General features: G+C 35.3%; 1 long non-coding RNA gene and 1 pseudogene across 1 annotated transcript; both read left to right on the top strand.

Annotated features, from left to right (window-relative positions):
• The first annotated feature begins 62,592 nt into the window (after positions 1-62,592).
• Positions 62,593-93,949, top strand: LOC130453709 (uncharacterized). Its single transcript, XR_008911222.1, has 3 exons — positions 62,593-62,828; positions 67,266-67,344; positions 71,461-93,949. It is a non-coding gene; the product is annotated as an uncharacterized LOC130453709 (long non-coding RNA).
• Positions 93,950-103,430: 9,481 nt separating this feature from the next.
• LOC130458958 (protein FAM3A-like) lies at positions 103,431-114,540 on the top strand (annotated as a pseudogene).
• Positions 114,541-144,179: the final 29,639 nt, after the last annotated feature.

Here is a 144,179-nt window from a genome sequence, read left to right as displayed (position 1 = left end):
TCTTAGGAAGTTCTTTGATGGCCTGTTGGATTCCTTTTTCTGATATGGGATTATTTAAGAAATCTATTTCTTCTTCTCTTAGTCTAGGCAGTTTATATTTTTGTAAATATTCATCCATATCAACTAGGTTGGTATATTTATTGCCATATAGTTGGGCAAAGTAGTTTTTAATGATTGCCTTAATTTCCTCTTCATTGGAGGTGAGATCCCCCTGTTCATCCTTGATGCTGTTAATTTGCCTTTCTTCTTTCCTTTTTTAAATTAGATTGACCAGTACTTGGTCTATTTTGTCTGTTTTGTCAAAGTACCAGCTTCTAGTCTTGTTTATTAGCTCAATAGTTCTGTCACTTTCGATTTTATTAATTTCTCCCTTAATTTTTAGGATCTTTAGTTTGGTTTTCTTCTGGGGGATTTTAATTTGTTTGTTCTCAAGTTTTTTGATTTGCATTTCCAATTCCTTGATCTCTGTCCTCCCTAATTTGTTAATATATGCACTCAGGGATATGAATTTTCCTCTAAGTACTGCCTTGGCTGCATCCCATAAGATTTGATAGGATATCTCGCCGTTGTCTTTTTCCTCAATGAAATTATTAATTGTTTCTATGATTTCTTCTCTAACTAACCAATTTTGGAGTATCATATTATTTAATTTCCAATTAATTTTTGATTTGGCTCTCCATGTACCCTTACTGATCAATAATTTTATTGCCGTGTGATCTGAAAAGGCTGCATTTATTATTTCTGCTTTTCTGCATTTGAGTGCCATGTTTCTGTGACCTAGTGTATGATCTATTTTTGTGAATGTGCCATGTGGTGCTGAAAAGAAGGTATATTCCTTTTTGTCCCTATTTATTTTTCTCCATATGTCTATTAACTCTAATTTTTCTAAGATTTCATTCATCTCTTTTACCTCTTTCTTGTATGTTTTTTGGTTTGATTTATCTAAATTTGATAGTGGTTGGTTCAAGTCCCCACGAATATGGTTTTACTGTCTATTTCCTCCTTCAATTCTCCTAGTTTCTCTATTAAAAATTTGGATGCTATACCATTTGGTGCATACATGTTGATCAGTGATATTTCCTCATTGTCTATAATCCCTTTTAACAGAATATATTTACCTTCCCTATCCCTTTTGATCAGGTCTATTTTTGCTTTGGCTTTGTGAGATATCATGATTATAACTCCTGCCTTCTTTCTATCAGTTGAGGCCCAAAAGGTCTTACTCCAACCTTTAATTCTAACCTTGTGAGTGTCAACCCGCCTCATATGTGTTTCTTGAAGACAACAAATGGTAGGGTTTTGGGTTCTAATCCAATCTGCTATTTGTCTACGTTTTATGGGTGAGTTCATCCCATTCACATTCAAAGTTATAATTGTCATTTGTGGATTTGCTGGCATTTTGATATCTTCCCCTAGTTCTGACCTTTCTTCTTTAGCTATCCCCTTTTGAACCAGTGATTTACTTTAGGTCAGTCCCCCTAGTCCCCTCCCTTGAGATGCTTCCCTTTCTAGCCCCTCTCTTTTTATGCTCCCTTCCCCTCCCCCCTCTCCTTCCCTCCCTTTTTATACTCCCTCCCCCCACCCCCTTAATTTTCCTTTCTTGCCCTAATGGATAAGATAGAATTCAGGATCCCACTGGATCTAAATGTTCTTCCCTCTCAGATTTGATTTCACTGAGAGTAAGGTTTAAGTAATTCCACTTCACGCTCTCTTCCTCTCCTTCTCATATGAGAGTTCTTCCCCTCCCCTTCCCATGTGCATCTTCATATAGGAAAGATTATTCTATTAAGTCCCCCCATTTCTTGAAGTAAATCTTAGTATTATCAACGGTTCCCTCCCTTTTCCTTTCTTTGCCCCCACTTTCCCCAAATCTTCTTGATGCCCCAATCTTTCCTTATGCATGTTTCTCCTAACTACTCTTATGATGCTACAATTTTTGAGAGTTACACAAAACATTTTCCCCACATATTAATATATATATAATTTGATTTAAATGTAGTCCTTATAGAAGAGAGTTTGACTTAAAGAAAAAGATAAGATTTATCTCCTTTTCCCTTTCTTTCATATTTACCTTTTCATGTTTCTCTTGCTTTCTATGCTTGGATATCAAATTTTCCACTAAGTTCTGGTCTTTTCTTAGCAAATGCTTCGAAATCTTCTATTTTGTTGAATGCCCATACTTGCCCCTGGAAGTATATAGTCAGTTTTGCTGGGTAGTTGATTCTTGGTTAGAGACCCAGCTCTCTTGCCTTTCTAAATATCATGTTCCATGCTTTGCGGTCTCTTAGTGTGTTAGCCGCTAAGTCGTGTGTGATCCTTATGGGAGCCCCCTTATATCTGAAGCTCCTCTTCTTGGCTTCTTGTAGGATTTTCTCCTTTTCTTGGAAGCTCTTGAATTTGGCAATTACATTCCTAGGGGTTGTCTTCTGGGGATTTAGCTTAGAGGGTTTTCTATGAACCCTTTCTATTTCTTTTTTGTCTCCTTGTTCCAGAATGTGGGGGCAATTTTCTTTTATAATCTCCTGTAGAATAATATCGAGTTTATTGTTTATCTCTGGTTTTTCTGGGAGACCGATAATTTGGAGGTTTTCTCTTCTCCCTCTGTTTTCCAGATCTGTGACCTTCTCAGTGAGATATTTTATGTTTTCTTCTAATTCATTAATTTTTTGGGTTTGCTTTATTGATTCTTGCTGTTTTATGATCTCATTTTCTTCGAGGTGCTTAATTCTGGTCGTTAGGGACTGGTTTTGCTTTTCAGCTTTGTGTGCCCTTCTATTGGATGCTTCAAGCTCTTTTTCCAATTGAGCAGTCTTATCTGTTAGACTGCTGATCTCTTTCTCCCATTTTTCTTTCCACGTTTCCATCTTTGGGGTAAGTTCCAGTTTGAGATCTTCCAGAGCTTGTTGATAGTTTCCCTTTTGGGAGGCATGTTCTGATTTTTTTTGGATTTTATCCTCATTCTACTCTTTTCCTTGGGTACTTTCACCATAAAAGTTTTCAATAGTCACCTTTTCCCCTTTCTTCCTGGATGCTTAATCTTGGGCCATGTGAGCCATCCCTTTGGTGGTTTTATTCCCCTTTTCTTTTTGGTCTAGGGTCTGGGTGATATGGGCGGGTTTTCTGTGAATTTAGGTTGCCTCAGACTAGTTCTTCCCAGCCTCTATGGTTTCTTAGAGAGCTGGGGCCCTGATCACAGCCAAACTGACCAGGTGTTCAGCTGAGCCCAGACAATCAGTGCATGGTCCACCCCTGGTGTTTAGCTCTGCCCAGATGCTCAGTATAGCCACCCCAAGTACAGTTCCAGGGACCCCCTATGCTCAGCTCCGGGTTCTCCCGTGAAACCACCCTGAGACGTTTTTTCCTGGCAGTCCCCAGATCCCAAGGACCCTGGAGTGCACCCCCCCCCAGACAGAGACGTTCCCCACTCACTCGCTGTTCCAGTGAGCGCTCCGGTAGCTCACTCTGGTTTGGTGGGGGAGGAGGGGGGGGAAGGGTGGCTCAGTTTACATTTCTGTGCAAGCTTTTCCTCCTTCTTATAATAGTGTGGAAATGTTCAAACCCCATGTATCTTTGCCTCTGTGGGGTACTGGGGAGTACTGGGGAGTCCTTCTGTTCCTCCAAAGGTGATTTTTATGCTCCTTTGATGTAGTCTATTTCATTCAGTGCCGGGGAAAGGAAGCATGTGGCGTCTAGATTGCAGCCATGATTACCCGGAAGTCTCCCCCTTATCTTTTTACATAGAGCCATGACCTCTGAATCTTGTATCTATCTAGGTATCTATCTGTATTGTTTCTCTATACATCCATGTCAATTTAAAGGTAGGCTACTTTTGGCTTCTTTGCCTTTTAGAAGCTCTGAAGTAGATTTCAAGTCCTGGAAAAGTTGTCTTCTCTGCCTGTCTCTCTCTCTCTCTCTCTCTCTCTCTCTCTCTCTCTCTCTCTCTCTCTCTCTCTCTCTCTCTCTCTCTTCATCCTCTGTTGGTAGTGTAGTAGCCAGTCTGTTAGGTCTTGAAATCTAATCCAGAACTTTTAAAAGACAAAAAAGTTAAAAGTTGCCTACCTTTAAATTGTCATAGTTCTTTCCCAGTATCTTTATATTTCTCAAATAATCCTAGTGTTCTGGCTGGAATTTTTCTCGACAATTTGCATAGTAAATAGTAAACCTGGTATGTTCATGGTCTGACAGACCACTTTGTTCATGACTTTGTAATGTATTTGGCAAGTATTATGGTTATTTGTGTCTCTCTCATATCTTCCTCCTTGAAAGAAAGTTCCACGAGGGCAAAGAACACATCTTATTTAGACTTTCTGTCTCCCTTACTCTGAACCACACTGTTCTATACACAGTTGACACTTGACGATGTGTTGGGTTGAATGACTAGATAATGTTATAACTAAAAATCTAGAATATTTCTTTTACAACAAGATGAATATGGAAATATATTATGTGATAACATATGTTCTACCTATATCACATTACCTGCTCTCTTGGAGAGGAGGAAAAGAGTAGGACAAAGGGAGAGAACATGGATAACAAAATGTCAAAAATTGATTATTAAAAATTGCATTAACATGCAATCTGGAAAAAATAAAAATAAATGTCAAGAATATTATTTTACATAGAAAAATGTCAAGTTGTATCTTCCCCTTGAAACCAGTTAACAGATAATTAAAATTTTAAAACTTTATCTCATTAGAATTAAGTCACCCACCTGCAACAGTGAAAACTTAGAATATTATTCTTAATAACACTTGACATGATTACTAGCTGTGTGACCCTAGGTGAATCTATCTCTAAGCCTGAGTTTTCTCATATCTAAAATGGAGATAACAATAGTACCTTTTTTGTAGGCTTTTTATGAGTAGCAAATAAGATAATAAATTTATACCCTTTGTAAACTTTAAAGTACCAAATAAATGTTGACTATTATTATCATTATTATTATTACTTTCCTCCTTTGTAGGTTTTAGAACCATTGGTAGATGTAAATACAAATTATTTACTGTTGTAAAGAATGTTATAGAAATTCCATCAACCACTTCATTTATAAGTAAAATGGTTATGTTTTAACTGGAAATGAGTTTCTAATACACAGTGACCCAATTTAATATTGACATTCTTTATTGTATCCATCTATCTAATTGCTTCATCTTAAAAGCAATTTTTAAGCTCCTCTTGCATGAAAAATCATAATTAGGCCTGAACAAATAGAGAAATATAAAGTTTTATGTGATGAAAATTTTGAGGCATTTAATTATGTTTTTTTTTTAATATTTCAGGAAGGCAAATCATTTTCCATTACTAATAGGAGGAGAAAAATTAACACTGCTATCTTGGAAAATTCCATGTTTTCTATCCATCCAACCACTTTACATAACCACTGAAGACTGTGAAGACATATTTAGCCTTCAAAAAGAAACCTTACCCACCTTATATTTCTTGAATATAAAAATAAGGTTGGAAGGAGCAGAATGAATTCAGAATAGGGTATCTGAAAGGAAAGCCGCTTTGTGGGTATTTCCTCAATTGTGATAGAAACAGCCACCTGCCTTATTTCTATAGCCATTCATGAATCTTTTAACTTGTTTAACCACAGGAATTGGACTATCTCCTCCCAGTAAATTTCAAGTAAGTTGAAATGATCATTTAAGGAAACTCACTTTTCATTACATCAGCTACCAAGCAGATATATTTTATGATCAGTTTTGATATATTTTAAAAGATAAATTAAGGATAAGGTTTTAGAATCTAAATACTCAGTATTGGGTTTGAAATAATGTTATCTGTTTTATTTGGTGAAAGCTTTTTTTTTTCAGTACTATTTTCCTACAGGGATTCTTCTTACTTATTTAAATTTCATAAAGTACTATCCCTTCACACTCAAAAAGTCCTTTGGTCTGTGGCATAGGCATTGCCAATAAAATAAGGAAGTGGTAAGATGATGTTATCAAGATGGTATTTCTGAGCTCAGTGACATAACTAGATGAGACTGTTGGCATATGTTGTGCCTTTAGACCTTCATCAATTCATTGTATTGTCCATTACCCAAGAAAATCCTTAGGGACACATTCAATATAGAGGAACACAAACGCAAGCACAGAGGGATAGCACCTAAACAATGAGACTCCCTAAAGCTTCTGAGCTCTTCTATGAACTATCCTCTTGGCTTTCTTACTCCTACTTCAGATACAGCAAGCTTAGAAAATGTGGCACAATCCCAAGATAGCATAAGATAGAAAATAGACAGCTTCAGAAGTGGAGAGAGGCTGGTGCTTCCATTAGGGGTACTGTTAATAGCTGCTGCCTTCTTGTTCTACCAATGACTTTACCTTCCTGGATGTGGCATCCTAGTCCCATTATTTGGGGAACATTAAAGTTAAGTACTGAGAAGAAAACTTGGCCAACTTTCTCCTAGTGCCAGTTACCAACCTAAGCTAGTTGGAATTTTATTATGACCAATGTTCTTGATATATTGCTATCTATTTTGACATCTTAGTTGATCTCACTGCCTCCATTCTTATAGAAAATCTGTTTTACTACTAGATATAAAAATGAACTTTTTTGAAGCTTGATAATTTCTCTGCTCAAAAAATAGTACAGGTTCCATTTGTCTCTTCAACAAATCTGGTGTCTTAGTCCTTTGCTTCAGAGTCTCTATTACCCAATCTTTCCTTTTATCTATAAGTAAACCATACAAAAATAATATCTTTCTTGTCATGACAACTGAAATTGTACAATATTATTTTGTTTCTCTCAATATCTTCCTGTATCTCCACTTAAAACTGGGACTTTGCTTAGTAAGTACAAATACCATATCCAAGCTCTGCCTCCAATATATATATGGAAAAGCAGTGCTCAAAATTATAGGACCCATGAAACTTTGTCGTTAACATGGGGTCATCCCCCTTCATGTTATTTACTGTGGTATAGTGTTTAATTACATTAAATAAAAGAGCAGAATAAGTGAGAGAATTGGTCTTTCGGAGACCTAATAACAGAAAAGAGATTTGATAACGAGGTATTAAACTAACTATAAAAATGTGGCAAGGCCAGGTGATCTCTTTATGTGGTTTAAATGAATCCTTTGAGTGAATCAAGAAGACATTTGTAATAGGATAAAGAATCTCATGTCACCCCATGATATTCCCCTGAAAAGTTAGTGGAGTTAGGATAGGAGATATTCAAAAAAGAACTCAGCCCCTGATTGGACATGGAGAAGATGCACGGAACAGAAGAAAAAAGAGCCTGAGGGAGTAGGGAAAGAAGAACCATGGAAAGATACATCTTTAAAAGGATCAGGACCAGCAGTCCAAAAGAGAGCACGTGAACTGATACATAGGAGTTAATGCTTCTTGGGAAAGATGCTCTCTTGCTTAAGGCCCTCTTGCTCTATAGACCTCAAAAAATGATCTTATATCTCCTGTTTATTCTTCATCTCCTTTGTGGGAGCCTGAAGTCTTTGCTTTTGGGCATGGGGAATCTTGTGGACCTTTCTTTGTTTGAAATATGTAATATATATGAAAACACATATATAGTACATGTATACATACATATATATATATAATGAGCTTTTGTTAGTCTGGATTTACTTATTGAAAATAAAGAGGCAATTCAATATTCTCACTGGGGGCTTGAAGCTTTTAAAAAATGGAACTATAGATCTTTTGATAGAACTACTTGGGCCCAAAGATGAGTATTTTACTGAACAACAACAACAAAAAAAAACAACAAAACTCATCTATCAAATCATTCAATACTAGGTAAAGGGGACAAACAAGACCAACTGTATTTCACCATTACTACATATACATATAAAAATTATGATATAAGTAAATATATCCTTTCAAAAAGAGTTTTTTTCTCTGAAAACATAACAAAAGTGATTACTTAAACATTAAATTAAAAGGGCAGTAAATTAATAAGTTCACATTTCCTAATATACATAAAATTATTTTTCAAATCAAGAGAGAAATAAGTAAAATTGAAAGTAAGCATTTTTGAACTATTAACCAAAATAGATTTAAAAATCAGTAAAAAGTATATAAATCATTAAATAACTTGATTTTTAGAAAGAGAAACAAAAACATATAACCAAAAATTAACAGTGAATTCACAAAAAATGAGGAATTTATAAAAATAATTAAACTCAGTGATATGCCAATCAAACTAAGAACTTAAAGGAAACAGATGAGCAATTATCCAAGTTAATCAGGAAATATTGTGGTAATCAACTCAAAATCTCAGGAAGATGAATTTAGTTAGCCATAAATGAAATACTAAGAGTAAAACAATATAATAAAAATTTCACCTTCATTTAAATAGTTTTTTTACTACATTCTATCAAATCATATAAAGATGAATAAATTTTATTAGATGAACTATTCTCAAATATATACTGAGGGCTTTCTATAAAACTGCCTTTACGAGACAAATACAATCCTATATTAAAAGGTGACAATGAATTCCAAAATTAATTTATACATATACTACTTTATCAATCAATCTACCCAGGAAAAATTTTGTAGAATTCTAATTTCCACTACATTTTTTATTTCACTGACAAGGGTGCTATGTCCTTTTCTATGCTCACTTTTGCACTGAAATCATCAACATATTTATTTCATTTGGAGGGTATTTCTCTTCTTAGTGGAATGTATCTCTTCATTCTCTCCCATAGTTATTGATGTATAAACTGCAATTATCTTCATGGTAGTGCTTTTGGAAATACTTCTGAACATTTTAAAATGAGATAGCCAAGTATCCCACAAGTGTACTACAATGATGTTTCTTTTACCTTTGGAAACATGATAAAACTATTTAAATGTTGCATGAACAAATGAAGTGTATTGAGTTTCCACTATGCTCTAGACATTATGCCAAATGTTGGGCATTCATATATAGTCAAACAAGATACTCCCAATGACCATACATTCAAATAGGGGAAGAAGCAACAGATAATGAGCTAGAGCTGGAAGAGTAGGAGCACAGTAGCACACTATGGAGAGGGCCCAGGAAGTGATATTGCAGCTGGATTGTAGGCAAGATCAGGTGAAAGCTCATCAATCAGAACCCAGAGACTATGGGTAGGAGTCCAAATTCCAGTGGGAAGAGGAAGATGCAATTCCATTAATTTCTTTAATTGCTTTTTCAAGAAGAATCCATAAAATGGCCTTCTATTTAAATGTGACTTCCTTTTTTATTATTGGTTTCATTTTTAGTAGACTGTTAGAGGGAAAAGTTATCTAAAATAATAAAGCTATGAAATTCTTCAAATGTATATCTCAAGTCATATTCATACTATATGTCATCATTTCACTATAACCATATTTCAATATGGAAAGTAAGTAAATTATCTACACATATGTGCATGTGTATATATGTGTGTGTGTGTGTGTGTTTGTGTGTGTGTGTGTGAAATTACAGATCAATGGCATTCCTTTCCCCTGATGGTATATTTACTCCTATTCACTAGGCAAGAGTTTCCTATTTATAGTACCTACAACAAAATTTATTATGAATGGTTTCAAAATAATATGATATATATCACCCTCTGATTCCTTTTTTCTTTGCTCGATACCATCACTTTAAAGAAAGAAGATCATACAAAGATAAGTTATTTCTATTTTTTGTTTTGTTTTGTTGCTATAGACAGATTTTATTTCCAATTGGCTAGACTATGGGTAATGAACTTTCTCATATTTTGTTAGTGGAGTCCTCAGAACACTGACATAAACTGTTGCTGGGATGATACCTCAAACCTTTCAAATATGGTACAACTGACAGACATTGTTCTCAGCTAGCATAGCCTTTAAAGAATCAATTGCCACCTCCAAACCACATATATTGATTAATTTAATGGATTACCACTGTAGTTATTTGTCATACTCCAGGCAATATGCATTTTCATCTACTTAATTTTTTCCAGTGTGAATGAGTAAGATCCATTGTGAATGTCTTAGATCCATTGATTTTGAATTAATAAGAATTTCATTGAGGAGTCTATGTTGTATTCTAGGGCCTGATATAATAATCTGTGTACATTGTCTTCTGTGAATGTATTAGATAAGCTCAAAGACCTCACTTCCTGGGCTAAGGACTCATTATTTAACAAAAACTTCTTGGAACATTGTCTGGTAGAAATAAGTTATAATCTGACAACTTACAAATTACACTAAGATCAACTCCAAGTGGATGTGCTGCTTAGATATGAAAGAAGAAATAAGAAAATTAGAGGAGCAAAGAAAAATCTTTCAAAAATATAACAGAAGATAAAACAGATAATTCTGATTATATGAAACAAACCAAGTGAAGTTACTTTAGAAGGGAAGAATGTAACTGGCAAAAAATATTTTTTTTATTTTCTTGGATAATGGTCTTATAACTAGGATATATATATATATATATATATATGTACTGATTAAAATTTATGAGACTAAAAGTCATTCTCCAATTGATAAATGCTCAAAGAATATGAATAAACAGTTTTCAAAGGAAGACATCCAAAGAATCAACAACCATACAATAAAATATTCCAGATCACTATTAATTAGAGAAGTAAAAATTAACAACATCCTATGATTCTATCTTATATATAGACAAAGATAGACAAAGATGACAAAATCAAAAAAAGGAAAAAATGGTGGAGAGACTAAAAGAAAATATGCACATTAATATAGCCTTTATGGAACTATGAATTTATCTAGCCATTCTTGAAAGGAACTTGGAATTATGCCCCAAATGTCACTAAATTGTCAATAGTCTTTGACCTAGCACAGATACTACAAGGTATGCCTTTTCCTCCAAGGAGATTTTTAAAAAAAATATTCATATATGAAAAAAAATTATGGTATTTCCTTTCCTTGCAACCTCAAATTAGAATCCTGGCCTTTTGGGAAACAGTTAGAAAATCATGGAATATGAATATTACATAATGTTAATGCTCCATAACACATTACAGCATAGACAATATCAGAAAAAATCAGCTCTATCAACTGATGCAAAATGAAGTGAGAAGTGCTAGAAGAATAACTTATGCAATAATATTAGCAAGAAAAGTCACCTTCAAATTCTTTAAAACATTGGTCAATGCAATGATAAACTATGGTGTCAGAAAAATAAAGATGGCGAACATTATTCACCTCTTGTCAGAGAGATGATAGACTCAAAATGCATGTACATGGACAATGTGGGAATTTATTTTTCTAGTTTGCATATTCATGCAAAGTGAGGGCTTTATTTTTATATCTAGTTCTCATTTGCATTTTCATAATGATTTTATTTTCATTTATTTTAAATTGGTCAAATAGAGGGAAGTGAGATTAAATGTGTATAAAATTAGTAAACAAAGTACAAATAAAAATTAATAATAATAATAATAATAATAATGGAAACATTTGGAGACCTTTATATTGATATGAAATCCTCCTTTTTTGGTATACTCCCCTAGTCAGTGAAAATTTCTTTAAGTAAACATAGGCCATTGTTTTAAGTACTTATTTAAAAATGTTATTTATATAATCATATCTTTCATATATATTTGGTCACGTTTAGTTTACCTTCCCTTTTTTATTTTCTTAATTGTCATTTCTACTTCCTTACATAGTTTGTTAGGCTTTGAAATGATAAAGTCTAAATGTAGTGATTTCAGAATGATCACAAGGATGAAAATTAGGCAATAAAAATACTGGCTGATTTGCTTTATGTTGCATCTGTTGTGTTGTTTTGGTTTTATCTGCAAATGCTCTTTGAATGAGTTGGTCTGGCTAGTTCTTACAATAAACTCTCTACAGTCATTTCTGGAAAATACAATGGATATATCCCTGAGTCCAAATTTAGGACACTCATGTTCAAAAACCTTATTAAACGTGTAACCCAAAGTAAGTTACTTAAGAGATGTCTGCTTCAGTTTCTTTAACTTTAAAATGAGGACAATAATAGCCCTTTTCTTGGGGGATTCTTGTGAGGATCACATAAGATAATATTTATAAAATGCTTAGCATCATTTTTGGTACATGCTAATTAGTTAATGTGTTTCTTTCCACAACAGCTTTTTGCTTTTTTTGTGAGACAATATTGCTGAGAATCCTAAACTCTCTTCTTCCATGATATTTTGAAAATGATATTTTGAAAATGAGCCTAAGCAATTATGACTCAGAAAAAATTAAATAAAGAAAATAAAAGAAAGGGTGTGTGTAAGGACACTGGCATGCATAAAGTCATAGACCAACTGACTTACTGTCAATTATTGGCAAAATTCTAGAATTAATTAGGAAAGAAATACTTACCAAACTTAAAAAAAAAAAAAGAAGCGACAATCCCCAAGTGTCAAAATAGCTTTGGTAAGAATGGGTACTGTCAGACTAACCAAACATATTTTCTTGTTTGACAGGGTTTTCTAAATAAATTGATTAACATATTACTAGATCAGAACAGATCAGAAGAATTTCGATGAAGCATTGGATAAATTATTTCGGACTATTCATCTGGATAATCTAAAATGGAGATAAAGAGGACAGATATTAGTGCAATTTGGTCTATTTGGAAATGATTGTATGGCTAGACCAAAAGATTATTACTGGATGCTTCTTTGTCACTTTGAAAGGAGATGACTAGTGCTGTTTCTAACATAGGTCCCTGGACCCATGCTGTTAATCATTTTTGTTAATAAATTAAATAATTTACTAGATAGTATGTTTGTCAGATATTTAGGTATCATACATTATAGATATCACACAATTTGGATGGATAGCTATCATATTGGATGGTATGGTACAAAAATACTTCATCAGGATAGAATGTTAGGTTGATTCTAATGAATTTTAATAGGAACAAATATAAACATATTAGGAATCAAAAATTGCTCACAATTTCAGAAATATTAGGTGATAAAAAAGAGAATAAATAATAGTTTATCTAAAAATATCAAATGAACAAAAGATATGGAGGCCTTATAGGACTACAAGGACAATTTGAATCAATAGTATAATGTTGCAGTCAGAAAACTAAGACCTTTTCTACTAATTTTTTATTTTTAATTAGTTTTACAACTACCTAGAATTTATTTTCTGCCATAAGAAATTATGCATATGTATGTATATAATTATATATAATAAATATATATATATATAATGTAGAATAAATATATATGTATATATATACATACTCATAGTTTTACAGAAAATTAATAGAGGCCTTTTGTGGAAAAGAATGGTGGCGATGGGTCTGCAGAAGCTTACCTTAGGCAGATACCATCTGGAGTCTTATGTTTAGTCCTGTGTTGCACCTATTTGGAAGGACCATAATAAATCTGAGAGGATTCAGTGGAAGGGGTACAGGATTCTGAAAAAGCTCAGAATCGCATCAAATGAGGTTTGATTGATGGGATTGGGAATGTTTAACCTGGAAAAGTGCACACATGATTTTATTGTTGTTGTTCAGTCATGTCTGACTTTTTGTGACCCTGTGGAGCATCCTCTCCATGGGATTTTCTTTGCAAATATACTGAAGTGGTTTGCCTTTTCCTTCTCCTGTGGAGTAAGGCAAACAGGGGTCAGGTGATTGGCCCAGTTACACAGCTCGTGAGTTATCTGAAGTCAGATTTGAATTCGGGTTTTCTTGACTCCTCTTGAGCTAGCCAGTTGTCTCCTTTTTGGCATGATAGCTGCCTTCAAATATTTGAGGGGCTATTTTGAAGAAGAGGGATTAGATTTACTGTCATGGTTCCCACTTAAAATTTATCATGACATTGATATTAGAATTTAATATTGATATTTAACTGTTAACGTTTTTCATCTATGTAGATGCTTTAGCACTATTAAGAAAAATTATTTCTTTGAAGACCATTTTTATATTTTGCTATATAGAGACTGAGTGGTTTCGCTCCACCTGTGTTCAGTAGAAGAACACAAATTCTGATGAAGCATTTTGTGAATGAACGCTATAATCATAAAATATTAGCAACTTCATCATGAAAAAGTTATGATTTACTTTGACCACTACTACTTATAATTGACAGCATGATATATACAATTACTTCCCACCAATGATTTTTTATTGAAGCAAAAAAGTGGCCATGAAATATACATTTATAACTCCAGAGACATGTAGTATGGTTACTTTGAATAGTTGATGAGTGTTTTAACTTATTGATGCTCTGACAAGCAATATAGCATTTTACAATATGGCATTTATCAAAGGAGAAACAAAACTGTATTGATTAGGAAAATTAGAAAAAGAAAAAGCATACTCATATAGATAGCATTCAAAATCTATGTAATATATATCAGGATTTATACTTGTTTGAGTGAAGGGAATCCCCAGAAACTTCCCAAGTTTTAGTCTGGAGAGAAATTTAAAGCTAGTTTTCAGAGGGAGGACCTTTTGAAGTGGAACAGGACACAACATACTCTAATTCTCTGTTTATAGAGAAAATTTAACCAGGCCCAAATGTTTAAAATATAATGTATCATAATAGTATTTGCTCATACTATACCTAAAATGAAGAAATGTATGTATGGGACTGTGCAAATCTTTAAAATGCTATATAATTTTATTATTATTATTATCATTATAAATTATTATTAGTAGTAGTTCCTTATAAACCAAAATATCCAAAATGATCTCAACAGGTTAAAATACTGAGTTGGTTATGATAAAATGAAATTTAATAGGAACATAGGTAAAATATTACATTTCTGTTAAAAAAAATACATCAACTACAAATCCCTAGTAAAGGAGACATAGCTAGACAACAACCATTCAAGTAATAAGAACTGGGGCAACTAAGTAGAATAGTGGGTAGAGTATTAGATCTGGAGTCTTTAAGACCTGAGTTCAAATCTTGCTTTAGACACTTAGAAGATGTTTATTGTTGGGCAAGTCACTTAAGTTCTGACTGCTGATTTTTCTTCATCTATAAAATGGGGATAATCATAGCTCCCTCCTATCACCAGGATAGTTATGAGGATAAAATCCAAATTTATATATGTTTTGCAAACCCATCAGCACTTATTAGCTATTTTTTTATGACTTAGTGTTATAATTATTATGCCAAAAAAAGACAATTTGACTTTAGGCTCTGTTAACAGAATGAGGAAAGTAATCATCCTGCTATATTCTTCCCTTTTTGTGGCCGTAGTCTTGTGTTCAGTTGTAAGGATCCTATTTTAATGAAGGACATTGACAAGAGGAGACAAAAATGGTGAGAAAACCAGAAACTGTACCAAATGAAAACTAGTTCTAGGAACTTGTTCTGAATGTTTAGTTTAAACATGAAAAGACTTTTAAAAAGTGAAACAATACACAATATGCCCTGTTTTTGGAGAAAAATCTACCAGGTAGCAAAATTGTTTAATAAGTTATGTTCAGGCAAGTTCTGATAACTATCCTCAAGAATCTAAAGGATGACCATGGGGAAAAGGGATTTCACTTTTTTTTTCAGCCCCAAAAGGTAATTTGGGAATAATTGATGAAACTACAAAAGGGCTGATTATTAATTGTGTTAAGGAGAAACTTCATAATAATTAAAATTATTCAAAAATAGAAGTGGCTGTCTTGGGAAATAAGAACTTCTTGATCATAGGAGGTCTTCATGAAGATACTGGACAACCTCTAGCTAGGGATGTTATAAAGGAGCATCTTGTGGATTGTGCTAGATGATCTCTGAAGTATTTCTAATTCTTAGATTTAGGGATAGAGTCACTAGAAGAAAAGAGGACATACTTGATCATGAATAAACATTTATCTGACTATAAACATAAATAGTATTCTAAGTCCAGAGTTTCCTGATGAAAAAAAAGGGAGTGATCTAGGACGTATTGCACATCTAAATTATTTTTGTTGTTATAACTCCACACCCCACACCCCCATGTTTCTCACTTCTTCCTACAGTGTGATGCTAATTTTTTGGCTGATGCATGGTGGTTTCTTGATATTTGTCGTGGCACAGTAGTTTAACTTTAGAAGAAAAAAAAATCTCCCCCCCCCCTCCCACACACCATTAGAAATGGAATCCATTCTTAGATGACCTAGGAAACATGTATGAGCCAAAGAATTTGACAAAATTTGGCCCATGGCCCCTTTAAATTTGTTCCTCAGCTAAACAGAAATGTAGCTACTTAGAAAAGAACCCACCCCCTTGTTAGACTAGCTGAGGGACAATCCCCTGTTGTCATTTTTATTGTCTGCCCTGGAGAAGGAGTGAGCATGGGATGCCTAATGGAATCTTGATTCTATTTCACAGCCACAGAGCACAGCCAGAAGGCCTGTGGAGCTTTTGTGAGCCAGAATCCGTGGAGGCTAATTTTGGCTGAATAGAGGCTAAAGAGAATTCATTTTTCCTTGTTACATTTATTTCACTAAAATTGTTCAAACTCACAAGATATTGCTGGAAGGACACCAGCAAGAGCTTCTTAATTGGGGCCCCATTCAGTAGCAAAACTGACTTTCCAGGTACTGGCCACAGAGGTGATGAGCATTTCAGGAGCCTTAAATGCATGGAAATTAACCTTAACACGGGAGACATAAACGTTATCTCTACTTAGATGTGGAATATAATCTCAAGGCTTCTCTTTCACGTGCTTGCTGGAAAGCGTAGCCCCAGCTCTTGTCTTTCAGTTGCTACAAATGAAAGGTTCATGTCCCAACATCACTAGTGGACTCTGCTAAGCATGCTCAGGGAGATAATTGCTACCCATCCCAAAGACAGAAAGTCTCTGGAGATGGCTAGCAGCAAAGACTAGCCAATTTTTATGAAGCCAAAATGGAGAGTATGAGGGCAGACTTTTTTCTTTGTTTTTCACAAGGAAGAGAAATGTTGGATTTGTTTTATATTTACTTTTTAGAATAGAGTACTAAAAGTAAAAATAACTATCCAGACATGATCTCATGCTATACTATTGCTAAACCTTGATTTCTCACCAGTATGAATAAGACATGTTGAGTTTCATTTTTAATGAATTAAAACAAGCATTTTAAACTAATAGACAATAGGAATGTCATTAAAAAGGTGAAGTGTTCAAGTAAGAAATAAATCTATTAGCGGAATCCTTTAGTATTAATAGCACAGTTGTTATTTCCTCAGAGCTTTTTGATCTTTTGGTAATTGTGACATCATCCCCAGGAGGTAGGTTGGGAAGGAAGCATAATTATCCCCATTTTACAGATGGAGAAATTAAAGTGAGCCGGTGCCAAAGTAGCTTATCTTAGAGTTGCTGGTTGCCATTTTTAACTTGATTCCATTTGCACTCCCCAGCATGAAGCTAATCTAATGACATTTGAAAATAAATGTAAAACATAATCCTAATAGATGAAAATTAGTAATTTGTAAAGAAAAAATGGGAATAGTGGTGGAAGAGGGGAGAAGGATTTTGCCTGAAATGGGGCACTCTGTGTTGTTTGTTGTCTAGAAGTTGCCAAGGATACTTAACCTAAGCTCACCTGCATTAAATATTGACCCTGAGGGGCAATTTGGGGCCTTACTAATGGGGCAATTTGGGGCCTTAATGATGCAGACAAAAAGGTCCACAATGCTACTTGATGAAGTGAAGAGGCTTATTAGCATGATTTTCAAGGGTGGTGCTCAAAGAATTAGCTTGCCAACCAAAGCCATGTCTAAACCGGTCAAATAAAGTGCTCTTCATTTAGCAAGAGTGCTTTATTTGGCCAGTGTCTACAGTGTTTCTATGAATTTCATTTTATTTTTCCCCGAAGCTGGGAGCTCATCACTCCATAGATGGACAACAGAGTGGTTTTGGTCTTTGGCAGAATTTGAATTGTACATCAAAAGGACCACATTTAGAAAATTATGTAAAAAGGGTATCCTGTAAACTAGGGACTTTGACTATATTCCTAATGGAACAAATCTCCTTATGCAAGAATTGAATGTCACTTAAAAGGATGGTTTGCCAATTAGGCATCAGTTGCTGATTGGTAAAGCATTGAAGGCGATTTGAGGACTACAGATTCTATGCCAAATCAACTTTTCATTTAAACCAGCTCAACAGCAAAGATCATCTCATCTGTAAGGTTTTTTTTAAGTGCCTGATGCTTTCACGTGCACATTTGGCAAAACTACAGTGTAATAAGTACAAGGAGACATTCCTATCCCCAGAGAGGTGCAACATCAGGAAGCAGAAAAGGCAACTATATATAAATAGCATTCTTGAAAAATATGCACAAGAAGTTGCAAACAGTAATATTTCAAAAATGATTCCTTGTTTGTGAGAAAAAGCTTTTTTAAATGATATCTAATCATTTTGTTTAATTTTAATTAATGAATTAAATTAATGAACTGCAAGATATTTTTATTTTGTTTTTAAGAGAGCATGTAAATGATATACATGTAAATCTCTCCTCCCCTTTTTTTCCCTTAAATGACTTATCAAATAATAGTAATATACTTTCTATTATTCAGCTGGTTCTGACCATGATGAGATAGATTGAAGTGCCCTCAGCTTGGCCCTAGGTTCTTAATGCCTCCAGCTAGTAAATTAGTGACTGATTCAAGAGAAAAAAAATGTTGTAAATGGGAATACAAAAATGGAACGTTTTTAACTAATCAACAGAAGGATAATTTCTTCTCCTACAAGTAACAGATAGCTTTTTTTCTGCATCTCAACTCTGTGGTTGAATACAATCTTTGGAAGGAACATGTTTTTAAAATGGAATAATGTAATTATTATCAAAACTAATTTGTACCTCAAACAGCCCAAATTAAATTCAATAAGCACAGCTGAACTGCAGTGATTTAAGCACCAATATTTCACTGTGCTAAATTTTTAATTGTAGCAAATATGTTCAGCGTCTCCCGTGCCTAGAAAGAAGAGGGTGGGGAAAAAAAGACTCCTGCCATTCCTCCATATAAAACTGTTTTGGTAATCACTCTATTTAAATAGTAACATTTTATTTTTTTAAGCACTTAGTTTCTTGATCAGGATCCATATTCATGGAGGTCCTGCTGTAATCCACTTTACCACTTAATGTTGCAATTCAAATGTTCAGTAAGAAGCAAAGCCCTCCAGAATAAAGCATGAATATTACCGTGTGGGGCTGTAAAGAGAAGACTATTAGAATATATCACCAACACACTAGGGGACCATTTAGTCCACTGCTCTAAATACATCATTTAATTACAATGGAGACATTACTTCATGTTTCTACTGATGTAAGTATTATTAGAATTCATGATATTCGCAGGCTACTGTGGGCCATTACATTGGCCATAAGCTATTCCATAAGATTTACTACTAAAGGCCCGCAAGGGTATTTGAGCATTCATGGATTCTGTGGCAGTAGGCTTTTATCTAAGACACATAAGTGAGGGACAACCAAGTTATTATCTCTAAGAAACATAGCTTAATATTTTGGATTCTAAAGGTTAAGGTACCATAAATCCTGAATTACTCTGAGATATCACATAAAAAGACATTTTTATTTTATTTTACTCTACTCTGCCTCTTAAAATATTTTATGATGGCAGTTTCTAGAGTTGTACCATGTTGTTTACATTCAGTCCCTGGATGCATCAAAAACACTGACACAGCATTTCTTTGAAACTACTATAATAGAGGCAAAAAAATTATAGATAGATATCTTTATCTGTCTATCTATCCATCCATCCATCTATCTATCTATCTATCTATCTATCTATCTATCTATCTATCTATCTATCTATCTATATTTTGCTTGGGATAGAGTTGAGGGCCAGATGAACAGAAAGGTTGACTTTTAAATTTTTTTTAGTTTAGTTTTGTTTTTAAGGCTAGAAGATTTCCCCTTTGATTAATATTTTTTCAGGGGTTTCTCAGTGAAAAGGTTTACTTTTTTCATGACAAAAACCATTGTGTTTTTCTGAACCTTGTTCTACTATTGGATATGGCAGTGGGTCCATTTAGGACAGAGCTTCTAGGGGACAGAATTTTTAAAAAAATATCAAGTCTTAGAAGACTGACTGATTTTTAAACAATGAAACTTGAAGGCAAAGGAATCAGTTGAGACAGAATAAAATGCTTCATTACTTTATTCTGTAAATATACAGAGAAAGAAAATACACATGCATGTGTGTGTGCACATACACACATACTAGCCAACTTAAAAAAAAAAGAAGCAACTTTATCCATTAAAGAAAATAGAAAGGTTCTAAATAGCTTCTTTTTCAATAAAGGATTTGAGGATTGGGAAAGTAAAGCTTTAAGTAGGTAGGTGTTGGAATGTGAAAGTCTCTCAATAATCCCAGCTTCATGATTCTCTGTGGGGGCATTTCCTATCACTGCTTGCCTCTTTATATGTTATTGTTGTTGTTTTCTGAGAATCTGTTCTACTTGGGATCTTTATTATGTATATATCAGATAAGACTCATGTTAATTATAGGGGGGGGGGAAGCTGCAAAATTCCCAAGAATTATCTTTTTTAACTTATCAATGGAAGTGTGGCAATGCAGACAATATTGCATGGTAATATCATTAAACTGCTAGAAAGGTGGGCTAGGGTCTATAGAAACAGCTACAGTCATCAAGAGACAGGAGACTAATGATTTATCCATAGAACAAAAAGTCAACTAATTAATTCTGGCAGATAAAACAGATGTATGATCTCTGAATTTGTATCATTGATATTACACGTTAATGGCCAAGTTTCCTTAGTATTTACCTTCCTTTTCACATACCTCTTCACCCACCAGCATTCAATAGAAAGACTAGTCATTACTGGAGGTCACAGTTATCTATACATAGACAATTTCTATAAATGCCTTTCAATCTACCTCTAGAACAGTCTAGACTGAAGGGAAGAAATAGAAAGACTGGAAGCTAAGGGCAAGAGTGCAAAATTGACATTTTTCCTCTGGATGAATGGTTCTTGAAATTTGTGTGAAATGTATTTATGTAGTAACTAGTAGATATACTATATACCTTAGTCCAATAGGTGGTCCAAGGAGATAAAACAAGATATTATGAAAATGTTTATCAGGATTTCTATAGTATGAGGAAATTGATATAATAAGCAAACTACCACATGATAGAAGTTGCAACAAACTCTGTTCAATGACATTTTTGGTCACAATATATTTGGTTAGTTTAAAATAAAATATTAGATATAGTAACTGAAAAATGGGTAGTGTATTATCATATTTTAATCTTTAAAATCCATTTTTAACTTGTAAAAATATTTCTTTTATGATAAGCTTTCATATTTATCTAGAATGTTGTTCATTGTTTCAAATCTACCATATCTCTACATGGTTCTTTCCATGTTATCTTGCCCATTAGACTGAGCTCTTTGAGAACAAAACTTTCTTTTATCTTTCTCTGTTTCCTCAGTGCTTATCCCAGTACTGAGCACATGGTAAGCACATAATTAATGTTTATTGATTGACTATTGGCTTTAATGGCAACAAATCCTTTAAGACAGTTTGGGGTAAATTACCTGTTTTGGGGGATTTAGGAATGATTCCAGTCTGTAATTTTATGAGTAGTATAAGTAGGGTTAGTGTCAAAACCTCCTCCAATGAGGAAGATCCTAATTAGGCTATAACCATTCATTTTAGAAGGCTGCCTGGTGCACTAAAAGTTAAATTATTTGGCTAAAATCATATAGTTAATGTATGGTAGAGGTAGGTCTTCCCAACTTCAGCGCCAGCTTTCTATCATACAATGCATCATGATACTGTTTGGTACCTTATTTCCATGATGGCAGAGTCTGTTTATTAACTGTATTTCCTCATATTATGGGAATCAAGATAAATGTTTTCATAATGGTTTTGTTGTATTTTACTTTGCATACTAATATAAGAAGAGTATATTTGCTATCAGTTACAAAAATATGACACATTTCATAATATATATAACATTTAGCTTTAAGGATAATCAGTAGTTTTTAACTTTTATAAACATAAATAAAATACTCAGAAACAAGCATATTGAATCTTTAATACAAAATCTTAAGAAATGGTGGAAACTCAGGAATTTTTTTCTAAAGATTAGCATTCTATCAATAACTTTTTAAAATTAGAAATCTCTTTAAACTCTTAAATACTTCAAGTTGGCAATACAATACTTGTTAAAGTTGAGGAATATCACATCAAGAAAACCCAGAAAACTACAAAAATTTAAGGTATTAATAGAAATGTTTTGTATAATTACTTGTTACTTTTCTGGAAGAACTTGAGGAGGATTTCTCTGATTAATCTTAACAATTTTAATCCAATCTGTCTGTTTAAATCTAGGATCTCAAGTATCATTTAGGTACCATTATTATATCATTATAGTGAGTTCCAAAGTAAAATTCAATAATTGGTTTAAGCACTGGACAGTTGTTTGTTTTCCTGTGACTCCTTATTCCTTATGAGAATTTTATGAGAATCATCATCAGATCAAGATCTTTATGTGAAATTGTCTTGTTTGACTCAAGACTGTTTGATTTGGTCAGCCTGTTCAAAACATTGACTTTGGAAAGGTTGTGCTAATGGACTTCTTTCTTGTTCTATTCACCACCCTCATGACATTTAAGAAATATCTCTCCTTGACCAACATTACCATATGTATGTAGATAGATAGATACATAAATTCTTGTCATACAGAAAACATTTAATATATGCTTTACATTCATTTATTCCCTTCTTCCACATTTCTCATCTTTACAGTTTTAGAGCTTAATTTAATAATCTTATATAAGCCTTTCTAGAGAGGCCCTACCTAGTCTCTGTATATTCGAACTCTGTATCTTTTTGATTACTTGGAATATAGTCATCTGTCATTTTTCTAATGGGATAATATTGGTGAATTCAAGCGAATTTGACTGCCATTGTCCATTTCTTTCTCTTTTGTTAGTCAAGTTTGGGGTTTAAAGGGAAAAAAAAAAGCCTCATACTGTTTTCCCAAATAATGGAGTTGACTGAATGATATTCATGTGCATACAGGGAAGGTAGAAGAAGATATGTGTAATCTTCAAGCTGGCATCCTGTCCACAGAGATATCTTGCTGCCCCAATATGAAGCATATTAGTCATCAAATACTTGATTTCCTTTCCAAAGAGAGAGATATGGCAGCTGAATGTAAAACTGATATAGTATGTAAACTTATTTATATTTTGCCTAGAAGAATGATGGAAAAGTTATGAGCAATATTATTTGACAAAATGGTGAAACAGTTGAAGGAAAGAAAAGTTTCTGAGATTCAACAAAGTTACCCAGATGACATTGAAGGATCTAATTGAGAAAACAATAAACAGATAAAATATAGTAAATATCTATAAATACCTGTATAACAAATTAATTTCCATTAATATTAAAGCAATGGAAACACCAAATTTCTATTCTGAATCACATAAATAGACTTTTGAGGATGATTGGACTAACAGTGGCTGTTCCAATCAGATTGGAAAAAGTGGCTGATTTATAATATATTGGAGGTATATTCTAGAGATGACATAACTTTGAGAGTTTTAAAGAACTGAATCACAAGGTATCTAAAAGAGGGGGCAGGTGAAGATATCAAATCCAAGGTGAAGATGCACCTTATTAATAAGATTATTTAAAGATGATTAAAAGATCAATAGATATTAACAAATGTGCCCATTTTCCAACAACATAAGATTAAAATTTTCTCAATGAAGAAAAAGTCACTCTCTCATCACTTACACCGTAATAAATAACAAGAAAAAAGTATATACATAGTTAAACAAAACATTGCCACATTAGTTGTACCCCCAAAGTATGGCTTATTTTGTTACCTCTGTCAGGGAGTGGGTAGCATGCTTCATTAGTCCTGTAGAACCATGGGAGATCAATTTATTGATTACATTTTTACATGTTTTAAATTTAACTATTTTCATAGAATTATTGTTGTTGTACAAATTGTTTCCCCAGGATTCATCATTTAAATCTGCATGAGTTCATGTAAATCTTCCTGTTTCTTTGAAACCATCCCCTTCACCATTTCCTAATATTCCTAATATAAAATTTTGTGTTGCATTCTTATAGCATAATTTGTTCTGACAGTCAATGAGTATGCTTTAATTTCTTTTTATTTTTCTACTTCAAAAGAAGATAATATAAATATTGCTGCACATATTGGCTCCTTTCCTCTTTTTTCATCAAAGAATTAATAATGGTAACAATATATCAAAGGTTTAGCTAAATAATTTTGGGGGAATCATTCCAAATTGCTTTCCAAAATGATTGGACCAATTCACAGTTCCACCAACAGTTTATTAATATTCCTGTTTCCCCTCTAGAATATTTGCCATTTTTAAAATTTTGTCACCTTTGCCACTATAATGGTTACAAGGTGAAACCTTAAAATTCTTTCAATTCGCTGATCTCTTATGATTAGTGATGTGGAATGTTTTTTGTCATGCTATTATGTTTCATTGATTAACTTCACTATTTTTCAACCATTATCAAATACTTTTGATGATTACTATTCTATGGCATATTTTGAGGGGTGGAATTGATTGATAATGGCCCTTTCTGGTTTTTTAAAGTATTTTCTTAAAGATTCTTAACTTTTTTTTCATCCAAATATTTTATTTTCTCTAACTCTATATAGTAAATCTTTGAAATTTTTATTGATATGACATGAAAAAGGTAAATTAATCCAGGCAATATTGTCACTTTTATAATATTAGTTCAGCCTGTCCTTGAGTAATAAATACTTCTTCAATATTTAGGTCTTTTTATGTTTATGAAGTATGATTTGATTATATTCTTTTACTTCATGTATGTTTTTGGGAGATAGACTCATAAATGTTTTACATATTTCATAGTTATTTTCATTGGAACTTTTCTTTCTATACGTTCCTTTGAAATTGCATTGACAATATACAGAAATACTGATTTATAGAAATTTAATTTATATTCTACAACTTTACCAAGTTCATCATTGAATGTTTTAATTTTCATTCAAAGCATGTCTTCATATTATCTGAAAAAGTAATAGTTTAGTTTCTTTACCTGTACTTATTTCCTAAGTTTTGCAGTCTCAGATCTCCAATAGGAAGTGAATTTAGCATTTCCAGTTCTCAATTCATTCAAAGTGTACCATATTCAATTAATATGAAAGGAATATGTTTTACCATTGCTCCCTTGAAACCAGCAATGGTCATTTCATTGCTCCTCCCTCCAAGAAAAATATAAACTCCTTGAGGGAAAGGACTATTTGACTTTCTATTCTGTGTACCCAGCACCGATAGTAGGCATTTAATAAGTATTTGTTAGTTTGAGTTAGAACAAAAATGCTGGCAATAAAAATAATATCATCAGGACAGCTAAGTGGCTAAGTGGTCTGGGTTAAGATATGGGGATTAAGTGACTTACTCAGGGACACAAAGGATGTGTCTGTAGTCTGATTTAAACCCAGAACATCCGTCCACAAGGCTTAGGATGCTCTATCCACTGAGCCACATAGCTGCCATATTCATATAAATTTTTGCATCACCATTTTTGTTCAAATTCAAATTAATAAACACTTATTAGATGCCGACTGTATTAGGTATTGGAGATACAAAGAATAGAAAATCAAATCATCCCTTCCCTCAAGAAACTTATATTCAATTTAGAGGAAGGAGCATAAGTTATGTACAGGAAATTTAGTTCAAGGAATATATCAGTCAATATGCCTTAAGAATAGTTGAAGGAGTGAGTATATTAATAACTGAGCTGATTATGTAAAGAAGATAAAGAACCTGAAAGGTGGAAGTGAAAGAGTACATTTTAGCGATAGGAAGATAGCCTATGCAATTTATAAACAGGAGAGAGGTTATATGCAAATTTGACTGGAACATAGAATGCACAAAAGGGAGTAGTAAGCCCTCTCTTGACCCAAAGCACACTCTCCTTGGTCCTTCTGGGGGGTTGTTCAACCTCTCCATTGATTGGAATGGGGGTTAGGGGTGGAATGAGGTAAAGTTAGTTAAGGAAATATGATGATAATTGTCTTTAATCATTTGAAGAGCTGTCACATGGGAAAAGATTTAGACTGATTCTGATGGAATCCAGAGAGCACAACTTAGAGATGAATGGAAGTTGCAGGAAGGAAACTTTAGGATCTAATTCAGGAATGTCTCAAAAATTGAAGCTGTCTAAAAGTGGAATCACCCTCCCCTGGAGTATCACTATGTACTAAGGATTGCAATGTGGAGGCTGAGTTACTACTTAGTCATGTTATAGAATTCTAAATTTAGAGCTTGGGATAGATCTTAGAGTGCATCAAATCCACATCCTCATTTTTTGCAAGACAGGGTAAAGTCACAGAGGTAATAATTAACTGAGGTAGGATTTGAACCTTGGTCTTCCTGACTCTAAACCCAATACCTTATCCACTCTACCACATGAGTGATCACTTCAGTTCTTTCTCCTATCAAAATAAATGTTCACTGTTCATTGTTCTTAAGGAAGAACTGAATTGGAAGTAAGCAATATGCTTGCACTAATCTCTACTTTTATTATTAATGATCTGCTATATCATCTTAGGAATGGATGGATGGTTGATTAGTTGTTTGGTTTGTACTCAAGGAGGACTAAAATGACATTACTGGGATGTCTTCTCACATGCATAAATTGTATATAAGGGAAGCATAGTTGCACAAAGTCATCAGTCTCAGTCTCAACCAGTCTTCAAATCCAGTGCGGCAAGACAAAAGTCAAGATTACTGGTGATGGCTTGGAATAAAGTTGGATGATTGGCTTTTTCTATGTTTAACCAAGCTCTAAGTGCTCCATAGGACCTGCATTTTCCACCTTCATAACTATTGGAACAGATTGTTCCTCCTCCATTCTTTCTCCTTGGGGCAAGTCTTCAAATGCCTGGAAGAGGTACTCCCCTGATGCATTGATGGATATAAGGCTTATCAGTTACCCTTAACCTAGTTTAACCTGTCTGCTAAGACAATTTATTTGAGTGTGGCTACTGCACATGCTACAGATTCTTGGAGCCACAGGTGAGAGCTGGGTGTCAGGTAGATACCAAAGGAGGACAATATCTCAGAAGGGAGTTCATGAAGATCGAATACCAGAGGTACTTGTCTACCCTGAAAACCCTGTACATTACAGAAATATTTATATTTTTAAAAACTTTGCTGTTCCTAAATAATAGGAAAATGAACCTAATTTTTTATAAGATGTTACAGAACTCCCGGAAGATAAGGGATAGGATTTATCACTGCTACACTTATAAAAAAACATATGCTCATACTTCTAAATGTTTTTACATATATTCCTTAGTATAAGCATTTAAATGTATAGATTTGTCATATATTTATAATCATATCCTATATAAAATAGCCTCAATCAATATCATATCATAGTAACATTGTTAGAAAATTATCTGAAGCCTAGATTCCCACTATAATTCTTGTAGGTACTACCAAAAGACTAATTCATTTCTTTTCTTAGACCTAAGAGAAGCAACTGGGTAACATAATGGCTAAAATACAAGATTCAGAGTTAGGAAGACTTAAGTTTAAATCTTTCTTTAGAATTTACTAATTGTGTGATCCTGACCAAGTCATTTCTCTTTTTCTGTTTTCTCATATGAAAAATTGGGATAACAACAGCATATTGCACATGTTTATGAGGATCAAATGAGATAAATATATGTAAACCTTGAATCTCCAATACCCTTCCCCCACTGACTGCCCTGAGATCCACTGTGAGAATCCTGCTGACATAGATCTCAAGGCAAAGGTTGAAACTGAGACAGAATACCTTAATAAGAGGGCAGGAAGCATAGTTCCCTTCAGACCTCCATACCTTCACCTACACCTTTAGCTTTTGCTGCTAGCTGAGGAAGATCTGACTACAGGGCTCATTAATACTCCATCAGCCTAATCTAGTCAATCAGCAGAACAGAGAAGAAGCCCCTTCAGGGCAGAATAGCCCAAACCCACAGATCCAGCAAATAATCAGAAGAATAAGATTACAGTCAATGACTGGGGGGGGGGGGAGGAAAAAATATGAGTAAATAACAGAAAATGAAAAAAAGAAATTGCAATTGATAGCTTCTATCCAGGTAATGAATAAAGAGCAAATATAACAGAGGAAGACCAAGGAACACCAAGCAAAAACACAGGAACTCCAGCAAATTGGATTCAGGCTTTAGAAGAACTCAAAACACAATTCAAAAAACAATTAAGAGAGGCTGAAGACAATTGGGGAAAGAACTTAAAAAGCAAAATAAGTCATCTGGAAACAGAGGCACACAAACTAAAACAAGAAAATAATATCTTGAAAGCCAGAATTGACCAGCTTGAAAATGAGGTAATAAAAGTGAAAGATGACATATCAAGGAAAACAGACCAGAAGGAGAAAGATGACCAAAAAGCCAGGGATGAAATTCAGTCTTTAAAAATTAGAATCCAACAACTAGAAGAAAATGATTTCATAAGGCAGTAAGAGTCTATAAAACAAAGTCAAAAGAATGAAAAAATTGAGGAAAATAAGAAACACCTAATTGATAAAGCTATAGCCTTGGAAAATAGATCTAGAAGAGATGATTTAAGAATTACTGGATTACTGGAAAATCATGACAAAAGAAAAAGCCAACTGCCCCAACATTCTTGAAGAAGAATGAAAAGTGGTGATTGAAAGAATCCATAGATCACCTCCTACATTTAATCACCAGTTGACAATGCCCAGGAAAGTTATAGTCAAATTCAAGAACTACCAGAACAAGGAAAAGATCCTACAAGCTCCTAAGAAGAAACCATTCAGACATCATGGAACCACAGTTAGGATAACACAGGACCTGGCTGCATTCAAGGCATGGAATATGATATTCTGGAAAGCAAGGGAACTGGGTCTACAACCAAGAATCAACTACCCAGAAAAATTGACTATATTCTTACAGGGGAAAGTATGGTCATTTAATAAAATAGAAGACTTCCAAACATTCATAAGGAAAAGACCTGACTTAAACAGAAAATCTGATGTTCAAACACAGAACTCAAGAGAATCATCAAAAGGTAATTAAGAAATGGGAAAAAAACAAACAAAAAAACTTTTTAAAGGACCCAATAAGTTCAGATAATTTGTATTCTTATAAGAAAAGATAATATTTGTAACTTTTAAAAATTGTTATTATCATTAGGGTAGCTAGAAGAAGTACACTTAGAAGGAATAGTGACAAACTGTATAGGATGAAATGTAAAATACACACACACACACACACACACACACACACACACACACACACACACACACATAGTAAAGGGTGAATCCCAAATAATAAAATACCCAAGTCAGCTGCCAAATTTTATGGTGATTTAATTGATATAGTAGAGAAGATTTTAAGAAGAAGGAGGAAAGAAGGGACTAATACTGGGCAGGGAGATAGGAGAACTAGAAAGTAAGGGTTTGAGTGTGAAGGAGGAAAGAATCAGCTTGACCTCCAAAGAGGCTTAGCTAAGATGCCAGAACCTGAAATCAGCTCCAGGGCAAACCCACTGTCCAACACTCTAAGATGTCAGAATGCTTATCACGCTGACAGCATGAGTCATCTCTCCAGGGAAAGAGAGCGAGGCAGAAACTGATGTGCCTTATATGGAAGTTTTTACATCACTTTTCTGTGTCTCATCTATACCAATGAGGACTTAGCTTGACTTAGGACAGCTCAGAGGTCTGTTCTTTTTCTGCACATGTCTGTTGAAGGCCATCTCCTCAGATAATTAAATCTTGAGTTTGATGCAGACCTTTCAAAATCTTGTTAAACTGAGTAGGGTGGAGAATGTGGGTTTCCAAGACCTGATTCTCTTATTCCAAGCATCTCAAGTGTTATTGATCAGGAAATAGCTAAATCAGATCTTCTAAAGAATGGTCTGATTAGGGTGGAATAGTTTTAAAATTCACAATATATAAACTAGGGGTAAAAAAAGAGAATAATACTAAGAGAAATGGGAAAAGAAATAAAATAGGGTAATTTTAGATTTTGTGAAGAAGCACATGGCAGAAGAGGAGGAGAATAAATATGGAAATAATGAAATGGAAATAAAATGGAAAGTTGAAAGAGGATGGAGACAGTCTCCAAGAAAATGTTAATCATAACAGTGGGAAGAATCAGAAAGGTTCAAATGGAAGGTAAACCTCCAATTCCAAATTCAATCATCATCATTGTCTTCATCAACAACAACATTATCAACATCAACAACATCATCAACAACATCAACATCATCATCATCAACAACAACAACATCTTCATTATCAACATCATCATTACAATATCATCAACATCATCATCATCACCATAATCAACTTTGTCATTATCAACATCAACATCCAACTATCATTATTTTCCTGGACCAGGAAAGATTTTATTGGGTGACCTAATCTGATAGCATAATATGCAGAGTACTGAATGAGAGCCAAAAGACCTAAACTCTAGGCTTAAGTGCCACTTAACAGATAAAAAGAAAGCCTTCTTTTTCCTGGATTCAGTTTCCTCATTTTTGTATGAGTGAAGCTTACCTGGACTTTGCATTAACTTAATCAATTAAATCCAAGAATAAACCAGGTGTAAACAAGAAATAATGAAAACCTTAAAGCATTACATTAATTCTAATTATTATTTAATGTTCTAGTTTGAGTCTCTATTTTTCATTTGGTTTGTCAAAGAATGAAATGAAAATTATCTCTGAATTTGGAGTGAGAGGATCTCATTTGATTCTGGGCTCTGGCACTGTGTGACCTATGAAAGTTACTTAATGTCTTTAAGTATTATTTTCTTCAATATTAAAAGCAATTTGGACTAGATAGGCTCAAATGTCCCTTATATATCCAAATATTTGATATATATTCTGAACTAGATACAAAAAAGTCACTTATAAGCACCAGGAACATTCCTATTCATAAGAAATGAGCACAATAAAAAGAAAACATTTTGGACAATTTATATAATACCCTTCTAGTCTCTCAGGGAATGGGGATTGGAAGACTTTATTCCTTAACCTCTAGGCTAAAAACCTAACCATTCACCCTAATATAAATTGTGATTGAGTTAACATACTGAAATTGTGATATTTCTTTTTTTTTTTTAACCACAATAGGCTTGATACTAAGTTTTGGTTCCAAAGCAGAAAAATAATGAAGGTGAGGCAACTGGGTTTAAGTGACTTGGCCAGCATCACATGGTGAGGAAGTGTCAGAAGTCACACTGGAACCCAGAACCTCCCATCTCAATTCATTGACCCACCTTGCTGCTCCCATAGTGATATTTCTATGGAAATGTGGATTGAATATGGATGAATCCCAGCTGAGGATAATATTTTCATTGAAAAACTACTTATTTTTGGAAGAAGAATTAAGTGAATATTGCTTCCTCTTACCAAACAAAAATCAGTAAAAAGCAATGGAAAGGAAAACAAATTTGCAGACAAATTTTCGTTACACCCAATTAAAGCTGATTATTTCAAGAATTTTTATGAATGAAATTTATAAGAAAATATAGATTGATATAAAACATATTTTAGTGTCATTGTCCAATTAGGACAAAGCACCACATTTAGATTCAAACACTTCAATCCCTCTCTCTTTCCATCCATTGTTCTAGATAATTTATCTTTCTAGATAGACAGATAGGCATGAGTGAGGAAAAAGAGCTGATTCTCTAGTTCACTTAACATATTGTAAACCTTAAAATTTCTTAGACTTATAAATGTTGGAAATTTCACCATTGGGAAATTTCATACTTGAAAAATTTCTTACTGATAGTCTATTGGAATGTGAACCCCATTGGCATGGGAGATTCCTTCTCCTCCCTACTTAAGATTACTTTAGGACAGAAACCTTTTGCTGAACAATGGAAAGGGCTTTGACCTATGCTTAAGCATAGAGCAGGAAGTTCTTTGAGTCATGATTGATTTTAGAATTGATACAATAGAGATATTTGGAATGACAGAACCAGGTCTTAGAACTTCCAATCTCCACCCTGCTCAGGGTAACAGGATTTAGGAAGGGCTGCAGCAAGGGATCGAGATTTAATTATTTGAGAATATGACCTTCAACAGACATGTGCAAATCCACAGACCTCTGGGCGGTCCTGGGTTAAGCTAGAGCCACCATTGACACAGGGAAGACATGGACAGTGATTGGTAGATGTGAGAACTGAGGGGAGGGAACTTGGATGGTTTCCTAAAAGATAGCAGGGTCTGAGGACTGGGAGGTGGTTGAAGAGTTTTTGCTCTGAGAGGTTGTGCTCTGGGAAGCTTGCTCTGAAGGAAGCTGGAGGTGGAGGCCCCTGAGACTGTTTCTCCATTTTGGTCACGTGAGTGATAGGGACTGATCTCTTTCCTTTGCCTCAGCTATCTAAGGGCTTGGGCCTTTTGGCCCAGCCTAAACAGAGGGGGTATTTAAGCCCTATTCCCCTCTCTCTCTCTCTCTCTCTCTCTCTCTCTCTCTCTCTCTCTCTCTCTCTCTCTCTCTCTAATACTTTTCTTCCTCCTGTTTGTAATTAAACTCCATAAAAGGTTGACTGCTGACTTGAGTTTTCATTAAGGAATTACATAGCTGAATTCCTTGGCGACCTTAAATTAATATATATCAGTCTTTTAAAGTGATTTCCTTGTCACAATAATCACAAGATGATATGGACTTAAGACCTTAGCAAGTTTGAAGCCTTTTACTGAACTAAAAGGGTAGTTCCCTATTTCCAGGAAGAAGAGAAATATGCTCCTGAAATATATCTAAAAGAAAACAACAACAACAACAACATCCAGTCCTTGTGAGGTAGTAGAAACATTTTAGCCAGCAACTCTGGAAGCATTCAGCTCTTCCCTTCTTAGGACAGAGAGGAGGGTTTTTTCTTTCCCTTCCCATTGGAATGATCAGAATATCTAGGGGCAGACCTACTCACCCTAGAGAAGCCATCCTATCAGAAGTCTGAAAGTGTTGTAGTTCAGTGAATTTTTAGGGCCACAAAACCAGGATAAGTCAGGGGCAGGATCTGAACCCATCTCTTCTTTACTACAGAGTATTCCAGTTGCTCCATCAGAATATCTTCTTAGCAAACTTTAACCAATGAAAATGAAGATTCATATAAGATTTAAATATGAATTTGTTTTCACTGGCTCAATTTAAAGCCTACTTGCCTTTTAAAAAACAATTCCATATATACTTTTATGTATATGTATATACATATATGGAATGTTTTTATATATGGAAGGAAATATTATCTGTGTATGTATATACATGGGAGTATATGTGGATATTTGTTTATGGTGGCAGATAGTATAGTGAATAGGTTGCTGAAAAGTATAAAGAATGAAAAAAAAAAACCTGAGTTCTAATCCTGACTTTGATGTATACTAGCTTTGTGACCCTGGTCAATTCATTTAACCATTCAATGCCCTAGGGAACCATATAAGACTATAGAGTATGAAGAAATAAACTTGCATGGGTGGAAGGAGTTTTCTCATCTGGAAATTCCTTAAACCAATATAAATCACAAACTTAGTATATGTGAGCAAGTATCAATACAGGGAGCTGGGAGAGGGGATAAAATAAAGGATGGGGCTTTTCCTGGTGGTGCCATAATGCATAGAGTAATGGGGCTGGAGTTCAGAAAGATCATCTTCCAGAGTTCAAATTTAGCCTCAGATTTTTATTAGTTGTGTGACCCTGGGCAAGTCACTTAACTCTGCAAATTTTGCTCATCTGTAAAATAAATTGAGGAAATAAAAGGTAAACCACATTAGGATCTTTCTCAAAGAAACCTCCAATGGAGTCATGAAGAATTGAACTTGACTGGATGAGAGTCCTGGATTAAATGGGACACATTAGACAAATAAGAGGACTTATCAGCTTTTATTTTGCATCTGTTTTATCTTCATAAAAAAGCAATTTTTGTTGTTGTGCAGTTGTATTCATTTTTTTTGTTACCCTATTTGGGGTTTTCTTTTCTTTTTTTCTTTTTTTCTATTTTTTTTCTTTTTTCTTTTTTTTTATTAATATATTTTATTTGATCATTTCCAAGCATTATTCGTTAAAGACATAGATCATTTTCTTTTCCTCCCCCCCACCCCCCATAGCCGACGCGTAAGTCCACTGGGCATTAGATGTTTTCTTGATTTGAACCCATTGCTTTGTTGATAGTATTTGCATTAGAGTGTTCATTTAGAGTCTATCCTCTGTCATGTCCCCTCAACCTCTGTATTCAGGCAGTTGCTTTTTCTCGGTGTTTCCACTCCCATAGTTTATCCTTTGCTTATGAATGGTGTTTTTTTCTCCTGGATCCCTGCAAGTTGTTCAGGGACATTACACCACCACTAATGGAGAAGTCCATTACGTTCGATTATACCACAGTGTGTTTGTCTCTGTGTACAATGTTCTCCTGGTTCTGCTCCTCTCGCTCTGCATCACTTCCTGGAGGTTGTTCCAGTCTCCATGGAACTTCTCCACTTTATTATTCCTTTTAGCACAATAGTATTCCATCACCAACATATACCACAGTTTGTTCAGCCATTCCCCAATTGATGGGCATCCCCTCGTTTTCCAGTTTTGGGCCACCACAAAGAGCGCAGCTATGAATATTTTTGTACAAGTCTTTGTGTCCATTATCTCTTTGGGGTACAGACCCAGCAGTGCTATGGCTGGGTCAAAGGGTAGATATTCTTTTGTCGCCCTTTGGGCATAGTTCCAGATTGCCCTCCAGAATGGTTGGATCAATTCACAACTCCACCAGCAATGAATTAATGTCCCTACTTTGCCACATCCCCTCCAGCATTCATTACTTTCCTTTGCTGTTATGTTAGCCAATCTGCTAGGTGTGAGGTGATACCTCAGAGTTGTTTTGATTTGCATCTCTCTGATTATAAGAGATGTAGAGCACTTCTTCATGTGCTTGTTAATAGTTTTGATTTCTTTATCTGAGAACTGCCTATCCATTTCCATTGCCCATTTATCAATTGGAGAATGGCTTGATTTTTCGTACAATTGATTTAGCTCATTATAAATATGAGTAATTAAACCTTTGTCAGAGGTTTCTATGAAGATTTTTTCCCAATTTGTTGTTTCCCTTCTGATTTTAGTTATATTGGTTTTGTTTGTACAAAAGCTTTTTAGTTTGATGTAGTCAAAATTATTTATTTTACATTTTGTGATTCTTTCTATATCTTGCTTGGTTTTAAAGCCTTTCCCCTCCCAAAGGTCTGACATGTATACTATTCTGTGTTTACCCAATTTACTTATGGTTTCCTTCTTTATGTTTAATTCACTCACCCATTTTGAATTTATCTTGGTGTAGGGTGTGAGGTGTTGATCTATTCCTAGTCTCTCCCACACTGTCTTCCAATTTTCCCAGCAGTTTTTATCGAATAGTGGATTTTTGTCCCAAAAGCTGGGATCTTTGGGTTTATCGTATACTGTCTTGCTGAGGTCGCTTTCCCCCAGTCTATTCCACTGATCTTCCTTTCTGTTTCTTAGCCAGTACCAAATTGTTTTGATGACTGCTGCTTTGTAATATAGTTTTAGGTCAGGGACTGCAAGGCCCCCATCGTATGTGTTTTTTTTCATTATTTCCCTGGATATCCTTGATCTTTTGTTCTTCCAAATGAACTTTGTTATGGTTTTTTCTAAATCGGTGAAGAAGTATTTTGGTAGTTCAATGGGTATGGCACTAAATAGATAAATAAGTTTGGGTAGGATGGTCATTTTTATTATATTGGCTCGTCCTATCCATGAGCAGTTAATGTTTTTCCATTTGTTCAGGTCTAGTTTTAGTTGTGTGGTGAGTGTTTTGTAGTTGTGTTCATATAGTTCCTGTGTTTGTCTTGGGAGATAGATTCCTAGGTATTTTATTTTGTCTAAGGTGATTTTGAATGGGATTTCTCTTTCTAGTTCTTGCTGCTGAGCTGTGTTGGAGATATATAGAAAAGCTGATGATTTATGTGGGTTTATTTTGTATCCTGCAACTTTGCTAAAGTTGTTGATTATTTCAATTAGCTTTTTGGTTGAATCTCTAGGATTCTTTAAGTAGACCATCATGTCATCCGCAAAGAGTGATAACTTGGTCTCCTCCTTGCCTATTTTGATGCCTTCAATTCCTTTATCTTCTCTAATTGCTACTGCTAGTGTTTCTAGTACAATGTCAAATAGTAGAGGTGATAATGGGCATCCTTGTTTCACTCCTGATCTTATTGGGAATGCATCTAGTTTATCCCCATTGCAGATGATATTAGCTGTTGGTTTTAGATATATACTGTTTATTATTTTTAGGAATGACCCTTCTATTCCTATGCTTTCTAGTGTTTTTAATAGGAATGGGTGTTGTATTTTATCAAAGGCTTTTTCTGCATCTATTGAGATAATCATGTGGTTCTTGCTAGTTTGCTTGTTGATGTGGTCAATTATGTGGATGGTTTTCCTAATGTTGAACCAGCCCTGCATCCCTGGTATGAATCCTACTTGATCATGGTGAATGATCCTTCTGATCACTTGCTGGAGTCTTTTTGCTAGTATCCTATTTAAGATTTTTGCATCTATATTCATTAGGGAGATTGGCCTATAGTTTTCTTTCTCTGTTTTTGACCTGCCTGGTTTTGGAATCAGTACCATGTTTGTGTTGTAAAAGGAATTTGGTAGAACTCCCTCTTTGCTTATTATGTCAAATAGTTTGTATAGTATTGGGATTAACTGTTCTCTGAATGTTTGATAGAATTCACAGGTGAATCCATCAGGCCCTGGGGATTTTTTCTTAGGAAGTTCTTTGATGGCTTGATGGATTTCAATTTCTGATATGGGATTATTTAAGAGTTCTATTTCCTCTTCTGTTAGTTTAGGCAGTTTGTATTTTTGTATATATTCATCCATTTCTCCTAAATTGGTGTATTTATTGCCATATAATTGGGCAAAGTAATTTCTAATGATTGCCTTAATTTCCTCCTCATTGGAGGTGCTGTCCCCCTTTTCATCTTTAATGCTGTGAATTTGCTTTTCTTCCTTCCTTTTTTTAATTAGATTGACCAGTACTTTGTCTATTTTGTTTGTTTCTTCAAAGTACCAGCTTCTTGTCTTATTTATTAAATCAATAGTTCTATCACTTTCGATTTTATTAATTTCTCCCTTAATTTTTAGGATTTCTAATTTGGTTTTCTGCTGGGGGTTTTTAATTTGATCGCTTTCGAGTTTTTTCAATTGCATTTCCAATTGATTGATCTTTGCTCTCCCTTGTTTGTTAATATAAGCTTTCAGGGATATGAATTTGCCTCTGATTACCGCTTTGGCTGCATCCCAAAAGGTTTGAAAGGATGTTTCGCCATTGTCATTTTCCTTGATGAAATTATTAATTGTTTCTATGATTTCTTCTTTAACTAAACGGTTTTGGAGTATCATATTGTTTAATTTCCAATTGGTTTTAGATTTGGTTTTCCATGTACCATTACTAATCATTATTTTTATTGCCTTGTGATCTGAGAAGGCTGCATTCATTATTTCTGCTTTTTTGCATTTGTGTGCTATGTTTCTGTGACCTAATGTATGGTCAATTTTTGTGAATGTGCCATGTGGTGCTGAGAAGAAGGTGTATTCCTTTTTATCCCTATTTATTTTTCTCCATATGTCTATTAATTCTAATTTTTCTAAGATTTCATTCACTTCTTTTACCTCTTTCTTATTTATTTTTTGATTTGATTTATCTAAATTTGATAATGGTTGGTTTAAGTCTCCCACTAGTATGGTTTTATTGTCTATTTCTTCCTTCAATTCGCCTAGTCTCTCCATTAGAAATTTGGGTGCTATATTATTTGGTGCATACATGTTGATTAATGATATTTCCTCGTTGTCTATAGTCCCTTTTAACAAAATATAATTACCTTCCCTATCCCTTTTGATCAGGTCTATTTTTGCATTGGCTTTATCAGATATCATGATTACCACTCCTGCCTTCTTTCTATCAGTTGAGGCCCAGAAGGTCTTACTCCATCCTTTAATTCTGACCTTGTGGGTGTCAACCCGCCTCATGTGTGTTTCTTGAAGACAACATATGGTAGGGTTTTGGATTCTAATCCATTCTGCTATTCGTCTACGTTTTATGGGTGAGTTCATCCCATTCACGTTCAAAGTTATGATTGTCATTTGTGGACTCCCTGGTATTTTGATTGCCTTCCCTAATTCTAACCTTTTCTTCTTCGGCTCTACCTTTTAGTCCAGTGATTTACTTTGAATCAGTGCCCCTTGTCCCCTCCCTTGATGTTTCCCTTTTTAGTCCCTCCCTTTTTCTTCCCTCCCCCTCCCCCCTCTCTTTCCCTCCCTTTTTGTTCTCCCTCTCCCCTTCCCCCCCTTGGTTTTCCCTTCTCCTTACCCTTGTTGGGTAAGATAGAATTCAAGATCCCAATGGATCTGGATGTTTTTCCCTCTCAGAGTTGATTTCCCTGAGATTGAGGTTTAAGTAACCCCCCCCCCTCTTCCTCTCCTTCTTATAGGAGTTTTCTTCCCCTCCCCTTCCCATGTGAATCTTTGTGTGAGAACCATTATTCTATTTGGTCTTTCTTTACCCCCTATTTATACATTACATTTTCCCCACATGTTAGTATACATAGATTGATATAAATGTAGTTCTTATAGAAGAGAGTTTGAGTAAAAGAAGAAGATAACATTTTTCCCCTTTCCTTAATATTTACCTTTTCAGGTATTCCTTGCTCTTTGATTTTCGGTATCAAACTTTCCACAGAGCTCTGGTCTTTTCTTTGCAAAAAGTTGGAAGTCTTCTATTTTGTTGAATGTCCATACTTTCCCTTGGAAGTATATAGTCAGTTTTGCTGGGTAGCTGATTCTTGGTTGGAGACCCAGCTCTCTTGCCTTTCTGAAGATCATGTTCCATGCCTTACGATCATTCAGAGTAGAACTTGCAAGGTCTTGTGTGACCCTGATTGGCATTCCTTTATATCTAAATTGTCTTTTTCTGGCTTCCTGTAGGATTTTTTCTTTTGTTTGATAGCTTTGGAATTTGGCAATTACATTCCTGGGAGTTGTCTTTTGGGGGTTTAGTGTAGAAGGTGTTCTGTGAGCTCTGTCAGTGGCTGTATTGCCCCCTTGTTCTAGAATCTCTGGGCAATTTTCTTTGATTATATCTTGTATCACCATGTCCAGTTTGGTGTTTATTTCTGGCTTTTCTGGGAGTCCAATTATTCTTAAATTTTCTCTTCTCCCTCTATTTTCCAGATCTATCACCTTGTCGGTGAGATATTTTATGTTCTCTTCTAATTTCTTGGTGTTTTGGCTTTGCTTTATTAGTTCTTGCTTTAAAGCCTGGTTTTCTTTTACAGTTTGGTCAAACTGGTTTTGTAGATGCATGAATTTCTTTTGCATTATTTCCCACTTTTCCTCCCAGAGGGCTTCCATCTTTTTGGTCATTTCTGATTCAAATTCTTCATGGGTTTGTGGAGAGTTTCTATTTCCTTTGGAAGATTTTGGAGAATTTTCTTGTATATCTTCTTCTATCTGCTCTGTATTTTGTATTTTGGCTCCATAGAATGTGTCCAAAGTCGCCCCTTTCTTCTTATTTTTCTTGGTATTTTGGGGCTTCTGTGCTTCTGTGGAGTTTGTCATCTCTGAATGTGGAGGATTAGCTTTCCTTATCTCTGTCTGGTGATCAGAGGCTTTAGTCCTGGGCAGATGTTGGTTCTATGAGCTTTCCCTGGATTAAACTGAATATGCCTCACTGGAACTGGAATGGAAGGGTCGGACCACGAGGCCACACTCTCCCCACGGCTGGCTTTCCGGAAGTTGCCTTCAGAATCGCTGGCCGTGAGGCTGTTTCGTCGGCCTGCGGGGGGATGGGCTGCAGCTAGCCCAAGCTCGAGGGCAAGGACTTTCACTGAGACTTGGATAGCAGGATCCAGCCCGTGAGGCTGTCTTGCCCGCCCTGAGGGTTGCTGTTGTTTCGACCAGCTCTCTGCAGCGGAAGCCCCAGGCAGTAACTTTCACCCGAACTCGGGTAGAAGGCCCTGGGGGTTGTTGTTCCCAGGACCCTGCTCTCTGAGCCCGGCCGGGCTGCGGCTTCCGGGAGCCTTGGACTCTGCGCTCCTACCCCTGAGGTCCGAGTGATCTCGGGTTCTGGCTTTTGAGGGGAGCCGTACCTTTTGAACCGGGTCCAGGTCCGGGAGGAGGGTTCCCAGGGTCTGTGCTGTTGATCGTTTTGAATTTCGGCGCCTTAGGAGCTTTTGGTTTGAGATCGGTCGGGAAGGGTTTTCCGGAGATCTGAGCTTTAGCTTTCTCTAAGCCGCCATCTTAACTGGAAGTCCTATTTGGGGTTTTCTTAGCAAAAATAACTAGAGTAGTTTGCCATTTCCTTTTCTAGCTCACTTTACAGATGAGGAAAATGAAGTAAATAGGTTTAAGTGACTTGCCCAAGGTCACACAGCTAGTACGTGTCTGAGGCCTGATTTGGACCTGATTCTTTCTTACTCCAGGTCCAGCACTCTATTACTGTGTCACTAGGCTGCCAAAGCCAACATGAAATAACAAATTATTAGAAAATAAAAGAGAAACTAGTCATCCTTGATGAACTCTAGTTCTAGTTCCAGGCGAACTACAGTCAGTTCCTTGAAAGGACAAGTAGAACTGATTACTGAGTAAGTATCAGTGATCTTTGAAAGAATTTGGATTAGATCCAAGGCACTGTGCTAGGGTGCTAAATTAGAAAACAAAAGACAAACAGGAAAATGGGAGAGATGGCATCTGGCCTGGAGAAGATATACCAATTTTCGAAAGTGAAATATATTAACACTAAGGAAGTGATCTGGACTTTAATTCTTGTCCAAACTCTAGAATTTATTAGTAAAGAAATGGTCAGTTGGTATCTGGCAAAAGGAACATTGATCAGAGTTATGATAATTTCATCAACTAAAGACAATGACTGATTGACTTCATTTCGTTTTTGAGGAGGCTACTAGGATGGTGGATCAGGGAAATAGTGTTGCCAAGATGATCTAGATTTTAGTAAAATATTACAGAAAGTCAATTATGTTATTCTTGTACACAAAATTAAGAAACATGGATAATATGTTATCAGAGTTAGGTGAATCTGGATCAGGTTGAATGGCTGATTCCAAAGAGCATTAAAGGCTCAAAGTCAACGTGGAAGGTAGTTTCTAGCATTTTTTTTTATCCAGAGATCTCTTTTATATTTTTATCAGTGACTGGGATAGAGGAATAAATGCCAAACATTGCATTCACAGATGACATAAAACTATGTGCCCAAATAAAGATATATTTTTGTATCTGTTTTTTTGTAGGTGGATAATTCAAACATGAGGTGTTAAGAAATTTCAAGTATTGTTGTTCATAAGTACTCACCCCATGACCCCTACTGATAATCAGTCAGAGCTTATTAGCTTTTAGAATGAATAGTTACAAGTATGAATAGGAAGAACAATTGTTAGAGAAACACTCTTGAAACATGGGCACATATGATGCATGGGGAAGAAAAAGCTGAAATTGTGAATACATATGTGACCAAAAGGTAAGCTCATACTTTCTAGTCGTAGATGTTTTCCCTCCAAAAAGAGCTCATGGGATTCTCCTTATACATTTAAGTATTAAAATATAAATGTATGAAAATTATAAATCTTTTATTCATAAAAGTGGTGGAAAGAGTGAAAGCATAGGAATACAAAAGGGTAGAGAAGACTTTAACCTATCTAACTAAATATTGTTCTAGTGCTTGACTCAGTCAGGACTTGTCAACCTTCAACCGAAATTAAACTATCTCCAGAAGATAGGAAAGGAAAACCAGCTATCCATTCACCAAAATTCCCTTTAAAAGGCAGGTCAAGACAATGACTTGAGCCAAAGATGACTTCTTAGAGTCCACTTTCTCTAGCCTCAGAAATTCAGGGCCTTTTATAGTGGCTTCTTGTCTCCTCCCCTCCTCACAGGGACCAATCACAGCTTCCAAGCTGTCCAACACTGCCCAGTGGGAACTAGTTTGTACCTTCTAGAGGGTGTGAACTCATAACAGAATTCACAAGTTTCTGACTGTTTGAGTTAGAAAAAAAGATAGAGCTCTCCAAGTATCTTGCTGACTTCTCACCTACCACTAGGTGTGAATTCACTAAGTAGTTTGTGAGCTCTTCCACCTAGTTCAAGCTTGTGTAGATTCAAAGTTAGTGTTAACACCAACTGGGCAAAGAGAATAAAGGCTTCCCTTTTCACAAGTGTGAACTCAAAGAGAACAAAGAGAACCAAGAATTTCCTTACACAACATCTATAAAATGGTAAACAAAATGCCTACGTTCTCCTTTCCATGGTTCTGAAAGACTCAAATGAGATAATTTATTTAAAATGAAGAAAATAATACCTATAGCACGCATGTTTTTGTGAGACTCAAACAACATAATTTAAATAGAGTGTTTTGCAAAATTGAAAAACAAAGTAAATATGTTATTATTGTGGTTCCTCTGTTCTCTCCCATGGCCTGTCCACAGCCTGAATATTTGTGCTCAGTTTGGAGTGTTCCATTTGAGGAAGGGCATTGATATGCATGGGAGTGTCCTGAGGAAGATTACCAGATTGATAACAATCTAGTCACCATGCCTTTCCAGGATTCAATGAAGCAACTGGGTACACTTAGACTGAAGAAGAAATGACCAGGTGATATGGTAGCTATCTTAAAGTATTTCAGGGTTATCTTGGGGAAAAAGGATTAAATTTGTTTTACTTGGCCTTAGAGTAAAACTTGAAATGATGAGAGGTTGTTGAGAGGCATATTTAGACTCCATGTAGAGAAAAGCTTCATAGTAATTAAAGCTATTCAAAATATAATGGGTTGCCTCTGGAGATACAGTGGATTGCTCCTCACTTATCTCTGCTAGCCATAGGATGTGAGGATTGCCTTTCTCCTACACGTGTCCTGGCATATGTGCTTCTATCTGTGTGACCTCCATACGTGTGCCATGGCCTCACCATTTACCATGAGCATGCTCCAGTTGTGTCCCCTGGCTACATGGGTTCCTTGTGCTGATATGTATAATTTCAAACTTGTTTCCTGGATACATGTTACTTTTGCACTCTCTCTCCTTGAATATTCTTTGATAACATATTTTTTTCTCTGAGTTCCCTCTCCATGGATAGTGTGCTTTGGAGAGTGTATTTGCCATATTTTTTTTTCATTAAATGTCTTTTGTTTTGAGTTGATATGTCCTCTGCTCAACTAAGTTTGATGGCTGTGATTTTCAGTGGGTACTGAGCAGCAATATGTCTTAAAATATTGGGGTTTTTTTTCTGGGAGGCACACATGTAAGGTGACATAAGTGTTACAGAAAGTGAATTTGACTCAATAGAGAAAAATATGACTTTGAAGGACTTCTTCCAATATAATGTCTACCATACTTAGAAGTCATATCATATTTAACTTCAACGATAGATGAAAACAGAGACATCTTTCTTTTCAATGATCCTTTGATTATTAACATCAAGGTGGGGAGAAGGGAGATACATGATGAAATGACAAAGGTGATTGGCATTTCTGTAAAAGAGGTCCTGCCCAGGATCTAAATGGAAGAGAATTTCTGTATAGTTAGAGTTCCTCTTGTAGATATTACTTTTTTTAGATAATATTGTACAGATTGTATTAATCCCCACAACACTATACAGCCTTCTAAATAGCCTCACAGCTACTCAAAAGAGTCTGTAAATCAACATAGGAAAACCAAGTGGAAGAAAGGTATTATTGCTCAATTTATGAAAAGCAGTTCGATGGACTGCTTTTGAATTGAATTAATTATTTTTAAAATAAATAAATGATCTCCCACTTTCAAAGCTAATCCATTAATTCACCCCCTTCTGCATTTCTATTTTATGAAGGTTTGAGAAGAAAATAATCTCTCTGAGTTTCAAACATTTCTTTATTATTAAACTTCCATCTTATTTCATTCATGTTTAAGCTTAAATTTTCAGAGTACATTATCCTGGACTACATCCTAGCCTCCACTGCTCTTTGGAACACATTATTCTATTACATCATGAATTTTCTGATAGGTGCTAAATAGTCTTGTGTTACTTAATTTTTTTTCTTTTATATTTGTTTTTCTCTCCTGGTCACTTAAAATTTGGTTGTTTCTGAACTGAATTATTAAATATAAGCACTATGTGTCTTGAAGTTCAAAACTTTCATTTTTTCCCACTCCATAGTTGTGATCTATGTTTTTGTTTGTTTTCTGTATTCTGAAGTTCTGGCCAGTTTTCTCCTGTTACTTTTCATCTATTCATTCATTTATTTATTTGTTTATTTGTTTGCTTGTTTATTTATTTGTTTGTTTGTTTGTTTGTTTGTTTGTTTGGCAGACAGGGTTAAGTGATGTGCCCAGGGTCAGTATCTGAGACTGGGTTTGAATTCAGGTATTCCTGACTCAAAGCCCAGAACTCTATCTATCCACTGTGAGACCTAACTTGCCCCTCTTTTATTATTTCTTAAATTATGGAGTTCAGGTTTTTTTTTTAACTTGACATGTTCTTTTGGAAGACATAATCCTTACATTGTCTCTTTGCAGACTATCTTCAAGAAACTTGAATAAACAACATCTTTTGTTTTAATGGTTTTTTTTCTCCTATCTAGGTTTTTTTTTTTTCACTTCTGTGTATTTGCATTCCCATCAGTTGTCCTCACTTTTGTTTCTTTTCTGAGACTTGCCAACACAGATTCATTTTTTCCCTTGTTCTGCCAATTATTTCTGCTGCAAAGGCCATAAATTTCTCCTCTTCAATGATCCTCATTATTCTTTTAAACCACTCAAGAAGAGCATGTTATGGTTCCATGTTCTCAAATTCCTCAGTCCTCTTTCTCATCCAGCTTTGAATCATTTTCTAAACCCCCTCAACTATTTATTTATAGAGGCTAGATATGTTTTTCTAGATCTGGAGGCCATATTTCTCTCTGCTGTTGATTTTTGTGATCATGGTTTTAGTTTTCTTTCTTGATTTATTGGGTAACTTCAGTGTTTTTGCCCTTTATTTTCTCCTCTTATCTATTTCTGGTTCTCTCCTTTTTAATGGTGGTTTTTGTGGAGACTGGATCTCAAAGTATCTAGACTCTGCCTCCACTGGATAATTCACACTTCACCAGTCTAGGTCTTTGTTCCAACTAGTAATTAGGGGACACAATTGTCCTAAACAGGATGTTAGATGTTTTTCCTCAGGCTTAGTGGAATGCCACACAATCCCCCCAAACACATGCTTTCCTATTCTGGTGTTGTTTTCTGTTCCCTCTGTTTCTCTGTTCTCTGTTCAGGTAGTTCAGAACATTGCCATGCTTATACTATTGCAGCCTGGGATGAATTCTGTCATTTAGAGAATGAATCTTTGATGCTCTAAGAGGATAGAGGAGTCAAGCTGTGGGGTTCAGTCATGTATCAAATCCAGACATATATTCCCTGGCTCTTTTCTTCTGTTCCTCCTTTCTCCCACAGAGATCTTGTAGCACAGAATGCTGCCACCACACTATCTATAGAGATCTCAGCAAAGTTTTGCTTGGAGCCTGGAAATCCATGTCACTGGAAGGAAGAAGCAGAGAACATAGTATGAAGTTGTGTTTTGTTGCAAGCCCATGTGTTGGGTGGGTTATTGTAACCTAGATGCCAGTAATATGGTTGGGTATTGGGATAGGAGTGCTAGTTGAGCACAAGTCAGGCATTAGTTCATGAAGTCCTGTTTTTGGCTGTTTTTTTTTTTTTGTTTTTGTTTTGTTTTACCTTCTTTTGGGATTCATGTATCCTGGACCATGGAAGAAAATGAAGTTTCTTTGTCATTGGCAAGTAATTTTTTGAAGAAGTTTGAAAGGTCATGAAGATCAGAGAAAATGTATTGACTTCCATAGTATTGACCATATAACTGGAGGTCTATAATGATAATAAGGAACCTCTAAAATATTCAGAGTACAAGACTTTGTTCTTCTCCTGCGTCTCTGATCACTCCTTCATTGTTCATTTACAGACTTTCTATTTTCCTCCTTTTCCTTAAATCAAAGCTCTCTCTTTGGACTTCTCCACTTGATCCATATTTTCTACCCTGGTGATTGAATTGATTCTTATGGTTTCAGTTATGCACTCTATGCAGATATCATACACACACACATAAATAAAATATATGTATACCTGTGTATGAATTTTATGTGGGTGTATACATGTACACACAAATTTAATTGAACTATAGAGGTTGCCCTTGGTCAGGAGGAGAAGGGCCAAATTTTCCTTCAATATGCTAGATAAGGAAGCAAATACAGAATTTTAAGTCAAATGTGAAGGAAGTTACTATATGGCTTTCATGTTCTGCATTAAAGTACAAAATGAAGACATTTGTAGAAAGTGAGAAGAAACAAAATGTATCAATGAAAATATAAAATATTCTAAAAAGACATAGGTATATATGAGTATATAATAAGGTAAGGGAGTAATGAATTGAGTATCATAAAGTTGGTTTAGAGCAGCTACTGCAGGGACTGGCATTGGGAAATGGTGGGCAGAGGCAATGTCAGTAGGCAGATATTAATCACTATTAGTGAGGTCTTAAATTGGTCCAGTTTTTCTGGCAAATAATTTCAGTTATATAAGTAAAGTTCCTTAATCATTTTCACCTTTTGAATCAGAATTCTCACTATTAGGCTTATATCTGCAGATGTTGAGTGACAGAAGGGCAAATTCCATTTATAAAAAGTATCTCTTGCAAAAGTTTCCATGGTTATAAAGCTGGAAACAAAGAATATATCCATTAACTGAAGGATGACTGAAGAGTAGAGAACAATGTCTATTTGGGAATAGGTGAAGCAATGTCCACTGGGGTTGACATCACCAGAAGGAATCTCTGCAGATCAGAGGTACTACTTGGCTATATAAAAATATAGCTAAGTAGTGTGATATGTATGTATGTATGTATATGTATATATATATACATATATATATGTATATGTATATAAAATATGTCCTTTTTCCCATTGAGGGCATGTGAGAAAATATCTGTGAGAAAGTAGGAAAAAGGTTTGAGGAAGGAAAATGTTTCTTTTGTTACTATTTTTTTTTACAATGCTATTTTGTTAAATGCCTTTACCTAAAATATTGTCTTTAGCTGACTAGTAAATTTAAACACATCAGCGGGGGCTTGTGAGCTTTAGTTGAATGAATATTCTCACCTGAAAGGTACATAAAACTTGAAGGAGTTTCTTGGGTCTTATGGGTGCTATGAACATATTGGGAGGTTGATAAATGATTATTGAATTGAATGAATATGACTATGGAAGTGACAAAGATGAATAAAATATAATCACTACCACCTGAAGAGCTTATAATATAATAGAGGACAAGTGGATAATAATTGAAATACCTATCATGACTAAACCTACTAACATGAAGCTAACTCAAGCTTTATTGACACCACCTCCCTCAACTTCCTTTTCCATCTGATTGGAGACCTGAAAGGTGGAGTGCCAAACTCCTTCTGGAATTTTCTTTCATAGAGGACAGAAACTAGACTTTCACTCCACTTTGCATGTATAGCCTTGCCTAATTTCAACTCTGTCGTCCAAGGCAGACCCTGGTGTCCTGTTACAGCCCACTCCCCATCTCTGCCCACTGCTTTCCTGACTCTTTTTTGTTTCCTCCTTTAGGTTCCTCCAGAGTGGGGTCACTGTTCCTCTCCCTTTCCCTCTGCCCCCCTCTCAAATAGCATCCCCAGGACTTAGTTTCAATAGCTAGAATATAGTATATGCTTAATAAAAGTTTATTGAATTGGATTGAATTAGAGAATTTAAAATAGGAGCATAGACATGTAACATAGAAAGAAATACTCTGAGAGCCCTTTTTATGAAAGAGATATCTTTTAACCACATTTTGAAGGATGTGGATTTCATAAATGGAGTTGGGAGAAGAGCTTCCCAGCAGAGGAAATCGTATGAAATAGGAGCCTTCTATGATTTTGCGAACACTCAGATATGCAAACTGAATCTGTTAATTTTAATATTGGGGTAAAGGCCTGATAGTGATTAAATTTTAGAAAACTTACTGGGAGCGAGATGAAATTAAGCCAGGGATTAAACTTGGTTTAAGAGTTATATAGTCTCTATCCTGCTCTACACCAATAAATTAAACATTAACCTAAACTAACCATGCAAGTGTGTGTTTGTGAGGGTTTTGAATAACATAATTAATCTTCTTTACAATGGTGAAATAAAATAGAGGCAGTCCTAAAACAGTTTATTTTAACTGCTATTCATGAATTTCCATTTCTGTGTGACTTACCAGAAAACTATATAATATTAAGTCCAGTAAAAATTGGGATTTACAAGGCCACATGTGAGATAGGATTTAATGGTTACTATACTTGATTGCTTTTTAATGTGATTTCTAATAGGCAGAAGAGAATAAACCTAGCTTTTTGTTATCAATGATTTCCCACCAGATCCAAGAAAGGCCAAAGATAGATAAATGCCAACTTGAAAGCAAAAAGCACAGGCATACTCTTCCCACTTCCTTCCTCCTCTACTTTTTAAAACCTTTTAAGACCACCTTTAAGTGGATCTATTTTTATGGTTTTTCATCATAAATTTCCATCCTGACAATTATTCAAAAACTTCATCCCATTAAGATTTATTTGCTAGATGTAGGTGTTTGAGCAATTCACTTCTCTGATCACCAAAAGACATGAAGCAGAGGAGTTAGCCCGTTAAGAACAGTACTTAAAGAGTTGAGGTTGAAGAGAAGAAAAAGAAATCCCTCAGGCATTGTGTCACCTATTTCTCATCCTCCCCCCTGTGTGGTACTCCATGTATTGTGACATCCATCCAGAGGATTTAAAATGATACGTCTCAGTTGCTTGGATCAGAAACAGAGATGTATTCAAGAGAGGCTGAGCAAGCCAGTTCCTGGGTTTGGAAAGTGACAGACAATCAGTTAGTTTGAACTATCTAAGCTGAAAGCTTGATTGAAGACTGTGCATATCTTATAACACTTAGCAACTAAGAGGCAACTTTTGGCCACCCTAAACTGTGGGAAATGCATTCATACAAAGTGAAAATGGCAAAGCCTGTCCCTTCCCATCATTTTCAAGCAATCATGAAAATTCCTGCCATGTTTCTAAGCTTTTTTTTCTGAATGAAATGTAATTTAATAGCTGAGTGAAATGGACTTAATTAAATGTGATGTCATCTAGTATGCAGGACCATTGCCATATTTCTGATACTTACTATCACCACCTTACTCCAGAAAGACAGATGTACTCACTGCCCTCCAGCTAAGCTTCATATTTCCCCACTGTTTCTCTCATTCATTTGTACCATTTCTCTTACCTAGAATGCTTTTCCCCTTCCTCTCCAATAATCTCAGTCCTATTCAGTGGAATGCCTAGCTAAAGCTATAACTCCCTCCGGAAGTCTTCCTTGGCTACCAGAGCAGCTGAAGGGAAGCATATATAGATTGTAGTACTTGCCTTGGCTACAAAAATCTAAAGTGACAGACAGCTCCAATCTTGATCTTTCCACAGATATTTAAGGAGCAAAGAAGTATTCCCCAAGTCTCATTTAAAGAGGGCTCACAGAGTAGCTAAGGCTTAATTTCCCACTATTTGCACTTCTTTGTCTGAACTCAAGCATCATCACACTCTAGGAAACTTCACCAGAGGGGCAGCTAATTGGCTAAGTGAATAGAAAGCCAGACCTAGAGATGGTAAGTCTAGGGTTCAAATCTGGACTCAGACACTTTCTAGCTGTGTGTCCCTGGGCAAGTCACTTAACCTTAGATACCTACCCCTTACTGCTCTTCTATCTTGGAAGTCATATTTAATATTGATTCTAAGACAGAAAGTCAAGGTTTAAAAAAAATTCTTCATCAGAAAGTTCATCATTCTCAGAGACTGCATCATCTATGATACTCAGACATCTTCAATGCCCTCAGTTTTCTCTGTCCTTATTAAAAGGTGAAGCAGAGAACTCCTTCCCAATCCTAGATTTAAAGAAGGCTCAAAGAACAGCCAACACCTTATTTCCCAAAAGGTGCTTCACTCCTTGGAGTGGAATCTATCATGCCCCTCACAGGGCAATTTCTTTCCCCTAGCCTTGCTTTTCAGCTTTCTTTCATATGTTGTCTTCCTTCATTAGACTGTAAGATCCATAAGAACAAGCACTGTCTTTCTTTTGTTTAGCACAATGCCTAAGAGAAGGGAATAAACATTTATAGAAACCTACTCTGTGCTAGGCAGTGTACATTACAAATATTACCTCATTTGATCCTCACCACAACTCTGGAAGGCAAGTATTGTTATTATCCCCATTTTACAACTAAGGAAACTGAGGCAGAGTTTAAGTGACTTACCCAGGGTCACACAGCAGTAAATCTCTGTGGTCATAGTTGAACTCAGGTCTTCCTCACTCCAGGCTTAGCAGTATATCCACTTCCTTCTGCCATATGCTTGGCATATAATAAGCATTTGGTTAATGTGTATCATTTAACTGATTTGCACAATGAACTCTCCCTCTTCTGAACTTCCTCTGCACTCATTTCATTGAATGTTGCTTTATATTGTCATTGATACACTTTTCATCTGGATTATAGATTAATATAACAGAAAAAATGTAATTCTAAGGACTCCTTTCAGAGCCTAGAAGAATACATTGCACATTGTAGATCACCAATAAACCTTTTTGATTATTTGAATGAGTGTATATTAGATTCTATGTTCCTATTCAATTCATTGTTACTTTTTCAGCATCTAAATCTTGATTAATAATGAGGAAATTGGTTAATACTAATGGCATCTACTAATTTTGAAAATGAATATGCCACTAAGTCTATGTCTCTTAGAATGGGATTGGGATTGAACGAAAAATTAGATAAATTGCATATTACTGCTAAAGGTGTTTTTCTCTTGAAATTATAAAGCTTGTCATTTCTACTTGAGAAATCACATTCCCTCTGTTTCCAAGACAGTTACTTAGCTCTCGTTCTTTTTTTCCTCATTATTGCTACTATCATTTTTTTTGTTTGTTTGTTTGTTTTGGTCTAGACCTCTGATTTCTTTGAGTTAGGGAATTTTATGTGAAGAAATTCTCTCCACCAATGGACATTCACAACTCTTCTGTACTTCAAGAATAAAGGGCTGCCTATTGAGAAATGAAGTTCCTTGTCCATTTTTACAGTCAGTATTTGTCAGAAGTGGCATTTGAATCTGTTTTCTTGACTGCTAGAACTCCACCATACTGTGCTTAGTATACGTTACATCCTGATTTATAGATCTCAAAAGAGAAGCCTAAATATGGGGAAGGAAAGAAAGTACAATGCAGCCAGAGAAAGGATGTTGTAGTCTGGAAACAAACAAAAACAAAGTGTTTTGTTTTGCTTTTCTCTACCAGTCATTGAAGGTCTGGTAAGCTGTCTACTCTCTAGCTACATGTGTCCCTTCCTATACTTAATGTCTGTTATAATTTCCCCTACACCATTCTAGACTCATATATGAGTGGTGTTTTCCTTCCTGTCCTCTTAGGGTTGGGAAACCAATAGGACCCATTTGATTACTCTCCCAGTGGAAGACCCAAGTAGCTTTGGTCTAAGGGTTGCCATGATTCTTGAACTGAGTTCTCTGAAATATAAACCCATGAGTTCTGGATTCACAGGTATGCTCTTTTTCAATTACTCCTGAAGTCCCAAAATTTATTATAACTGAGCTTCTCCTGGTGATGTCCTTGCTTAAATTCTTCCCATTCCCCTTTCTAGTCAACCTTTGAAAAAGTCTGTCCTAATCTCAGTAAGAGGTATCTGAAAGGCAGCCCTAGTTGGTGGTATCCTCCTTAACCCATGAAAGGAGCTTATGGGACATTCCTAGCATCCTGTTTATGTTTTCCCTGACTCCTACTCTTATGGATTTCTCCAATCAATCTATATGACTTTTCCTATAGGAGTTTGCCTCAAAAACTCTAAATTCAAGGAAATTTTGCTTTCATAATTGACTAGTTCATCTAATTTTTCTACAAAACCCTTTTAGTGACAGAAGTTCCTTTGACAGAGAGCAGGGAGCTTATTCTAGCATACTCTGGGAGGTAGAAAGAGAAGAAAACAATGCCTCCTCTGTTGTCAGATTAAGATTTATGATGAAGATGAGCTCTGATAGAATCTTCTTAATTCCTTACAAATTTCTTGAAGATTACATTTTGTAGTAATTCACAGTGAGAACACAATTTTAGATAGGGTTACTATCTGAATGATGTATAAAGGAGAGGAAATCACAAGTCTGTGCATTGTAGGATATTTCTTTGATTCATCTTTAATTGGTCTCCATTTCATTAAATGACCTTGATTAGCTAAATTGGTGGCCTTGCTAGTACTTTGGAATGCCAACCAATGAGCTCTACCATCTTTGTACAAACACATTTTCAGAAAGATACAATAACCCGGTCAAAAACACACAGGCCATGTGCAGAATCTCATGACAGGGAAAAGATTGTAAGCTTAAACCTTTTCACAATGGAATTCTGTAGCTATCTAACTTTTTATGTGCCATTTAACCTCTTTCTTTTTTTAATTATTTTTTTTCAAACAGCCAAAATCTTTCTCCTTCTGTTCTTCCTCCCACAAGCCACTATTGCTAGAAAAAAAATCTGCTATTTCAATGACAGAACTATATGATCTCTTTGGTCAAGGATTCCTGCACTGATTATTTCTCTGTAGATTTAGAGTGGGCTGGAAGTTAGAACTAAGATCCCACTAATCATCTCCTGGGGTCCAATCTACACTTCTGCTCTTGGCTTCTAAAATTGTTATTTACTTGTCACACAGCTTAGGGGGCTTGACCACTTCTTATCCTAGAATACTACTTTTATATGAAAGGCTCCTCTTTGTTCTACCTTGAATTTGCAATTGAGAATTCAGTAAGGATGACAAAGCCATCCTTTGGCACCTGTTCTTGTACTCGATACCAGTTTATGGACATTTACACAAGTATAGGACATTCTATACTGGATTTGGGAACTCTTCTTGCCCTAATCTCTTAGTTTGAGTTCTCTGAGCTCTCTCTCTCTCTCTCTCTCTCTCTCTCTCTCTCTCTCTCTCTCTCTCTCTCTCTCTCAAATGACTCAGTGTGATATTCTCTTGGATTTTCTCATTAGATTCAGCATAATGAGTTTTCTGGATCTATTTTGATTTGTTTCTAGATCTGATTTTCTAGACTTGGGGGAAGTTTCAGCTATTTCCTGCTATTCTGCCTTCTTGGCTCTACTTCCACTTAACTTCTTTTTTTCCCCTCCAGTTAACCTCTTATGTTAGCTCAACTTTTTTTTTTTCTCACCAAATTATATACATCCTGGTTATTTAAAAGGTGTACAATTTAAAAGGTGTACAAAGGCAAAATGTTTTATATTTTCTACAGCTACTCAAGAGCATAAATTTAGAATGAAAAGTGGTCTTGTTTAATTCCTTCATTTTATATATGAGGAAACTGAGGCACAGAATATTCATTGACCTAATAGTTTTGTGATAAGTATTTGTTGTTTGATTTTAAAGGTTTTATAAAGTTGATAGTTCTATACAGTTACAAGGTGAATTTTTTTAAACAATGGAACTGTGATTTCACCGATATGGAAACTCCCTTTAAATCAGTCATTAATCTTTATATTAGTTTTAGTAAGTTGTCTGAGGACACTAAGAGATTACCTTACTCACTCAAGATTCTATATATTATAACACAGGTATTTCTGACCCCAAGGCCAGTCCTCTAACTACTCCCCCAGTCTTCTTCTCAAAAAGTGGATTACTGGATTATTCTACATGAAAGAGACTCCTCCCCCCCTCCCCCAGGAATGTACCTTTTTTTACTTTAAACCTGATAAGAGTCTCTAGCAATTTCAGTTCCAGAAAATACCAGAATACAGTCATCACCTCACAGAAGTTCCTGGATTTTTAATGTTCAGTTCAACATGAATCTGTTTAGTTGAAAATGTTTCCCAGAGGACTAGAAATATATTCCAGCACCAGATTTAATTTTCCTCATTGTGTCCTTGAGCACAGTTGCATAAAATACATTAAGTAATTCTGGACTGATTCACATTACTCAGCATTCCCTCCATTGGTGACTAAGTATGAATAAAACGTTACAAACTCTGAAGAAGCCATTGAGTTATCTCAGTTAATATCCTAGTGAATCTCCCTGGGCATATCTAGTTTGGATCTCCTCATCGTTAAGTAGGTCAATAATAGTAATAATAATAATAATAATAATAATGATAACTAACTTCTTTTTCTTTAGTAATTTACCTATGTTATCTCACTTGAGTTTCATAACACTCCTGTGAGATTGGTTCTACAGGTATTGAAGGCTCAGAAATATTAAATAAGTTACCTATGATTGCACAGTTAGTAAGTATCCTAGGCATGATTCAGATAAAGGTCTTCTTAATATTAAGCCAAACACTTTCTCCACCATTTTATGTTTACATTGAAGAAATCTGATCTTCTATTTAATGCTGAGCTGCAAAGTTTTGTGCTCCATAAAAGTATGTTCAGCACTATAAGGTTAATAAGAGGTGTTGATATTTGTGAGATATGACTTTATCCCTTGGCAAAGTCAATGAATGGGGATCAATGTTGTGGTGGCAAATGTTTAAAAAAAAACAGCTCTCAAGACGGGGTGCAAAATGGACTCGATACACTTTTATTTATTTTTTATTTCTTCAGTTACATGTATGGACAATTTTGAAAAAAATATTTTAACATTATAAAATTCAAATTTTCTCCCTCTTACCCATCCCTCCCCACCAGGTAGTGAATAGTCTGATATAGGTTATACCCATACTTTTATGTAATACATATTTCCATATTGATTACATCATGATAAAAGACACATATCACATATATAATAGAAATCTCATGAAGGATACATATAGTAAAAGATAGCATGTCCTGATCAGCAATCATATACCAATAGTTCCTTCTTTGGCTATGGATAGCATTTTCTTCATGAGTCCCTTATCTCGGAGACTTACTTTGCTGATAATGGTTTAATTCTTTACTGTTAATCACTGTATAATATTTCTGTTACTGGATATAATGTTCTACTGGTTCTGCTCACTTTACTTTGCATCACTTAATATAAGTCTATCCAAGTTTTTCTAAATTCATCCTATTCATCATTCCTTGTGGTGTAACAGTATTCCATTACAACTACATACCACAACTTGTTATACAATACCCAATGGACTATCCCTCAGCTTCCAAAGCTTCACCGTTACAAAAATTGCCGCTAAAAATGTTTTGTACAAGTAAGTTCTTTTCCCTTATTTGTAATTTCTTTGGGATGCAGACAGTAGTGGCATTTCTGTGTCAAAGGATATGCATACTTTTGTGGACTTTTGAGCTTGGTTCCATATTGCTCTCCAGAAAGGTTATATCAGTTCATAATTCCCCAAACAGAGTATTAGTGTCCCACTTTTCCCAGATCTTCTCCAATATTTATCATTTTCTTTTTTAGTTGTTAGTCAATCTGGTAGGTATGAGATGGTATCTCAAAGTTTTTAAAATTTATATTTTTCTAACCTATAGTGATTTGGAACACTTTTTCATATGACTACAGAGAGTTGCCATCTCTTCCTCTAAGAACTGCTTCTTCATACCCTTAGACTAGTTCTCATTTGGGAAATGTTTTGTATCCTTATGAATTTGATTCAGTTATCTATATATTTGAGAAATAAGGTTTTTGTCAGAAAAACTTGCTCAAAGATTTTTCCCAAAAATTGTTGTTTCTTTTCTAATCTTGGTTGCATTGGTCTTATTTGTGCAAAAGCATTTTAACTTAATGTATTCTAAATTATCTCTTTCCTTTTTCATAATGTTCTCTATTTCTGTTTTGGTCATAAATTCTTCCCTTATCCTTAAGTCATGAATTGCAACTCAATTTTTTCACTTTCACTGAAGAGTAGTAAACTCCAGGGGGAAACTGGGTAGCTTAGTGGATTGAGAGCCAGGCCTAGAGATGAGAGGTCCTGGGTTCAAATTTGGCATTAGACACTTCATAGCTGTGTGACCCTGGGCAAGTCACTTGACCCCCATTGCCTAGCCCTTACCACTCTTCTGCCTTGGCATCAATTAGAATCAATACAGATGGGAGGTAAGGGTTTATTAAAAAAAAAAGATGAGTAAAATCTGCCCCAGGCTCTTACTTTTACTCTGTGTGTATCTCCCTATTTTAAAAGTGTTTCTTGTAGAGAGCATATGGTAGAGTTCTGGTTTTTAATCTACTCGGCTGTCCATTTCTATTTTATGGGTGAGTTCAACCCATTCACATTCATAGCTATGTTTACTAATTGTGTGTTCCTTGAATCTTTTTTTTTCATTTCTTCTTTTTCTCCTCCTCCTCCTTTTTTCTTCTTCCTCTTCCTCTTCCTCTTCCTCTTCTTCTTCTTCTTCTTCTTCTTCTTCTTCTTCTTCTTCTTCTTCTTCTTCTTCTTCTTCTTCTTCTTCTTCTTCTTCTTCTTCTTCTTCTTCTGCTTCTCTCTCTCTCTCTCTCTCTCTCTCTCTCTCTAATCCTTCTTCTTGTCCATCCCATCCTTTATCTATTCTCCCTACCCTGATACTTCCCTAAAGGGTAAGGTAGGTTTCTAAAGCAGACTGATTTCAGGTGTTATTTCTACTTTGATCTAGTTCTGATAAGAGTAAGATCCAATTATATCTACCATCTCCTCAACTGTGTTTGTCATATATGTGCCTCTTAATGAGATGTATTTTGCATTCTTCTATCTCTTCTTTTCTCTTCTCCCTATGTGTTCCTCTTTCCTATCCATTTTTTTAATATATCGGTCCATCTTATTTACATTTCCTTCCTTTTTTCTAAGTATACTCCTTTTCATTTCTCTAATAGTGATGAAGCTCTTAAGTATCTTAGATGCTTTAGGTATTTTGCATATTTTTAATTATCTTATCTTTCTCATATATCATGGACATCTTAATTATTTCAAACATCTCTTTCATAGGTTTGAATGTATTCAGTTCAATCTTATAAAAAATTTGTAAGTTTTCATTTTACTTTTCTATGCTTGTCTTGAGTGTTGAATTTTATCATCAATTTTCTTTTCAGCTCTGTTTTTTTTTTGTCAGAAAAGTCTAAAACTCTTCCATTTCATTAAATATCAATTTTCCCCTTGGAGGATTATGCTCAGTTTTGCTGGGTATATAATTCTAGGTCCTAGATCCTCTGCCTTTTGGACTATCATATGACATGACTTCCTGTCCTTTAATGTAGAAACTGTTAGGTCTTGTGTAATCCTGACTGTGGTTCCTTGATATTTTAATTGTTTCCTTCTAGCAATTTCTATTTTCTTTGGCTTGAGAGTTCTGGATTTTGACTACAATAGCCCTGGAATATGTTATTTTTGGTTCCATTTTAGGAGGTAACTGGTGGAGTCTCTATTTCTATATTCCCTCTTGTTCAAGTTTATTAGAGTTTTTTCCCTGATGATATCTTCCAATATGGTATCCAGACTTTTTTTTTGATAAGTGCTTTCAGGTATTCCAATGGTCCTTAGATTATATCTCCTGGATATATTCTACAGGTCTGTTATTTTTATAGTGGGGCATTTTATATTTTCTTCTATCTTATCACTTTTTTATTTTTTTTATTTCCTATCTTATATTTCATTAGTTTCTATTTGCTCAATTACAATTTTTAGTGAGTTATTTTCTTCCTTGAGGTTTTGTATTTCCTTTTCCATTTCGTTAATCCTACTCTTTAAAGAATTGTTTTCTTCAGTGTGCATTTTACCTACATTTCCACTTAATTCTTCATTGAATTTCCCTCTTGCTGTTGATTTTTCTGCCAATTCTCCTAGTTATTTTTTTTAATGTCATTTCAAGTTATCCTAAGGGATCTTTTGAGCTTGATTTGAAATCTTTTCACACTTTCCTTTGAAGAAAGTTCATTTCCTTTTCATTTTTGGCACTGTTGTTCTCTTCTGAGTTCATATTTTGGTCTTCCCTCTAAATAATGTAACTTTCGAAGCTCAGGGTTTTGTTTTGTTTTTTTGTTTGTTTGTTTGTTTGCTTGTTTTTTTGCTTATTTGACTTTTTTTATTCTTCTTGTTTTTCCCATGTTACCTTATCTATGTGTTGAGGTTATTCTCTCTTTCTGGGGTAGAGACTGCACTGCTCCAAACTTATAGAGTACTCTTCTCTGGTACATGAAGTAGAACTAGCTGCATTATTCCTCATGGTGTGTCTGTCAAAGATATGACCCTGCTGACTTGCTCTGAGTGGGTTTGCTGCTGTTTTATCTAACTATATTCAGCACCCCATGTTATCAGTTCCTCCATTGTTTTGTGGGCTTGTTTGATCCAACCTTTGCTTTTTCCCTACTGCTGCCAAGTCACCTGTTCTGGACAGGATGCTTATCTTGAGCTCTGACACCCAAGGTACATGTAAGCTAGCATGTGGGAGTGAACAGGTTACTTCCTTATAATTCCAGTTCTTTCTCTCACCTCCCCTGTAGCCCCAAGTCTCTGCCTCCATTCCAGAGTGGATAGATCAGTGTAGCTCCAGTTTCTCCTCTCTTCTCCTTGTAGACCCAGGTCTCTGATGCCATGTGATAATTTGTAGGTTTTCTGCCTTCTCAACTTGTGTGGAGTGGCTCTAGCTGGGCTTGTCCTCATTCTGAAGCTTTGTTGCCTCTGGCAAAGTAGTGTCCTGCTCAAAGATCTATGGTTCTTACAGATGTTTTGCTGCCTGTGCTGCTCTGTCCTCTTACCCCAGTAAGACATGTTCCTTCAGCATTCCTTTTTTAAGGTAATTTGTTTTCTTTTTTGTGTTTGCATAGAAGGATCTGGGGACTAGTGCATCTTTTACTCTACCATCTTCACTCCCAGCATGCAACTCTCAGTGACATACTTTTAAAAATTTATTCTGCATTATTAATATTTTCTTCATCACTTTCTTAAGTCTAGTCCTGTGATGATGGACTTATGGCACATGTGCCAGAGGGGGCTCTCAGAGCCCTCTCTGTGGGCACATGTGCCATTGCCCCAGCACAGAGTTCATCAGAGTTAGTTATTAGAGAGACAGAGGGATGAAAAGCCAGGCTGCTCCCCTCCCCCTCTCCACACATGCCTAAGGACATTTCTCACATTACTCATCCCTCTAAAAGGTTTGCCATCACTGGTCTAGACAATCAACAAAAGTATAAATCAAATCCTCATGTATATTGTTTTCTGATTTCAATGGTGCAAATGCTCACACTGAGATTTTAACAATCAGTTTGTATGAGGTGGTTCAAATTGGCTTCAGCTCACTCTCGGTTGGAACACTTGATATTAAATATAGGCTTTTCTAATCCACAGTTACTTAAGACCAGAGAAATCTTCTGTGTTTAAACATTATGAAGAAGTCTGTCCATTGTTTTCAGCATTTGTAAAGCTATATATGAAAATTAAATCAATAGAAAAAGAACTTGATTTCTTTTCAAGTTTCAAAGGTGACATCAAGGAAACAATCAAAGTTTTGACTGAATGAGAGAAGCAGTATATAGTGGAGAATAGTACACTCAGAAAGTCACTTCCAAACAGTGCCCTTGTGAGGAGAGACAATTCTGTGTGCTACCATTTGCAATTCCTTTAAAGCCTCTACCTTCACACCTTCTACTATTAGTGCTATTCTACAGCCCAAGGCAATGGGGCATATATATTATGGATTCTCACATGATAGCATGAAGAAAATAAATTTTAATCTTTCAAGGAATAAAATACTTGGGGTCACCAAACTGTGCATTCTCTTAGGCACTTTAGAGTTTAAAGGTAATTTCCAAAAATTATCACACCCATATTTTAGACTTTTAAGGAAAAAAAAAACATACACAGGTATATCCACCCAAAGGCAATAACTGCAAGCATGAAAACATGGCATCAGGATAAGAGCTGGTTAAGGAAGGAGGAGCTTCTACTTGATGGGGATCCCTCACTTATGGGTTGTAGGGAAAAAAGAGTGGGGATATTTCTCTTCCTCCTCTAAACAGTCATTACTGTGTTCTTGCTCAACTGAGGATACCACACCTAGCAAGGAGTAGACCAGAAAGATGATACAGTAAACAGTTCTGGGGAGGATAGCCTCTGGCACTCAGAACCAAAGAGCCAACTCTGGCAGTCAGGAATAGAGACACCAGATGAGTTATCTACCAAGCAGAGATACTATACACAGAAGAAAAAACATGAAGAAACAAAGACAATAAAATGTTCCTTACGATTCTGTACTGCCAGGAGAGTTAGTTTCTTAGACAATTTATTTATTATATTCATACATCCCCACAGGTAGACTTTATATTCTTTTTCTCCAGGCTCATGGGAAGAGTTGTTGATGTGTTGAATTGATTTGAAGTGATGAATTGTTTTTGCAATACTATTCCACAAATGCCTTTACTTGGACACAAGTGAATCAAATGGATGACTTTTAAAGGTAAATGTACCACTAGGGTCTCCTGAGCTATGCTTTTAGAGGTGCAGACCCATAAAGCATGTTGATCATGCGAGAAACCCAACCAGAGAAGATGAATCAAGTTTGGTAGTCTAGAACAGGTTTCACACATATATCAAACCTCAGTTTTCCTCTCTATAATTTCTACTTATTGCTATGAGATTACATAAGCTTTGGAGGCTACCAGGTCCTTTCCTTTCAAATCCAGTATTCTTTCTACATCATACTAGTTTACACTGAACTCATTGCTCCTACTCCTAGACTCGGTGATTAATGAGACTAAGTCTAATAATTCTCCTACTGACAAGTATTCAAATACAAGAATGCTGCTATCATATTTACCCTATGTCTTCTCTTTTCAAGGCTAAATTTCTCACAATTCCTTCATATGGATTTTTACATTTTAAAAAAAATTTTTAAAAAACCCTTACCTTCTGTCTTGGAATCAATACTGTGTATTTGTTCCAAGACAGAAGAGTGGTAAGGGCTAGGCAATGGGGGTCAAGTGACTTGCCCAGGGTCACACAGCTGGGAAGTGTCTGAGGTCAGATTTGAACCTAGGACCTCCCATTTCTAGTCCTGGCTCTCAATCCACTGAGCTACCCAGATGCCCCCCCACCCCTTTATACAGATTTGAAATAACAGGAGTTTGTGGTCCTTCACTGCCTCATCTCTATACTCATATTCTCCAACTTGTCAATGCCTAGAGTGTATTAGCCAGAGATGAATACAACATTCTAAAAACCATCTACTTAGAATCCAAAGCAATAAACATTTAAGTATCTACTTAACTAATCAAAAGGAAAACAGTTCCTGGATGGAGACAACACACAAAAAGAAGCAGAAAAGCAAGGGAAGGGTCCAGGGAGGATGTGGTGCGGGAGCATCTATTTTTGCTGGAGTTGACACCAACCAAAGAAGTGGATGCAGAAAGGAATCTTCATTCTGGATATAATTTCTCTCAGTATATTAAAATTTTATCAGCTTTTTTTTGGCTTGCATATTTTGTTATTGACATAATGATCTATAGATGAATTAAAATTTCCAGATCACTTTAAGAAAAACTCCTCTCATGCTAGTGAAGTGTGTTTTATAAAGCTACTTGGAAAATTTTAGCAGTATTACTATCGAATGTGCCTGGGACATATTAGGTGCTTAATAAATACTTGTTGACTTACATGCATCTTAATAGATTTGGTCCAATGTTCTAATCTGATGTAATCTTTCTGGATGTTGATTCTGTCATACAAAGCTATTCTTCCTAGTTTTTGTATCATCTACAATTTTGAAAAGAATGCCATGTATGACTTTTTAAAAATTAATTGATTAAAAATAGCAAACAGAACAGGGGTAAGCACAGCACCCTAGCACTCATCACTAGTGACTTTTTTCTGTTTCCACAGACCTATTAATAATTACACAACAATCAATTCCAAATTTATCTGACTATAATCTGGCCTTGTATCTGCAGCATTCACTTGTTCAAATAATCTAGTTTTCATTATTGTTCAGCCATTTCAGTTTGTTTAACTCTTCATGACCTCATTTGGGCTTTTCTTAGCAAAGATCAGGGAGTGGTTTTCCATTTCCTTCTCCAACTTATTTTATAGATGAGGAAACTGAGACAAATGGGATCCAGTGACTTGCCCAGGGTCATACAGCCAGTTAGTGTCTGTGGCTGGATTTGATCTCAGGTCTTCCAGATTCCAGGCCTAGCACTCTATCCATTGCATCACCAAGCTGCCCATAGTCTAATTACTGTAAAAAAGAAAATAGAAAATGAAATTAGAATGACATGATTTGCTCTTGATGAAGTTATGCCAACATTTTTTTCAATCCTCACCTCTGTCATAGAATCAATGCAAACTATCAATTTCAAGGCAGATGAGCAGCACTAAGGGTTAGGCATTTTGGGGTTCAGTGATTTTCTCAGGGTTACAGCTAGGAAGTGTCTGACACTTGGTTCCCCTGACTTCAGACCTTGCTCTTAATCCACTGAAATACCTAAACTGCCCCATCTATGCCAACTTTTAATGATCCCTGATTTCTTTTCTAGCTTCATTAACCAGCCGTCTATGCTAATAACTCAGAATTCTACCAGGATTTGGCAATAAGCTTTCTGGGCAATAGAATTAGGAAATATTTACTCTTTTGCATTACCATATTATCTCTCCTGCTCTCTACAAAATCGACATTGACTCAGCAGCTGTGCCCACCAGTTTTTCAGTACCTGAGTTCATCTTGGTTTGCTAAACTGATCCTTAGATGCCAGATGCAGAATCCCTGGTGGCACTACTATACAAAGATTTTTTTTCTTGGTAGGAACTATCAGAGATTGAGGTTTTCTGCTAAAGCCTTTGAGAATCACGCCTCCACTCCATAATAGAGAAGATTTAAACAGGCCCTTACCACTCTTCTGCCTTGTTCCAAGATGGAAGGTAAGGGTTTAAAAATAAATAAATAAATAGTCTGTACCCTCTAACTTATAGATTATCTAAAATGTGAATAATCAGTATGTTGATTAAAATCAATTATATTTTATCCAAATTAACCAAGAAACAATAATAGAGACAAAACAAAAATATGAATAATTCTCAAACTACTTCAGTTTGTTTGAGATACATCAGAAGTTTTTAACAGAATTTAATCTTTTTAATAGTTTTTTATTACTTACAGGTTTACAGGTTCTTACCTGGAAACAATAAAAACAAGTTTAAACTTTCATTTTACAGTTGAGAAAACTGAGAACTAGACAGGATTTGCCATTGACTTGCTTATATATTTTCAGTCATCCAATCTCACTCCCTAGGTGTAGTACTCAACCCTCTTCCACTCCAATTGATTCTATTTTCAAGACCTCCTCAGTTTACCTTTCAACATCTCAAAAATTAGCCAATTTCTTTCTTTCAACACCACCTCCACCATGGTGCTGGCTCTCATCAACTCATGTCTGGAGTTTTGCAATAGTCTACTGGTTTTTTCCCTGCCTCAAGTCCTTCCTTACTCCAATTCATCCTTCACTCAGCTGCTGAAGTGATTTTCCTAAAATCCAGGGCTGACCATATTGTCCTCTACTTGATAAATTCCAATAATTCCCTATTCCCCCAGAAATAAATATGAAACTCTCTTTTTGGTGATCAAAACCTCTCATAACCTGTTTCCCTCCCAACATTTCCAGTTTTCTTCTGCCTTGTACTCTTCAATTTAGCAGCATTGGAATCCTTGCACTTCCAAGAACAAGATACTTTTTTTCTTTGCTTGGGGAATTTTCTCTGGCTGTCATCCATCTCTAGAATGTTCTCCCTCCTTATCTCTGTATCCTATCCTCCCTACCTTACCTATAGTTATTATTCCCTTACTATTCTACTCATAGCTTGTTTGTACATACTTATTTTCATATTTTCTTCCCTTTTAGATTGAGCAATTTCCTAGGGCATGGACTATCTTTTGCCTTTCTGTGTAGTTCCCGTGTGCCTGGCACATGATAGATATTTAATACATGCTTATAGATTGACTGGGTCACATTATAACTGTAAGAAGCTGGTTTCAAACCTGAATCTTCCTAATAAGTCCACTATTCTATAAACTATGCCACATTACTTTTTAAAAGATAGAAATAATTAGTATAAATTTCCTTATCATACATTAATTGAGAGTCAGAAGAGATTACACAAAGACCAAAATAGGGTCACAAAAATCCTATGAATATCCAAATGCAGACCAAATCATAGAAACAGAGTTTGAGTGCTGACAGCAAGGTTAGAGATAATTTAATATAATCCTTACTTTACAGATGAGAAACCTGAGATCTAAAGAGGTTAGGTGACTCAAGGTCACACAACTAATTTATGGCAGAGCTGGAACAAGAACCCAGGTTTTGCCTCTCAGTCCACTCTGCTTTCTTAATGAATACCACAGATAATAAATATTGATAAATCAGAATGTTGCAGGTGTTTCTGCAGTGCTGATTCATTTTTATGGAGACCTCGATAAGCCTTCCAAGTTCCCTACAAGGATAACAGAAATTAGGAGACCCAAAATCTTTGTGGACCCAAACATTTTTATAATAGGCAGAAAGACCCATAGTAGGAAGAGGGAACACAAAATTGGTTTCTTGACACCTGAGGAAGGTCACTTTCCTCTTTCAACTCCCTGCACTAGTGTTTTATATTTCTGGATCTCCATTCAGGGAACTGTAGTGATGAGCAGCTGCTAGTAGAGCCAAATGTATAGCCTGAATTGGATATGGGTGGCAGAAGAATGAGAGACTTAAACTTCTAGGTTGCCATGTATAAGACAGATAGGCTCAGATCAAGACTACTGGAAGTCAGATTGGGAAGGTTACCCAGATTTTGGAGCCTAGGTAAGGAACTGAGTGCAAGGAGGAAAGGACCCAGAGCCTAGAGGTTGGCAGCAATTTGAGAACCTGTCAATTTGTGACCAAGGTGGAGAAGATTATTTTCTAATACAATTCTTCCTCTGATTTTCCATAATATAGTCTATCATCTGCAGTTAATGTCTCAGATTCACAATTTCCTCCATTTGCTTTCTAGAAGGTGTTGGTGAAGGTGGTTCATGTATTTCCTTCTGCTCTCCCCATAGAACTGGGAGGACAAATGCAGGGAGATTTGGGAGATGGCTAGAGGTGAATGACTCCAAGAAATCTCACAACCTTTATCTTTTCATTTGAGTTACATTCAGTAGTACATTTAGTCAATCAATCAACTAGCATCTGTTAGGTACCTATTATGTACAAGCACTAGGGGGTACAAAGACCGGCAAAAAATAATACCTGTTCTCAAATGGCTCACAGTCTTATGGGTGCGAAAACATGCAAGTGACTATGTACAAGGAAGATTGTACAAATTGGGGGTAGCCTCAGAGGGAAGACACAAAGCTTGAGAGACTGAATAAGGCTTCTTGTAAAATGTCAGGCATAGTTGAGGCTTGAAGGAAATCAGGGAATCTAAGGGATGAAGGTGAGGAGAGAAAACAAAAATTCCATACAACCAGAATGGCTGGGAGATGGAGTGTCATGTGTGAGAAATAGCAAGGAGGCTGATGTCATGGTACTCTGAACAGCTGAGTGATCTGAACTGAGCTGGGGTCAGGGGAGGAGGGATCCAAGGAGCAGGAGACAGGAGGTAGGGTGTAGATGATTCTATAGATTCCACATTTTGATATTTTCACCATCATTGCATATCATCACCGGCTAATTTCCAAACCCATTTACCATGATATTAAACTGTTCACATCATGATGTGGGTAGGTCAGACATTTGTCGATGTAGGTAGGATAGACTAGATGGTTGCCTTCAGGTGGCTAGGGTGAATATGGCGGTCTCTGACAATCTATCTCACATATTCCAAAGATGACTTGGATGGGTGGCTATTGATCTGAGAATTCAAAGAGAAAACTACAACTCAGATATTGAAGTTTCTTACTGGATAATTAATACAGTGACAAGCTTTCACTCTATATCCCTCAGGAGGCAGCACAGAAGCCCGCTGGTGCTGCTTATGCTTCAGCACCAACTCTGTTGTGCTCCAGATGTCCTATACAAGATGTTCAAGGTGTCACAATAAGCACAGTATAGAAGCAACTTTGAATCAGACAATTTTTTTTATTTGAGAGAATTATTCAAAAGTGGAATAAGCTATATTTTAATCTGTTAATTATACCCTCTTTTCCAGATAATATTATGTAGGTCTCCTAATTGTTATTCATATACCATTTTCATTCTTACCTCTACATTTGTACTTTTGTTTTTACTGCTTGGAATGTTCTCTTTTCTCTCCTCTTCATTCTTCAGGCTTAGGCAAGAGTCATCTGTAAGAAGTATTCACTATATATACACTGTAGGTGGAAAAGTGGGAAGTGAATAAGCATTTTTATGGTGCTTACTAGGATGCTAAACAATTTTTATAAATATCTCATTTGATCCTCACAACACAGGTATAATTATTATCTTAATTTTACAGTTGAGGAAACTGAGGCAACAAAAATCAAGCAACTTGCTGAGGATCACACCAATATTAAATACCTGAGACTGGACTTAAGCTCAGGATTTCCTGATTCTAGACCCCACATTGTATCCATTGACTACCTGCTGCCTCAACTGCAAGCCAATTAATAATATAATCTATAGACATAATTGAATATTTAATTATCCATTATTGTGCCCAGCCTTATGTCATATTGTTGTGGGCTGGACCTGACTCAGACCAGTCCTCTGGTAGAATAGGTTTGATAATGGAACAAAATGAAGCATTCATAAGTAACTCAATAGTTTACAAAAGGAAATTTATGTAACCGTAGCAGAGGAATGATATTCCATAAGAATAAGACATTGAGTTGATTCAGTTGAGTGAAGTTCCAGCCATAATTCACCAGCCAAGCATTTGCAAGCCCCTTTAGGTCCTTGTGACTGATTTTAACTCAGGAGAGAATTAAGTGATATTAATAGTACAAGCCTTTAGTCCTAAGCCAACCAAGTGTCCAGAAAGATTTCAATAACTTTTAGGAAAAATAAAATAGTTTAATCTACATTAGGGTATGCATTAGGGTACTAATCATACCTCAAATGGGTTATTGAAAAAGTATAAGGTGTGTGACCATTGTTCTCCAAAAGCTTATGATCATTTTGGAATACTAAAAAGAAGGTATATGAAACACTTAGAAAGTAATGCAAAGTCATTCATGGGACTGAAATAAGTATTTGATAAGCATTTGTTGCATAATAAACATGAATATGTGAATTGGCATTGAGTGGGTGTTTTATATAACAAAATTGAAAATTCAAGGTAACTGAAAGGAGTTAATTATATCTGCTGTGCCATCTTCAACAAGTCAACTTAAAATATTATTCCATAAAGGATCTGGATAAAGAAAATAATGGAATTTTGCAAAAGTTTATGGTGGTCTCCAGTCCCTGGATTCATCTCACTTGTGAAGGTAAGTGAATAAAAAGTCACCAGTTGACTATATCTTATTGAGCAAATGGTTTAAATCTACATTATTATGACCATCATTTATAAATGTGAAAGTTTTAGACCATGATGATTAAATCCAATTGGCTTCCAGGAAATTTAAAACAGAGCACCAAATCACTAATTGCATTTAAAATATTCAAGAGTGGTTTGTTGAGTGAAAGTGGCTCCAAAGATGTTATTCATAAATGTACGAAGTCTTCTGATAAGTACAAGAGTGGTTCTGTATCCTAACTTTGGACTTTCAGCTTCTTCCCATGGCCCATACAACACAATGCTTCAGATAATTTTCAATAGTCATGCTTAAAACATGGCTAATAAGGAAATATGCTTTTCATGAATTCACATGTATAATTGATATCATATTGCTTACTTGTCTTCTCAAGGAATGGGAGAGAGAGAAAATTTAGAACTAAATTTTTTTTTAATTTAAAAAATCTGAATGAAATTGGGAAATCTTTAACAAAATAAGTGAAATATATTTTTTAAAAATTGTAAAAAATTATGCTAGAAATTGACATTTTACATCTTGTTTTGACCATATCACTCATTATTTGACTTTCTATGTATTTGGGCTCAATAAAAATTCCTGGACTTCAATTTGCAAGACCTTTCAAAGATCTGCCTGCAATATTATACTACTTCCCACTACTTCAATTCACTTTCTGCTCAGTTCCATCATGTTACTCCTATTTGGGCAAATGTCTCTTTTATATAGTCATCTCACTCCAAAGTCCTTACCGTCTAACACAAGCTCCTCATGCCTCTTATCTGCCTACTCCAGTTCACTTAGCTCTGTTCTCTTGATTTAATGAAGAAGCTCCTTTTTATATTAGGGGTCTTTCTTCTACGACTATAAATTAAAAGGAATATTTCCCTTTCTAACACATTTGATGAAATATGTAATTGGTTCTACAATGGTACGTTTACGTTGACCATATACCTCTGATGGTTTCCTCTACATGGGAGGATTTTAGGACAAATCTTAGGACTTGGAGGTTGCCTGGTGACCCATCTCAGCTAAAAATTCCAGTACAGGAAGTGCTAAACTAAAGCTCCCGAGTCCATCTCCTCTCATCACTGCACTGACTAAATGCTTTAGAAAAAAAAAATGAGTTAAATAAAAATTACTATCAATAAACAAACTTCAGTGAACTTTGTTCTTTGAGTGGGAGAGGGAAGGCTAAGAATGCCATAGAAATTATATTTGATCCTGAAAGTGATAGGGAACCACTGGAATTTATCAAATAGGGAACTGACATGGCCAGACTTTACTTTAAGTAGATCAGTTTGACTGCTGAGTGAAGAATAGATTAGAATGGGGAAAGAATTGAGGCAAGAAAGACTATTACAAGGAGGCTATTGCAAAAGTCCATGTATGAGGTGATAAGAGCTTGCATCAGGGTGATGACATTGTCAGAGGGGAAAAGGAGGTATGTATGATAGTATGAAAGTAAAGTCAATGGAATTGGGCAACAGATTGAGAAAAAAATGAGAAATCAAAAATGACACCTAGGTTGTGAGCATGAATGACTCAGAAGATGCTAGTAATTTTTACACTAATTCAGAAATTCAGAAGCATGGAGAGTTTAGGTTGTGGGGATTACCAAGTTAAGTTTTGGATCTGTTGATCTTAAGATATTGATAAGACATTCAGTTGGAAATGTCCAATGGATAGTTGGAAAAGGAGGTTGGGAAAAAAACTTAAAGTTGGATGAATAGGCTTTAGTGTCATTATCATACATATATATAATAATTAAATCACAAAAATTGTTATCACCAAGAGAAACTGAATAGAGTGAGAAAAGGAAAGGAACCAGGACAGAGATCCAGTGTATGCCCAATGGTCAATGTCACAACCCACATGAAAATACAGCAAAGAAAGGCAACTAAGTGGTTCAATGGATAGAGTGCCAGACCTGGATTAAGGAAGATGCAGCTTCCTGAGATCAAATCTAGTCTAGCCTTCAGACATGTCCTAGATATGTGACCCTAGGCCAGTCACTTAACTGTTTATCTCAGTTTCCTCACTTGTAAAATGAGTTAGAGAAGGGAATAGCAAACCACTCCAGTATCTTTGCCAAGAAAACCCCAAATAGAGGCACAAAGAGTCAGAGATGATTAATCCACAAAAGAACCACAACTTCCCTGACTCCAGACTTCTGTCCACTGCACCACATAGCCACCAATGATCTCTTAATAACTTCAAAAGCATATAGAAAACCTGCTCCATTTGGCATACAAAGTCCTTAATAACCTAGGTTTCTCCTACTGTATATATGTTACATATATAAAAAACTTACTTTCCATCTTAGCATCAATACTTTATGTTGGTCTGAGGCTGAAGAGCAATAAGGGTTAGGCAATAGGGGTTAAGTGACTTGGCCAGGGTCACACAACTAGGAAGTATCTGAGGTTGGATTTGAACCGAGGAACTCTGATCTCTTGGGCAGGCTTTCAATCCACTGAGCTACCCAGCTTCCCCCAAGATCCGTTAATGTTCTTTAAAAACCACCTTGATAATTATATTTTGATATAATTTATTTCCTTTGTCATCTTATGTCTTTTATTTTATACTTAAAACATTATTCTGAGAAAGGGTCAATATAATTTTTTCAACTTAGCACTATCACTTAGTATCTATCACATAAGTGCTTCAGAAATGCTTGTTGACTTGACTTGACCAAACTGTCAAAGGGGTCCATGATACAAAAAATAAAAAAAAAGATTAAGGATCTTTGCTCTAATTCTCTACCTTGAGGAGAAAATGCTGACTTTGATTTGGAGAGGGAATTTCCTCATGTGGGAACTCCCTATTGTAGTGAAATCACAGTCTCTATATTTTGTATATACTTATAGGGGTATATGTTTCCCATTATTTTGCACTCCTTGAATGCCATTCTTTATGTCCCCAGTGATTAGCACAGTATCTGACAGCCAGTACTTGCTTAATAAATGCTCACTGAGTAATTAATTCCTTGTTTGATCATAAGATGATAAATGTAGAGTTTGAATGATCATGACTTCTGAGGTAGGAGTTAGAAGGGACATTGGAGATTATACAATCCAACCACTTCAATGTACAAATGAGACCCAGGGAGGTTCAGTGACTTTCCTAGTCTTACAAAGACAGTAAATTGTTATTCATCCTTTGTTTTTGAAGAGGACCAGTGACATCACAGGGTGATGTCTTGACTTGCATGTGAATTAAATTTAAGTGAGGCAGAGCTGCACAGAGTCCTCAGCCTCACTCTCTCTTCTAGAGTCATTGAGGTCCAGTGGTGAGAGAAAAGTCAGGGTGACTAGCGAGGGCCCAGGATGTTGGATGACCTTGGTATTTTTGATGTCAATTCCATCTTTCATATTTCCACAGTGTTTGTTTCAGCTGCTTTGGAACCAAATTGCAAAGCCATTGGAAAAAATTGTTCTCCTCTGCCCATTGTGCTGGGGGAAATCTTCACATGCGTAGTATAGATATCCCCTTAATCACCCATAGTTTTGAGGCTTATCATTTACCTTCAACCGGGTTTAGTTTGTCTGCTGAGACAATTTTTCTGAGGTATGGCTGCTGCACATGGTCCAGTTTCTTGGAATCACCAGGGAGAGTTGGGTGAAAGTTGGACACCAAGAGTGGATGAATAGCTCTGGAAAGGGCTCTACAAGTCTTCTCTCCTTAGGGGTACTAATCTTCAATTATACATTCCAAACATTCCATAGCAAATGAGAAAGCAAGAATTGAAATCTAGCCTTCTGACTCTGAATGCAGTGTTTTTTCCACTGCACAACGCTGATGATGGTCAGAAAGCCATTAATGAAAGCTGTCACTGTGCTTTCATTCATTAAGGAAGCTCATACTGTTCTATGTATGAGAGGCATCACATTAGAGCAAGGCCATTAAGGTGGTTTTTAACCCTATTGAGTCAAATATATTATTTTGAAAAATCTGTTACCTTTTTTAAAGTTCCTAAGTATCTCTCCCCCACCACTACCCACTCTAGAGAAGACATCGTCTGACAAAAAGATAGGAGTACATATAAAACTGTATCTTGCTTGATTTTATGCTTCAACTCTTTCTCTGCAGATGGACACACAAGTTATTCTTCAAACAATATTTCTGCTACTGTATTCTCTTGGTTCTGCTTATTTCACTCTCATAATTCCATGCAGTTCTTTACATGTTTTTGTTAACCTGCTTATCATTTCTTATGGCACACAGTCATATATTACAACTTGTTTAACCATTCTCCAATTAATTGGCATCCACTCTTTTTTTCTAGTTCTTTGCTGCCACAAAGACAGATTCTATAAATACCTGAACATATATGTTCTTTTCCTTTTTCCCTGATCATCTTAGAAAATAATTGCAATAGTGGTATTGCAAAGCTAAAGGGTATAGAAAAATAAGATGCAACAGGTTCTGGCATTTGCCACATAATCCTACAAGGTAGGATAATGGACATGGAATTCAGAGAAACTGAATTCAAATCTTGCCTCAGATACTAGCTATGTGACTTTGAGTAAGGCACTTACCTCTCTTGGCCTCAGTTTCCTAATTTGTAAAATGAGGATAATAATGGCACCTACCACTCAAGGTTACTATGAATGTACAATAATATAGCATATGTTAAGTGCTTTGTAAATGTTAACATGATATAGAAAAGTTATCATTAATGTCATGATGATGATGATGGTGATGACTATTATTTCTCTGAACATGTGGTCCGCTGTAGAGCACCATCTGTGAAATCTATCTTGTTCCCTTCTCATATTTTCATGAAGGAAATCATCAGTACACTGTGGGCCATTCTCAGAAAGATCTTAGAAAGATGAGAAAATAGGAATATGGGTCAGTAGTTACTGCTGTTTTCTCTGTCCCCTTTCTTTAGCAATAATTCTTTGATCCTTTATTCTGTGATCTCAGTGATGAGGGCACTCCCTCCAACAGGGCAGATCATAACTCATTCACACCTTCTCATCTTGTGCAGTTGTTGTCCAGGTCCCCCAGCAATTCAGCAGGGCATTCAGCAAACATGCTGGGGCCTTGCTCTGAATCTCTGGATGTTGTGTGGATACCAGTGGAGTGCACAGGCTCTCCCAACACAACCAATCCCCTTACTTTTCCGGTGGTATGTCTGCTGAAGTCTATAATACCATTGCTCCTACAGAATTCTTTGCTGGTAATAGCTGGCAGCACACTTATGCCCACCATGCAACAATTCTCATCTCCCCACCTCTGTCACCTTTTATGCTTTCTGCAACTTGAATTCCTCAAAGATAGTGATTGTCTATAGCTTGTAGTCATTTAGGATTATTAGAAGAATATTACTATTTTCAAAATGGGCACCTGTTTTGGGAGAAGGCGTGGATCTTTAGAAACACTAAAAAATAATCAAAAGGAATCTCTCCTGTTCCCTTCTTGCTATTGTATTTGGTTCCCAATTCTTATTCATGCACAGCCTACCCAAATCATATACTTATTAACCAAATTCATTGACTTTCTACAGGCTCATTTCACAGACTGGATAACAGACTTTCTTCAACTAAATCACTCATTTTCCACCTCTTTTAAATAGTAAACTTAAATTCTTTTAAGTGAATATGAATCTCATTTAGGAAATTCCACAATATTCCAGGGCTGGATACAATCATTGGAATTTCATTGGCAAATAGGCACATTTGAAGGATTTTCCATCTATTACATAGTGGGTAAAGAGTTAGTCCTGAAGTCAGGAAGTCCATTTCAAAACTGAATGCATACACTTAACAGCTATATTACTCTGATCTCCTCTCTGCCTCAGTTTTGCCGTCTGTAAAATGAAAATAATAATAGTGCCTACCTCACATGATTGTTGTGAGGGACCAAAAAAGATAATCTTTGAAAAGTACTTAGCACAGTGCCTGATACATAGTAGGTACTTTGAAAAATACTACTTCTTTTCCATTTGGAGTCTCCACTGTACATTTTCTCTAATACTGATAGAAACCTTTTATGAGAACACACTATCTCATGTATCACATGACATTTAGAGTAAACTGATCATCAAAGTTTTCTTGTTACAACTTTCAAGAAACCATATAATTTAGATGCCTCCATAGAAGACACCATTTGGAAAGATTTAAGGCAACACTTACTGTGTTCAATTAGATTTTTTAAAAGTCAACTTGCAAGCACAATTATAATCTTGTATTATTTGCAAATTTTAGTCACTTAAAATATCTATTTGTGAGAACAATCTGTAATTATACTCAAAGAATTATAAAAGTGTATGTACCTATTTACCCATAATACCATAATTAGATATATTTCCTAAGGTGATCAAGGAAAAAGGAAAAAGAAATTATATGTTCCAAAACATAGCAGCTCTTTTTTGTGGTGGCAAAAAAGCTAGAAACTGAAGATATGTCCATTAACTGAAGAATGACTGAAAAAGTTATGGCATATGATTGTTGTGGAAGAATATTGTTCCATGAGAAATAGCAAACAAGATGATCACAAAAAACCTGGAAAGACTTAAATGAAGGGATGTAAAGTGAAGTGAGCAGAAAGAGAATGCTGTACACAGTAACAACAATAACGTATGATGATCAACTGTGAATGACAACTATTTTCAACAAGGCAAGGATCCAGGACAACTCCAAATGATTAGTGACAAAAAAAGGAATCCACTGCCAAGGAAGGAACAGATGGACTCTGAATGAACATTGAAACAAATCATTCTTCACTTTATTTCCTCTATGAATTATTCTCTTGGGTAAGCAACATATCTCTTGTTTCACAGCATTATGAACAATGAAATATGTATTATATGATAATATATATATATATAATCTATATAATATTACCTACTTTCTTGGGGACTTGGAGGGGGAAAGGAAGACAAAAAATGAACAAGACAGATTTTTGAACTTAGCTAATGTGAAAATTTGTTTCTCTTGGATAAGCATGTTTATTATAATTTATTACCTATTATAACAAATCATATGGCTTATATTATTTTATTACATATTATATTATGCTACATATAAAAAAGAAAAAGCTATTCTTTAAAATAAAGAAAAATATGTATCTTTCTTTGTCAGGATTTGCATATTTTTTAACCATTTGGAGATTGTCTACTGTTTTATTCTGTTTCAATATACTACTTTAATGATTTTGTATATCACCCTCTTATTTCCACTTATTTTTCTCTATCATTTCATACCAATCTTCTCATGTTTATCTGAATTCTGCATATTTGACAGTTCTTACTACCCAACAACATTCCACTGTGAGTAATAGAAGCCATAGATTGTGTAGGATATGAACTGGGCTTGGTTAGAGGTTAGAGAACTGATTCTTTGTGAGTGTGTATGTGTGTGTGTGTGTGTGTGTATTCTGCAGAACGGGGAAGACCAGATTAGTCCCATAATCATTGAATTTGAGATGGAAAATAAATTAAAAAAGAAAATTATGGGAAAAATGAAATACTTGTGACTAATATAATAGTTAATCAAAGAAAGCCATAGTAGAGGAAGGATATTGAACAAACATCCCATTAAGTTTCTTAGCTTTTTTTGCTCAAGAGTTCCATCAAAGAACCCTTCGTCTCCTGAACCAATGTCTCAAGAATATATTCAATAACTGTTAAGGAAAATAATTAGCCCGACCCACATTGTGAGCAACATTGATAGGTATTCCTCTACCATAACTTGAAAATATCAACAAAGCTTCATATCACATTCTTCCAAATAATGTCACTGCTAAAATCTCACTGTTACTTTATCTGTATGGATAATGATACCTGAGAAGACAAATATCATTGCAGGATTGAGAGAAACTTTGGAGGCAACTGGGTTCTTACACCCTTCTCTACTATTTTTTTTGCTTCCTATCCTTAAATAAATACAACTTCAATAATGAAATTATTCATTGGCTTCTCCTTTCATTTTTTTCCTGGCTCAGTAGTAAGAGTTCATAAAAGTCCAATTAGAAGGCAAGTTGGTGGGGGCAGCTGGGTGGCTCAGTGGATTGAGAGTCTAGATATGGGAGGTCCTAGGTTCATATCTGGCTTCAGACATTTCACAGCTGTGTGACCCTGGGCAAGTCACTTAACCCCCATTGCCTAACCCTTACCACTCTTCTGCCTTGGAGCCAATTGACTCCAAGACATAAGATAAGGGTTTTAATTTTTTAAAAAGAAGGCAAATTGGGAAAACTGGGAAAAAGAATGAGAAAGAAATCCCTTCTGTATCCTTTAAACATCTCCTCAAACTTAGGATGGTTCTGAACACAATTTTTCTTACAACCATATCCACTTGATTGCCATTAGATGAGAATTTTCTGTTTAGAGTGCAAACAAAATATGTGTATACAGTCTAAAACCAGTGATTCTTAGTTCTTCTTTTCTTCTCTACTTCTCTACCAACTATGATTGTAGAAACAAAAGAAAATGCTAGATTGAACTAACCCTAACCCTAAATACTGATTTTTCCCCTTCCTTTCATGGCTTTCCATGAACCCTAAATTTCCTTAGCCATTAGCCAACCTATTGATTAAGAGCTATTTTATGTTAAGTTGGTTCCTGAACTGAAGACATAATTTGAGGACAGAATTGTACCTGAATCCTTAAGAAATAGGAATTGAAGGAAATTGAATTAAGGAAGTTACTTTATCAAATTAAGGGAATCTTTCATACTCATTCTACTAATTCATTGTGTTTGTTTTTTATAAAGCATGTGTAAATGAAATTCATAATTTTAAAGAATTTTAAGTTAAAAAAATTATCACTATGGATCAACTAGACTGTGATTCACTCAAACTAAGAGACTCAGTAAAATGCCAGATCTAGGATATGAACCTAAAAAAAAAAGTTTTATTGTAAGAAGACATTAAACTAAAAATCTCTACATACCACATTGTCTTTCTCAGAATGAAATTGCACTTGGATGTTTATCTAAAAACATGAGAAGTATCCTCTTTAATAAGAATAAAAGAAAAGACTTTTAAGTAATGTCAGGGTTTAAGAAAGAATGTCCATTATCACTATTATTATTCAATATTATACTATAAATGCTAATTATACCAATAAGAAAAGAAAAATAAATTGAAGAAATAAGCATAGGTAGCCAAGAAACAAAACTATCACTCTTTGCAGATGATATGATGGTGTACTTAAAGAACCCTAGAGAGTCAATTAAAAAACTAGTGAAATAATTAACAATTTTGCCAGAGTTGTAGGAAACAAAATAATCTCCAAAATATTATTAGCATTTCTGTATTTTGCCATCAAAATCAAGAGGGAAGGATAGAAAGAGAAGAATCCATTTAAAATACTGCAGACAGGGGGAAGCTGGGTAGCTCAGTGGATTGAGAGCCAGATCTAGACATGGGAGGTGTTAGGGTCAAGTCTGACCTCAGACACTTCCCCATTTTGTGACCCTGGGCAAGTCACTTAACCCCTATTGCCTAGCCCATAGGACTCTTCTGCCTTGGAAACAATAAATAATTTTGATTCTAAGGCAGAAGGCAAGGATTTAAAAAAATAATAATAACTGCAAATATTATAAAGTACATTGAAGTCTATTTGCCAAATCATACACACACAGAAATTATATGAACACAAGTACAAAAAACTTTTCACAAAAAGACATCTAAATTACTTGAGAAATATTCATTGCTCATGGGTAGCCTGAACCACCATGATAAAAACATCAATGTTACCTAAATCATTTTAGTTATTAAGTGCTAAACCAAACTACCAAATTTGTTTATGGAAATGGAAACAATTCACCTGGAGGAACAAGATTGTCAAAGGAATCAATGAAAAAACATGAAGGAAGATGATTTAGGAGAAACAGACCTCCAACTGTATTTCAAAATGGTAATAAAAACAATTTGGTACTGGATAAGAAATGGAGTGGTTGATCAATGGAATAGATTAGGTACACAATATAAAGAAGCAAATGATCATAATACTGAACATTTGATAAATCCAAAGATCTCATATATTTGGTCAATAAAATACTATTTGACAAAATCATGTGGGAAAACTGGAAAGTGTCCTGAAAGAAACTTTTCATAGATGTCTAACTCACACTATATCCCAAGATAAGATCAAAATGAGCACATGATCTAGACATAAAGGATGATAGCATAAGAAAATTAGGGGAGAAAGGAAGAAATTGTTTGTTAGATCTATAGATAGGGGCAGAGTTCATAACCAAACAAGAGATAGAAAGGTCTATGAGATATAAAATAGATATCTTTTATTATATGCACTTTATATTTTTTATTTATTTTTTAACTATTCCCCAATTACATTTTAATATGATTCAGGTTTCACTAGGGAATTTTAGTGGGTACATACCCCAACCCGTGTTTGACACTTCTAGATAAGTTTATATCTAAAATTCCTTCTAATCTCTCTTTTGTTAATTTAAAAAATTTTAATTTTACTTAATTTAAATTTCATTTTCCAGATTATAATTTTTAAGTCAATACAATTTTCAACAATAATTTTTGACATTTTTGATCCATGTTCTCTGAGTCCCTTTCTTTTTCCCTCCTCTAAGAGGAAGTATAACACAATATAGATTGTACTGCGTTATCAAACAATACATATTTTGATGTTCATCATGTTGTGGAAGAATATATCTATCACTTACACCCGAAAAAAACAAGGAGGAAATAAAATGCAGAATTATATGCTTTAATTTGCATTCAGACTCCATCAGTTCCTTCTATGACAATGGATAGTCTTTTTTTCATCATGTGACTTTGGAGTTGTCCTAAAAATCTCTTCTAATCTCAATCAGTTATTAAGTAATAATGATTTAAAGAATTACCTCCTCATAATTGTACTTAGATCTTAATAGGGGATTCTTTAAAACAAACAAACAAATCTTCTTTAAACCAAAGAATATCGGATACTGAAATAGAATGGTAGAATATTTTTGGAAAGGTGGTCTTAAGGAGACCCCCTCAAATACTATCTATCATAGAGGCTTATATCACACAGGCTTATGGAACCTTTTATATATTTCTAAAACTAATTGTTTTATCTAAGTGTTATATCTTCTGAAACTAATTATTTTATCTCTTCATCTAATTTTGTATTCTTTTCTATCTTGACTCCCTCCCCCAGACTCCAGAAACTACATAAGGTAGAAAACCATTGTGCTCTCTTCTTGCCTAACATTTACAACATTTCTATTGTGTGAAGGTAGATAAGTTTTGTTTTCTTCTCATTCTCTGCCTTTTATAAATACATTCACAAAGGTAACAACAAGGCAGATGGATAGAAATGATTTTGTCATCTTCCTTCCCCTTCCCCACATCATTTATCCCAAACCATTTCACATAGGGCTGATATATAACAGTAGGCTACCAATTAAGTCACTGGGAAGAGACATTATTAAGGTGGGACAGCCACGGCTACGTTCATGGTACTGAAAACACTTATTTTTCCATTAGCATCAATACAACCAACAGTGTTAAATACTTAGGAGAAATAATTCATTAAAATATTAAACTACCCAATGACAGAATTGCAGACTGGTATGAGAATTTCACCTGCCTCTCCCTAATTCCATCTCAGCATCAATATACTTCTCTCCTCAATATTATCCTTATGTCAGTGGCCCAAGGTGAAGGTTCCCTCTACACATACATATCCATATAAATGAGAGTATGCTTCATACCGTTGTCCCAGCTCTGATTTGTGATACTCACTCCCAGTACAAAAGTTCCTTGTTACAACTGTCACCAGGGTATCTTCTATCAAAACCCAAATGGGATATTATATTTTCCTCGGGTAGAAAAAGAATTGGGGTGGTAGTTTAATCTTTTTTTCCCATTATTATTATTAGAAGTCATGATATTTTACAATTTATAGTACTACTTACCTACTTACTAAGAATAGATTTTTAATTAGAGTCTTTCTTATGGGATGATGAGGTCCCAGGTTTTTATATGAATGATCATCCATTACTTCTGCCTGCTAACCACATGGAAAATGCTTTTCTAGTTCACTATATTAGAATTGTGGATAAAATCATGTGCATTATACATAGGAACAAAAAGACCTGCAAGATTTTGCTAATTAGCACACACACACCTATCCTGACATGAAGAAAACAACTGAAAGTAACAGTATTTCTCACTCTTTCCAAAGAACATAATTCTTCAAGGGCTCACAGTTAGGGAGGAACCAGACTTGTTGACAGCTGGAAATGCTTGTGAACGTCATTCCTATATTCTTTCTCCTGCTAAGATAGCTTCTTTTCTTTTTTTTGACACTCAAATGTCAACAAGTTTGATTTTGTGTAAATAGGTTACCTACACATCAGTCAGTGACAGAAAGCCTCAAAATGCTGGAGAAACATCCAAAAGTTAGAATGGTGTTTTTTAATGTTCTTTATAAAAAAACTCATTTATTCATTACTTATTCACTTATAACTTATTTCCCTACCTGACAGGAATGTGTAAAGGATTCATGAGATGTGTAGCAATTACTTTTATCTCAGTGATAGTTTATAAAAATGCTGAAGGCTCCATATAACACTGCCCTTTGGATCCTTGATATGGAACTAACATAAGTGAGAACAACATATAACCACATTTTTCTGTTACTTCAGTAACTAAATCCTCTTGGAAAAAAAAAGATTAAACTTCCTTATGCCCTCAATAACATCTTGTGCAACAGCAATGCTGTAGTATATAAAGTAAGATTTACCTTTTCTAATAAGGAGTTTGATTCTAGAAATGCAAAGACATATTAATTTTAAGTAAGAAAATTCAATGGAAAGAATGCTTGAATTTTGAGAATGAGAGTTCAAATCATAATTCTGCTATATTATACCTATGTGCCCATAGGGAAGGCACTTAAAATTTTGGGGCCTTGATTTCCTTATTTAGAATTTGAAGGGACTGAACTATATATCCTCTGTGATCCCTTTTTGTTTTAAATCCACATTCTTTTTTATCTGTATTTTTGGTAATTTTTCCATAACGAACAGAAGAACCAAGAGTTAAATCATGGTCCATTCCAGGACTCTAGTAATATGATATTTTCTCCCCACTCCATGGTACCATACATAGAAATATTAGAAAAGTCATAGACTATGTGTAGACCTGGAAAAAGTTACCAGGAAGAAAAAGTCAGGATATTGATGTGCTTTGGGGACATTAAGCTTTTACAGGAACCCAAAAAACAAGCATGTTCACAAGATTCTCTAAACCAAGACTTTCTTTCTGGGTTTGTCTTGTCATATTTACTTTTCTTCACCTATTGACTTCTCATCTGTTCTGATAGTTTACCTATGGATTCAGTAGATTTGGATGTTGTCTTAAAGCATCTTCAGATTTTTTTATGTTTCCTGGGGTGTCAATCGAAAACATTTTAGTCAGCAGTGCAATGTCTAGCAGTTACTGCTTAGTCATAAATTGTTTAGGAGTATAGCTAGTAGATTGAATATACAAATTCAGCTCAATATTTTTCATTAGTTAACTAGAATAGTTAAGAAAATATTCAATTGCGAGAATTATGATTATGAAGAAACATATCTACCCAATTGCTAAAAAGATATATAAAAGTTCAGAAGTTTAAATAACCTTAAAAAGCAACAAAGTGGCACATGAGATAGAGTGACTAGCCTGGAGTGAAGACAAACTGACTTCAAATCTGGCCTCAGACCTTACTAGCTCATGACCCTGAGCAAATCACTTCATACTATTTAACTCAGTTTCTTCATCTGTAAAGTGTTCTGGAGAAGGAAATGACAAACAATCCCAATGTCTTTGCCAAGAAAACCCCAAATGGGGTCATAAGGAATTGAACACTATTGAAACAACTGAGTAAAAACACCAATGAATAACCTTTCAAACTTGACAAATCAGGTCCAATGAGAAGCCTGAATGGTTTTGCTTTACATTAAATGCATCAGTTATATGTATTGAGCAGGCAAAAAGTATTAATATAAAATGAGTTCATCAAGACAGCAAATACTCTGGTATTCTGCAAGGATTTCTTTATAAAAAAAATTCAAAGAAAATATATTTTTTCATTTCAGTTTAGCAAATATTTATTAAATATACTCAGAGAATTTGTAATCTAACAGAGATTAGATAGATAGATAGATGAATGGATGGATGGATGGATACAGAGAGAAGGGGAAGGAAAAGATGGGAAGAGAGTATTTAACATTTACTATGTCCCCAGCATGGTATTAAGCTCTTTCAACAAATATATCATTTGATCCTCTCAGTTACTGTGTTATGTAAGAAAATACTCTGCTCACAGATAAAATATCAGGGTTAAAGGGGGAAGAGTAGTGAATGGGCACCTCAAGATTTAGGGTACTTGAGGCTACAGAGAACCTTCTCCTCTAAAACAAATCCTTACTCCCTTCAGGGTCCCTCACCTTTATAAAGATTTTCTGACTGTGTTTATTTAACTAAAGATGAATTTAATAACAAGTTCAAACTGGGAAGGTATCGGTAGAGAGGATAGTGATTTGCCCTATACTTTGCCACAGATTGAGTTTGAGTCTCTCTCAGCTTTTGAGCTGAGGCCAGGCCTCACAGGTGAATAGAGGTTTTCTTTTATTCTTTTTCTATGCCTAATTTATGCCTTCTTTCTTAAATTCAAAGTCTTTAGCAGTAGACAACAAGAGGAAAAAGAGAATCTATCCTTCAGAGTTGGTTGGGGCTGTCTCTTTGAGGTGACACCCCTAAAGACTAGCCTTATAGTTCACGCAGCTCCCCTAAAATCCCTTTGTTTTATGACACAATCCCAGGGAATCCAGGTAGAGCAAACATTTGGAAAAAAATCCAGGAATAGGGGTGGTTTCTATTCTGAGAGACGGGAGAGCTCCTTCCAGTCTGAGGTCCAGGAAAGAGTACCCACTAGAAAGCAACTGTCACTCTCCAAGTTACCTTTTCCCTCTCCAACTGCCTTTGCTCTCCATCAATCTTCACTCCAACATTTCAAATCCTTTCTGCGCAATATTTTCCCCACAGTTATTATCCTTATTTTATCATTAAGGAAACTGAGGCAAACAGAGACTTTTTCTAGGATCACAGAGTAAGTATCTGAGGCCAGAATTGAAGTCAGACCTTCCTGTCTTGATACTCCAGGGCTCTATTCACTGAGCCACCAGCTGCCTATAGTAGAAAGATATTAAGTAGAATATGTGTATATACATATATATGAGTGTGTATGAATATTAATATATTTTACATTTAAAAATATGCTATATGTACAGGATAAATATATACATTTATGATTTGCCTTAATCTATATTTATATAGCACTTGTATACTTGTATATTTCTTTCATCAGAACAGTCCAGTGAAGTAAGAAGATCAAATATTATTATCACCACCACCACCCTAACAGATGAGGAAATCTAGACTTTGAGAGCTTAGGTAAATTGCCCATGATTGCACAACTAGTAAACATCTGAAGTGGGCTTCAGAGCCAGGTACCCAGAATCTAAGAACAAATTGCTATCCATTAAACTATGCTGTCTTTTAAGAAGAGAAAATAAATTTACCATATTTTAAGATTTATAAATCCATTACAGTTTGCTTTTAAATCAGTCTTATATATAGACAGAGTCTAAAAGATTCCAAGTGGTATACTCTGAGGTCTTAGGAGGGATCCCTACATCTAAACATTCCACCCTCCCCAATACCCTATTTTCCCAGTATATGAAATTCCCACCCAGGATGTATTTTTTAGAACTATGTCTTTGAGAATTTTCTCTTAAATGTCAATACACCAAGATAATTCATTAAATACTAGGTTGTCTCATTCAAGGCCTTCCATAAACTGAAAGCCATTAGAGAGATTGTTGAGATATGCCAACCATCATTAAAAAAAAAGGAATAGACACAAACTTCTGACTTTCCAAGTGTTTCTTGTTAAGAGATATAAACTTTTGATTCTGTAGCAAATGCATGACTTGCTCAAATCTAGAGATTGCATTCCCTCTTAAAGAGTGGCCAACTTTTCCCTATAGCAGAAGTTGTAGAATCCATCTTTTTCATGTGATTAATAAAACAATGCACTTTATAAATAATGCTATCTGATAAAAAAAAAACCCTAACATTTCAGAATAACTGTTTTTCTTATGGTCTCGCCCAAAGAAAGTGAAGTCAATAAATACTAGGAAGAATCCAGTTTCTGGGATTCTTATTACCTGATTCCCCTTACTCCTTGCCACCACTCTTGGTAAATATTGACCAAGATTTAGTAATTAAATATCACATACAGTGCCATTCTAAGAATTCTGAATGCCTGGAATCTTTGGTCTCTGGTCCATCACCTGCTTATTTATCTTTCAACTGGACCCTTCCATCACAGGGTAAGAGAAAAATTTGCAACTGCAATAAAAACCTCATTAATTCAGAATTTACTACTTCAGAATAACTGATGATTTGACTTACCCTGAAATTTACTCTTTCACCATTTCTGAACAAAGAGTTTGCTGAACCAGCAAACAATATTTAAAAAAAAAATAGATTTCAAGGGACATCATTAACTTACTTCCTTCAGGAACTAAGTCTTGCCCTGAGACACTGATATGCTGATTGGTGAGAGTCCATTTTTTTCTAGCATATTGTAATTCCCTAATCATGCTTCACCCTAACCATCTTCCTATTATATCTACACTCAGACTGTACCATCCTTTGCCCTTCCTGTCCCAGGAATAGTAATCAAATGAACAATATTATTGGTTTTTGAAAAGGTATGTGTAGTGGGAAGATTATCCTAACCCTACCACTGTCACTCCCATGTAAGTTAGTCTAGTTTTTCCTCAAAATGTATTGAAACCATTCTTGAGACTTGATCGTCTCAAGATAGTAAAACTATTAACATCACTTTTTGGGCACATGAGTAGAAAGCAACAATGAGGCACTTCAACCACTCTTTCTAATGCTTGATTACTGAAGAGCCATGTCCATCTCAGACAAGGAAGATTGGTTCAGCTGAAATCAACCTGAGGTGGCCTCAATGTCCACCCTATTAAACATACTTCTACTATGACTAATTAAATCTCTTTTGATTATCTGTTAGACATCCTCCAAAGCATCTCATTTTGTTCCATTATCAAACCTAAACTACCAAGGAATTTACCTAAATCAAACCCAGTTCAGGACAGGACCTTACTGTCCTAATATTCCATTCACCATCCCTTATGAGTGCACAAAGCAAACATCCTTCTTAGACACTATTCCCCTATTGGTGTCTTCTCTTAAAATGTAAGCCCTTTAATGGAAGGCATTCTTTTTAATATTTGCATCCCCATCACTTAAGACAGTGTGTGACATAATCATAACACTAAATAGATGCTTTACCCTTTATTCAATAAACTTGTAATGTCCATAATCCTAACAGAATTGTCTTAGAAAGATAATTTAACCTTACAGAATTGTCTTAGAAAGATAATTTAACCTTCTTAAAGCAGGTCCAAGAAGTCTATTTGCACATTAAAACCATTCATTTGAGTACTATGTTCTTCAAAATAATGAATTGCCTCTTTTAAAAATGTATATATTTGTGTGTGGGAAGAGAGTGTAGGAGGAGGGAGAGGGAGAGAATTAAAATATTTTCCCACAATTAATCAACATTAATGACTTTCATTTCTGGATTCAATACAGATAGCCAAAACAAATAATGTAACCCTGTATCCCACCCCACACCCAATAATGTTTATGACCATTGAATTTCTAATAGCCATCTAAATTTATGTTTCTAATTTATTAGATTTTTCCCATAATATGCCATGAAATCTTGGGTAGACCCAATATTCATACCTCAAAGGAGGGCAGTCCAAAATACCATTGTTTCTCCCCTTTGCTCATCATCTCCTTATTCTCTCCCACAACTATTGTTGCCTCCTTTATACTTTATTACAATAAAATTGAAGTCGGAGAGTTCTCCAGACCTTTCAGGCAAGCAAATATTATGAAAGAAATCTATGTCTCTCTCTTATTTGAAACTATGCATTGTGCTCAAATGTATAAATTTGCCAGCTCAGCTTTCTAAGGGTTGATTAGAAGTGTCTTCTAATGCATAATGTAGGCAGTTGAGTCACACTTCAATTTCAGCTCATGTTTTACAGTTTAACGCCTATCCATAATCTAAATAAACAGAGCGCTTCTAGGCTTAGGTTCATTTGAGACATGATCTCTCCTAAGGATTTAAAAATTAAAATGCCGACATGGAGGAATGGCAATGTTTTTCAATTTAAAATGCTTAAATAATCTAAGTCATAATCATGTTCCTTTTTTGTGCAGTACAAATTTTGAATAACCGAAAGGATCATTTTTGAACTATATTTAACAAGTAGCTTGTTTCAGCTCAGATATTAGCTTGATTTACCATCTGCAGAATTACCAATAACATGATGCATTTATTACCCGTAAAAGCTATTAGCAGGTCATTTTGTTCAGTTCATCATATGTGTCTTGAGACACAATCTGGCGTCTAACAGATTTTCATACATTGATGTCGCAGAGAATCAGACTGTTCTTTAATTGATTGTTTCTTGCTAGACTCCTTTTGATTAAAACAGGTTGTGCTATTTGCTTTTAGTCCTACATTTCTCTACTTCAAGTTGGGACCAGAAAAGGCAGAAATTATTCTCCTTTCTCTGTATTTGGCTAATTCAGTGTGGCCATATTAATAATCCTGCTCCAATCAGAGATTTTTTAAATGGTTCCAGTTATTTTAAGCCCTATCCTCCCTGTCCAATTAATTCAATCCACACAAAGCTTTAAAAGCTAATCTTTTTCATACCAAGATGTTGGATGTTATGCCTCAAATACAGACAGTACTAAGGGAGAAAAGAGAAAGAAGGCTTTCCCCAGAAGCATCCTTCCTTCCCCTTTCAAAATGTACCCAGGTCTTAGAAGACAAGAATCTTGTCTTGAATCATGGTGGCAGTGAGCTGTTAATTTTTAACATATATTTATAACTTCCTAAAAAGACAACTCCTTAAGACTATTTTTTTAACCCAAGAGCATTATTAGAAAACTTAAATTCTCAGATTTCAGCTAAGGGCTTGAGTAGCCTGACTCTAAGAGAGAGAAAGAGAGAGAGAGAGAGAGAGAGAGAGAGAGAGAGAGAGAGAGAGAGAGAGAGAGAGAGAGAGAGCCATCTCTCTATAATACCATTATAAGTGATAGGAATAGATAGACAGAAAGACAAATAAATCATACTGTCCTAAGCGATAGACAGATGGAGACATAGTTAGATAGGAATCTATCCATCTACCTACCAATCTATCTGTCTGGAGAAAGAGAGAAAGACAGAGAAAGACAGAGACAGACAGAAAGCAACAGAGAGACAGAAAGAGAGAAAGAGAGATCCATCTCTTTGGACAGTCTGTGGCATATATATTTTTACATAATCATTTACACACGTGTGTGAATATGTGTGTATATACATATCTACACATATATACATGTATATATACCAACATACAAAGAAAATTCCCTGTCTACTATGTAGGCACACACATACCACATACTTAGTTTGCACTTATCTTTTTTTTTATATTTCACAAGATCTCTGGGAAGTAATTGATATTGCTCCCATTATACCCATTGTATAGATTAGGAAATTAATGCTGAAAGAAGTTAAGAACCACCTCCTCATATTTCCCCCAGTCTTAAGGATAAGAGAGTAGATTTGAATTGAGTTGCAGCTGACTATTACCAATATTACTCAATTTCTTGCTGTCATAAAGTAGTTATAATGCTACAGAGAAAGAAAAGGGTTGGCACTTTTGCCTTCCAGGCCTTTTCAACTCTATTTTCATATATGGCAACTACAATAAAAATAAAAACAACTACAAATAAATTCCATTTGATTAGAATGAGCAATCGTTTGGGACATCAAAACAAGGGACTAATTCAGCTCTCAAAAGCCTTTTTGTTGCCTGATTTTAGAAAGATGTGAGACTTTTGATCATGTAGATGACACTGTAAGAGATTATTCCCCCTTCCCCTAGGCCACTATCCATCAGCAACAAAGGAGATCATCAATAGCACCCCTGTATCCTGTGTCAGCTTTCTTCCTCCATTGTTGAGTTACTTAATCATCCCCAATTACTACAAGCATTTGTTCATTCCAGGTGAAGCTTTCAAGAACTTTATAAAGAAATAGACTGACAAAAATCTCTCTCATCAGATGAAATAATTTTATTAGGAAAGAGAAGCGACTTCTAACCTAGTGTGAAAAATATGGACATCTTCTCCTGTCTTCACATCATTGTATGAAATACATACCATTTAAAATTATTTGGGGGTATCCAGGAATAAATAGATAAAACATTCCTTACTTTAGCATCTTATCATGAATAAACTCTTGGAGATTTAAATCATATTTACATAAATTGTGTGGTTATCTGTGAATTTCTGAGGAACACTTAATGCCTTAAAGCTGAAATGCATTCTTCATGGTCAATGATCCAAAAAAAAAAATGATGTAAGGTATATCTTGAGAAATTATTTTTGTTCTAAAATTTATTTAAAACCAAGTTCTGCAGATCACTTCAAATATTGCTCTAAGTTCTAAAATATAATCTCTGGGTAGATATTTAGTGCAAATTGAAAAAAGCTTAAATGGCTTAAAAATAGCTTCAAAGCATTAGGTAGACACATGAGGCAGTTATCATGTTTAAATGATGTGAGTTTAATGGTCTTCTCATACATTAACACTACACTCTGATGGTGAAAAATGTCTTCGTCTCATTCTAGAAATGTATAAAAATAAGCATTTAAATTTAGTAAACCTTGGGATTTATTTAGAGTTTCCTTACATATATAATATGTTTGAAATTCAATGAGGTGAATTTATGGTGTCCCAGGGTTCATTAGCCACAGTGGAACCTTTCAAATATATAATAAAAAAAAAAGCAAGCACCCTGGGCAAATTACTGCCATGTACGAGTTCCTCTATTCATGATATATCCATTGGGATCGAGATTAAACCAATACTTTCTATCTGATAGAATACTTTTAGGAATTAAGGTCAACGAATACCAAATTTTAAGTATGTTATGCCAGTAAAATTCCAGAGAACAAATTTAGAGTGACTCCCATTCACACAAACATGTCTATGTCAAAAGCTGTTGAAATTGCTAAAAAATAATGTATTGCTATTTGTCTTGTACCACAAAATGAGTCATGATTTTAAATGATTCCTTTACGAGGGAGTTATATTGTGAGCTAGTTTGCTTCTGGCAAGAGTTGTATGAAATAGTTTGTACTTAATACAAATGTGGGTAGCTACCTGAATGGGTTTTAAGAGGAATAAAAAAGTTAAGTTTCTCTTGATGAAAAAAAAATGAACTTCTGCTTCTTCCTTTGGAAGAGAAGGGGGGAAATGCAATATGCTTTGTGGTATACTTCTGTGTTATCTAGTTATATCTGGCCTGCAAAGTTATAAAACCTAAAGTTTTCATTCACAACTGGGTCCAGTAATTCATATTGAGAAAGAGAATTGACCAACTATTTTTAAATGATTGACAGATGTCTGAACTGTTGTCTGACATTCCTCATCAAGTTTACTTAAATGTTTATGGAATGTGATCCACTACAATTTGATATTAATTCAGTGGTTTTATCCCAATGGTGAAAAGTGAAATCACTTAAATTGCCTTCTTTCCTAAATAATTATTTTCTTTAAAGTCATCAATTCCCAGTGTTGCTGAATAGCATTATGAAGATTTAATTAAACTCAATTCAATTGAATGCAAGTTAACAAACATTTGTTAATTGGTTGGCTATAGAGCCCACCTTCTATTTACAGATAAACTTCAGAATAGATTATCACTATTACCTCTAATAACAAAACCCACATTTTATCATATTTTAAAGTTTATAAAATATTTACTCTACAACAATTTGAGTTACACATATGCATGTACTCTGAGAGATGAGAAAATGGAGACTCAAAGAGGTTAAATTAATGAATGTAAGATCTTAATTGCTAAGGCTACTTTTTATTCCTTTTTTTAATTCTCTTTAGCATCAAGACTAATATGATACATCACGCAGAGGGTGCCCAATTTTGTGTTTGTTAATTTTTATTTTATTTAATGTCATCTACAACTGTACTTTAGTGTACATATGATAGTTTTTTTAATTATCAAAATTTAAACATCCCCAAGATAATGGATATATTCATTATATTGAAAAACTCATGACAAAGCATAAAAGAGATAAGAAACAAGGAAGAATAAAGAATGACCATTCAATTTAAAATTACTTTTTATTTTTCATTAACCTTCTCCAAATTTTGCCCTCTAAACTGTCACAATGTTATCTGGGTCTCATGTTCAGAATGTTTCTTGAATCAGAAAGATTTATCTTTAACTCCATTTCCTTTGCAACTCCAATTCTTTTTTGTGCCTTTATCTTTTCTATCTATCCCACCAATATCCATCCCAGGTTTACTCCTATCCCTTTCCCATATTTTTGCTCTCCTTTAACTGGAAGTTTTGAAAGAGTGTTTTTTAAAAAGAAAATGGTTCCTATCAGACAGAAGTTCTTTTTAAAAGTTCACCCTTGAACTTTCTACTCTGTTAGTTCCTCATTCTTCCTCTTTTCCCATCTCTAACTGAATCAGAAATCCTTTCCTATTTCTCTAATTCCAAAGTGTGGTTTTCTTTGAACTACTTATTCTTTTATTTACTCATCACTGCCATACAACTTACTCTACATAAGTTAGATTAATTGGGTAGAAAATCTTTGGATTGATTAGTTTGAAAGTTCTTCTTATATATTCCCTTATTAGGCTGTGTGTAGGGGCTGGTATTTCTAATTCAGTGGAATTCTTTCTTGAGAGGAAAGATAGACAAACCTCAAATAGACATATGATACAGAGACAAAGTGAATTAGCCTTATTAGTTCATTCTCATTTGGGTTTAATAATATTTTACTGACACAAATTTACTCTTTTTTCTCTGACTTTTGTCCTTGTTTTTATCTTCACACTCTGTTCCTCCTTTTTACTGTAATCCTCTTTTGCCTTCAAAAATTATCAGATCTCTCATGACCAAATGAAATCTTACCTTGATCTGGGACACTTGATAGTACCTAAATTGCCTATAAATTATATATTATGTGTTTCCCTATGATGCAATGCTACTCCAGTAAAACCCTGCCCATTTGATAGATGGGGACAGAACTTTTCCTAATTAATGTTAGGAAATTTGAAAATAAGGATTAATAATTGTGAAATTCTGAGTCTCTTCCCTTGACCTCTAGACCACTGCATACTGTACCAGAAATATGAATTGCATATATTTCTGTAAGAAAAAAACCCTTCAAATTACTTCTATTTTATATAGCAAATCTGTTCATCATTGGAAGCTAGTTAAGCTTACCTAAGCAATTATGCCAGTTTCCCGTGACTTTGAAGAAAAAAAATATTTTGTTGTGTTAATTAAGTAGAATAGGAGAATGTGGATTGCTGGTGATTTTCCAGTAGATGAAGCTATTCTTGTGGTCGCCATCAGCACAGCATTAATTGCTACATAGCAAAAGAGATTAATATTTTGAACATTTTAAGTGGTTTTGCATAAATGTTAGCAATAAGCAAGCCATTTTATGTCTTATTGGTTTGCATTTTTAATAATATTGGGATGCTGGCCTTCCCATAAAGGGAAGATTGCAACAAAACTGAAATAGTGTTTCCAACCTTGCTGGTTATGTGCAGACTGACCCTGTATACCCCCTTTTGGGAACACTCAAAGACAGTGCTGCTGTGAAAAACATAATAAAGTGTGTGAGAGGGTATAATTTATTTTTAATTTTCTACATTTTTGAATTTAGTACTTATGAGAAGCTAACAGTACTGTCAAGGCCTCAAAGGGATAAGCACCATGAAAGCTTCCTTTATCTTTTATTTTGGCATGTTAAACTTGAGTTCTTTTCAAAAGCTGATGGGTGAACAGAGCAAAGTACACTCAATTGTAAAGTAGTCATTTTTATCCTCTTATAAGTTTAGTAGGGGCAATATGACAGAACAAATAAAATGATGGACTCTAGATCAGAAAGAGCTTGGTTCAAATCCCACCTTAGTTACTGATCCTGCACAAATTGAATGACTTCTATGTCCTTCAAGCAACTCTGTATGATTTATCTGTGAAGTCATTGAGAGGTGTTAGGAGTTCTCACACCTACATTTTCTATGTTGAATTAATCCTAGGTCCTTTGTGTATTTGTATATTAAATGTGATGGCAACATGTTCTGAAGCAATATGGGTGTAGTGGGGCAGGAGCTGAACTTGGAGTTAAGATCTTGATTAAAATTCCATCTCTAACATTATCTGTCTGGTCAATAGTAAGACCCAAGTTATGCTTTAAGTTAAAATGATAGACAGGCTGTGTCCTGCCTGAATGGAAGGAGTTCCCACAATTACAAAGTCCCAAATTTTTAACTACAGGAGTAACAATATAACCAATCTTGCTGCTAATCTAACTCACAAGGAGCAGAAAGTTCAGAGACTATAAAGTCTATGGACAAAAGACCAAGAAGACAGGGGGAATATATGACTGCTTATGGTCATTTGAATACTCTATACAAATATATAAATATACATATATATAAATATACTTATATATATATAAATATATAATATACACATGGGTACTCAAGATTTATTGATTTACAGATGAAAAACCAAAAGAAGGAATTTTAGAAACCATCCAGGATAATCCCCTTATTTTACTAAGGAAGAAAGTGAAACTGAGAAAGGTTAGGTGACTTGCCAGGATTAGGGCAAATAAGTTAATAATTCTGTATGATATGAAGATTCTTTGAGCTTGAGTCACATCTCAAGAAACTTCAATGGTTTGCCCATAACTAGTCAATAATCAACAAGAACTTAATAAAGACATATTGGGTGTTGTGCATAGTGCTGAATTTTCAGGAGAGAAAAATTATTGTTTTTTTCTGCTCAATAGTAATAAGAATAATTGTACATTTTACAAAATTATTAAGTATTTGTTACATATATAGTACTGTTTTGGTTCCTGGAGGTAAAGTAGATATCCTTTAAGGTAAATATTGAAGTTCAACAAAAAGAAAAGAAAACTTATTCAATTAACTTATTTTATTTTTTTCAGATTACATGTCAATATAATTTCTTAATATTTATTTTCTGATATTTTTCAATCCATATTATTTCTCTCTCTTCCACCCCTCCCATCTCCTCAAGAAGGCAGGTAATTTGCTATAGGTTGTACTTATATTATCACATAATGCATATTTCTACATTTCATGTTAAATAAACATATTTTTATAGTGGACAAAAATTCATGTAGGAAAACCTCCTCAGACTCCATCTGCTCCTTCAGTAACTGTGGATATCCTTTTTTTGTCATGAGTCTTTTGGAGTTGTCCTTGATCCTTGACTTGTTGATAATAAAGTCACTTATTCTTAATCATCATACATAATTGTTGTTACTTTGCACAATGAAAACATTGTGCAAAGTTCTGCTTTGGTTCTGGTTCTGGTTCTGGTTCTGCTCACTTCATATAAGTCTTTCAAGGTTCTTTTGTGATCATCTTGTTTATCCTTTCTTACGGCAAAATAATATTTCATTACAAGCATACACTACAACCTTTTCAGTCAACTTATAGACCTTCCTTCAATTTCCAGTTCTTTGCCAACACAAAAAGAGTTTTACATGTAAAACTTACTCTATGTGTAGGATCTTTTCCCCTATCTTTAATTTCTATGGGTTACAGACTTAGTTGTGGTATTGGAAAGCTTATTTCTAAAAGTGTTATCCCTACCCTTTGGCCTCCCTCAAAATTTGTAATAATCTTAGTAAAATGGTACCTGCCTATTATCATGAAGAATTAGAAAAGTAATTTCTTACATATTTGTGATGTCGTGGATTTTTTATTTGGTACTTAATGTATGGAAATTAGCAACTCAGCCAATAATAGGACCTGCTATTCTTTCTACAGAAGGAGAATAATTGATGAATTGTTGAGAGATCCTTGGGTTGGGTATTACCTCCTTGACTTGGGGGTTAGGTCTGAATGAAACTACAAAAGCTGCTCTATTCACTGCACTGAGGGGAGTTCCCAAAGAGAAGCAGGATGTATTGTGTGCAATTGCTGGAAATATTCAACAAACATCCTAATGACAGTCTTCTGCTATATTGGTTGAAATTAAATTAATACGGATGTACTTAATATTCTGCTAAATTTTGAACAAAACTAGTAGATTGTATTCTCATACTCCTTGGGAACCTATGTAATGCTTACATTTTTAGGTCTCTTATAGAATAAGAAATTAATATAGCTTGATACAGTGGAAAGCATGGAGATTTGGAGTAAGAGGATATGATTTTGAATTGTATTTCTGTTATTTACTATGTGTGTGTCCTAAGGCAAACTGTTTAAATTCTGGGTCTCAGTTTTCTCATTGGTAAAAATCAAGTTGGACTAAGTGGTGTCTGAGGTTATTTTCTTAGAAGGTAGAAATGAAAGAGTTATTTAAAGAAACCAACATGGATATCCAGAGACCTCAGCAACCAGAAAAACTTTTACAAAGATATATACATATATATATATATATATATATACATTTATTTAATACATTTTATCTTTCACAATGACAGACTTCTGTATTAATTTGATAAACTGAAGGCCTTGGAGAAGAGGATAAGAGAGGGTCAGAATTCCTATAGATCAAAATCACTTGAAAGACTTTACAATCTAGATTATTTAAAAAGGCACAAGGATGCATGTATAACTCACCCAAGAAAAGGGTGGTCTAGGCCTCAAATGTGATACTCTTAAGGCTATGGAATAAGGATGAAAGATACTGGTTTACCCAGTAAAAGGAACATTTTCTTTTCTAGTCCCTAGATTATACCAGTTCCTTGCAACTCCTGTTATGAGTTCTGAATCACCAGTACTGCTTTGGGATAGAGAAAATGAACAATAATTGTTTTTTTTTAATAGGAGTAGAGTATTAGGTTCTCAAGTAAATATGTTTAGTTGGATTTCCATCTCATATCAGAGCCAGAAAGATACCAGTGAATAAGATTAAAAGGGCATGAAAATTTGTAGAATTGAAGGGGGATTCTGATTAGTAAAGTGTTAATGTGGGGGTTCCATGCAAAAAAAAAGAGAATAGAATGTCTAAAAACCATCTTACCAAATGAAATATTATTTGTAAAATACATAACAGAATCTGGCACACAGTAGATTATGCGGGCTATTATTAATGCTATTATAAAAATGGAAGGGCTTCAGAAAACAGAGGATTTTCTTATTACTAAAATGCAAATGTTGTGCTAAGGTTATTGAAAGTGAAGGATAAAAAGGACTTGTTTTGTAAAAGCCAAAAGGATGCCAAAAGAAGAAATAGAAAAAGCAAGAGTATTGGTGACAATGAGAAGGTCTTGCTGTTTAACAATTATTTAGCTTCTAGTTTTGCTATAAAGTAAGATGATCTTGCACCTTTAGAAAAGGACCAAACAAAAACAACAAAAATCTAATAAATTAATACCCAAGAAAAGTAGGTAGATAGTAAAAGATCATCTACTTCCCTGGATAAGCATAATTCACCAGGCTCAAATGAACTAAATTATAGATTAAGAAAGAACTGGCAGAAGGGAATAATGAGCCAGAAGGCTTTAGATCAAATAAACAAGTATCTTTTACATACTTACTTTGTGCCAGTCACTATTCTAAGTGCTAAAAATACAAATAAAGGCCCAAAAAGATGGAAAAAGAAAAAATAATTATCCTTACCAATCTTTCTCCATGAGGAAAGGGATACAATTTATAAATATCTAACTCTATACTCATTTTTATATTTCCTTTTTTGGGTTTCTCTTCTTTTGAGAAAGGTGCTTTAAATCTCCTATAATTATTATTTCAGTATAACATTTTGCAATTCAGTTAGTTTCCCCACACACACATTTTTTAATTTAAACACTATGCTATTGGAAATGCTAGGAGCATACTCATAAAGATGTGTGAGCCTTTGGTGGGAGATAAGACAATTCACAGTAGTGAGAGATAAACAGAGAAATTATATTATTTTACTGGATCCATAGAGAATGAGCCAATATCAATACTCAACTGATATTTAATGTACAAATAAAAGATATTGATATAGGAGACTTCTGGGTAAGCATGGTGGCAGACTAGATGTGGGACTCTTCCTCTCCTCAGCACCCACTGATATAGACTACCTCAAAAGACAAAAAAAAAACAAAAAAACAAATTCATAAGAACAAAGGGACTCTACCATAGGGCGCAGCATTGAAAGTGTGTGGGATTTGGGCATTTCCACACTATAAGGGGGTGAAAAAGCTCCCACTAAAACATGAGCTGATCTACCCTCCCCCACCCTACCTACAGAGCCAGCATGTGGCCAGAATCAGCGAGTGAGTGAGGGACACCTCTAGAGTGAGTAAGGGGCACCTCTACGTCCTTGGGAGCTGACTAAGATGACCAAAGACCTACCCCTAAGAGCAGCTACATCTGAATCCCTGGTGGGCTGGGGAGCACTGTCCGTGGGTGCTCTCCAGAAGGTGGTGCAAAGAAGGGCAGCCAACAGCAGAAGCTGTGGGGATTCAAGAGCTTGCTACAGGAAAAATCCTTGCTCCTTAAGAGAGACTGCCCATCTCATTCAGGTTTCTGACTAAAAAGGGAAGGCAAAACCTCCACATTGATAGCAAATTGTGCCCAGGAGCCACAACCTCCCTCCACACACACACACACACACACACACACACACACACACACACACACACACACAAAGGCATTGACTCTGGAAAATTTTTACAGAGGAAAAACCCAGGCTACATAGGAAATAGAGGAGGAAATTCAAACAAAGCCAAAACCTTCCAAAAAAATGGAAATTGTACACAAACTCTTGAAGAATTTAAATTGGAGCTCATCAAAAATATGGAAGCCCTCTGGCAAGAAAAGTGGGAAATAGTTCAAAGAGAAAATAACAGTCTAAGGGACAAAAACTCCTAATTGGAGAAACAGCTGGAAGCCACAAAAAGCAGGATAGACCAAACTGAAAAGGAATTTCAAAAGATTATAGCAGAAAATCAATATTAAAGCAAAAAAAACAAAAGATTATAACAAAAAACCAGGCCCTAAGGACCAGAATTGGGCAACTGGAAACCAATGATCTTGCAAAACAGCACGAATTAATAAAGCAAAGTCAAAAGATTGACAAAATAGAAGAAAACATAAAATATCTCACTGAAAAGATGACAGATCAGGAAAACAGATCACAATGAGACAATTTGAGAATTATTGGTCTACCTGAAAAGCCAGAAATGAACAGAAATCTTGACATCATACTAAAAGATACTGATATAAAGGGAGACTTTTAAATAATATCCTAAATAATTAATGGGATTTTTCCTTGAACCCATTAATTATTTAGGACATTATAGCATTTATTTGTATTTCCAGTGTTAAATATTTCTGGGGTTTTTTTGCATTTGAATATAGTTTTGAGTATCCTTGAACAAGTTCTATTTTATATCTTCTTTTTAGTCTGTTAGATTTGTCCTTTTTGAAAGAGGAACATTAAAGTCTCCTACAGTTGTGCTTGTATGCCATTTTACATTTCAGTTACATTTTTCTCATTTTTGAATTTAGATGCTAACCCAGTTTGTACTTCTGAGTTATATCTCCCCAGGGAATTATTATACCAGTTTCAAAGTCCATTTAGGTATGTACTTCTCACACAAATAATTTTCAAAAGAATTGCAAAATATTAATAGTCATGTCAAAGATAAGATCCCAATCACTAATGATAAGTGAATTGCACACTAAAACAAATCTGAGATTTCATTTCATATGACAAAATAAGGATGAAAAAAGATGGGAATGTGTAGTTAAAGTTAGAGGGACTATGGGAAGACAGAGATATTAATACACAGTATAAAGCTGTTCAATACTTTAAGAAAATGATTTGGAATTATGTTTAGTAACTGACCCCACCCAAACAAATACCTTTTCATTCAGAGGTCTGGCTGTTAAGGATATATTAAAATGGAGTCAATGATAGAAAGAAAAAATTAATATAGTGATAATATGACATTTGTAATAGTAAAAAAATGGACACAAAGCAAATACTCTGTGATTAGAGAATACATAAAGAAGATGTGGTACATGAGAGGCAGCATGTTAAACTAGACAGAGCACTAGACTTGAAATCTGGAAGGCTTGGATTCCAATCCAACCTCAGACATTTACTACGTAGGTGATTCTGGTTAAGTTACTCAACCTCTTTTTGACTCAATTGACTCAGCTTTAAAATTAAGGGGGTAAAGGGGCAGCTGGGTGGCTCAGTGGATTGAGAGTCAGGCCTAGAGATGGGAGGTCTTAGGTTCAAATCTGGCCTCAGACACTTCCCAGCTGTGTGACTCTGGGCAAGTCACTTAACCCCCATCGCCTAACCCTTACCACTCTTCTGCCTTGGAGCCAATACACAGTATTGGCTCTAAGACAGAAAGTAAGTGTTTAAAAAAAAAAACAAAATAAAATTAAAGGGTAGTCTGGACCTTTAAGATCCCTTCCAATTCTGAATCTCTAACAGTATGAGCCTACTGTGTTCTAAAAGAAAACTATGAACCATGGGAAGACTTTTATGAACTGAGGCAAACCAAAACCAAGAAAACAATGTATGTACAACAGTCACACATACTGTATGACTATTATAACTAAGGTTGACCCAGAAAGGAAGTATAAGAATGAACATCCTATTTTTTGCAAGGTGAAGGGCTGTGTGCATAAGGTCTTTAGATGGTTGATTATAGATTGATGGATAGATTTTTTTTCCCTTTTTTTAAAGGGATGACTTTTCCAGGTGTATGAGGGTGATGAATGTACAAGAAAAATGAAGAAATTAAAAAGCAAAAGAAATCATTAAAAACTACATACAGATAGATAGAAAGATAGATAGATAGATAGATAGATAGATAGATAGATAGATAGATAGATAGATAGATAACATTTTTAAAAGACCATGGAATAATAGAGATGTAAGGTAATACATTCCTTTTATAAGGAATAGGGCTTACATCTGTAAATTATAGGTCAAAGATTTTGACTTTTATTCCTAGAAAAAAATTCCAGAAGATATTTTTATCTATATGATCAGTGAACATCTAGAAAAAAAAATAGTGGCAAGCTCCAAAGGCCAATATGTCTTTTTATGAATAGATGATGCCATGTTGAACTTACTTCTTTTTTAATGGAGCTACTCAATTGGCAGACTAATGAAATCCTGTAGATGAAATTTATACTGATTTTATTAAAGCATATAATGCTGAATCATGCAATCCTTGTGGAAAACTCAGAGTATGTGGCTAGGTAATATGAGATGAATTCAGATATGGTTGAATACCCAGGCCTATGGTTATTAACATTGTTGAATGTTCAAACAATGTCATTAATATTTATACGTCAACTTTTAAGAAGGAAGTCAGTGGTGATTGTGGGTACTGGGATTGATTCTGGTTATTTAAATTTTTTATTTCTATAAAAATCCAAATGGCATGGCTAATAAATTTATAAACTGCAAAAAATTAGAAATTATAGCTATCATACTGAATTATAGAATCAAGATTTCAAAAGATCATGTCAGGGTAGTATATAAAGCAATAACTAATAAAAAATGTAATGTAGTAGCATTAAATTAATAGATGACTCCTTGTTGTTTGGTTATTTTAGTCATGTCTTACCCTTCATGACTCCATTTTGAATTTTCTTGGCAAAAATATTGGAGTGACTTGCTATTCCCTTCTCCTGCTCATTTTACAGATGAGAAGACTGAGGCAAATGAGGTCAAGTAATTTACCCGAGATCATGCAGCTAGTAGATGTCTGAGGATGCATTTGAACTGAGGTCTTCCTCGCTTCAGGCCTAGCAGTTTATCCACTGTCCCACAAAAATGCCCTAATAGAGAATTTCTGGGCTTAAGAAATAAATTTCACAGATATAAGATAAAGGAGGACTCTAAAGTCAAGTAGGATAGAGGTGAAGAGTTTTAATATGTTGCCATATAAGGATGTAGGAATGGAACTGGGGGTATTTATGCTAAAGAAAATAAAACTTAGAAGTACATGATAGTTGTCTCAAATATATTAATAACAAAAATAATAACATGTGCATGGCATTCATTAAATATCAGGCAATATGATTGAAGATTTATAATTTTGTTTTTATTTGAGCCTTACAAAATCCTTGTGAGTGCTGTGCTCTTATTATCCCCATTTTGCAGATGAGGAAATTGAAGCAAACAAAGTTTAAGTGACTTGCCCAGGGTTACTCTGTATAAATGTCCAAGGGCAGCTTTTAACTCAAGTATCTTCCTGTCTGGAGGCCCATTACTCTGTCTATTGCACCATCTAATTATCTCTTTGAAGGACAGACATATGAAAGAGTCATTAAATTGTTCTGTTTAACTCTAGAAGGTATAACTAGTAGTAATAGATGTAAGTTTCAAAGAAGCAAATTTAGGTTTGGTGTAACGAAAAATAAATCAACAATCTGTCTTTCAAAAATGGAACAAATTTCCTCAGGTGTTGGTGGTCTTTTCCTCACTGGTAGTGTTCAGGAAAAAGTTAACTACTTGTTGCATATTCAAACTCAGGTCTGTACTAGATTATATGGTCTCTGAGATCCATTCCAACTATAAGATTCAATGATCCCTTGTCCTACACAGTATAAATGGGATCTCCTATCAAAGGCAAGTTCCCTGAAATGATCCTATTTGCTGATGACATTGTACTAATTGAAATGAGCCCTGGAACACTCAGTGAAATCCTTGTCAGTGAAGTGACATCAGTGAAATCCATAGTCATTCAAAAGAGATTAGTTTAATTGCCCACAAAGGGGGGAAAAGTGAATGAAAAATGCGTACTCTCCAAGTTATGTCATGTAGTCGGAAAGGCAGAAATGGAGGCAGTCCATCAGTACACAAATCTGGTGGAGGCAGCTAAGTGGCACAGTGGATAGACTGCCAGTCCTTGAGTCAGAAAGGCTCTTTTCCTGAGTTCAAATCTGACCTCAGAGCCTTACTAGCTGTACGATCCAAGGTAAGTCCTTAAACCTGTTTGATTCAATTCCCTCATCTGAAAATGAGCTGGAAAAAGAAATAGCAAACCTCACTTATATCCAAACCACACTAATATCCTTGTCAAGAAAATCTCAAATGGAGTCATGAAGAGTCAAACATGACTGAAAATGACTAAAACCAACATTGATCTTGAATGGGCACTGTAGATGGACAATAAGCTACACTTGAAATCCAGTAGGACTAGGAAATCAGGCTGGGTCTCCTTTGAAAAATTGTGCTTCTCTTTAAATTATTTCAAATTGCTTACTACTTCAAATACCATTTTAATACCAATATTCTTCTACTGATGTTCTAGAATTCATAGAACACAGTGATATCAAAATCCTTTCGATTATTATGTAAAGGAAAGATAATGGTAGGTCTCATGATGGCATAATTAAACTGTATCATATAATAAAACTGTATTCTATGTGGGAAATGACATAATAGATATCAAGGCAATGTATGACCAGAAAAGGAGATAGTTGGGTTACAAAGTCAAAGATAAAGAAGGAGGAGACTAGAGAGACCATCTGCCCTAATGTATATACCTGAGAAAGGATCTTCTCTACAATGCATCCCAAACTTGGTCGTACCACTCTGTGGGATGACCTCTAGTCAGAGGGAAATCATTTTCTTCCAAGGCATTCCATTTTGCTTTTGGGTTGCTTAAGTTCTTAGGATATTCTTTTTTTCCCTTTTATAAAGCCTAAATTTGCCTCTTTATAATACTCTAGCTCCCCACCATTGATTCTAGTTGTGTTTCCTAGGGCTAAGCAGAATTTAATTCAACAAACACAAGATTCTGACACAACAGAAAGTTACTCAAGAAAATCATCTCTCGAGATACATACCACCCCATGGGCAAACCTTATTTGGCTCTTTCCTTCTCACTTTTCCCAAGATAATCAGATTGACCACATAATGATCATGCCGTACTGCCAACTCAATGGTTCTGGTATTGCTTATTTTCATGTGCTGCTTACAAGGCAAGGCAAGTTCAGAGTAGAAGAGAAGGGTGAGTAGTCCTCTGGAGTACCTGGCTTATAACTCATCTTTGCCCACACCATAGGTCAGATGCCTTATACTCATTCCTTAAGGTGATAACAGTAAGCGACACAACCCCCTTTCACTTGAAGTCTCAGTCTCCTGGGGTTTACAGGGTAGGGCTGAAGCCTCCTCATGAGGCAGAGAATAAGCTCTCTGCTGCAAAGGTCTCCGCTTGACAGCTACAGTGAGCTTTTACTATTCAGTTTTCTTCTCTAGGGCCAGTAGTTTCATATAAATAAGTCTGTATGGCCTGTCTCAAAGCTTCCCTGTCCAGTAGTAGCAGAATCTTATCAGTAAACTTTCTTTCCTTCCCTTCTCTCACAGGGCTGAGAGTTGTTAAGAGCTACTTTGATGAGTCCATCTATTCTTTGTACTTTCTGATATCTGCCAAGAGGGATAAACTCATGGCTCTGACACTTTTTTCTCTTTCTATGGTCTAGCCAAGGACTAGACTTAAAGGTCTTATCATGAGTGACTTCCCCTTAACCCCAAACCCTCACCAGCCACAAGCAAGATACTTCAGAACTTCCTACATGCTTCAGCACCTTTTAAATTCTTTCCCCAGGTGATCTTAAAATCAAGTTCCTTCTGCTATGGTGCAGTTGGGGGGAGGGCAGGTGGCACAACTCTACCCTGTGAACCAAACCCCAGGAAGGCATATTGCCCTCTTCTTGAGTCATGGTCCCTGGCTCATTCCTGTTGCCGTTGTCCTAATTTTCTCCTCTTTCCCTGGAAGGGCTCCACTCTGCTTTTTCCACCATGTATTCACCAGTAGTATAAGGCCAAATAATAGACCTCACCATTTAAATCACATGTCACAGAGAGCCCAGGATAACCAACCCCCCCAATCTAGTTGTCATCTGACATTTACCCATGTGGATTTAGAGGTCTCTGGCTCATCTTTAGAAAACCTGCATTCTTTTGGGTCCCTAGCTCATTTCCTTTCCTGGTGTTCAAAAAGTTGTTTGCCCAGAAGAAAAATGATATCCATTAGGTCCTATGGAAAGAAATGTCCTGCCTGAGAAATGCAAATTAAATAGCTCTGGGTACCACCTCACAACCATCAGACTGGCTAATATGACAAAAATGGAAAATGATAAATACTGGAGGGGATGTGGAAAAATCAGGACACTAAACACTGCCAGTGGAGCTGTGAACTGATACCACCATTCTGGAGAACAATCTAGAACCATGCCTAAATGATCATAAAACTACACATACTCTTTGCCCCAGCAATACTACTAGTAGGTCTGTTTTCCAAAGAGATTAAAGATAGGGTAAAGAACCTACTCATATGGATAGTTGCTCTTTTTGTGGTGGCACAGGATTGGAAACTGAAAGGCTTGGCATGGTTTGGGGAATGGCTGAACAAATTATAGAATGTGATCATAATGGAATGCTATTATGCCATAAAAAATGACAAATAAGATAATCATAAAAAATAAGACCTGGAAAGACTTATATGAAGTGATACAAAGCAAAGTGAACAAAAGAAAGACAACTTTGTATATAACAACAACTGTGTGACAACTATTATCAACAAATCAAGTATCCAGGACATCTTCAAGGGACTAGTGACAAAAAAAAATAGTTATTCACTTCCATTGAAGGAAGAAGGAAGTATGAATGCAAACTGAAACATGCTATCCTTTATTTTATTTCTTCTATTAATTTTTCTCTACTGTAAGCAATATGTTTCATTTCACATTAAAAATGAAAACATGTAGTATATGATTATATATATATATAATCTACATCATATTACCTGCCTCCTTAAGGAGGATAGAGGGATGGGAGAGAGAGACAGAACATGGATTACAAAATATTAGAAAATAAATATTAAGAAATTATATCAATATTTCATATGGAAACAAGATTTATTATGTTTTTAATGTCCTCCCTAGCACTCCTAGACAACCATAGTCAACCCCCTCTTAAAGATTCACATTGAACATAACATTAAGGTTGTAAGGAAGGTTTCTGTTTTGCTTTTTTAATGCAACAAAGCATTAATGTTTATAAAACTGAGAGATACAAATTAGATAGTAGTACTTCAGCATTCTCCCTTCATAAAATTATTTCTGTGATAGAACAACTCTGGATAAAGAAGGGTGGAAAAATGTGCAAAGTATTAGATAAGATATAACTACATAAATAATAAAAGGAAATATAAATAAATATGGTGATTGATTTAATTGGTTAATGAAGAAACAGACACAAAGCAGCATCATTTCTAATAGTGAGAACCCTAGTGGATAAAATCTCTATTTGATGAGATTTATACGAATGAATCTTCATTTTTTCTTAAAAATCATTTTACCCTTTTATGACAGTTTTCTATTCACAATGCTGATAAACTAAATTAATATTGGATGATTTTTATCATATCAAGTGTTATAAATTAGGCTTTAAGATGGAAATGTGGTATATAGCAATTATTAGTCAATGCTTTTTTATTAGTCAAGTACTTTTTATCCGATATAATCTATGTAAATGAATTTCTTTTCTGCTGTGTAACAATATAATTGTGAAATATTTTGCAAATACTAAAAAATCTTGATAGAAAAGACTAACATTGTCCTCAAATTGTTTTCTGCTAGTAGTCATGTAAGTCTATTTTATGTGTATATATATATATGTATGTACATGAGCTATAATCTCTTCTGTCATATTTCTCTTGGTGATTAAACACATATTATCAGGAATTTAATTTGAAAACAATAGTAGTTCTTCTGTGGAACAAATGGATGCAAAAATGTCCCTTTATCATTTATTTTCAATTCTTTATTTTTATTTTATTTTACCAAATAACATGTAAAACATTTCTAATATTTTTCAAATATTGAATCTCACATTGTCTTCCTCCCTTCCTTCTCACCCTTAACTCCACCATTAAGATGGAAATCAACCTCATATAGAGTTTACATGTGTAATCTTGTAAAATATTTTTCCATATGAATCCTTCAGAAAAAAGGAACAAAAAATTAAGAAAGTGAAAAATGTTTGCTTTTGTTTGGATTCATTCAAATTTCATCAATTCTTTCTCTGGTAGCAGATGGCAATTTTTATCATGAGTTTTTGGGGATTGTTTTCAATCATTGTATTGCTGAGAATAGTGCTGAGAATAGCTAAGTTATCCTAGTTGTTCATCGTATAGTATTCCTGACATTGTCTACACTGTTCTAGTTGTTATTTTTATTTTGTTTCAACTCATGTAAGTCTTTCCAGGTTTTTCCAAGTTCCTTCTTTTTGTCTTTTCTTATATTATTATTCCATTACAATCATGTACTATAATGTATATTCCCTAGTTAATGGGGATTGCTTGACTTTCCAATTCTTTGCCCTGACAAAAAGAATTGCTTTAAATATTGTTTTTACATATAGGTTTTTCCCCTTTTTTGTTTTTAAATCTCTTTGGGATACAAGCTTAGAAATGGTATTGCTGAGTCAAAAAGGTATGTATTATTTTATAGCTGCTGGGCATAGATCCAAATTGCTCTCCAGAATCATGAATGAATTTACAAATCCTCTGACAAAGCATGTGTCTCAGTTTTCCCACATCCTCTCCAAGTTTTGTCATTTTCCTTTTTGGCATAATAGCCAATAGAGTGGTTTTAATTTACATTTCTCTAATATTGATTTAAATCACTTTTTTCATGACTATAGATAGCTCTAATATCTTTGTCTGAAAATTGCCTGCTCATGTACTTTGACCATTTTTCAATTGGGGAATGACTTGTATTCTTATTTATTTTTTGCTCATTTCTTTATGTACTTGAGAGAAAATTGAAAAAAAATGCTTTGCTCTATTATGATTACTGTGTATTATTCTCCATCCTATTTCCCCTTCTTTCATTTATGTCCACCAGCTCTCCCAATTTGCCCTCTTTTATTTCAGTATTCCCATCTATTCCCTTATCCCTTTGACTTCCTTCTTTCCTTATTAGATACAAAAATTGATTGTGTATGTTCTTCACTCATTGAGATAAGTCCAATGAGAATTAGGTTCACAAGCTTCCCTCACAACCTCCCCAAACTGTATTGTACTCCTCCCCAGTATAAGAACTTTTTATGCCTCTTTTATATGCAGTAATTTATCCCATTCTATTTTTCCTTCTCCCTCCTCTCAACAAATTCCTCTTTTTCATGCCTTAATTTTATTTGCTTGTATTGTCCCATTATATTCAAGTCACATCCTTGTCCTCTTGTCAATGAATAATACTGCTAACTGCCCTAATACCATTTTAAGAATTAAAAGAATCATCTTCCATGTTAATATGTAAACAATTTAACTACTAAATGTCCTTTGAGTTCTCTTCCCTAGATATCTTTTCATGCTTCTTGAATTTTATGTTGAATTGAAAAGTTCAATTTTATATTTCAGAGATATATTTTTGGTTTAGTTCAAGTCATCCCTTTTATAGAGATAAAATTTGTAGAGAATTTTAAGGCTTTCAAAACCAACAAAACCAATGCAACCTAGATCTAAAGCAAACAACAAATTGGAAAAAAAAAATATTTTGGTAAGTGTCCCTGAGAAAGCCTTCATTTCACAAATATCTAGAGAACCTAGTCAAATTAACAAGAATGGAAAGCATTCCCCAGTTAACAAATGGTCAAAGGATATGAACAGTAAATTCTCAGCTGAAGAAATTAAAAGTATCTTTAGTCATATGAAAAAATGTTCCAAATCACTATTAATTGAATAAAGGCAGATTAAACAATGCCGAGGGATCACTTCACATTCTTTAGACTGGCTAATGTGACAAAAAAGGAAAGCGATAAATTCTGGAAGAGATGTGGAAAAATTGAGACACCAATTTCGCTGTTGATGGTGTTATGGATATATATATATATATATATATATATATATATATATATATATATTCATTCTGGAAAGAAATCTGGAACCATGTCCAAAAATTCATAAAACTGTGTATATCCTTTGACCCTGCAATACCACTACCAGGTCTGTATCCCAAAGAGTTGAAATATAGGAGGAACTAACCTACTTGTACAAAAATATTTATAGCAACTCTTTTTGTGATGGCAAAGAACTAGAATCTGACGGGATGTCCATCTTTAGGGAATGGCTGAACAAATTGGTCTATATGCTTATAATGGAACACTTTTGAGCCAAAAGAAGTGACAAACAGGATGATCATGGAAAAAAATACTGGGAAGACTTATATGAAGTGAAGTAAAATGAAGTGAGCAGAAACAGGAGAACATTGTACAGAATAACAATGATGCATAATGATCAACTGTGAAGGACAACACTATTTTCAAAGCAAGGATTCAGGACAACTCCAAGGGACTGATGACAAAAAAGGATATCCACAGACAAAGATGGAACAGATGGAGTCTGAATGCAGATTGAAACATAACATTTCTTCACTTTTTTTCCTCTGAAATTTTTTCATGTAAGCAATGTGTGTCTTGTTTCACAACTGGATGAACATGGAAATGTGTATTATATGATAATATATCTATAAATTATATCATATTACCTGCTTTCTTGAGGAGAGGGAAGTGGGAGGGAAGTAGAGAATATGGACTTCAAAATGTCAGAAAACAAATATTAAAGATTGTATACATGTAATCTAGAAAAAAAAAATTTTAATTTTCAAAGCACTTTAAATCTTATCTCATTTGATCCTGATGCCAACCTTCTGAAGTAGGTGCTATCATTCTTATTTTACATATGGGGAAACTGAGACTCAGAGAAATTAAAGGACTTAACCATGTTCACACAGGAAGTACAGATCTGAGGCAAAACTCACACTCAGATTCACACTAAAAAATTCCTTATTCTTAACATCAACATTCTCTCCATAAGGCTATGTTACATTCACTATAACCCATGAAAAATAGTGTGTCCGTTTCTGCTACTCTGGTAATATGTATGGGAAAAGATGGCAGGCTTACATGATAAGTGCTAGTGGAGCTGCCATGATTTCTTGTATGGGAAAGTGCCAAGCAAGAACTCTCTCATCAAATATTTCCTGAAACTCTTCTTTTGGCTTATGTTTCTTCTTCATGAAAGACCCTCAAATTTCCATGGTCCTCTGATCTCTCATACGTGTCTCCAAGAATATAGGAGGAACATTTAAGGCATTGTAAAGGAAGCAGCTATCATTGACTTATGAATGAATTAATGAACAAACAAATAAATAAAAGTATGTCTTAAATAATTTATTTGGATCAAACATTGTATCCCATCACCAAAACCTTTTATTGTTCTTTGTGTCCAAGTTTTTAATTGGCTCAGCTTTAGTACACTGTCAGCAAGAAAACCCAGCCTTACTTATCCCAAAGATTCTGGTTCTCTTTCCTTTTGTCTAGTGTTAACAAGCAGCCTAAACGAGATGTTGAAGCAGTCCTCCTATACCCTGCCCATAGCTTCTGCTTGTCTATTCCATTGTTCAGCTACATTTGTTCCTCAATGTATTGGTATATAGACATCTGAGATATATGCTTTATTGTGGAACAACTTTTAAGCAATTTCCACTGTGAATTACAGTGTGCTATGCATATTGTTACTCTTCTTTCTGTCATAATCATTAATCTCCACATTATCTGGTTCAACCATTTCATCGGGGCATTTTTCTTCTTCCTCTCCTATTTTTAGCTTAAATCTTTTTTAATCAGATCAAGAAGTCTCCAGTGAAATACGTTCTTTGTCATGCATGTGAGATGTACACTATCCTTAGCAAGAAACACTTCCTAAAACACTATCCAGAAAATCAAAGTATATGTTCTGATGATTTCTATGTGATCAGATTTTTCACTTCTCATTTAATTTTTTTCTTCCAAAATGTAACATTTCAATTAGAAGAGGAAATTAAATTAGCACCATGATATCAAATCCTTCCATTTCTACCCATGATTTCAAAGTTAATAGAGGTACTGTTCAGGTATCTTCCAGAACATAATTTACTCCTCTATGAATTGGTAGAAAAGGTTACTAATGGGCTAGTTTGTCAGCAAATTGTCTAGGATGTCTTTCACTCACAGTTAGAAAGATGACTACATAACTACAGTGCAAGCTTCCACAAATACCTATCTCTGTACCCCTTAGCAGGAAATCAGCAACCAGAGCAATATTCTTTTTCTTTTTTTACTGATAAACATATTTTATTTTAGTTAGTCATATGTAGGATGAAATACTTCTTCTTTAGAGGATCCTTTACTGTTCTTTTCTTATTTTCTTTAACGCACCAATCTCTTTATACTCATTTTGATTCTACTTTGCCTTATCAGACTTTTTCCAGTTTCATGAAATCATTTCTTTAGAACTCAAAAGGATTTTAGAGGTCATCAAAAACAATGCTTCTCATATTACATATGAGGAAACTGAGGCTGAAAGAAGTTAAGTGATTTGTGAAAGGCCTGTGAGACAGTATTTGAAGAACTTTCTGACTTCAAATGATTTTTCTATTGCCCTACATCCTGTGTTTAATCTTGGATTATTCCTTTTTCCATTCAAAGAACTCAAGGCATTTCCTTCAGCTGACTGTTTTCAGAGCTACAGAGATTCCTCTAAAAGCCTCCCTTTTCAGAGGGCTCAGAATTTAAAAAGTGATTCTTAATTTTCCATCAGCGGTTCTTTTTAGTTTTCCTTCCACTGAGCATTATACCTCCTCAAGTATAGAGTGTCTCACCTGAAATCTCATCATAATGTAGATTGGCTCAACTTCATCTTAATAACTTCTCAAGTTTACCACTTCTGTCTGTCACATCATAACCAGCCTCCTCAGGTGAAAAGACCTCAAATCACTAGCTTCTTATGCTTGCATCTCCAACTGGTTTAATTTGTCCCTTGAGAAAAGGCTACTAAGACCCAAGCTGAACGTCTTATGTCCACTCCAAAGCAATTGTTTACACTTAAACCATAATAATGTATCTTCTGCTTGATATTTCTACCATTCCAGTCTCCCAACTAGGATGGGAAAAACCAACATTTCCGAGAACAATAATCCCTTTTAGCTTGGGTCTTCTCAATTCCCTCTGTATCTGTCCTTTGTAAGTAGATGAGTGGTACCCTCCACTCAGTGATGAACTATCTCACACCTGGTCACACTTTTTCTATCACAGTGACTCTGAACTATAGCTTATCATACAAACCCCATTTTATCCCCCTACCACCTGATTCCTCATTCTCAAATCTCTCAACCCTCCCACCTAGTCCTTCCACTATACACTCTGGAATTCTTGTTCCATATACAATAAACTATATTTCTTCTTAAATCTCCCCCTGAAGATACAGCCTTTCTGAATGATCTTTCCAATACTGGCTGCATCTTCACTCATTCTCCTTGGGTCACTGGTCTAGGTAGGGGAATTGAAATATTCTTTTTTTTTTCCACTGCCATTTCAAGGTTCTCCACCTTCCTCCATCACTCAAAGAACTTTCTTCCTTTGAAACTCATGCTATTAATATCTACCACCCAATCAAATTCCTAGTAGCTGTTGTCTACAGACCCCCAAGTTACTTCCCTTCCTTCCTCAATAAACTCAATACTTGGCTTATCTCCTCTCTAACTCCTGCCTCCATACTAGAAGACTTCAACATGTATATTGATTCTCCTTCAAATACCCTAATCATTCAGTTCCTCAAACTACTTGCCTCCCATAATCTAATCCTTCACACCACTTTAGCCACACACAAAGTCAGTTAAATTATTGATCTCACCAATACCCTCAAATATATCCATCCCTCACATATTTAGGAATTCTGAAATCCCCTTATCTGACCATAACGTATTCGCTTTTCAGCTTTCCTTCTCCCTTCCCTATTATAAGCTCTTCATTTGCAAATGTGATCTGCAATCACTTGATCCTTCAGTCTCTCTCAAGCTATCTCCCTCCCCTTCTCCCCATCTTGACTCCTTGGTTGATCAATTCAACTCTACCTTGTCCTTTGAATTCCTATTCCCCTTATATCATCAATTACACCAAACCAACCTCAGGCTTACATCATTGCCACTATTTGTCATCTTCATGTCAACTCATATGTTACTGAATGAAGATGGAGAAAATTAAGCAACCTTTCTAACTAGGCCTAATACAAATTTATATTATGTAATCTCAACTGGACCCCCACTGCTGGTAGGCAACACTGTTATATACTTCCCTTATCAATTCATTCTGTTGACCTCCACAGTGAATTTTCCAGATGTTTTTCTTTTTGCTCTTGACATCTCTTCACCCTATTCTTAGCAGAGAACTTTGCCTGATCTTTTATAGAAGAAATTGAGGTCACTTACTATGAATTCTCTCTTCTCCCCTCTTCTTTATCTTCTATCACTCAGAGAGATTGAGGCAGAAAAGATAGATCTGAGAATCATTAGCATAGAAGTGATCATTAATTCCATAGGAGCTGATGCCACTTTCTCCTCCTTCACTCCTGTCTCACATGATGAAGGGACCTTAATCTTTCTCAAGGTTAACTCTTCAACTTATTCAAGTGATCCCATTCCCCCATCTCCTCCAAGAGATTGTCCCCACTGTCATCCCCACTTTTTCACTTATTTCATTCTCTCCCTGACTACTGGCTCATGTCCTATTGCCTACAAACATGCTCATTTCTCCTGTATTCTTTTTTTTTTAACCCTTAACTTCCACCTTAGAATCAGTAATATGTATTGGTTCCAAGTCAGAAGACCAGTAAGGGCTAAGCAGTGGGGTTAAGTGACTTACCCAGGGTCACATAGCTAGAATGAGACTGAGGCCAGATTTGAACCCAGGACCTTCCAACTCTAGGTCTGGCTCTCAATCCACTAAGCCACTCAGATGCCCCATCTCCCCTATTATGAAAAAAAAAAATCCTCACTTGATCCTTCTACCTTTGCTACCATCCTATACTTCTTCTGCCCTTTGTAGCTAACTTCAATAGGTGCCTCTACTTTCTCTCCTTTTACTCTCTTATTACTAGTTTTTGACCTCATGATTCCACCAAAACTACTCTCTCCAAAATACTAATAATCTCTGTGAACCAGTTATTCTTTATGGCAAGATTATTTATTTTCTAATTAATTTTAGTCTTTTTGACTCCATCCTTTTGTTCAGTATAATTTTTATGGCATTGTGGTCTGAAAAGGACAGATTTAATATTTTTGCTATTCTGCATTTGGCTGTGAGGCTTTTATGTCTTATTCTATGATCAATTTTTATAAAGGTGCCCTGTACAGCTAATAAAAAGGTATATTATAATCTCGTTCAGTTTTTTTTCCAAATATTCATTGAGTCCAACTCTAATGATTTGTTAGTTGCCAAATCCAATAACATTTTTCTTAATTTTAATTCTCCTTCACTTCCCTGTAGTCTTTGATACTGTTGATTACTCTCTTCTCCTTATTATCTTCCTTTCTCTTGGTTTTGAGGACATCACTCTTTGTTGGTTTCCAGATCACGTCTTCTTTGTCTGTTTCACTGGATCCTCCAAATTGTGCCCTCTAATCTTATTTTAGAGTTCTGTTCTGGGACCCCTTCTCTTCTCTTTCTCTACTTCTACAATTGATTATCTCATTAGCTACCGTGTATTACATTATTACTTCTATGCTGATGACTCTCATATCTCTCTTTTCTGCCTCAGTCTCTTTGATGATTTCTAATCTCACATCCCCTCTTGCCTTTCAGACATCTCAAAATGGTTTTTCGGAAGACATCTTAAACTCAGGGTGTTCATAGCAAAATTTATTAATTTCCCTCCTAAACTCTAGACCCCCCTACCTTTCCTGCTACTATAGATGGTAACACTCTGCTCCCAGACCCCCAGACTCTCAGTGTAGGAGTTTTCATGGATTCTTCACTATCTCTCACTCCCCATATCCAAGTCACTGCCAATACATGCTGATTTCACCTTTGCAACATCTGTCAAATATGTCCCCTTTTTTTCTTCTGACACTTCGACCACCCATTCTAATAGGCTCTCATTGCCTTATGTTTGGATGAGGTCCAGCAAAGGAGATAAAGTGGTAATTGGAGGTAAAAGAAGAACCAAAGAGGTAAAATGCTAAGGAAATTAAGAAGAAATTTGCAAATGTGAGTATATAAATAGTATCAATACTGCAAAGAGATAATAGAGAATGAAAATTAAAAGGAGACATTGGATCTAAGCATAAGGAAATCATTATTAATCTCAGAGATTGTTTCAGTATAGTAGTGGTGACAGAACTAGATTACAATGTGTCATATAGTCTTGGAGGACCTAGAAGAATAAAAGTAGAGAGCTCTTTGATAGTGAAGTAGAAGAGAGCTAGGACAATACCCTTAATGGACAGTAGGATCAAGGGAAAATGCTTTAGGATGAGGGACAACTGAATATCCTAATGGTCCCCCAAAAGGAAGCTAATAAAATGAAGGCAAAGATAGCCTTGAAAGAAAGGATGAACTATATACCAAGGTCATTGGGAAAATGTGAGGGATGGAACTAAAAGTGTATGTAGAATAATTAGGTTTGGGAAGGAAGTGAATAAATTCATATTTTGAGATTAGAATGGACAGATTACAAAGCATAGGAGGAAAGTGGGAGAAATCACAATGTAAACAACTCCCTTTAAAATGAATGCTATAGTTTATAGGCCAAATTAATGGCAGGATGCAAAAATAATGGTAGCATGACATTTTTTAAGCCATATACTGGGTGAGCCAGCATCCTAAACCCAACCACCCTATACCTGTTGAGTCAGGTCCATGGCCAGTGCCAGGGCCTCCTGGGCACCCTTTCCTACTCCCACAGGTTTCAGAATCACCACTCTGTCCTCCTGGTTGGGCACACACACACACCCCTCACAGTATATGTGCATGCATGCACAAACCCAAGCCTATAGAACCATGAAGGTGGCAGGCCTCCTGCACACTGTGATGCTGATCTTGACTGCTAGACTCAACTGGATCTTGGGCAGCATTTTCCTGGGTCCCATGGTAGCAGCTTCTTTTGGATCCAACAACTCTTCAGTAGTCCGGAGAATGTAGTGACAACAGATCCCCAGGCCAGGAAGTACCAATGAGTCCTGTCCCAGTCATGTTCTGAACAGCACTTGGCCTTCCAAGTGGTCAGTGGTGCTGCCGACGTCATTGGATCCAAGAACAGATGCTGATGAACAGCATTAAGAACAATGTTGGCGGTGGGCTGAACACTGCTCTGGTGGATGGAGTGAATGGGGAACTCCTTGAGGCGAGATCCTTTGACCTGTGGACTGGAGATGTTAATAATTTGCTGGAGTTCATCTGGCCACTCCATGAGGGGATGTTGGTATTTGTGGCTTCCTATGATGACCCAACCACCAAGATGACGAGACCAGGAACTTTTTCAGGGATTTGCAACACAAAAACTAAGGAACTGGCCTTTCAGGACAGCTGGGTGTTTGTTGGGGCCAAAGGAGGTCAGGACAAGAGCCCCCTTTGAGTAGCATGTGAAGAACAGCAAGAACACCAACAAGTATGAGGGCTGGCCTGAAACCTTGGAGCTTGAAGGCTGCATTCCCCAACGGCATCCAGTGACCTTACCAGCTGCCTCTTTCTCCTGTCTTCCATCCTTGCTGGCCACCTGGGTAGGCCATCTCTGCACTCATGGTCCCTTGAATGAGAGGAGAGAGAGAGTGGGAGCCCCACCTGGTGCCCACTCTTTCAGCATACACACATACCTTTCTCACCCCCTGTCCACATCCCTCCAGCTCTCTTGGAGATTGAATGTAACAGATGGGGCAGGGGTGGGGGGTGGGGAGGGAATAGTTGGGCCCCAGAGAGAGGGGTCCTTTCTTTTAGTCAATCACATTCTGCCCTCCCACCCCATACACACATACCCCAGTGCCAAACCTAATCGAGTTTCTAGTACATCTCCCCAAATTGTCCTCTTCATACCTTTGGCTTAGTCTTCAGCTTTGCTTATGTTCCTCTTGCCCACTATTTCCACAGCAGCCTCTGTGTCCTGAGCACATCCACCCTCTTAGACAGGGGCTCTGATGCCTGGTCCTGCAAGGCCTGAGTGATGATATAACTTTAGAATAGACATTAAGAGCTCTGTACCAGCCCCACATCTCCCAAACCTGTCACTTCCTCTTAGATGCAGAATTAAGGATATATACTATTCTTCATAGTTATTTCAGCATTATCTTTAATAAACTAAATTCCTACTTAAAAATTAAAAAATAAATAAAAAATATACATTGTACTATTTAGACCATTTCTGAATTATTTTGTTAGAATCATAGAGTCTCACTTCAAGAGGTACACTGACAATTTGTAGCTGATTCAGATTAGAATTAGAAAGAGACTAGAAACTAGGTCATTTTAGGAGGGCTCAAGAAATTAGGAATATTTAGAGTGAGGAAGAAAAGATAATGGGGTATAGGTAATAGGACAGGAAATAAACCCATGAATTCAGTGGTATAAGTAGTTCCTAGGAGAGTAAAATTCCTTTACCAATATTATGTCAGCACCTTCTCTGTAATTTATAATATGGGGGAGGGAAAAGGGAATAAGTATTTATATAGCATTTACTATGTGTCAGGCACTTGATTTAGCATATTATCTCATTTGTTTCTCATAACAACCCTACAAGATAGGTGCTGTTATTAGCCATATTTTATAGTTTAGGAAACTTAAGTAAATGGAGGCTAAATGATTTACCCAGGGTGACACAACTTTTGAGTGTCTGAGGCTGGATTTGTTCTCAAGTTTTACTGACTTCAGACACAGAGCTCTATCCTCTATATCACCAGCTCTACATGATATTAGTTTTCTAGAGAACTGAGAAGGTAAGTCAATCCAGGGTAACACAATAAGAGTTAGAAGAAAGAAGAGGAATGTAATGAAGCAGAATCAAAAAGACTTGTCAAGAACATGTATGGGGGAGGCGGGATGAGAGAAAAAGAGCGAGAAGTCAAAGACGACACCTAGATTTTGAGCCTGGATGGCTGAGAGGATTGATGTCATCCATAATAGTAACAGGAAAGTTAAGTAGGGCAACGTTTCCATGGGGGATATTTCTAAGACCTACTGTGGAGAGCTGAAACTGTGGATATTAGGGAACACCTGCTGATCCATATATTTGTGCTCATTCTTTCCTCTTCTGCCCCTCAGCTCAGTGCTCCATGCTTTCCCATTCCCTCACCAAAAAAGAAATCCCAAAAAAATGAAAATAGAAGCAAAAGAGACTGCCACCTGGGTCAGGAAACTGCCCCAGGTGAATTTCTGGCACTTCTGATGAACTTCAGGTCTTTGAGTTGACTGCAGATAACTGTAACTACAGAAAATTAAAATAAGGATAAGGGGTCTCTATCATACATGTTTAGAGCTGGAATTAAACCCATATTTCATGCTTCTGAAGCCAAATATCTATTCATTACAGATATGGTCTTGACAAAGATATAACGGCTTGTGTAAGCATTGATCATGTAGAATCAAGCTTGCTTCGTTGTTCTAGAGTGCAAATAGTGACCAGTGGGTAGAAGTTAAAGCAAGACAAATTTGATGTCACTGACATTTTAGTACTACTCTCTGATTCCTGTTTCTGGAAAAAAAATAAATTGTAAACTATTTAAAGCATAATGGAGAGTTGCATGAAATCCTATTGAGTCAACAAAAATTTATTAAGCAACTACTATGTGCCAGGCAATGTGCTAGGTACTAGAGATGCAAAGAAAGTTTAAAAATCATCCAGATCATCAAGGAATTTGAGACCTAATTAAGGAGACAACAGGCAAACAATAGGTGCAAATAAGATATATATGGGATAAATTAGACATCATATCAGAGGAAAGAAATTAACTTTAAGGTCAATCAGAAAAGAATTCTTGTAAGAGTCAGAGTTTTAGCTGAGACATGAAGCAAGCCAAACAAGCTAAGAGACAGAAATGAGAAGAGAGAGCATGCAATTATCACTCAATCACAGAGCAGTTAATGAAGAGCAATAAAGTGCATGAAAACTGGAAAGAAAAAAAAAGAAATGATCCAGGTTATGAAAGGCTTTAAAAGCTAAACATAGGACTCTATATTTTATCCTGGAGGTCATAGGGAGCCACTAAAGTTTATTGAATTGGGGATGTGGTAGACAGTAACACAAACAGATCTATGCTTAAGTAAGTTCAATTTTATAGCCAAATGGAGGACTGTCTAGAGTGGGGAGAGACTGAAGGCAGGGGGCTCAATCAGAAAGTCATTACAAAAGTCCAGGTATAAGCAAATGAAGATCTGCACCAAAGAAATGTCAGTCAGAAGAGAAAAGAGGAACACTATGAAGGCATAATCAAAAAGACTTAACAACAGATATTGAGGAGGGTGAGAAACAAAGAGGGAGGAGTTAAAGATGACAGCTAAATTTTGAACATGGATGACTGAGAGGCTTGATGTTGTCCATAACTGTAATAGGAAAGTTAAGAAAAAGGCAGAGTGTGTGTGTGTGTGTGTGTGGTGAAATAATAGAAGTTCAGTTTTGGACGTATTCAATGTAAAATCTCTATGGGACATCCAGTTTGAGATATTCAATAGGCAGTCAGAAATGTGACATCAAAAATCAGGAGAGGTGTTAGGGCTATATTAATAAATCTAATAAATTGTCTACATAATTATAATAATTTAATCAACTCAAGCTCATGAGATCAAGTGAAATAGTATAGAAAGAGAAGCAGAAAATGACTTAGCACAGAGTCTTAGGGTAAAGCCATAGTTAATAGGAATAACCTGAATTAAGGTAGAGCAAAGAAGACAGAGAAGGAATAGTCAGATAGGTGGGATGAAAGCCAGAAAAAAATAGTGTCTGGAAAATCTAGAGACAAAAGAATATAAAGGAGAAGAGATGACTGACAGTGTCAAAAGCTACAGATAAGTCAAGAAAGATGAGGATGGAGAAAAGGCCAATAGATTTGGCATTGGGGAGAGTAGTTTCAATGATGAGTTCTAAAGCTATAATGTAGAGAATCAAAAGAGGGGAAAATGGTGGCAATCATAAAGAGAACCTTCTGTAGAAGTTTTCTTATGAAAGGGAGAAGAGATATAAGATGATAGCTAATAGTGATGGATGGATGAAGTTGAGGATTTTTTAATGATGGAGGAGATATGGGTATGTTTGTAGTCAGCAGGGAAGCAGTTAATAGATAGGATAAGAAAGGTGATTAGTGAGAGAATGGAAATGAGTGAGTGAAATCTGGAAAATACAAAATGGAATGCTATAACTTGCATATGTAGGAGAATTTGCCTTAACAAAAAGAAGCACCATTTCTTCATGGGGTGATTTACATGCTATATTAAGTTACCAAAGATGACATATGCCCATTAGAAATGTCTGATGAAGAAGAAAAAACTTTGAAGGAAGGGGGCTGAGGAGAAACAGATCTCAAATTATATTTCAAAATGGTAATCATCTAAACAACTTGTTAATGGAAAAGAAAGAAATGAATGAATGGTTGATTAATGGCATAGATTAAGAATATAATATAATGGATACAAATGAGCACAGTAACCTTCTGTTTCATAAACATAAACATCCTAGATATTGAACCAAAAGCTCATTATTTGTCAAAAATTTCTGGGAAAAATGGAACTTTAGTGTGGCAGAACCTAGGCATATACCAATATCTCATACTTGATTTTAACAGGTCTTCAGAAGTAGTTTTTAAATACCCAGGACCACCACTACCTCTGAATGATTATGTGCCTACTTTTGACTTGTGTGTGAACAGATGTAAGGGTCCATTAAGTAGTAAATATATGGGTGACAAAGTGAAGTTCAACCTTCCTACCTCCATGTTTAGTTGTGCTAAAGTAAAGCTGAAAAACTCAAGGGATGGGATAGATAAATATATGTCTTTCATGATAGTTACAGTGTCATTCTGGCTGAAAAGGGATTTCCCATAGGGATTGGTGACCCCTGGGGAGTTAGATGCTTATAACTCTTCATCTTACTCTATATTTACCCAAGGATGGTATGGTATTTGTGGTTTTGTTTATGTTACTCCACCAGTATTGGCGAATGACCATGATATTGGTCCAATAGACAAGTTCATGGCCAGGAATCTAGGTTCTTGGTGGCATGCTAAACCCAAAAAATCAAGGCAAAATTCAGTAGCATCCTTATCTGTATTACAGAGGTTTTTCTGGATATTCCTGAATAATTTGGGAATGATGGCAGTGATAGACTGTTAGAAATATCTCCTCTAGGGTTAAAAAATTGGCTCAAGATTGTGAAGACTGGATTTAGCTATCCACTGATTATAACAATGAAGATTCTTAGCTCTTCATTTATTGTGAAGATAAAATTATAATCCACACTCTATTTTTAGGTTTTAATCTACAAAAAGGTGATAACTCAGTATTTTAAGTACATCTACCCATTTTAACCACAAAAAGGTGTTAAGTAACTACAAAAGGTGAACTAACCAAAAAAGGTGTTAAGCAACCCAAAAAGATATCTAACAAAAGCAGGTGAGAACTAAAGAGTGAGCATCTGCTATAGTTGGTGAAATTAGGGGAGGTGACACAAGACAAAAAGATTCTTTAAAAAGAGGACAAAAGGATCTATGACTAAGAGTTGGACTCAGAGGAGAGACTGGAAGACAGATAGATACTCAAACTTCTTTCCATTTAGACTGTCACTATTGGTGAGTGAAAGGCTGACTTAGTGACCCTGCTTTTCTCTTCCCCTAGCTGGGGCTTAGAAATTCTAAATGATATCAGAAGAAGCCAGAGTTTTTTTTTCTCTCTCTCTCATTCCTTAATATGTTCCTTCTATTGTAAATACTGTAAATAAACTAACATAAATTCCATTTACTTTAGTAATTCATTTTGGGATTTGGAAATTTCATCCCTGGAGACCACCTATATAAATATTCATAGTCCAACCACAATTAATTTTAACAAGATACAGCTTAAGCCATCTCCCAGACTACTAAAGCTATCTCTTTCCTACAGGAGGAGACTGACTCCTAAGCAAAACCAGTTATACAAAATTTGCTGGCTCTTAACATAGTTATAGCATAGGGAGGTGTATGTGCCCTTTTTAATCAGTCATGTTGTTCTTATATAAATATATCTGGAGAAATTGTGACTAATATCCATGAGTTTAAAAGGATTTTAAGTGACACTCAGCAAATTGCTGTAGAGACTCATGCATGTAATAATTAAAATAGTGGAAGATATAAACTGTGGCAGATATAAGAGTGGTTGTCTTAAATTGTGACTGCAGAAAATATGGTTTCAAGACAGTGTCTTGTTTTTAAATCAAATATAAGGTGGTCACCAGGGAAAATTTCCCAATTATTAAATATATCCAAGTCAGCTGAGTTTTATAGAGATTTTAATTAATACAAATGAGGAATTAAGGAAAGGGAGAGAGAGAGAAAGGAAATAATGAGAAAAGGATAGGTAGGCCCAGGCCAGCCCTGGCCAACCCAGGTCCAAGCCCTAAGAGAAAAGATCAGTCAGTCCTTTATCCACTCACCACAAAATCTCTGAGACAGTTCCTGAGAGAGTTCCAAGAGAGAGAGGGACCAGAGGGACAGAGTCTCCTCAGAGGAAACTCCAGCCAGAGAGTCCTTCTGAGACTGTCCTCAGACTCAGTTTCTCATCTCCTTTTAAAGGGAATTTTCTCCTATGTCACCTCCCCTAAGTTCTCACATCTACCAATCACAGTAGACATTTTCCAAAGGACAGGCCATTCTTAGTTCACACCTAAGAAGACTTAAATTTTTTATTAAGTTCACAACAGAAAACCTCTGAGTAAGTTTCTCACCTCTTTGCTCCTTCTAAATTCACAAGTTTCCTGACCTTTATAGGTACTTAGCACCCCTTTTTATTAGATCTAAAAATAGGCACAGCTTAAGAACTTTTGTCTTACTATAAGTAAGGGTTTAAGTACTTTTCATTGTTCACCAAAGAGTTTACAACTTTATCTTCCCCTAAAGTATGCTTAAGTAGAGGTGGAGTAGAGTTCCCACATTCCTGGTCGAGTACCTTCACTGCCCAAATGGGGAATGGTCTTAACCAAACCTTATGAAGTAAGGTCTGAGAATTTTTAAGGTTCACAATCCCCCCTGATGATTATTGGGAGACTAGTCACCCCATTGATCATTTAACATAATCATCTTATAGTCCTAAATGCACTTCTAATTACACATACAAACAATATTCAATTTTCTAAGAGGAAATTAGATTAGTGAGGGAGGAATAGAAAAGAAAGAAAGCAAAACCAATGTTTTGCTAGGTGCATTGACAGAAAACCAAATTAGGGGCAGTCCCTTTTGGCATAAATGTGTACATTTACAATAAATGTTCAATCAAAGTTCAGTTCAATCAACCATATCCAAAGTTCATTCTTGATCTTCTTGATGTAGTGTGGGTTTTCCAGCATCTTTCTGCAACAGTTCATTTTCTGAATTTAGAAATTAGCAAGCTTCTTCCTTGAAGATCTTTTCTCGAAGAAAATCAAATCTTGGATTTTATGTAAAAATACAATCTCAAAAAAAATGAAAAATCTTGGATTTTAAATTAAAATACAATCCCCCCTGAAGTAAGTGTTAAAAACATCCAGTTCAGCTCTGGATGCAATGTTGAGTTATGGTGGTGTATGAGTCAACTATCAAAAAAAAAGAAACAATAACCAAAAACATAAGGGAAAAAAAAATTCAAAATAGGCCCTTGTATAGGTCCAATTTAAACTAATTTCTATCCCACAAGTCTATAGGACAGAACACAGTAATATTTCATTTAGCCATTTGGAGCCAAGACTATAGGAAGTTGCCATAATATAAGAAGAAAAAAATTAGAATTCTATTTTGATGGGGAAATGTCATTCCCTCATCTAACCTTTTTGTCATTCTCAGGGATATAGGGAGCCAGCATGGTAGTCAAATTTTGTACTGTTATGAGTACTTCACAAAGAGTGTAGATACAAGGAAGTCTTACGACTTAACATATGTCAAGTGTCGCAACCTCGAGTCTCACATTATTATTTCCTGTGTGCTCTTTTTGGCACTTTTCAGGTTAAGTCTGTGCTCCTTGTTTTTTATCCATTTTTCTGGAATCATACATAAACAATAATCAAAGTTCCATAACACTTTATCAATAAATGGCAGGTTCCCATAGTTTAAAGCTTTTGGGTATGCATTGACATTATAGCAAGTATATATATTTCTTCCCCTAAAGCAGGCTTAAGTAGGGGTGGAGTAGAGGTCTTCACATTCCTGATCTAAGTTCCTTCATTGTTTAAAGTAGGGAATGGTCTTAACCAAACCTTATGAAGTAGGGTCTAAGAATTTTTAAGGTTCACAAACCAACCTTATGAAGTAGGGTCTGAGAATTTTTAAAGTTCACAATCCACCCTGATGATCATTGGGAGACTAGTCTCCCCATTGATCATTTAACATAATCATCTTGTAGTCCTAAATGCACTTTTTTTAAAATTTTAAACATTATTTTATTTGGTTATTTCCAAACATTATTCACTGGAAACAAAGATCATTTTCTTTTCCTCCCCGCCCCCCCCTCCCACCACCTTTCCTTCTCCCATAGCTGACGCACAATTCCACTGGTTATCACATGTGTTCTTGACTCAAACCCATTTCCCTGTTGTTGGTATTTGCATTAGAGTGTTCATTGAGAGACTCTCCTCATTCATATCCCCTCAACCCCTGTAGTCAAGCAGTTGCTTTTTATCGGTGTTTTTACTCCCACAGCTTATCCTCTGCTTGTGGATAGTATTTTTTAGATCCCTGCAGATTGTTCAGGGATATTGCATTGCCACTAATGGAGAAGTCCATCACCTTCGATTGTACCACAATGTATCAGTCTCTGTGTACAATGTTTTCCTGGTTCTGCTCCTTTCACTCTGCATCACTTCATGGAGGTTGTTCCAGTCTCCATGGAATTCCTCTACTTTATTATTCCTTTGAGCACAATAGTATTCCATCACCAACATATACCACAATTTGTTCAGCCATTCCCCAATTGATGGGCATCCCCTCGTTTTCCAATTTTTGGCCACCACAAAGAGTGCAGCTATGAATATTCTTGTACAAGTCTTTTTCCTTATTATCTCTTTGGGGTACAAACCCAACAGTGCTATAGCTGGATCAAAGGGCAGACAGTCTTTTATCACCCTTTGGGCATAGTTCCAAATTGCCCTCCAGAATGGCTGGATCAATTCACAACTCCACCAGCAATAAATTAGTGTCCCCACTTTACCACATCCCCTCCAGCATTAATTACTTTCCATAGCTGTCGTGTTAGCCAATCTGCTAGGTGTGAGGTGATACCTCAGAGTTGTTTTGATTTGCATCTCTCTGATTATAAGAGATGTAGAGCACTTTTTCATGTGCTTATTAATAGTTTTGATTTCTTTGGTGGAGAACTGCCTGTTCATGTCCTTTGCCCATTTATCAATTGGAGAATGGCTTGATTTTTTGTACAATTGATTTAGTTCTTTGTAAATTTGAGTAATTAAACCTTTGTCAGAGGTTTTTATGAAGATTGTTTCCCAAATTGTTGCTTGTCTTCTGATTTTGGTTACATTGGTTTTGCTTGTACAAACAGTTTTTAATTTGATGTATTCCAGATTATTTATTTTGCATTTTGTAACTCTTTCTAATTCTTGCTTGGTTTTGAAGTCTTTCCCTTCCCAAAGGTCTGACATGTATGCTATTCTGTGTTTGCATAATTTTCTTATAGTTTCCTTCTTTATGTTCAAGTCATTCACCCATTTTGAATTTATCTTGGTGTAGGGTGTGAGGTGTTGATCTAAGCCTAATCTTTCCCACACTTTCCTCCAATTTTCCCAGCAATTTTTATGAAATAGTGGATTTTTGTCCCAAAAGCTGGTATCTTTGGGTTTGTCAAATACTGTCTTGCTGAGGTCCCTTGCCCCCAGTCTATTTCACTGATCCTCCTTTCTGTCTCTTAGCCAGTACCAGATTGTTTTGGTGACCACTGCTTTATAATATAGTCTGAGATCTGGGACTGCAAGGCCCCCTTCCTTTGTATTTCTTTTTCATTATTTCCCTGGATATCTTGATCTTTTGTTCTTCCAAATGAACTTTGTTATGGTTTTTTCTAAATCAGTAAAAAAATTTTTTGGAAGTTCCATGGGTATGGCACTAAATAGATAGATGAGTTTGGGTAGGATGGTCATTTTTATTATATTGGTTTGTCCTACACATGGGCAGTTAATGTTCTTCCAATTGTTCAAGTCTAATTTTAGTTGTGTGAAAGGGTTTTGTAGTTGTGTTCATATAGTTCCTGTGTTTGTCTCGGGAGATGGATTCCTAAGTATTTTATTTTGTCTAAGATAATTTTGAATGGGATTTCTCTTTCTAGTTCTTGCTGCTGAGCTGTGTTGGAATTATATAGAAATTCTGATGACTTATGTGGGTTTACTTTGTATCCTGCAACTTTGCTAAAGCTGTTGATTATTTCAATTAGCTTTTTGGTTGAATCTCTAGGATTCTTTAAGTAGACCATCATGTCATCTGCAAAGAGGGATAATTTGGTCTCTTCCTTGCCTATTTTAATGCCTTCAATTTCTTTTTCTTCTCTAATTGCTACTGCTAGTGTTTCTAATACAATGTCAAATAATAGAGGTGATAATGGGCATGCTTGTTTCACTCCTGATATTAATGGGAATGGATTTAGTTTATCCCCATTGCAGATGATATTAGTTGATGGTTTTAGATATATACTGTTTATTACTTTTAGGAACAACCCTTCTATTCCTATGCTTTCTAGTGTTTTTAGTAGGAATGGCTATTGTATTTTATCAAAAGCTTCTGTATCTATTGAGATAATCATGTGGTTCTTGTTGGTTTGCTTTTTGATGTGGTCAATTATGTGGATAGTTTTCCTAATATTGAACCAGCCCTGCACCCCTGGTATTAATCCTACTTGATCATGGTGGATGATCCTTCTGATCACTTGCTGGAGTCTTTTGCTAGTATCCTATTTAAGATTTTTGCATCTATTTTCATTAGGGAGATTGGTCTATAATTTTCTTTCTCTATTTTTGGCCTGCCTGGCTTTTGAATTGGTACCATGTTTGTGTCATAAAAGGAGTTTGGTAGAACTCCCTCTTTGCTTATTATGTCAAATAGTTTGTATAGTATTGGAGTTAACTGTTCTTTGAATGTTTGATAGAATTCACTGGTGAATCCATCAGGCCCTGGGGATTTTTTCTTAGGAAGTTCTTTGATGGCCTGTTGGATATCTTTTTCTGATATGGGATTATTTAAGAAATCTATTTCTTCTTCTGTTAGTCTAGGCAATTTATATTTTTGTAAATATTCATCCCTATCACCTAGGTTGGTATATTTATTGCCATATAGTTGGGCAAAGTAGTTTTTAATGATTGCCTTAATTTCCTCTTCATTGGAGGTGAGATACCCCTTTTCATCCTTGATGCTGTTAATTTGCCTTTCTTCTTTCCTTTTTTAAATTAGATTGACCAGTACTTGGTCTATTTTGTCTGTTTTGTCAAAGTACCAGCTTCTAGTCTTGTTTATTAGCTCAATAGTTCTGTCACTTTCTATTTTATTAATTTCTCCCTTAATTTTTAGGATCTCTAGTTTGGTTTTCTTCTGGGGGTTTTTAATTTGTTTGTTCTCAAGTTTTTTGATTTGCATTTCCAATTCCTTGATCTCTGTCCTCCCTAATTTGTTAATATATGCACTCAGGGATATGAATTTTCCTCTAAGTACTGCCTTGGCTGCATCCCATAAGGTTTGAAAGGATGTTTCACCGTTGTCATTTTCCTCAACGAAATTATTAATTGTTTCTATGATTTCTTCTCTAACTAACCGATTTTGGAGTATCATATTATTTAATTTCCAATTAATTTTTGATTTGGCTCTCCACGTACCCTTACTGATCAATATTTTTATTGCCTTGTGATCTGAAAAGGCTGAATTTATTATTTCTGCTTTTCTGCATTTGAGTGCCATGTTTCTGTGACCTAGTGTATGATCTATTTTTGTGAATGTGCCATGTGATGCTGAAAAGAAGGTGTATTCCTTTTTGTCCCTATTTATTTTTCTCCATATGTCTATTAACTCTAATTTTTCTAAGATTTCATTCACCTCTTTTACCTCTTTCTTGTTTATTTTTTTTGGTTTGATTTATCTAAATTTGATAGTGTTTGGTTCAAGTCCCCACTAATATGGTTTTACTGTCTATTTCCTCCTTCAATTCTCCTAGTTTCTCTATTAAAAATTTGGATGCTATTCCGTTTGGTACATACATGTTGATTAGTGATATTTCCTCATTGTCTATACTCCCTTTTAACAGAATATATTTACCTTCCCTATCCCTTTTGATCAGGTCTATTTGTGCTTTGGCTTTGTCAGATATCATGATTGCAACTCCTGCCTTCTTTCTATCAGTTGAGGCCCAAAAGGTCTTACTCCAACCTTTAATTCTAACCTTGTGAGTGTCAACCCGCCTCATATGTGTTTCTTGAAGACAACAAATGGTAGGGTTTTGGGTTCTAATTCAATCTGCTATTTGTCTACATTTTATGGGAGAGTTCATCCCATTCACGTTCAAAGTTATGATTGTCATTTGTGGATTTGCTGGCATTTTGATATCTTCCCCTAGTTCTGACCTTTCTTCTTTAGCTATCTCCTTTTGAACCAGTGATTTACTTTAGGTCAGTCCCCCTAGTCCCCTCCCTTGAGATGCTTCCCTTTCTAGCCCCTCTATTTTTATACTCCCTTCCCCTCCCCCCCTCTCCTTCACTCCCTTTTTATACTCCCTCCCCTCTTCCCCTCCTTAATTTTCCTTTCTTTCTTGCCCTATTGGATAAGATAGAATTCAGGTTCCCACTGGATTTAGATGTTCTTCCCTCTCAGATTTGATTTCACTGAGAGTAAGGTTTAAGTAATTCCACTTCACGCTCTCTTCTTCTCCTTCTCATATGAGAGTTCTACCCCTCCCCTTCCCATGTGTATCTTTATATGGGAAAGATTATTCTATTAAGTCCCCCCCTATTTCTTGAAGTAAATCTTAGTATTATCGAAGGTTCCCCCGTCCCTTTTCCTTTCTTTGCTCCCACTTTCCCCAAATCTTCTTAATGCCCCAATCTTTCCCTATGCATGTTTCTTCTAACTACTCTTATGATGCATACAATTTTTGAGAGTTACACAGCACATTTTCCCCACATATTAATATATATAATTTGATTTAAATGTAGTCCTTATAGAAGAGAGTTTGACTTAAAGAAAAAGATAAGATTTTTCTCCTTTTCCCTTTCCTTCATATTTACCTTTTCATGTTTCTCTTGCTTTCTGTGCTTGGATATCAAATTTTCCACTAAGTTCTGGTCTTTTCTTAGCAAATGCTTGGAAATCTTCTATTTTGTTGAATGTCCATACTTTCCCCTGGAAGTATATAGTCAGTTTTGCTGGGTAGTTGATTCTTGGTTGGAGACCCAGCTCTCTTGCCTTTCTAAATATCGTGTTCCATGCTTTGCGGTCTCTTAGTGTGTTAGCCGCTAAGTCATGTGTGATCCTTATGGGAGCCCCCCTATATCTGAAGCTCCTCTTCTTGGCTTCTTGTAGAATTTTCTCCTTTTCTTGGAAGCTCTTGAATTTGGCAATTACATTCCTAGGGGTTGTCTTTTGGGGATTTAGCTTAGAGGGTTTTCTATGAACCCTTTCTATTTCTATTTTACCCCTTTGCTCCAGAATGTGTGGGTAATTATTTTTTTTATAATCTCCTGTAGAATAACATCGAGTTTATTGTTTATCTCTGGTTTTTCTGGGAGACAGATAATTCAGAGGTTGTCTCTTCTTCCTCTGTTTTCCAGGTCTGTGACCTTTTCAGTGAGATATTTTATATTTTCTTCTAATTCATTAATTTTTTGGCTTTGCTTTATTGATTCTTGATGTTTTATGATCTCACTTTCTTCGAGTTGCTTAATTCTGGTCGTTAGGGACTGATTTTGCTTTTCAGCTTTGTCTGCCCTTCTATTGGATGCTTTGAGCTCTTTTTCCAATTGAGTAGTCTTATCTGTCAGACTGCTGATCTCTTTCTCCCATTTTTCTTTCCAGGTTTCCATCTTTGGGGTAAGTTCCAGTTTGAGATCTTCCAGAGCTTGTTGATAGTTTCCATTTTGGGAGGCATGTTCTGACTTTTTTTGGATTTCATCCTCATTCTCCTCTTTTCCTTGGGTACTTCCACCATAAAAGTTTTCAATAGTCACCTTTTTCCCTTTCTTCCCTGGAGGCTTGATTTTGGGCCATATGAGCCATCCCTTTGGTGGTTTTATTCCCCTTTCCTTTTCGGTCTGGGGTCTGGGTGATATGGGCGGGTTTTCTGTGAATTTAGGTTGCCTCAGACTAGTTCTTCCCAGCCTCTGAGGTTTCTTAGAGCGCTGGGGCCCTGATCACAGCCACACTGCCCAGGTGTTCAGCTCCGCCCAGATACTCAGCACAATCGCCTGGAGTACAGCTCCCTGGGCCCCCTGTGCTCGGCACAGGATTCTCCCAAGTTTTTTCCTGGCAGTCCCCAGATCCCAAGGACTCTGGAGTGCCCCCCCCCCCAGACAGACACATTCCCCACTCACTTGCTCTCCCAGTGAGCGCTCAGGTAGCTCACTCTGGTTTGGTGGGGGAGGTGGGGGGGGGGGAAGGGTGGCTTGGTTCACGTTTCTGTGCAAGCTTTCCCTCCTTCTCATTATAGTGTGGAAATGTTCAAGCCAGGTACCTTCGCCTCTGTGGGGTACTGGGGAGTACTGGGGAGTCCTTCTGTTCCTCCAAAGGTGATTTTTATGCTCCTTTGATGTAGTCTATTTCGTTTGGTGCCGGGGAGAGGAAGCGTGTGGCGTCTAGATTGCTGCCATGATTACCAGGAAGTCTCCCTAAATGTACTTCTTACTACACATGCATACAATATTCAGTTTTCTAAGAGGAAATTAGAGTAGTGAGGGCGGAAATAGAAAGAAAGAAAGCAAAATCAATGTTTTGCTAGGTGCATTGACAGAAAGCCAAATTAGGGGCAGTCCCTTTTGGCATAAATGTATACATTTACAATAAATGTTCAATCAAAATTCAGTTCAATCAACCATATCCAAAGTTCATTCTTGATCTTCTTGATGTAGTCTGGGTTTTCTGGCATCTTTCTGCAACAATTCATTCTCTGGATTTAGGAGTTAGTAAACTTCTTTATTGAAGAGCTTTTCTCGAACAAAAATCAAAATTTTTTTATAAAAATACAATCTCAAACAAAAAATCAAAATTCTTGGATTTTAAATTAAAATACAAGTCAAATACCTTCACTGCCCAAACCTTATGAAGTAGGGTCTGAGAATTTTTAAGGTTCACATGAAACACCTGATGGTACATGATGGGACCTCTCATGGCTGCAAAGAACTAGTTTTTTTTTTTTGCTACTATAAACAAATGGGTTCTTCTAATCTTGGGAATTGTGGTATTCTAAGTTTTTATTAATGGTGTACAACAGTTTATACCAAGCTTTTATCAGATTAAAAAAAAAGTATGATCATACCATGGATCATAGCTGACTTAAAGAGGAATTAGCTTTCACTTTTGAGTGAAAAATTCTTTTGTTATGCCTCGGTTTGGCTGCCCCATATTTAATGGGATGTGAAATATGATTTTCCTTTTGATTTTTTCTCTTTCTTTCATACTAATTAAAATGTACTTTTTTTCTTATTTTTTAACTTGAATATATAAATTTGGTATTAATACTTTTTTTTAATTTTGAAGGATAAGTTTACAATACATATTATCCCTAATAATACTGCATAAGTAATGTTTTAGACTATGGAAACCTGTCATTGATTGTTTTTATGGGACTTTGATTAATATTTTTGTCTGATTTCAGAAGAAGGGAGTGCTAATGAGGCACTACACAGTACAAAGAAGCACAAGATTAAGGAGACGAACAATTCCTTTGAGTTTAATGAGGATCTATGCCAAGGCAGAGGACTTTTGAGAAGGTGATTGGTTGGCAAATCCAGATGTTGGACTTCCTAGTACCTGGTTTTACAAGTGCCTTTGTTTGGCTTTCACATTGGCTCCCCTGTCTTTGTGATTGAAGGGGGGGAAAACATCAGACCAGAGAATTATATTTCCCATTTACCTCAGACTTTTGTCCCAATTTCTTTTTTATAGGATGGCAATTTTTTTTTTGTAGTCCTGGCTGACAATGGGTAATTTCAATATTGCTGAAATTGTCCTGAATGTTTGTAGGATATAAGCAACCTCAATTGGATCTTGCTGGTGAATCAAGGATCTGTTACAATTTCAATTTCTACTCATGATTTTTATAAATGTAGGATTTGATATATACATAATTTATAACTGGAAATCAGTTACCCTCAAAAAAGAACTATATTTCCTAGGAGCCCACTGAATTCCTGTCATTACAAACTTTCTATAGACAGGGGATATTAGGCAAGGACATGAAGGATCAGGTCTCTTTTTGGCCCTGTTGGCAAGTATGGTGGTGGTGAGAGGGGATTTTAAAATGGCTAATCAGCCATGGGCATGTGGTCTTTATTTTGTATACCCTTTATTCCTTTATTTCTACAATAATAAATCTCCTAAAATATAACATTTTAATATTTGAGATTTAATTTTACTTTTTACATTGATGGCAACCCCTAGTCAGAGAAGAACCTCTCAATCTTTCTGCTCCTACCCCAGCCCCAGTCGCAGCCTGGTCCCAGATTGCTGGTAGCTGCCACTGTGTCTTCAGAACTCACAAACTTGGAGTCGCTTACCAGGAAACTGGTAAAAAACTGGGATGTATTTTCCTTAGCCTTCTAACTCCCTCTGTATGTGGCTAGGGAGTTGCTCCCTAGCACTTAACCTCAGGGGGAAAGGGAAGAAGGAAGTTATGTCTCCAAACAGGAAGTAAATTATAAGCATGGCACATTCTATGAAATAACAGTGTATTACCTGTTTCAAATAGCTTCTACCATTCATGAGTACACTGATCCTTTCACTTATCTTGCCTGAGATGCAGGGGAGAAATTTATCTCCCTACAACCCGTTGCCATTTGGGCCTGCCAGTCTCTAAGATTCATCCAGTTTGAGATTCCTCAACCCCAAGTTCTACCTCACTATGGGAAATCCCACAGTTGTGACAAAAGGAATCTGAATGGATAGAGAAAGGAACTTTAAAGAGACTCAAGTGAAATTTTTCATTCTTTTCAGACTCCAATATTTTATGAAAGTCTCTGTATTTTATTGTATTTTGCTGATTGTCTATTTTAATATTTAGTTTTGTTGTTTTAAGTTCATATATTAATGTTTTCAATACTATTCTATTACACTGAATCATTTTAATCTACTGTGTTTTAACTAGTTATATTCTGTTACCTTTCCTTTATAACTATACTGAACAAATATTATATAATAAACCCATAAAAAAGTTTTTTCTTCCATTTTTGCTTTGTTAATTGTCACATAGAGGATGGATGCACTTCATCAAAAACTGGTTACAATTGTATAACAACCTTTGGAAAATTTAATGAGCTAAAAATCTCAAATTGATTTCAAGGGGTCTTCAGACATGATTTTAATTTTTTTTCAAAAACTCTGACTGATCATTTTGCCTGCTTCTGAGTTATTTGTAATAAGAAGTAAAGAATCCATTTTAGTAGCTGAAGTGAAGCACTATTATAATCCCTACCTCCCACATTTGTAAAAGTGTAAATGGATGGGACATAACAGTCTCATACCAAAGGAGCTGGGAAATTGATCCCAGGGCATGGTACCCCTGGATAATACAGGACAATTCTGAAGAATATGAGAAAGAACACTATCCACATTCCAAAGAAGAACTGTGGGATTAGAAACACAGAAGAAAAATAACTGCTTAATCAGATGGGTCAATGGGGATATGATTGGAGATGTAGACTCTAAATGATCAGTACAAATATAAACAACATGGAAATAGGTTTTAATCAAGGACACATGTAAAATCCAGTGGAATCATGAGTCTGCTATGCAAGGGAGTGGGGAAGGGGAGGGAAGGAACATTATTCTTGTAACCAGGGACAAATGTTCTAAATTGACTAATTAAATAAAAAATTTTTAAATTTTTAACAAAGAGAAAAATCTGCATAGTAATAGCAAGATTGTAGATTTTGTAAAATATTTATTAACTCATTAATACAGCAAAAGATTCATTATGTTAAATGCTATCCACATCCGGCTAGAGATTTGATGTGCAGATCAAAGCATCTTTTTCTTTATTAATTTTTCTTAACTTTTTTTTAGAATGTGGCTAATGTAGAAATATACTTTATCTGATTTCATACATATAATGGATCTCAAATTTTTTGCCTTCTCAGTTGATGGAGGGACTATAAGGAGGGCAAGAATTTAGAACTGAAAATTTTAAAAAGAATTAAAAACAAGTTACTTCACCTAAAAAAATTATTTCATAGTTTAGTGAATATTCAGAAGTCTTGGATTGAGATATCATTCCTAACATATATTAATTGTCTAAGAGTTTTCTTAGAAGTCATTTACAGTTTATTCATCTATAAAAAAGGGTAATAATAGCTATAGTGTCTACCTCACAGAGTTGTTGACAATTTCAAATGAGATAATGTGTACAGAGATAAAATACTACGTAACTATACCATCAGCTAAGTGGTAGAAAAGATATTATCCAGGAGACAGTTGATTACAAAAGAAAATAAGGACATCTTGTAAGAGTTAGAAAGAGCAGATAGATAAACTGTGTATTGTATTTGCTTAGACAAGATCCATAGAAGAGATTCTAGCAATTTGAGTGAGAGCCATATGGAAGATTTATGATAAAACAAGGAAAATAGTCCCATAAAAATTATAGTATCATAGATTTGGAATTGGAAAGGACCTTACAGAGTATTAAAAATACCACCTTCATTTTACAGATGAGGAAACTGATATCAGTATTAGCTAGGTTACTCATGTAGGGACTCAGAAAGTGTTGGAGGAGGGATTAAATTCCAGCTATTCCTGAATAAAAGTACAGTTCCCTAACCACTAAGCAAGTGTATCAATTGGTTACTGGCAAATTGGGTAATCTCAGGATGATAAAGTCACAGATTCTATGAAGTATATAAGAAATAATTTACCAATAATGAGTAGCATCTAACAATAGAAATGCCTAATGAAACAGTTATTTTCTCACCATTCAAACTGTTCGAACAAAGGATTAAGGACATTCTTTAAAAATGTTGTAAAATATGTGTAATGACATTTTGACATAAATGACACCAGAGATCTCTTCTAATTCTTAAGATTCTATGAATCTATGAATTTATAAAACTACTCAAAAAGGAATGAAATATCATTTCTAAACTTAAAGCTTCCTTGAATAATATATTCCCTTGGTACATTTTAAATGTTCTGAACTAAATAAATATGATTTATATGCAACATTTTTAGAAATGTACATTTTTTATGCTTTTATTGAAGTATTTTTAAATCACAGTAGTTCCTGTAAAACTCAACCTCCAAAATCAAGCTATCCTTGTAAGAAAAAATAAAGTCACATAAAAAAAAAACCAGCATGTATCTGTGACCTACAACATATGCAGCTTTCTATGAGTAGTCTCCTGCTTCTTTGTTGAGAAGGGAGAGATACATTTCATAATCTGTTCTCTGAGAACTGTTATCAGTTTTTCCAACATTCAGATTTCAATTTACCTACAGTGATCTTTTTATATTCAAAATTCAATCATTATTTGTACTGTTTTCCTAATGTGACTTATTTCATGTGGCATGATTATTTATGAATCTTTCCACTTTCTTCTGAATCCTTCATTCATTTCTAACTACGTAATAATATTCTACCATACTTAATTATATAATAGATGGGCACACAAGAAACATATATGTTAACAAAAATGTCACTATGACTCTTAGATTCTTTTCTTTTTGGAATTACACTCTCACTTGCCTTTGACTACTGTTTGACTTTCCTTACATCATTGGATTATAAATTAAGAAAAGGAAGAACCCTTAAAAGCCATACTTTCTAATTTCTCATTTTATAGAATTTCATATAGAAAGAATTTCATCGTGTCTTTTCTCAGGCTTCACATTCTGATTACTATTAATTATTTCTGTATATGAGTATATTTTGTCAAATGCAAAAGATTAACCACAAAAATTTCCAGGTACTTCATAAAAAACTTAAATTTTTTATTTTAATTTTTATGATTAATGACTATTACTTTATTTGTTTATCCAGCATAAACCCAAAGGGGTCTTTGGGAATTAATAAATTAGAGTTAATCGCAAGTAGCTACAAAGTGTTAGATAAGAGATGGGAAAGAATCAGAAACCCAGAAGAAAAGAACATTGAAAGGGAGAAAGAAAATTAATGGTACTCAACGTTTTCATCCAATGTCTCCCAAGTTCTGAAAGTCAATGATGAATTTTGACACTCGTTACTATGTAGCACTGGGGAAGTGGCTCAATCACTCTAGCACATATTTTTTATATAATTTGCAAAATCAGTAAAGGGGAGACAGTGAAAACAATATTATCAAGTTGTATGGGAGATTAATTAACTCTTGCAAGGCATTCCAAACCTAGGTGGCACACTGGAAAGAGCTTTGAATTTGGAGACAGAAAGACCTGAGTTCAAATCATATCTCAGAAACATATTATTTGGATAACCCTGGTCAGGTCTTTCAACCTTTCTCACTTTCAACTTCCTTATTATAACATGAGGAAGTTAGAATGGATAGCCTCTAAGGTACCTTCCAGCTTTAAATCAATGATCTTATAAAATGCTTATAAATCCTATCTCATAATAATTTACCATCAAAGAAGTGACTAGGAGGAAAATCAAAGTGTTTCTAAAAGTACTTCATTTCACACTGTCAAATTGTTTGGCTATTTGTCAGAGGATCTGTTGAAATGTTATGTCTTATATAAGAACTGTCTTTGAGAGTGATTGTTTGCTTTGGGGTCTTATAGCAATAATTCTAAAATCTCCAGAGGTGAGATTATTTACAGAATAATATAAGAACATTCTGGGCATTGTTAAAACCAGTACAATCATTCAGTGTAACTTTTTATGGAACCTGCTAGAATCTGCTACTGAATTTATAGTAAATCAAGTTTTAATTGGCATAGATAATCACTTGTGAAGAATTAATTATGAGAGGTTTTGCTATTCAAAATTTATATCACCAAACATAGGTATGGTTAAATAATTATAGTAAAGAATCCTTATCATCCTATAATGTTTAACTCATTTCTTTTCATTTTTCTGTGATCTCCTTCATCATTAGAGTTCTCTTCTTCCTCAAATTGCCTTATATTCACTTGTCTGAACACATGCTATGTTATGTTGGTAAATGTACTTCTTGAAGGTTAGAAATGCATATTTTTAAATACTCAATAGTATTTTCGTGTAGTAAGACTACACTACTAATATAGTAGTAAGACTACTAAATGCTTGTTGAATTGAATTTAATTGAACTCAACTTATTCAATTGAGTATATTTTGGTAATTACCATAGGATTTAATAAAGGAAACATCATTTAGAGTTACTGACCAATCATTTCCCTATTTGGAGCTCCCAAAAAAGTATATATCTCCTCATCTTTAATCTTCCAACAAATTTCAAAAAAAAAGAATATTTCTAGAAAAACAAGTAGCTAAAAGGATATTTTTATATAACTTTGTTCATGAACTGGGAGTTTAAATTTATCTCATTGGTCCTAACAAAAAGACAAATATAATGTAGTTAAAATAATTATACCAAATTGATCACAGGTCAAGCAACTTAAATATTTTTTCAAAGTCAACAGAAACTAAAGCCACATTTATATGTAATTAACTTGGGATTTTCTTCATTCTATATACTACAACCACAGTGATTAATGGCAATCGATAAATGCAAAAGATATATATTGGCCATAGAATCATATGGCATTCTAAGTGAAGAAAGATGATCATCTGTCAGAAATGTTTTATAAGAGTCTCAAATGAATGACCTCCCTTTGGTTCTTTCCCTTACAAGATTAGATATTATCAGAGTTAAACCTAGGGCAGAACAATAAGAATTTTGTTCTAGGGCACCAAAATTTAGAGGTTGAAAATTTTAAAAGTAACAAAATGAAGAGATCATGCAATTTTAAGTCATCATTTACATTTTTCCAAATTGGGACAAATAATATAAAACATATATTTAATGCTTTTAGTCTCTGAGACAGATACTGTGCTAAGTTCTGGGAACACAAATATGGGCAAAAAGAACTGTAATTCTAGCTCTCAATGAACATATAATATATTGAATAAAAAAGAAGATGAAATGAAAGTAGAATAGTTTGAAGAATTAGGATCTGAGCTAGGTTAGAAATGATCTCCATAGACTTGTTAGGTATACTTTTCTATACTCCTCTAATTTACTTATTGTATCATTCTTTATATCTAAATCATATACCCATTTTGAACGTTATCTTGGTATTGGGTATGAGATATTGGTTTTTATTTAGTTTCTGCCATATTGTTTTCCAGTTTTATGAGTAATTTTTGTTAAATTGTGAGTTCTTATTACCAAAGCTGGGGTCTTTGAGATTATCAATCATTAGGTTACTCAGGTCATTTACCCCTGGATATTATATAACTGATCTATTTCATTGATACACCATTTTATTTCTTAGCCAGTACCAGATCACTTTGATGATTACTGCTTTGTAGTACAGTTTGATATCTGATATTGCGAGGCCACCTTCCTTCAGATTTTTTTCACTAATTTCCTTGATACTTGACCTTTTGTTTATCCAGAATAAATTTGTTATTATTTTCTCTAGCTCTGTCAAATAATAATTTTATAGTGGCACTGAATAAGTAAATTAATTTAGATAGAATTGTCTTTTATATTATTTATTATATTTATTATATTAGGTTGGCCTACCCATGAGCAATTAATATTTTCCAATTGTTAAGTACTGACTTAATTAGTGTGAAATTTGTGATTGTGTTTATATAATGCCTGTGTTTATCTTGGCAGGTAGATTCCTAGGCATTTTTAATTGCCTAGGGTTATTTGAAATAGAATTTCTCTTTCTATCTCTTACTGCTGAAATTTGGTAGTAATATATAGAAAAGGTGATGACTTATGTGGGTTTATTTTGTATCCTGCAGCTTTGTTAAAATTATTATTTCAAGTATGTTTTTAGTTGATTCTCTAGGATTATCTAAGAATACTATCATATAATTGGCAAAGCATGATAGTTTAGTTTCCTTATTGCCTAATTTAATTCCTTTAATTTCTTCTTTCTTCTCTACTTGCTAAAACTAGCATTTCTAAGACAAAATTAAATAATAGTGGTGAAAATGGACATCCTTGTTTCATATCTGATCTTACTGGGAAGCCTTCTAACTCATCCCCATTCCATATTATACTTGCTGATGATTTTAGGTAGATACCACATGTCATTTTAAGGAATGGTTAATTTATTCCTATACTTTCTAATTTTTTTTATAGGAAAGGGTGTTGTATTTTGTCAATGTTTTTTTTTCTGCATCTATTGAGATAAGCATAAGATTTCTATTAGTTTGTGTAGTGAACTTTCTTTCCATGAACCCATGAGAAAGAGTTCTTCTTCCCAGGTGTTTGTAAGTGTCCAATTTAAGAATACATAGACTGTGAAAAAGACAATGATAAAGAGAAACATACAACATTGTGACAAGCATGCTTTGAAAGGAAAAAATCAGTGTTTTAGGATTAATTTTTAAGAAGAAATATTTGCAGAAAGAAAAATCATTAAAACAGTTTCAGTGTACTGCCCCTTTAACTGAGGAAGCTGTGCTGAACTAAGCTACTGAGATTAGCCATCTGATTGGCTGAGCTGACTTTCTGATTCCCTAACTTTCCCTGAACTCTACATGCTGATCTATCTAAACTTTCTCTCTTTTGACTGTGATTTCTAACAAAATGCTCATGTAGTATGTGGACAAAACTACTATCTGCTCCCAATTGGGGTTGGAGGTGAGCTGTTCATGAGGCTGACTGGGTTTCTCAAGGAAGGAACTTTTAAATTCCCTCCTATTCAGATTCTCTCTCCTGCTTGGAAGCTTGCTGCTGGAACAAGCACAGCCTCTCCTTCCTAGCCAGCCTGGTTGTAATGTAGATGGAGGGAGCAGGGAACAGCCACCACAAAAGAAACTCCCCTCTGTGAAACTGCATCTTAAACTCTTTCTGCCTCTTCCTTTCCTTAATATAGCCACACAAAAACAACAAAGACTCAACAGAATTTTTTTTTTCTGCCTCTTTATCCTCCAAACATAACTTAACAACATTGTAAATTAGCACAAATGCAGGCTGTGGTTCTTCATTGCCATTAAATTTGGATCCAATCAGTTCCCAATCTTCTATAGTGACTCTATTTTGATCCGGGAACCATGGGGCTAATCTCTAGACATATCGGACAAAATATTTTAACTGCCTCCTTTTTACTTTAACTCTATATAACCCTAGGACTGTTCTGAGTAGTGTTCCTGCAATGTGGTCTTCATCTGCAATGAATACCAGAGTATTACCCATCTTATTTATACCAAACAAATGCAATTATCAGGGGGGAAATAGCAACAACAAAAAATAATACTAGCAAAAGACCAAGACCTACTGTAACTAAAATACAAATTAAATGAACTGATATTCCCTCTGATATCCCTTAGAGTATCTCATATACTCACCACCAAGGGAATCTCCATAGCATCAGAACTCTGCATGACCAGCACACAGGTTCGGGGGTTCATGGAAGAACAGGAGAAGTCGGGGGTTCTCCAAAAAGAACTGAGGGGATTCATGGAAGAACTGAGGGTTCCAATAAAAGAAGGGAGGGTGGTCCCTGTTCGGGCGCCACTTGCCCGGGACTGCTATGGAGTTGCAGTAAAGAAAGACTGGAACATTATCAGAGCAGGGATAATGAATGTTTATTGTGTGCAGCTACACAGGTTTTAAAGCTCTCCTCCAGAGAAACAAAGTATCCTCCCCAATCCTCCCCAGAATGTGAACAGGGGAGTTGACCAGTTCTCAGAAGTTCTTGGAATTGTTTATGCAGCCTAGAACTGAGAATTCTATGTTTTTGCATACTCAGCAGGAATAGTATGTCACAAACACCTGGGAAGAGGAACTCTTTCTAATGGGTTGATGGAAGGTTCACAACAAGTTTGATAATCAATATGGCCAATTATGCTGATTGATTTCCTAATATTAAACCAGCCCCACATTCTTGGTATAAATCCTACCTGCTCATAGTGAATGAACCTTGTGATATATAGCTGTAGTCTTTTAGCTAGTATTTGATTTAAAATTTTTTTTCATCTGTATTCATTAATGAAATTGTCTTACAATTTTCTTTCTCTTATTTTGTTCCTCCTAGCTTAAGTAACAGTACCATGTTGATGTCATGAATAGAATTTGGTATTTTATTAAATGAACTTTTTTTATCATAAAATAATATGCTTAATTTTGCTAGATAGGTGATTCTGAGTTGTACTAGTTCTTTTGTCCTCCAGGATATCATGTTCCAAGCCTTCCATTCCTTTTATGTGGAGGCCACAAAGTCCTGTGTAATAATGACTCATATTAGTATATTAAATAATATAGAATTAATAAAGAATATAATAATTCATAATAGCTCAATGGTATTTGAATTGTTACTTTCTGGCTGTTGTAGTATTTTCTCCTTGATACAGGAGATCTTGAATTTAGCTATAATATTCCTCAGAGCTGTCATATGGGGATTTATTTCAGGAATCTATAGATTCTTTCAATTCCTATTTTGCCCTCCTTTTAAAGAAAATCAGGGTAATTTTCCTTGAAAATTTCTTATATTATGATACCTAATCTTTTTTTTTTTTGGCTCATTCTTTTCAGGTAGTTTAATATTTCTTAAATTCTCTCTTCTGGATTTCTCTTCCAGGTCACTTGTTTTTTCAATGAGATAGTCCATACTTTTATTTTCATTCTTTTGATTTTGATTTTCATTCATTTGATTGCTTTTTGATTTCCCTGAAGTCATTATCTTCTAGTTGCCCAAGTCTACTTTACTTCCATGAGCTTTTGAATCTCTTTTTCCATTTGGCTAATTCTGCTTTTTTAAGCTCTTATTTTCTTTTTACATTACTTTTCATTCTTTTCCCCATTTTCCCCCTACCTCTTTTAATTAATTTTTGAATCCTTTCTGAGTGCTTCCAGAGTCTGAGACAAATTCATATTTTTCCTTGGTTTTGCATGTAAGTTCTTTTTTTTTTTTCTGTCACCTTTTAGCCTATGCCTTGCTCTTCTTTTGCTCCATTAATTTTTTCCATGATTAGGGGATTTTTTTGTTTGCTCATTTTTTTTCTTGACTGTTATGTTTATCTCTAAAGTGGGTTCTATTTTCATGATAATGGGAACCCTCTCTCCTTCACTTCAGTTTTTTCCTTGTTGCTACCCTTAGCTCTATTTCTGTGTTTGTGTCAGGCTTCATTCTTCAAGATAGCATAATGACCTATAGGCTGGAAGTTCTGAAAGCCATCTCTCACTGTTGATTCAAATACCCCCTGTGACTCCTAATAGCTTGCCAAGCTCAGGACACTGTAAACTAGCCTTTGCAGAGGCTCATGGTCTAACCTCAGGCTTGGACATGGGTTTGGACATCACTTTGTACTTGATCAGGTCATGTTCATTGTGAATTGCCTTGCCTTAAGGCTTGTTCCCTGGCCTTCAGCTGGGGTAAAGCTTATGGGCCTTACTTGGCTTATACAGGCCAGGTACTATGGATTGCCTTGCACTGGTATTCAGAACCTCATTTCAGGTTTGGGAGAGGGCTCTAGGTCTCTCTGAGGGCTCATACCTGATAGGCACCTTGCTGACTACCTTGTACTAGGGTTAATGGTCTTATTTTGCATTTGAGAAGAGGATCAGAGTCTTCTTTGGGGCCTGCACCAAAGACACAACATAGACTGCCCTGAGATAGAACTTGGGGCCTCACTGAACTCTTAATCTTTAAGAGTTATGCACAGGGTTGCACTGCTCTTGGCTTGGGCAGGATCTCAGTGTGACAGTGTTGGCTTTGAATTAGGTTCAGGACCTGGAATCGTAGATGTGGGATGAGGAAGCTTGCTGTTGGCTTGTGTCAGGACTCTTTGGTGGAGCTTTGCTCTCTCCTCTCACCCCATTGAGCCAGACTCTCTATTCTTACCCATCAATTTCCTTTCTGTAGGAAAATCACTTTACTCCATCCCCTTGTTGGTTCTCTCACTCTAGTTTTTGTTTTGAAGCATTATTTTGAGGTTGGATGAAGAGGATTCAAGTAGTCGAACTTTCTTTTGCTTCTTCTCTGCTATCTTGGCTCACTACAAAAAATTTAAATAAAATACTAGCAAGGAGATTAAAATGAATCTACACAAAAATCATAATGACCATGTGGAATTCATATCAGTAATGTAAGGCTAGCTGAATACTGGGGAAACTATCAGCATAATTGACCATATCAATAATAAAAACAATTAAAAACACATGGTTATATCAATAGATACAAAAAATACATTAAAAATAATATCCATTCCTATTTAAACATTAGAAAAGATAGGAATCAATTAAACTTTTCATAAATTAATAAGTAATATCTCTCTCAAATGAAAAATAAGCATTATTTATAATAGACATATACTTAAAGCCTTCCCAATATCACCATTATTATTATTCAATATTGTATACTAAATGCTGACTATAACAATGAAATAGACAGAATTAGAACAGGCAATGAGGAAACAAAGCTACTCTTTGCAGATGACTTAGAGAACTCTAAAGAATCAATGAAAAATTTAAAATTATCAGCAACTACAGTAAAGTCAAAGGATATAAAATAAAACTACATTAATAATTAACATTTCTATATACTAACAATCATTCCCAGCAGCTAGAGATAGAAAGAGAAATTCCATTTAAAATAATCACAAGGTAAAATACTTGGGAGTCTATCTGCAAAGATGGACTCAGGAATTAGATTAACTCAATTAAAAAACATTTTTCATGGAAATAAAAGTTCTAAATAGTTGGAGAACTGTTAATTGTTCATGGGTAGGCCAAGCCAGTATCATAAAAGTTATAATTATACTTATATTAGTTATTCAGTCCAATACTAATCAAACTACCAAAGAATTATTTTATAGAGCTAGAAAAATAGTAACAAAATTCATCTGAAAGAAAAAAAGATCATGAATATCAAGAGAATTAAAGGGGGGGGGAAGAAGTATGGAGGAAGGTTGGTTTAGCAGTTCCATATTTCAAATTAATTAAAGTAGTGATAATCAAAACCATTTGATACTAAGAAATAGAGTGGTGGGTCAGTAGAATAGATTAGGAACACAAACATAGTAGTCAATGACCATAATAATCTAGTGTTTGATAAACTCAAAGACCCAAGCTTTTGGAAGAAGTCAACATTTGACAAAAAATGCTGGGAAAATTAGAAAGCAGTTTGGTAGGCATAGACCCACATCTTAAACTATGTATCAAGATATGATTAAAATGGATAGACGATTTAGGCATAAAAGGAGATATAAGTAAATTAGAGAAGCATGGAAAAAGTGTACCTTTCAAATCTATGGATAAGGGAAGCATTTATGAGCATGCAAGAGATGGAAAATATCACAACATATAGAATGTATAGTTTTATTTAGACTAAATTAAGCAAATTTTGCATAAATAAAAGTAATGCAGCCAAAATTAGGACAATAAAACATTAGGAAAAATAATTTCATAGAAAATTCCTCCCAAAAAGGCCCTATTTGTCAAATATATAGGAGCCTGTGTCAAATTGATTAAAACAAAAGACATCCCCCAGTTGATAATTTGGCAAAGGATATGAATAGAAAATTTTCAGAAGAAGAAATCAGTCATCAATAGTCACATGTAAAAATGTACTAAATCATTACTGATTTGAGAAATGTAAATTGAAACAACTCTGAGATACCACCTCACACCTAGCTGACATGATATGACAGGAGAGTAAAATGAGAAAAGTTAAAGGGGTTGTGGAAAAATCGAAACACTACTATACTGTTGGTGGCATTGTAAACTAGTCACACCATTCTGGAGAAAAATTTGAAACTATGCTCACAGAGCTATTCAGCGATGCAATTACTAGTTCTTTATCTGAAAAAGATCAGAGAAAAAGAAAAAGGACCTATATGTACAAAAATATTTACAGTAGCTCTTTTTGTAGCAGCAAAGAATTGGAAATTGAGGGGATGCCCATAATTTATGGAATAGCTAAAAAAATACTGGTATATGAAAGTGATGGATTCATATTGTGCTCTTAAAAAAAAAAAAGGATGACCAGGATGATCTCAGAAAAATATGGGAAGGACTTACAAAAACTCATGCAAACGGAAGTGAGCAGAACCAGGGGGACACTTAAACAGCAAAATTATCAGGACTGTCAATTGAGAAAGATTTGTTTTCTCTGATCAAGATATTGATCAAAGTCAATTCTGAACACATGATGAAAAATGCTCTTGAAATCTGAATGCAGATTGAAGCATACTATTTTTTTTACTTTTTAAAAATTGTTTTAGTTTGCATTTTCTTTTGCAATATGGCTAATAGTAAAATATGTTTTTATGACTTCATGTGTATAATCAATACCAAACAGCTTACCTTATCAAGGGGAGAAAAGAGAGGGATGGAAAGAAAGAATCTGGAAATCAATTTAAAAATACATAATAAAATATTTTACATATAATTATGAAATATTTAATAAAATATTTTCTAAAAGAATGAAAATCAGGAGATAAAATCTTTTGTAATCCTTTATAAAATAACTGACTATATAACCACTGAGTTTTTTACCTAGTTAGCAAGAACAATCAAATAAGATAGGAATCTACCTACCCTCCAGTAGCCTCTTCCTAGATGAGCTCCAAATTGTCTTCACCTCACCCTTCTTCCCTTCATGGACAGTTTATTTTGTAGTAGCTTCATGTTTTTCTGACATGATCCCCTAAAACAACTTGTGTTCTAAGAGCTCTCGTTTCCTACCATGGAATCCTATCTCAGGATAGTCCTCCCAGTAGGCAGGTGTCTAAATTTTCTTCCCTCCTGCTCAACTGAATTTGTGGGATTCGAAATTACTCAGACTGGGACAATATAGATTTGTTCAAAGACACAAAAATCAGAGCAGCCCTCTCAGCATGGCCATTTGCTGCCATTCAGCTTCTGGGCATGGTCTGTACCTGCATTGTATTGTACTGGAGCAGTTGAGATCCAGCCTATGAGCTTCTCATCACCAGAGGCAGCTATGCCTTGAAGAAAGCACACCTGAGCTTTTCTTTTCAATCTTATTTCCCTTACCTGGAAGGTGGATTGTGCAAATCCCTGAAGTCACTTTCTTTTCTCTGTAGATTTAGCTAAGGTTCACTTTGCACAAAGAGAAAAAACTCGAATGGACACAGAAATGTGGCTTTCCATGAGCCTGCCAGCCCCCCCCCCACCCCCAACCTGTCCACTATGCAGCTCTCTGTATTTTTTTTAACACAGGTAGAAAACATTATAATTTCAGAAGCATTTGCCAGTTTTGAAGTATGATTCAGTTGCATTTGGTCATCTCCAAAAAGGAGCTCCATCTTTGAAATCTTGGGGGGAGGGGCTCTTGGCCCCCATTA

The sequence above is a fragment of the Monodelphis domestica genome, chromosome 4 (assembly GCF_027887165.1).
Source record: "Monodelphis domestica isolate mMonDom1 chromosome 4, mMonDom1.pri, whole genome shotgun sequence".
NCBI classification, from domain to species: domain Eukaryota; kingdom Metazoa; phylum Chordata; class Mammalia; order Didelphimorphia; family Didelphidae; genus Monodelphis; species Monodelphis domestica.
This window is presented reverse-complemented; position numbering and strand designations above follow the sequence as displayed.